Raw genomic sequence first — 132,471 nt, forward strand, 5'->3', positions numbered from 1 at the left:
TTTGCCTAATTCGTGAGAGTCCAAGGCTGAATTTCATGTGGCCTGCGGACAGTGCATCGTGGCAGGCACTCAAGATATATGAGCATAACTCTAATGGCGAAAACAAGCTCCTTTCTTGTTGGCAAATTTTCGCATGTAGAGGACTTTACATCGCAGAGTGGAGGCCTGGAGCCCATAAAGAAAAACACGCCGAATGAGCGCGTCGACGGCTTCCAGGTAATCGACGGGCAGCGCTTACTTTGGTTTCGTCCTCTGAAACTGCGCCATTTGGGTTTTACTATAAGTGTCAGAAAAAGGAAAATCATCGGTGGTTTCTACTGGATCGGTGGTAAAGGTTGCATGCTAGAAACAATGCACCTACTTTTTCTGACGCTTTGATTTTTATACGACTGTTATGTCGTTTTCTTGCGAGCGAATCCTCCAGCAAACCAATCGTTCCAAGGGTCATTGAGGCTCGTCAGTGAGCATAAGTGATAGTCGTCGCTGACAGCGCGAAAGGGTCTTTCATTGAGGTGCGGTCGAAGCTTGCTGATAACCCATATTAGCGCGACATTTTTTCTCACTCGTAGAACAGTAAGTCTCGGTGTGCTATGTGTTCGGCTCCCGTTACCGAACAATCGACACCACTCTGTCATTACCGCACCAGGCTCAAGCGTTTCTAGTAAAAGCGCGGGCGTTAGTTGCAGCGAGTTCATCGATATGGCCGTATTCGGAATACTTTGTCTATGGCTGAGAACCTAGAGGTAAGCTCCTTTTGTTCCCTTCCCAGATAAAGCGGCGTGTCGTCCCTAGACAGTGATGATAACGTCTGAGCGGCGATTATAGATAATTCTTCAACAGAGTATCTGTAGTTTTTACACAGAACTAAGAAACCCCCAGCGGCCATCTTGTCCGTTAGTCGCGAAAAACCAGAGAGGGCAGCGCTCTTTTCTGGGTTCATACTAATGTCTTGTGTACTGACAATGTGGCCGAAGAAGCGCAGTTGCTCAAAGCCAAAATGATATTTCGCGGTTTTTACAGTGAGTTGGGCACATTTTATGGATTGTAGCACACCATGCAACTGCCCCAAGTGCTGGTGAAATGTAGTTGAAACATATTGTTACGGGGAAAACTATTTACATTTATTTACAAGCGTTAGTGGCAAGAATGAAGAGTTCCTAGTAGAGAGCACCAAAACGAACAGGGAGCCACATAACCATCTCTTCTTCGTCCTTTCACGCTAGAGGCGACTTCGTCTTTTACTGTCACGTCGTCGTAAAAATATAGACGTAGTTCCTGTAGACCAGGCACGACTGCCACTTCAAATCGGATAAAACTCGGTCCGCCACGAGTTGAACGTGGCCGGTGTGAAGCACAAACCGAACGCAAGCATCGTAATAAACTCGTTCAACCCTTTAGGTGTCTCAGAAGCCGTCTTCTCTCTGGCAGTAACCGCTTTTCAGATCCAGTGTCGAAAACTATTTGCCGTTCCGCAGTCAGTGTAGTGTGTCATCGATCATGAGAAGCGGGCAAACACCCTTTATGATCACATTATCAAGTTTCCAGTAATCAACACAATAACACAAAGTGAGATCCTTCTTTTTGGCAAAGAACACCGGCGATGCTCACGCGCTTGTAGACGGCTGCATAGCACCATCTGCAAGCACTTCGGTGTTCTGACTTGTAATGGCTTCTACTTCCTTCAGAGAAGCAGGGTATGGTCGGTGGTAGACAGGTGCTGTAGGCTCATCGGTAATGATGGGCGCTGGGCGACTGGAATTGGTCTGACCTTCGAGCACGTGGTGAAGAAGTCTGCAAAATTTGTTAAGAGGTCCGACAGAGGATCCTTCTCAACCAATGGCAAGTCTGAGTTTATTTTGAAGTACTGTAGAACGTGGCATAGCCGAGCGTCGCCTTGAATGCTTTCATACGCGGCGCACATACCTTGGAAGTCAGCTACGACTTGGGGGAGAGCGACAACCATGCCTTTAGCAAGGTGCTGAAACCAATTTGTATACTTTGTGATGAGGACACTGATGCACTCACGTGGTTGGACGACACCTGCGGCAACTGCAATTCCCTTCCCAAGCCCCAGTGGAATGTATCACCATCCGCCCGCCATATCATCGCAGTATTGGAATAAATCGTTTTCCACGAATTCCAATATGCTGCACCATGATGGGACCGTGACGTCGTTCTCGACGATACGCAGAAATTAATCACAGCACCGTTCACTTGAAGGGGTGAGTTTGTAGGATCAAATATCGAGCACTCAGCACGTACAAGTCCCCCACTAATGTTGAATAAATTGAATTGAATTGATTTGAACTTGAAATGACGTATGCCGACACTTACTGTGCACGTGCCCACAGGGGAAATTACGTGGCCCCCAGCAGTGAGCATGCGGCCCACTCTTTCAGAAGCTTCTTCAATTTTCGGGTAAATGCACTGCTCAGTCATAACGGAATAATCACCACCAGTATAGAATAACGCGGTCACCTGGGTTCCTTCACTGGTCACACTCAAACTGGACGCAGCGTGTCGCATACTGTCGCTGCCTTTCCATCCAGGTGTCTTATGCTCGGTTATTTCGCGTTGGAAGACGTTGACATGTACCGTGCTCAGAGCCCTTGCCTCCAGAGGTCGCTGGTTCGAGTTTTCCCAGTGAAGGCTCGGCGAACAACGGCCTGCGGAGCTAGTCGGGCGTGGGGGTTTGGTGAGCGGTAGAGGATTGGCGAAGGCCATCGAGACTCGCAGTGTCCGGATTAGACGAGGTTCTGGCGCGCCCACTTATACTATGAAATCTAATGTGGTCGGTCGCTTCTCTGGGGACAGCGTGCGTCGGGTCCAAAACAGCCAAGAACCACTCGGCAGTACGGACATACTCGGTGTCGGTGACCGAGCACCTCATAGGGCAAGCAGGGAGACCGGTTATCCGGCTTGGGCCACAAATCAACCTTCCGATGGAGTGATGCAGGCAGAGCAGGTGCGTGGTAGGGACCGATTTGGCTCACAGCAGGCATCGGGTTAATGGTCGTGCACCAATCGGCTGGCACAGTACAGATGCGTACTTAGGTCTGTCGTCGCACACAAGACATCGGGGAGAGGGTGTTCTTACGGAGCCTGACGCATCTCGTCGCCGCGATGCAAGATGCGGCGCAATCCGAGGCTGACAGAACAGTTGTTCTTCCCGGACAATGGGAAGAATAAGCACGCACATGGCGTCCGCAATGCCGCCGAAGTGTGGTGAAATTGCATCGGGCGTCAGGCTATTCACATGTCGACTGCATTGCCGGGCCTGTTGGAGAGTCATCTCCATGGTGGTCGCCTCCGTGAGAAATTAAGCAACAGGGCGGCGTCGGCTGCGCACGAGGCCCGCGAATAGCTCCTGATTTACATCTCGTTCCGTCTCCTTCTCATGCTCGTCCCGTCTACCATCTTTTTGTTATGTCACAGGTGTTGCGCGATGAGGTAAGTACCCACCCACTATGTCGCCGAGCCCACTTGCTGAGGCTATTGAGGTGCCGAATATTCTGCGGAAGCAAACCATATGGCATTAAAAAAACGACAAGATGAAAGACCTGGGAGCGGTGTACTTGAATTCTGAAGCACACGTTGGTATTGACTCGTTTGACGTTCGACATGTGGGGCAGCTAGAGCACTGAATGGCGGACGGGACAGTGCAGCGTCGCTGCCAAAGCATCTGTTTATGAAGGAAAGGGGGCTTCATAATTATTCGGCCACTTCCTATTGAGATTTATTCGCAGGATGAACACCAGGAATTCATTTTCAAAGAATTCAAGGTTACCCAATTTCAGTTCGGCAGTATCACACCCACAACGAGTGCTAAATGTCGAGATATGTATAGCGTGATAATTCTGCGTGAACTTTTGTCAGGTTGGGCATAAACAAAAATGAGCAGGGTAAACTGTGAAAAAAAAACACATTAAGTCAAGCTTGAAGGCAAAAAAATTTATTGGGTGCACGCTATTGCTGTACCTGAGTGGCTGGTCTTTACAGCGAAGCTGTATACCTCAACCGTCCAAGGAAATTTTCTTGTCGTCGTCAGCAAAAAACCCCTGGAGTGAAAAAGTACCCAACAGACGAAATCGTATATAATACTGATCATGAAGGAGTTGAAATATAAAAATACAGAAAGAAAATATATAAAAATCAAATAATAAAGACAAAACCAAACATTAAAAAGTACAATATATAAATCGTACATAATACTGATCATAAAGCGTCCTAATTCTAAGAACAGGAAAGAATAAAATTCTATGAAAATAAAATTAAGTAAAACATTTAAAAACAACGCTAAGAGGTCTTTAAAAGCGGGATGCGACAGCGTGTTGCAGGGTTGCCAAGGAGTCCATAGAACGCCATCGTCCAAGGTGCGACACCTTGCACGTCGGACAATTTCAGGAAAGGAAATAACGCCTATAGCACATATCTTGTGGACACCTGAACCGCGCCGTAAGGCAAAAAAAATGAAATGAAAATTGGTTTTAAGGAAAGGAAATAACGCCTGTCTTACATATCTCGGGGGAAACCCAAACCGCGCCGTAAGGGAAGGCATATTTCCGACACAATTACAACTAGGCGTTCCGGTAAACAATAGGTATGCAGCTGCTTCGAAAAGTATTGACGTCATTCGAAGCCCTCGTGTGAAGTGCTAACCGCATAATCTATGATAGCAGCGCCTGCAACAATGCACAGCGCGTTCCTTCTCTCCGCGTGTATTTACCAGTAAAGATTATGGTTGCGTTTTCATGTCGTTGTCGTAGGCAAAAAACGCCAGGCTAAAAATTGAATCCAAAGAGCATAGCTTTGCTGTTCAACCACCTTCACAGTGTGGATTGCAGCAACAGTTTATTTTGTGTGTGTATGTTACACTGGTCACCTATGCGTCAGCAAAAGAGTACATCGTACAGCCTAAAAGGCAGATAAAGGTTTCCTTGAGTTTGAGGGTAACGTAGCTAGATATTAGCGATGTAAATGCAAATGTTTAACAAGATAAAAACAACAATGGCTACGTGACTCTGTTGTGTTGTCTGTGCTGCCAATTGTTAAGAAAATTTTCACGTTTTTCTGTCCCTGTGCGCATTCTATAGGAGAAACGTAAAACGTACTGAGATTTCGGTCATTCATAACACAATATTGCATACGCCGCGCAACTCCAGAAGTAGAATTTCGTTTTATATAATAACGGACTGGATATTTATGGCAAACCCTATCGAAGAAGTGCAGCACGATAAAGGTGCACTCACCAACGAGTAAAATGAAGAAAAAAGCAGACTTATTTTTACAAGGTTCCTAGCAAAATACGTTTACGGTGTGAATTTCATCATGTATATGTCACACGAGATTGCTTTTGAGGCAGTGCACTGCACAGTTCTAGTTTCTTCCACTGCGGTTTCCATAAGTTATGTCACTATTAACGCCATTCATTATGATGGATAAAATGAGCCAGTCTCGAGAACAGTACTGGCGAGGCGTCATTAAAAGAGTGCGGTGCTCTGATTATCTTACCCCCTTCTTGGTTGCTTTATCCGCTTTCTACTCCGTGCCAGGAACAACATGCTTCCCTGTTTGAAGTTCATTGATTAGCACTGCATGAAAAGGGTGAAGTATTGTAGCTTCTTACGTTGCTACGACTTTTTTGAAGCTCTCCAGTCGCCCGCATTGCTTCAGCCGATCTCCGTCCCGCTGCCTCATGGCACCACTACCATCGCTAAATGACGTTTGGATTATGCCCATGAATTTTATTCAGAAACGGTTCACGCATCTCGTCTTCTCATCATCGTCGTCAAATGAGATGGTGGCGCTCCGACAGCTGCCTTGCATTGTCCTTGTTGAGCACAACAATATTTCTAAACGGAAATTCAACGTAGCCGATTTTTTAGTCCTATATAGAACAATACATGGTTATATTGTGCTTCTAGCATAAACTTACAAAGTTTCACTTTTTGTCAAAGCAGAGAGGGCCAACACGAAGGAAGGGATACAATACCTCCTGGAACGACCGCAGGGTATGTCCAGAGAGCGTAACTTGCATATCATGCACCAGGTTGAACCCATACCGTCGCTAACAGCTCCTAGGCTACGAAAAATGTACTCGCATTCATTGGTTTCAGCTGTCAACGTAGAAATGAAAAAAAAAATGGGGCGTAGTTTTCGTTTGGAGACATCTATAGATACTGCACACGGCTGAAGGTGATATACAACACTTGCACAGGGTGGCTGGGTTATGTTCACGCGTGGATCCTTTCGGCTCACTTGAGTGTCCCGCACATACACGTATTTGAAAGCGACACTGAAGGAGCAATAAACAATGGACTGATCGGCAACACAAACTTCTGCTTCTGTGTGCTTTCAGAGCATTGTCTGTTGATGCTTGGGTGAGGCCGAAGGGCTTCTGCCGTCAGGTGAATGCCTTGGCATGAACTGTGAAGAGAGCAAGTAAGGGAAGTAAGTAAGAGCAAGTAAGGAAGTAAGATCAAGTGACATCCAGAGGAAAAAGTAACCAAATAACTTGTCGAGCCATACATCAATATTATGGCAGCCGTACTGAATGACAGTCGTCGTATAGTCGTTGTCGTCATCGTCTAGATTGCATCTACGGAGGGACAAAGGACTCTCCCGAGTATTTGGCTCCTTTCCTACTCCTGCCGAGGCAATCCTGCTCCAAGCAACCCCTTAAATCTCAGCTCACCATGTGTTGCTACACCCCCAGTCATTCAAAGCTAGTGGTGTTACCCTGACAGACCGCTGGTTACTGGCTGTCCGCAATATATGCGTCAGCGAAATCAATTACATCTTCTTCCACCCGACTTCCACTTGATTGAGTTGCGGAAGAATGCTGTTAACTCAAGTTTCTTTGTAATCCATGCTGCCAATTTCTGCCTTCTACCATTATCTTTATGTCGTCTAAAAAGAATAATTCTCTCACAGATGCTGCCAAAATAATACGAACCACGCTACGACATCTCACATTTTCTTACACTTTGCAAAAAAAAAAAGGTTTCGTTGGTTTATTATTTGTTAGGATTACGTACCTTGTGCCTTTCGGCAGGTAAAACACGACCGGTGGAACTGCATATCATTAGAGCCGTGAACGTAAAGCATCCCACTTGAAAACTACTATGTCAGGGGAAATGAATGCTAACAAGTATAAAGCTCAAGACAACACATCCCTCATCTCGTATGCATAGAAAATGTAGCTTCAATTCCGAGTCAAACAAGAAAACTATTATTATTGACAGCTATATTTTTTCCAACTGTCCCTGTTGAGTCGCATCCCCTTTTACTGGCATTGGCTGAGTTATGTTATTTTGTTTTCACTTTCCGCTATTCGAATTTATTTTTCGGGAGCAATTACTTTTTATTTTTGATTGGTTTAAATCCATTATGCACAAATGACACGGTCAGGGATGTTTTTTTTAATTTATTTTAACATGTTCCACCATACCAAAGCAAAGAAAACAAAAGATGAAAGCACACAGACTAACTGCAAGAACGCTATGAAAATACACTCTACCAAAACCCAAATGTGAAAGAAGTATTCAATACGACTGCTTTCCATGTTAACATGGTTGCAACACAAAATAGTGCGCATGCAAAAATGAGGAATTGGCTGTTACCACTCGATATTAACACTATACATATCGCAACAACATTGCTCTTGGCAAAGAATTGCACTAGAAAACTGACCAAATGTGGCACAGACTGGGCAATCATGCAAGAAAATTACGCCCCCTTCTGAATTCAGATGCGTGTAAACCATGCACAAAGTATATTTTTTGCCAATCATTAATGCAAGTTGATGGGTATTTTCGTTTTTACGCAAACACACACGTTTTCCTGACCGCATGCAGTCACATAAAGATTTTGAGCATTTCCAGCAGGCCATCAGAGTAAACATTTTGCAAACAGCTCCTGCGAAGCCTACCAACAGCTACGTTTAGCCGAGTACCTAGCCGCGACGTATAAACCAAATACGTAAAAACGCATGACATACGGATAAATCAAGGTACAGGCACATAACAAATGAATTGTGGTCGGTGATATGAAAAGAGCGAATAAACAGGTTTTTAAACAGCGGAGATTGGACAGCGCCACAGCAAAGACACTTTTCAAGAGGTATTTTCTTCCTCAGTACAGGAAAGGTAATGGGTATATGAATGTAAACAGATGCACATGAAAGGCAAGAAATCAGTGCTGGGAGTTGTCAGTTCTCGAGCTTTTCAGAAATCAATCAGTGAGCTGTGGTGTTCATCGTTAGTGAAACAATAGACAAGAACAAAAGAGTCCGAAGTGCATAAATGTGCGCGTTAGCCAAACGAATAGTGTAATGAAGCCTTCAAAACGTCCTGTAAAGCACTGCTTAGAGAAATTAACGGTTAACCATAACACCTTGCCGAGTGAAAATGTGCGTGGCTGTTGTGAACAGTTGGCCACAAACATGCTGTTCTTGCCATCTGCTTTTTTCCATTAAAACTCATGAAACAAACAACAAAAGTACGTAAGAAACTCGTTATAATTATTTTACGGTATTTTGCACTACTGTTGCGACCTTACTGTTATAAGGCCACTTGCAAACACTGCAAATAAAAGCGCTCTGCACTGCAAATACGCTTCAAAACGAATGCGCCTCACTTGAATGCGGAAGGGCCTGCACTGGATGTATGGAGAGACTGGAGCGCAAGCTGTGATAACGGCGCTGTAAGAGGAAGCACCATGGTGATCACCGTATTTTATATAACACAAAACCCCACAGAGGAATGCAACAGAAAAAGTATCAGGATCCTGCGTCTAAGTATTGCCATAAGATCGCATCAAAAGAAACGGAAAAATATAAGTCTTACATGTATTCAAATATATTCACTACAAAACATAAAACTATACCTTGTGTAAACGAGAAGTGTAAAAGAGGAGTGTAGAACATAAAAAGACAACTGTGTTCTTTTATCTAGCACATAACCGAACGAAATGTGCTAGAAAGAGGAGCTGCGCCTCTTGAAGGCATTCAAAAACACTTTATTAATGGTAAGGGCTGTATGCAAGAGGAAACTGTTACTCTTCCTCTTCAGATATTCGAAATAAATTATCTCCCCCCACGCACCTTCTAATACAGTATGCGCACGTCCTGCTTTGTTAAGTCTCGAAGCTGTGTACGAAAGATGCCACAGCAAGAAGTGTCCGCATAAAAATGCTAAATGTATCGCCCTCTTCTCGTCTGTCTCTCTATTTCCGATGTTGTGTTGATTGTACCACCATTACTACAAGCGAATAGATGGGAAACATCGAGGAGCAGGTATTGTTCCCATACGAGAGGTAAATGAAGTAATTTCTACTTAAACATGCAGTCCAGGTCTCCAAGAGTGCGTCTACCTGAACACGGCACGGGTTAGCCAGACCGGAAGATGCACTGGATGCATTGAAGGTGAATTATACTCTTAAATCCATACTTCGGTTTGAAGGCGCCACATTCACAGGAACAATGCAAGACGACCACGTGAATGTCTATGTAATTGTCCCACTTTCAAATGCAAGTACAAATTCCAATTAGCTTCTCCAATTAATTTTCTTTCATGGCCTGCTACAGCAACCTTTAGACACACTTACATCGTAAAAAATAACACATCAACTTAACTGTCAGACTTCCTCTGCTGATTAAAACGTACAAAAGGGGTCAAAATCTGGCCAAAATACTCCAATCGAATATGGGCGGGTAGGTTCTACGTCCGCGCACAATCTTTTCGTTTTACTACCACCCATTATACCATGTGAATCCGACTTTTTTCTGCGCAAGTGCGTCTCAAGTCATCGGATAATAACAGTGCTATCGGTTTCGATTGTCGCACCAGCGTCCTGGAAAATTTTAGCCCAAATAATATATGCATAATGAATACCCAGACACTGTATAAAGTCCACTAATATACCGTAAACATGCTTGAAACCAACTTCACACACAGCAGAAATGCGGCGTTCATGCACAACGAGACATTAGAGCATGCACAAATGTCGTGCCTTTTGCTCGTCAAGCTAAACAGACGCACATTTAACAGTGCACAAACTTAGTTTAACAGGCAGGCATCTGCACACGTGGCAGTCACAATGCTCTGCTTTGTACTTTTTCCTCTCTACTTACGCTTATACTGGTATTCGCATATGACATCCGCCGGCCCTCGTACGCAAACCATGGAGTTTGGGAAAGGGTTTTCCGAAGGACGCCAAGGACCTATAAAATAGTGTAGGCACTAGAGACAGCTTTGCACAACACGGAACAAAGTAATCGGTCTTTGCATGTTCTCGTTATCCTAATTTGCAGATGTGCGTTATATTACTGTAAAAAAAGACTTAATGGCTATCACACAAGGTGCGGATATGTTGCATGAAGAAAGTATTTTGCCTACTCAATTCACAAGGGTAAAACATATTATAAGCGAGATGTAAAGATAATCAGAGCTTCAAGGCGTTTTTCATGTCGGTTTTCCAAGAGCAGCGAAATCAATCGACGATCGTTAAATAGACTTCCTTTTTCAAATAGTGAAACTCGTCTACGCTCCTTTTTTATCAAGCATTCTTCCACAGCTGCCCAACAGAGCCCTCTTAACATATGCCCAGGCATATACCTGTAGAATAAAAACAACCTGGCCGGCTTGGCTATACCCCAAAAATTTAAAATGGGAGTGCAACAATGAGGTTGTGAGGGGCGGTCATGAACAAAACTGCCTGAGTCTTTTTTAGCGTTCAATTTCTCACCCTGTGTTGTGCGTGTTTTGTCCGCTCAACGTTTACTAGGTCTGATGAGCCGGTTTATTTACATTTAAATTTATCAATTTGAATTTAAATGTAAATTAACCGACTCATCAGACGCAAAAAGCGTTGCGCGGACAAAACACGCGCAACACAGTGCGAGGAATTGAAGGAAAAAAAAGATTCAGGCAATTTCGTTCATGGCCGCTCCTCACAACCTCATTGTTGCACAAAGTTGTTCGCCCCAAAAGGCAGTTTAGCTCCAAAAGGTAGTTGGGCCCCATTTCGTTTCAAACGAGATCGAAGAGAATAAGTTCCCTGACTCACCTCTCCGTTGAAGAAGCAGAACAGAAGTGCAACGCAGAGACCCTGTGTAAAAAAATTAAAACAGGAACCAGGAAGGTTTTATTCTGAAACTAAATGCACCTGTTCTTTTTTTTTACATATATGGGTAAATCAGAAATGATGACACGTATCGACTCTTGAAGTAATCCACGGGGACAAAAGCCATTACTCAATGTTTAGAGAGAATGCTTTTTGCGGCTACACAGCCCTCTTTATGATTTTTTTTTCGTTGCACTCAGTAACAATGTCCTGTGACAATAAGATAAGTAATTTGCCGAAACGGTGAAAAGAAAAGACACGATAAGAGCATGCTGGTGACCTATGGTGCCTTTTGAGCGTTTATTGCTGAAGCCGTCAATAATATGCACGGAGTCTACCGGAAACTGCGATTGAGACGATAACCTGTAAGCCTTATAGGATAAATGACGAAAGCCAAAGTCACCTAAACTAAGGAGCATAGGGAGCGACATTTATTTTGTAGTTTTTATCAATAGAAGTATAATAAAAACAGCAGAAAAAACAACCACATGCCGGCGGCGGGACCCTAACCCACGACCTCCAAATTTCACGTCCGGTGCTCTACCAACTGAGCTACGGCGGCGGCTGTCGAATCTTCTGCGTTAGGCGATATTTTGTGTAATGTAAGCGAACCATGAGCGTGTTCACCAGCGCCACCCTCACCATAGCGGCAGACGTTGGACGTAGAATGCGGTCGAACGGTGAGAACGGAAGCTGTGCGAAAACCCTCCTATGCTGCCTACGGCATCAATACTGCCAGATTCGAGGCCCTCAATGAACTATTAAGCAGGCAGGGGAATTGAAAGAGGTGCTCGTTATGACATAAATGACGGAAGCCAATGACGGAAGCCATCATAAATGACGGAAACACACTGACGGCATGTGGCTGTTTTTCCTGCTGCTTTTATTAGCTCCCATTGATAAAAAGCAGCAAAATTAAAAAAAGGCATCCCGTATGTTTCTTGGTTTCGGTGACTGTTAGCTTCCGCCAGTTACGTCATAACGAGCACCTCTTTCCATTCCCTTTTCTGCTGAATCCTTATAGGAGGTAATGTGCTTATTAGATGTGTTACCAGAAATGGCACCAGAATATTGTACTCTTCACCACTCAGAACTAATATAGGCATTTCTTTCCGACTAGCAGTGTTTCAAGGCGCCAGCACTGACCTTTGCATTACCACCGAAAAATCAACTTGATAAAATTTCCACAACAATCGCGACTGAACAACTTAAAAATTTGGCACCTGTAAGGAAGTGACGAGCGCTGATATGATCTCGTATGCGAGAAATATGGAACCCTTGTCCGGCCTGAAAGGAGTCACAACGTAGTGCAAGCCCAGGAGTGGCAGCAAGATCACAGTGGCGCGTACAGCTTTTCTGCAAAAAAAAAAAGAATTCTTGAGGAAAAGAAGCAGCTTGATCTTGAAAGGAACCCCCCCCCCCCCCCCCCCCCTTCCCTATGTGGCGCCTGTTTTCATGGCTTGCATGACAACAGTTTTCGAGAAGTTGCGTCGTTGCGACGTGCTCAGCATAAATGTTTTCAGCCGAGCACTTTCGTCTAGTGCTGGCTCTTAACGTCGAGCTGTCAACAGTCGAAGTATGTGCTCGGTTGTTGGTCATTACCGTTACAAATTAAAAACTGAACGTAGAATTCTAAAACATATATGAAAACTTACCGTGTGCTCTCATTGTCTGGAGAATGGACCGCCCGCAGTTTCGTGACCAGGACCCTCACAATGTTCACGAGAAATGCAAAACTGAGCTGCAAGAGGGAAAGGCAGGAAAGAAAAAGTTGTTCTGCGGCCATTGTGAAAATGCCGCAATAATGGTGCCAGTGTTTTTGGTTTTCATTTATTTTCGTTGAATTTTTTCAAGGAAACCAAGTCACAGGCACATATTCCTTTCTTCATTCGTTTCGTTTTGCCATTACATCTCAGTGATAACCGAATGGGAGGTAGAGGTGTTTATAGAATACGTGAAAAAAGAGCTATTTCTCCACATGTGAAGAAAATTAAATACCATTTGTCAATATTTCGAAAACCGCAAACAAAGAAAAAAAATTATGCAAGATCTAGCGCCGGAAAAGGAAATTTGAACTTCGTGGGCTACTTTGTTTACCGCAGAAGGAAGCAATACGAATCAAATGCCAAATAAAGTAGGCTCATTTTCTGTCGATTACTGAAATAGACAATTAAGAGCGCTGGAGAACTGGAAACAGATAGGTAACAGATGGAGTATTTCTACTTATTGTGTAAAAACTGCCTCTCTTGTGAGAAAGAAAATGCTTTACACGCCAATGGCAAGAAGAAATAACATGCTGAGATTAAAAGCAGGTGAACGAATGCCTTTCTCATAGAAAAAAAAGAAGATATTTACCAGTATTGAGATGCAAACTGGAACGCTGAGTACGTATGTATACCAGACGTCGTGCTCGACCCAGCACCTGGGGGAACGAAGGCGCACTATTTTAAATACACCATGACACAATTGCAGTGTTTACTGGTTAAGTGCAAACATGTGCGCAGGTTTTGTAAAACGAGAGAGGCTATCTGCATATTGATAGATGTAGTACGTAGTAACACGTGCGACTCAAATTAACTATAAAGCAGGGTAACGAAATATTAATCTTGCGACACTGCCGAAAATTTTTAAACCCTTAGTATGTATACAATAATTCAATGCACCGACCGCCACCAATATCGCGAAACAAGATTGATCACTACATCTGTAGTGATCAGCGCTGCCGCGGTGACATAGTGGTTATGGTGCTCGGCTTCTGCATGGTCACAAATACGCGAGTTAGACGCCGGCCGCGGCAGTCGCATTTCGATGGATTCGAAATGCTAGAGTGCTGTGTACTCTAGAATGATGTTATTGCGCACTAAAGAACCCCAGGTGGTCCAAATTAGCCGGACCTTCACTACGGTGTCCCTCATAGCCTGAGTCGCTTTGATACAATAAACTGCATAAACCATACAAGCAATTTATACTGCTCAATTCTTTTTGTCCACCCTCCACAGTCATTAACTTGACACACCAGAAAAAGAAGTGAAAATTTACTGCCGTTGCACAAATTTTGCCCTGTGGAAGAGGCAAATAATGTCCGTCGCAAAAAAAAAATCACTTCAGTCGCATCAAACACGGCAGCATGACTAATTAGCGGGGGTTCGCAGCTTACGATTGTAAGTGCTGCTCATTTCTTTTATCGTAGTCACCGATAAGCTATCAGCACTAATTCATGTTACACAGCATTGCTAGGGAGCGTGTGCGCCCGAAATACTATCATCAAAGTCGGCATTCCACGCTGTTCACAGAGAAACCGGTTGCTGAACGCTCTTCCATCAACGTAGCATAGGCAGCCAGCGCGCTAATGACCGTGCGCGATGCCATATCTTGACGCGACTGAACTGAAAAGGGCCCACTCTGCGAACAAGATGAAAGGAAACAAAAGGGTAGAAATGCAGAGCTGCAAGTGCGTGAAACTGGAATGGACCTCCGGGTGAGCAGGCAGTTTCGATTTCGTAATCGCACCCGTTCAGCCAGTTTTCCTGGTGGTGATGAATACCTAGGCGTTCGTTCACGTTGCGAAAACTTCTCGAAATGTACGAGTCTTGCGTAATGGCAGTGTGCAACTAGTCAATTTCCACCGTTGCCTGAAACTTTACAACCAGACAGCTAACTGAAGCATTCATTTTTCCTTGTCGTTAAGAGCGTGCTCGAGTTGAACGGAGTGTGATCGTGGAGAAATAGTTAGCCAGAAGAATGAACAAAAAAAACATCGTCGCAGTGGCGCTATGATATTCCGGCCTTGACAGTTTCAAAATGCTGGTAAAGCAGGAAGAACAAATGGTAATGAGTAAAAGCCAAATATGGGCGCTTACATTCTCGATGCTTCCCTGTCTAAGCCACGAGTGACTCCATAGCCAATGGTTGGAAGCAATGGAAAACCTGCGAGAAAAGCAACCACGTATATCTTGGCACGTGTGGGAAAAGTACAGCAACCGTTAACATCACTGTGGCAAAAAGAGCTTGCGAGACTAAGAAATTGTTGAAGTTAAATTCGAAAGTCAAAGCCCCATTGATATAGCTAAATTAGCACAGTCTAGTAACTTGTCGGATGACCTAGGTTTGGGAAAGCGCAGGATAATTTTTTTTTTTTTTGCTGTAAAAGCACGACTGCTTCTTATCCTACACACATCTTTCTCACCCCATCCGATAAGCAGGAACCACTTGATGATGTTGTCCTCAGCGATGAATGCCAAAACAAGCAGCGTGTGAAGATACAAGCCTTCACAGAACATCCACAGGTAGTTGCACAGCAGAAAGTACTGCGTCACCACGTGCAAAGCCTGGCACCAGCTCTGCGAAAAAAAAGATATCAGTGGAAGCCGCACATCTCTTTTTTCTCCCTATTTTTGAGTTACTTCATCGGGCCTTCAATTTTTTTTTTAGACAAGTAGCTTCGTTCGCTATCCGTGGAGGAAAGCAATTGGTTTCTTACCGGATTTTCCTCGATAACATGCGGCTGTGCGATGACATTTATGTACCACATGATCCAACAGAAGTTGTTGATTACGAACGACGTGAACAAGTTCTTGTGGATGGTGATTCTTCGGCAGCGCAGGGATCTGCAACAGTAAACAAATACTACTGGCTGACAGCATCGAAAGGCGCATGAAAACTCGGATGTGTATAATCTCTCACCAGAGCGCATTCTGGGAAAGTGAGGTAAGATATTTAATATGGTAAATCATTTCTTTCGGTAAACACTCGGTTGCCTTTCCACTTTGAGCAGAAATAAAAAGTCAAATTTTCGGCTTCTCTTCTTACATATTATATATTCGCGGCGAGGAAGGCAGTGGTGAAGTAGCTGTCTCACTTGATTGTGCTGCATTAGTGACACACAGTTGATGCTACTGAAAACTTCCAAGCTATGGCGCAAAGCACATTTTCTTTACAAAGCAACCTCAGAGCTGAAGGAGCGCATGGAGCACATCCAGCTACTTAACACCGATTTACAGCTCAGGCATCCATAGACCACGCTGCATGATTTCTAAGACGCGTCTCCTAATGTGACTCCAATAACAGCAATCAAGATATCTTATTAATTTGTGCAGGATGTGTTTAGTCCCACATTAAAATATGTATTATGCACTTATACAAGAAGAGACAAGCATCAAACGACAGGAAGCTATGTGTTTAGAAAGCGCAATACGATCAGAAAAGTTTGCGTCAGAAACACATTGTCAAGGTTGTTAATGAGGGCGCGAATCACACCACGCTGCCACGCACAACATTTGTAACTCGATCTCTCAGCTGGCTGCATCCCGCGCATTGCAGCATGAAATATGCATAAAGATCTCTGCGTTTTCACAACTCCTCTACATAGGACTTTACTGATGTTCACCTTACCTTATATATTTAACTATCTATACTCTCCATCGCACCATAAAACACGCTCATTAAGCGGGCCCGGTCAGATGCTCATTTGCCAGCAGAATTCCGAAGTACGTGGCTATTTTGTTCGATGCCGAAGTGTGGTAAATTGTGCAGAAGGTGGATGTTAAAGGGGCTCTGAAACGCCTTCTGAGGAGAGCACATTAACTCACTTAATCTCCGCACTGTGTTGTCATGAAAACCAGAGTCAAATACTCTTCTACACGCAGCAGACGACCCATAATCACGCGTCAAAGTTGGCGAGCCCTTCCCGACGACATTTTCATACTCGCACACTCCTCCGTCCCCCGCATCTGCGTAGACATGGTGAGAGGTGGCCAGTGGTTAGATTCTTTCAGACGTCAGGCAGCTACCGTGGCCGCGGCCATTAAGCCGCGTAGCTTCGGCGGTTCCGGAAGCTCCGCTCCCAGAGAGGGGTCGGCGAAGGAGCGCCTACCTTCCAGCGTGCAAAAACCGACGAGAGACAGACAAACGCGAAGACGCTGAAATTCAAATTTTAACTACAGATAACTCAGCTTCTAAAAAGCGCATTTAAAAAACCCTTGCAGGACACTATTCGTGAAGCGGCAAGCTTCAATATCCCATGCATGCCCCAACTTTAATATTAGAGCCCCCTTCACAGCCCCTTTAAAAAGAAATCTATGCAGGTAAGCTCCACATGTCGAACAAATATTCAATTATGTACTCACCTGAAATAGCAAAATATGAAGAGTGACAACAGAAGGGCAACCAGTGACACTGAGTATCCTGTCACGTACAGAGAATTCACCAAGTTCCGAAACTGGAATATAGGAGTAATGACGTATGGAAATTACTATTTCTGAAAAAACTTCGGTTCTTTGAAACAGTTTTTTAGAGACCAGCCCCAAAATATATGAGGAAGAACATTTTTTGCGTGTAACAACAAGCGTTTTAGTTTAGCACTGAAATTCACCTAGAGTAAGAATCAGGAAATAGGACGGGCACAAAAAAAAAAAAACGAAGACTTCTTTTTTTTATTAGAAGTTAAGTTTTTTGGTGGGGTAAACCAGCAATAAAAGGTCTTCAGCTCCCTTTTACTGGACATACAAGGTGCATATGCCACATTCTCTGTTCAGTGTGTTGGCGGCTGGTGAAATTTTACAGGATTGCTTTCGCACTGTCTGTGACCTTAGCAGGCCGCTAGAACATCACGAACACCCGATTTGTGACGTGCCGTATTGCAGACTGCACAACAAAGTTTCTTTGGGCAAACGAGAATGCTTTACATTTCTTAGGCCTGCTGCTTTTGTTTTAGGAGGAGGCGTGTGGGCTAGAATTATCATCTCAGGTCCACAAAGCATTTTCTTCATTTAAATTCCGGGCACTCAAAAGTAGCAAACAAATCCCTGGTTCTTCCATGCCTTAGCTTAGCTCTCAGTAAATAAATTGAAGGGTATTCAAATGCAAACTTCAGAACGAAAGTAAATAGACTGACGACGGCTGGTTACCGGGCGCAACTAACTAACTTTGCCTGCAAAAGAATAGTTAATGGATCAATGGGCTCTTAACAAAACGTCCACTGGACGACAAGAGGCGTAACGTTTTGCCCATATACTACGCCAATTTTCGCGAGGCGAGGAATGGGACAATACGCTACGATGTGTAGAAAGTATTATCTGCTCTGATCACGTTTTCTGGCGCTTTTAGGCGTGTTAGTAGCCCAAAAGATAAACAAAAACGAAAGAGCCACAAAACATATAACAATAAGCACGAGTCAAGGATTGCGCCTTGTAAACGTGCAGTCATTTACCAGATGCCTTTGACGAATGTGGCAAGGGTTACGCTGGTCAAAAGCTGCTTTTTGTTTCATTAACGTGAGATAAAGAAATCAAAGGAAATTGTCAGCGCCGGGGCTTCCAGATTTACCAGAGCATTGTCGGGAACGTAAAGCGTATGGGCCTACTTTTTATCCGGCAATTAACCTATTTCGACATCCTACATAACATCTGCCCGTGAGATACTGATAAATGTTGGACAGTCGCACGTTTCAACTCAAATTTGCTGATGAGCGCAATTTTTCGCGTATCTGAAGATCGCCCCTTACCAATCCTTTTAGCCGCGCGTATACCTTCGGGATGCTTTTAGTTTCCTGCTACTTATTGTCACAAACACACCCCATTAGTTTTCTATGGCATTCTAAACTGCACTGTGAGAGCACTTTAAAGGCAGGAGTTTGCTACGCAGTTGAATATTAGGCCATTCCTATCAATATGTTGATAACAGTATCTTACAATATTTCACTGTTGCCTCCAATTTAAAACATACCCAAGAAAGCCAGACTTGAATCAGCAAAGCGTTCTCCGTAGCAAGGAAAGACTCCGATTTAACCAGTCAGCCTTCCATTAAAACGTACAAGAAAGAGCTTGCGTACCTTGCATTCTAAGTCTGTTAGCATCCTGAGGATATTTTTCTGCTTTTTTTGCTCGGTTACATATATGTAGTTACCAGCTTCCGCCCTGCGCTTGCAACACTGTTTTTTGTATTGTTCTTTTTTCATGGAAAAATTCACATGTTTCCTAACAAAATAAGTAACTTTTGAGAAACATTTGTATAGTAAGCAGACTTTATTTTCTGTTTCTTATGTTTCATGGTTCCTTTTTAATTATAAGCAACGTCCAACTCGCCCAACCAAGAATCTTGCAGAAGTCATTCAAACGCTAGCTTAGATGTGGTAAGCGGTTCAAAACAAGACAACGTTGGAGAATCGCACACGCTTGCCATAGGTTTCTTTTTGGTGGAATTCACTCTGACAAGGGTTGTTCTGAGAATAAATATACACGTATATATTCACGTAATGAAAGCATACGCATAATGAAATCCCGTCTTACTAAAGCTGTTAAAAGTTTAATTTCTCCTGCTTTTTTCTGCCTCGCGCAGTAAACCTACACCTTTGTTTCGGCGTCCAGTCTGTTCATTAGGAGAGTGAATGCTGTCATGCACACTTTTTTCAAAGTCGAAATAAACAAGAAATTCTACAAATGCATCTGTCGAATGACTCGGCTAATATACTTCACCTTACGGAGGAACAGCTGATAAGACTGTTCCGCGAGGAATCCGAGTGGCAGTAATAATCGCGCGTGGTCACAGTTTGATCTGCCATACTATTGACTGTAGCAACATGTTGCAGTTTGGCTCCCCGCTGTACGTTTGAGATGTGCTAGAGTGAATGAACTATTGTTTCCCCTCCTTAGGGCATCGCTTACGGACCACTACATCAGTTACATGTGCGGGTTTAACACGAACGTTTTAGATTATGCCTTCGAGCGCGGTAATCAAGCTGAAGGGTTCGTTTAGTTTTGTTTAGAAGGAATAACGCCGGATTAAATGTGCATTCCCCCAGTCTAGTTTTGGTGGCGCTTTTACCCCTTGAATTAATTGCAACAAAGCTTCTTCTGCTGATTGGTGCATATCTTTAAAAGGTTCAGAACCGCGCAAAGTAGCATGGCCTGAAAGAAACACTGACAAGCGCTGTCAGTGCTTCTTTCCCCCGTCCCTTTTTTAATTTTATTGATAGTGTACCTCGCGCAATGAGCGCCGTCGCCAAACGAAATATATATATATATATATATATATATATATATATATATATATATATATATATATATATATATATATATATATATATATATATATATATATATATATATATATATTCCTTGGGGGGGGGGGGGCGGAAGTACGCGCGTAAATAACGGGTGATAAATTTATCGCTTCACAGCTTTAGTTGGCATTTAGGGTTCAATGTTGTGAAGCGACCCATGTAGTGAAGGTTTAAAGGTTTATTTCGACCATCTGGAAATCTATAACACGGGATGATATTGCACATCACACGGGAGTTTTCCAATTTTGACTCCATTTAAATGTGGCCGCCGCATTTAAGATTCGATCCCAGGATGCCAGGGATCCAGGGATCCTGCAGTCGGCAGCCGAACGCCAAAGCCACTGAGCTACTGCGGCGGAATACGTAATAGGTTGAGGCAAGCTACAAGGTGCGAAGGAGATGACATGAGCATTAATCTGTGTGAAAAATCCTCTATGCGAGTGTAGTAGTGCGCAAAATACTGTAATGACCCACTAATGGACGCCACTATAGTATACCGCTAGATATCAATCTCGTCCATGTATGCATGCCTATGTGAGCGCTTATGTATATGCGTCCTGATGTGAGTAAGTGTGGGAGGTGATTGTAAGTCTCGTAAGTGCGCGGCTCGAAGCCGGTCTTTGAACTGCCTGTAAGTGAAATGAGGAAGAGGATATGAAAAGCAACTCAGAGTCTAGAGTTCAAGAAAAAAACAAGTAAGAAAGGAGAAAGGAACGGTGGAACGATAGCTGCAAGCGGCGCAATGCTATGGTATACGGGGCCTTCGATTGCCACGCCCTATACACATCCTATAACGGCAGAGAGGGTCAGACAAATTTCGGAGGAAGGACAGTATTGCTTCAAGAGTGCAGGAATCATTGCGCCATTGTTGAACTCTATAACATAAGTTTTCTGTGAAAGCATGAGAAGCAAAGCTACAGTAGACAAGAAAAAGATATTTTCAGTTTTTTTTTGCATAAATTCAAAGCATTATGGGTACCAAACACATCTTTGCTAATTCTGACTACATTATGATGCAATAATGCCCTCTTCTTCCATCTGGAGGTTTTGGGGGATTAACTGTTTGCCTTCAGTTCGTTTTCTATTTTTGATTTTTCATGGGCGTTTCTCATTGTGTTCGTTTTCCATCTGTTCTAAATCATTATTAAACTGCTGTCACTTTTAGGTGACATATTGTGCCGTTACATGTATAAGTGCACATTTTTATAAGCAATGGGTGGAGTGTGAGGTTAATAAAACGCCATCAGGACTCGCCCAATTGCAGTTATCTGCGTCAGAAACAGTGTGATGAAATACCAACCGATTTTAACATATTTCTGAGCAGCGCAGTCCACGCCATCACAAGTTTTGAAGAGATATAGTTTCAGAGGAGGTTTGGTCTCTTCACAGGGCACACGCAATGACAAACAATTACGTTGTTGAGAAAGGCATTGTTCACGCGATCCTAAAGAACTCTAGAGTGAATTTTACCGACATTTAAGAAGATTGCATCCTGTCACCAGGCCCTACAGTAATTGCATGAACTGTGAATCGTTGTGTGGAATGTGCTGAAGTAAACGATAGAAGCACAGCTCAAACCCCGCATATCTGTGAAAAGAATTGGGTTTCCAGGGTGATGTAGGTGACGCAACACCCGCTGTGGATACGTCATGAATAGAAAAGAGCGCTTTAATTAGATGAATCGAAGTGCTAGTTGCGCGGGAATGATGGGATTCCTTTGTTTACGTTACCCCAAATGCAATTTATATGGACCTCGTTGTCAGCTTGACACGTTAAACCACAGTGGCGGGAAAGTAATGGCGTGGGGCTGATTCTCCACTCGTGGTGTTTGTCTCCTTCACTGAATTCAAGGTGCATGAGCGAACAGGTTTATCAGGGTATTCTTGAAAAGGTTATGCCTCCATAGGCACGCAAGAATCTGGGATTTCAATATGCGTGAAGAAAGAATTATGGCCTGAAGCGCGCTTCTTGGCTTATGAAAGATTGGATGAAGAAGACGGTGGACGTTATGGAGGGGTCAAGCCATCATAAACATCGAGCATCGTACAATAGACAAAAGCCAGCAGCACCTGGCACAAAGTCGAGAAACTCCTGCAACAGTGTAGACCCTGCTGTAGACGTTCACAGCCAGCTTCCGAGACACCATGCTTCGGCGGGATCCAGGAGTGATCGCCGGAAAATGCTTGTGTGCGAAGCACTGATGCATTAAGTTATTGTGAATGGCATTCCTGAAATTGTCGCCTTATATTGTAATAAAATAAAACATGTAATCGCCGATACCTTCACGCGGCACAGACATCAGCTCTATAGATTTGCTGTGGGCTCAAATTGTGTCTTAATATGATGATAAACATTGGTTGCTATTGTGCAAAAAGTCTGATATTGTCATCCCACCAACTTCGCGCGCAAAATTTAGTGCACTGAAAAAAGTTAAATTCTAAAAACTGAAATATCATATTTCTTGTTCACAACTTTGTCACATTAGTGCGCGAGCTCTTTGAAAAAGGAAAAAAAATGCAACTTATCCGCCTGCTCTCACTATTTTGACATTTCGTGCATTGATTAAAAGAAAAATATAACTTTCAAGTCTGATTTCTTGCCATAAATTGAATCCTGACCCAAACGCAAGTGTCGCCATTATTAACCGCTTTCTGCATCCTAACGCCGCTTTGACCGCTCAACAATACACGAATACAGGCTACGCTGAGCATAATGTTTGTGCTAGCCTCCTAGGCTTAAAGGATACAACGAACACTTAAATACGTCCTGTTCTAGCAGCTAAATTCTTTCGTTTTCCTACACGTGTATTTTAAAGACGCATTTGTTCGACTAAGTTGTGGGCAAGGAATTATTGTACACGTGTACTGGGCGGTATTCTAGTTCCATGCACTGAGCAAGACGTGAAATAAAAAAAGTGCTCGTACCTGTAGGTCATGGGTGTCCACACATGCCGTGTAGTTGGACCAAACGTGGCCAGTGATCGGGTGACGGAACCATGTTCCGTTTGCGGTGCACACTTTGTGAGCTTTCCCTGAACGAGAAAATCACACACACAAAAAAAGTTTGACAATACGGCAGCCCAAGCTCACGCACTATTTACACGCGAGCCAAGTGAACATTTTTATGATAACAATACCGTTTGTTATTGAGCCTCACGTAAAAATAAAATGTGCACTTTTTTTCGGAAGCAGGAAAAATGGAAAGACCCCCGTCTTCTTCAAATAACTTTATTGAAGAGCTAGCCTTTTCTCTTTTTTAGCTTGAGCCGCAGCGAGATTGACAAAAACTTCTAGACTAAACTGCAGTCGCTTCACTGCTATCGGTAGAACAGGTGCAAGAGTGCATGTGCCGAAAGCGCGATCAAGCTTACTTGTTGACAGAAATCCGGCCACAAACTGCGGGCAGCGCGCAAAAGCAGTCTCTCCGGGAGAAGTATCGTCCCAGCAGCTCCAGCCATCCCATGTTCGGGGACAAAAAGATCCGTTGGCTCCTGCATTTAAAATACATTGCTCGGACTTCGCGGGAGTTCACAAGGACATAGCAGTACACAGTCAAAACTCTTCAGGAGATACGATTTTCTTTTCAGTCATGTACTGGAGCATTCAGGGCAGCCGTCACGCTGTAAGCGTCCGTAAAACGAGAAGACACTCTTAGCCTATCAAATGTGTCCTATTGTTTAGGGATGCCTTGAAAGCACCACTACTGCGCCACCGCGGTGGCTGAGTGGTTATGGCGGTCAGCTGCTGGCCCGAAAGACGCGGGTTCGATCCCGGCCGCGGCGTTCGAATTTCGATGGAGGCGAAATTCTAGAGGTCCGTGTGCTGTGCGATGTCCGAGCGCGTTAAAGAACCCCATGTGGTCGAAATTTCCGCAGCCCTCCACTACGGCGTCCCTGATAGCCTGTGTCGCTTTGGGATGTTAACCATAGAACCATAGAACGCTCCACTACGCGGCTCAAAAGCAGACCGTGTGTCCCGATGACCTGCGACGAAGCCCGTGCGTGGTCATCAAAACGTGCCGCACTATCCAGTGATAAGCACCCGTCTTAGCGGCGACGTTATATGCACGCGTAGCTCGAGTGCTGCAAAGGCTCTGGACTGTGTCCGTCCGGCTTGAAATTAAATGTCAGAATTGTTCTCGCCAACGTCGTCGTCAAAGCGGCCACCGGCATTAACGGCAAATGTGCGCCACTAATCACCGGAAATGGTCGCGCCCTCGACCCGCACAGTTTTGCCTGCTCACTTACGTGAGCGCTTGGGCGGCACCACTAACACAGTTTCCTTCGTAGGTCGCGTACCATTGTTCGTCTTGATCCATAACAGCAGCCAAGAAGCACCAACACAAGAGAAGAAACACGCAAACACACGCACGAACACTGCACTAACAAATGTTTTTATTGGGAACAGATTTTGCATAAACAAAGGCTCTACGCGTCTGTGCACTGCATAGAGGATAAAAAAAAAACAACCACGCGCCACGGTAACACCAGAAACACCTATTATCTTATTGCCGCAAAAAGGTTCAACTCCGAAGTGTACATAAAATTGAACCGTCATTAATACATCAATGAGCTCTTTTCTTTATGTGATAGGCCTTCAGGAGTTCACGTGCCGTTTTATTTTTGCTCCTGCTTAGAATTCTTGCGCTGTGCAACTGTGGCGCACATTTCCTGCGTGACTGGCTGTCACCATGTCATAGAGAGGGTACCTTTTAATCATGAACTCTCGCGCCTAATCACTACTTTCCTACCCGTCGATCTCACAAAGAACCTTTGCGGTAACGCAGGTGCCTACACAAAATAGTGCTACCAGTACTGTTAGGACCGGGCTTAAGTCTGCTTCCGTGAATATCTCAGAGATCTCTGCACACATTGGTGCTGATAGATCGCGAAAAGAAAATTATCGGGTTCCGTCTGCTCGTACCTTTACTAGTATGGGAACTTGGACGAGTTGGTATAGGCGCATTTTGGGCGGAATAGCGCAACCGGACGAAAAACAGCTGTCTGAATTGTTTCCTTGTTCTCTCTATATTTTGTCCGATTGCGCTGTTCCACAAGACAAAGTTGTTTGTGTTGTTTCCGTGCTCTTTTTGTATTTCGGCGGTTTGCACTGTTCCACCCAATATGCAGCTCGCACCTTTTTCTGGGAGAGGTTTCAGTAGAACGTGTTCGAGGCAGTGCTTGAAGTTGTCAATCTTCTGCTGCCACATCCAGTTCTCTCCTCGTGGCGAGCTCTGTTCCCATGGAACGTATTCCCCTACATCGTCAGCAATGTCCCACAGAAGATCCAGCTCTGGGTCCTAAAGTAAATGGACAGGCAAGTCATGACAGCAAGTCCTATGTCACCTCCATAATTACACGCCGAAAACTGAGGTAAGTAATATGAGGCCGTCGCTTTCATGAATAAATCTGCAACCATGGGACACAGATACCAACAAACGATCGGGGTCTTGAAAAGCTCGCGATTCCAGACCTACGTGATGCGAACTTATTTATGCCCCTCGAATAAAATATGGCGTCTATCTTGTTCGAGCGCATTATAGCACTCGCTAAAAACAGAATGAGATTGAAACTTTATCCGTTTTCTTGAACTGCGTGTAACTATATATGAGCACACAGTAGCAGGGAAATGAGCGACTCGCTATGACACACATATGGAGGTTTCAATGAGTGCTCGCTCTTTTTGACTACCTACGTTTTTTTTCGGCCAGGCGTTTCTCCCAATTTCAATATTAGTGGATTAATTCTACTTGTGATGAGGCATCCATGGTTACTCTGCCGGTTAAAAAAGGTTGGGGCTTAACAGCCCTTATCAACACCAGAAAGAAAAAGCGGAGTCTGCTCAAGTGCTGTCATAAAATTTGTCGTTTGTAGGAATAACTAGAATTAAATTTCAATATTTAAACAGAGCGCACGTGCAGCTCAACTTTCATTTCATTTTTGTTCATTTCCTTCACACTGACTTCCAGAAACGTTTTTTTAAAAGCCTGATTTAGACGTTCTGGCTCATTCAGAATATGCAGCGCCTTCAGAATGGTGATAGCTATTAATTGTGATCCCGCCTGACAAACGCTTCTGTTTGCGTTAGTAAACATTGTCTCTATTACTCTCTACAGCCTGCGGAGACCGAGATACTACAATGCACTATGATACTTTCTAGTCATCTAAGAGTTCTCAGGCTGCACCGCAAGGAGTTTTTCTTTGTAGCCGTATGGTTGCGCTTGGATGGATGCCAATCAGTAATTACTCCCTTATTAGTATGCTGTTGAGTTATGCGCACAGTACGGAAAAAGACCACTGCACTGCCTCGTCAAGCCGCTTCAGTCAGCCTTATAAACTACCTTTTGAATGCTTGCGGCTGCAGTCTGCTCGTTCTTACCATTATGTATTCAGCTAATTCAATACATGCATCATAGTATATGCTTGTTCGGAACTACTATATACTGCAACATTTAGTGGTAAGAGTTTGATAGGCTAATCAGGTTTGTAGCTTATTGCGGCTGACTGAAGACATTAGCGAGTCCGTTTGGTGCATTTTCATCAGGTATATTTTGAGTCTGTGCAAGATGACCCTTAATCAGGGAGCATTTTTTCTTTACTATGCGGTGATGCGGTGCTGTAAATAATAGCAGCAAAGAAGGCTCACACATAATATTACTTTACATCAGGCTCTGCAGGGTACTTCGACAAGTGCGGCAGGAACAAAGGAGGCTCAAGTGTTGAAACAGGCAGCAAAAGTTTTTTTTTTTAATTTCTTATGAAACAAGGTTGATACGCTTAACACAAACAGGCAGCGTCAGCAAAATGACATGAAAAGGCATGCAGGCACAGGTAAAAAAAATCGACAATAACCTAACTGCAATGAGGGAGCAGTCGAAACGCTCTAAAATATAAGTGAAGCGCCGAGGTGGGCCTTGTGCGTTGGCTAATTGTAGCCGTTGTAAAATTTCAGATTGCGAAACCTATTGAACGTTCTTAAAATCAGCAAAATGAAGTTGAGGTCGCAATACTGAGTGGCATCGAGGTCGAAGCTTACGTAATTTGCAGAGCTTGTACAAGAGGCGTAATTTCCCAGGGGACCTTTCCAAGCTCCCTGCATAAGACAGTGGTACCACGCCGTTCCTGCGTTGGTGCACATAGAACTTGTAAGCAAGAAATTTGGAATGAATAGAAGCCCACATTAAGGTCGATAACAGCAACAACGAATTTCATGCTGAGGCGACTAGCACTTATTCTTTATGACTCCTGTTAGGAATGAGTTGTTTGTCAATTAGTTATTCTTTTACCTGCTGATTCCATAAAACAAAAATGCTGTAAAAGGAATGCATTTAGAGAGGTGGAAGAAGTCTGAATTAGGAGCGTTTGTGTTGAATGCAATCCGACATTAGTTCGCGAAAACAACGAAGTTGCGCAAAGCATTCTTCGAAACGCCGACATCATTACGCATAATGAAATCCTGCCGCAGAGAAGTATAATTTGTTTTGCACGGCGACGGCTTCTGGAACCATATGCAAATCTCGCAAAGAGACTGCCGTGAAGTCGCTGTGCCTGTTATCCTTTTAACGAAGCTTCACTAGCGCATTTCCCAGACAGGGTCGAGGAGGAGGATGGGGGCAGAACTAAACGCGCCATAGGAACTAGAGCGCCATTGCTAATGTGCGCTCGGCGATTCTCTGGGCATCCTGATTCGGTTAGGGTCGTAACGGCCACTTACGGCATAAATTATGTTTGCACTATGAGCGCCTCCTGCAAGATAAAGAGGGCAAGGCGCAAACCGAACGCAGCTTTGGAATGCGTGAACAAAAAACCGGGCTTATACTAATAAATGAGCTGACAGAAGTAATCTGCTGTCGTGGTGTCGGCGGCGTGGCCCCTGCAGCTGGTATCTAGAGCCCTAACCGCTTTACATCAGCACTTCGCGGCTAGTTTTCGCACCTTCGAGCTAATTAGCGCCAACCGCATTGAGTGTGGCCCTCCATGAATCAGAAATTCAAATGTCAGAAACACGTCCTCCTCATGACGTGACATCCAGAGACGCCTGTTTTACTCGCATTGCTGAACGTTCTCTCTTTACTTGTGCCCTTCATTGCTGGCTGTTAACTCTGGTTCCTCTGTTTTTGTTTCTCGAAAGAGTAAAGCCATGTTTGAACTAATCTCGACCTGGGATGGCACGGAAGATGATTTTTTCGTCCTCTTTGTGACGTGGGCTGGCAGTGCCGAAAGCGCAGGTAAACGGAGCGTAACTCACGCCGCATGGGAGCAAATGACAACTCAACGTTGCCAAATGCACAAAGAACCCGGACTGGTTGGTCACTTTCTCAACAATAGTGACATCCAAAGTCACAGAAATGGTAAAAAAATTCAATAATTCAAAAAGTGAAGGCAGTAGCGCGATGCAGTGTTCCCAGAAATTCCAGAAAAAAGCGCGGCGTTTTCTTTAATAGTCAATAATTTTCTTACCACATTTTTCACTGCAATGTGGCCGTGCAGCGCCATTTTACAAACGCGGTGCGTGGGGATGTTCATGCACGATTACGTGTTGCGAGTCCAAGGCCACTCATAGATGATACAAGAGTACCCTCAGGTGCGCCTTCGAGCTCTCTAGACAGGTGTGTGGACGACTGTACAAACTTCTAATACAACAAAATGGCTAACCTGCCATCTTTCGGTAGTAAATGCAACTATTCTGGAGATAAAAGTTTATTTTGAACTGAAAAAAAAAAACATTCCTGCGCACTGTGCACTTCGAAAAAAAAGCAACGCGCAACTCTCTCTGCTTTTGAATTAAATTTTACCCACTCTGTGACTTTTTCATAATCCTCTAGCTATCGTTCTGCTGCTGATTTGCTTTTAACATGCTGAATCAGAAACCTAAGCGTAATCTTGATGGAAGTTTATAAACGGAAAGGGCTCGTTGACAGGACTTTTACTTCTTAAAACCAATTCCAGTAGCGCCACAGTGAGCTTCCACTGACCTGTGGAATTCACGACACCCGGTAGGAGACTGGGGCATGGCGCCGAGGCCACGACACCCCGTTCTGTCGGTGGCCAACAGTGCCAGCCGTCAAACCTCCAGTCACATCCCACTGCGTGGCAACAAAACGACGAGCAATCACTGTAAGAGACAGCACAGCTTTTTCTCGTTTTATATGTAGACTGTATTTTTTGCATCAGCCTTAAATGAAAACCCTACTAGCTGAAATGCACTTTTTATTAGTGGGTATAAAAGCAATGACGTAGAGGTCGAATGCACCGGACAAAGAAGCTGGTCTGTTCGCGCCGCCACAGGCTCAAAACCCACTCGCGGCCATAATGCGTTTTAAGGTCAAGCAGGATTCAGGCAAAGATCGCCGAAATCTGTGAGTGCGCCCCTTAGATGTAGTGCGCTAAAAAAACATTCGTACATGCAGTTAGGTCAACAGCTGCATGCGGCCACGACGGAATAACTCATTTCAATCAACAGGGCAGGAATGCCACATCGTTCATTTCAAGACCTTCTTTACCCACGCAGACGCCACTCATACAGAAAGAAGGCTTCCTGCCTTCTTTTAAAATTTCTCCGACAGTATAGCCTGGACTCTGGTAGGTGACAGCAGTAGTTGATGGCTATTGTGGGTATTGTGCGCATGCCGATGTGCATCTACAAGGTCACAGAGTTGCGCCAAAAACTCCCGTTTTTAGCCACAACCCAGATATCATTACGGTAGAGCAACTCCTCGGAACAGTAAATGCAAGGTTAATCCAACTAGTGGCTGAAAATTGGCGGTGGCTTAGCTTTGGTTAAACCTGGAGTGACGTGATAGCTACAGCTGGCCGTGTGGAAGTTGGTCACGTGACCAACCACGTGATCAGCCACGGCGCCGTGCCGCCGGCAGCTGCTCCGCACCACGTGACAGCGTGGCGGCGCAGCCACGCCATGGCTGCGCAGCCACAGGGTGGCGGCGACGCCAAGCTGAAGGCTCCAAATGCTACCGTAATGTAGCTATCGCTACAATAACAACCTGAACCTCCTCAGCAGTTGGTGCATTTATTCCGGTTTATTTCAGCTGCCTGCGCTCGTGGAGATCTCGCGTAAATTCTACCTTATAATGTCGATTGTCAGGATTTACGACGTAAACTGCCTTCTGTTTGTATACGTGCTTTGTCAGCCACTGCCTTTCATTCGACCGGTTAGTACCATTTAGTGTGAATACTATCAGCGAGTCTTCTCACCAGTGGTATTCCTCTTCCTGGAGTCATAAAAAGCCGTCTGCTCGCAGTCGCGCAGAGCCTTGAGCTGCTCGAACACCCGCTCAGCGCGGGATCCGTGTACTCCAGCTATGCACAAGGGCAGCAGGCACGTCGACAGGAGCTGCACCATTGCAAGATACCAAATGTGTGGTCGTGGTGGAGTTAGTACTCCTAAAACGCCTAAAAAGAATATTTCAACTTTCGGGGATGTACTACCTTCATGTTTATGCATATTATCCAGTCGAAAGTGTAGTTCAATAAAGGAAGTTTTTGGGCCAGTTGGTCCGACACAGTTGGGAAAAAATCGCGACTTCAAGCAGGATGAAGACAAGAACTGCACAGGACGAGCGGTGACTTACAAGCAGGTTTATTGGAAAACACCCGTAGCAGCAGAGGGGTATCTGCGCATCAAAAAAAAAAAGAAACAAACCAAGACGATCTCATGTCAAAGGTGGGCGAGATAACCACCAAGACTGCGCAGAGAAGCGCCATCGCTGGGTCTATTTATAGAAAACTTGGTCTCTTTATGCGAAAGTGCTACTGATGCCTGACTTACACAACGTGTCAAGCCCAAGTTTCCGCATTTGTGTCACTTCCAAGACCTCCCTTCCTAGTTTACTTTTCTCTTTCCGATAAAGGTGTCATTATTTAGTAAGGGGTAGCAACCATCCCATTCTTGGCAGTCTTTCGGAAGATTGGCGCCATTTTCAGGTTTTAGAGACCAGTAGTGCGGTCGCAGCCTATCATTTATACATTGAATCCTCTGCCTAACGTAAAATCTGCCGCATCGTAGCGGGAACCAGTGCACCACATCTGTGGCACAGTGTACATACTGGTGTTCATGCTTGGTCGCACACGCGACCCTGCGCTGACCATTCGAAAACCGCTTACAGAGTTGGGATAACTTGCGAGGGGCTGAAAAGACAAGTCGGATGCCCTGCTTGCCCTCCACCCTCTCCAGGTTATGAACCACCTTGTGCATATAGTGCACGGCTTCAAGCGGCGCTTTGTTATCTGGGACTACCGCCTCTTGCCCATGCACCTTTGCCTCAGCCTTCATACCAACGATTCCGCCACTGCCAGGAGAATGGGTAGCGGGAACCCTGACTGCTCCAATTTGTTCAGTTCGTTAGCGGCATCCAGTCCTTGCCCAGCCAAGGACAGGTGATGAGATCACCCGACCTCTCTTACAACTTTTAATGTTAGCCATTTATAAATACTGTTTTTTCTCTGAATACTGGGTAGAACTAAATAACTTTTCAAACTTTCTGCACCGCCATAAGATTTCATCTGTAAAAATCTGCATAAAACAATTCCTGATACCTTGAGTTTGGCGCATGATATCCTTGGTTGCTTATGCGCCATTAAACCCAACACAACACAACACCGAATTCGTTCACTTGGCGATGAAAACTGTTTACTGCACAGCGTGTTGTGACAGAGCCGCAGGAAATGTGCTTGATGTATTCAAGCAATCCTCCCAATCTTTAGACTTCACCCTCGAAAAGCAGCAAGGACAGAATATTCCGGTAGTCGCCGCGAACAAAGCCCCGCTTGAAGTCGCGCCCTATGTGCACAAGATGGCCCATAACCAGAACAGGGTGGCTGGCAAGCAGCGGATCCGACTTGTCTTTTCAGACCCTTGCAAGTTATCCCAACTCTGTAAGCGCTTGGCGAATGGTCAGCGCAGGGTCGCGTGTACGACCAAGCATGAACACCACTATTTCCACTGTGCCACAGATGTGGTGTACCAGTTCCCGCTACGATGCGGCAGATTTTACGTTGGGAAGACGGGTCAATGTATAAATGATAGGCTGCGCTAGCACTACCAGTCTCTAAAACCTGAAAATGGCGCCAATCTTCCGAAAGACTGCCGAGAATGCGATGGTTAATTGCTACTCCTTACTGAGTAAGGCCACCATTATGAGAAAGAGAAAAACATGAATAGAAAGGGAGATCTTGGACGCGGCACGCATGCGCAAACTTGGGCTTCACACATTGTGTAAGTGAGCCATCAGTGGCACGTTTAGACAAAGAGACCCAGTTTTTGATCAACCTGTGAAGCACGTGTTGTCGCGCTTTTGTGTGCGTTTTTGGTGGTTATCTCTCCCACCTTTGACGTGAGATCGTCTTGCTTTGTTCCTTCTGTAGCGATAGCTACATTACGGAAGCATTTCCAGCCTTCAGCGTGATGGCGCCGTGGCAGTGGCGGCACCGCCACCCTGTGGCTGCGCCGCCAACCCGTGGCTGTGCCGCCACGCTATCAAGTGGTTGGTCACGCGGTGCGGAGCAGCTGCCGGCGGCACTTTGCAATTCAACTGAGCAAGTTCCCCTCGGCCAGCTGTAGCTATCGCGTAACTCCAGGTTTACCCAGAGCTAAACCAGCGCCATTTTTTTTCTTTGTGATGCGCAGATACCTCTTTTCCTGCTATGGGTGTTTTGCCATAAACCTAGTTGCAAGTTACCGCTCGTCCTGTGTAGTTCTCCTGTCCGTCCTTTCATCGCAGTCATTCATACAATCTGGAATATATTGAGGCGCGTCAAATGGGCAACTTTGTATTGTAAAGTATGAAACCATCAAAGAAAAGGGCCATCACTCAGCCAGTCGTACTTTTTCATTAAATTGCTCTGATGTCCTACGGTCAAAATGCGGAAATCGAATCACCTCGTCGGGGCAGTACATAATTTGTTCTCACCTCCATCAATATTACCGGGATAAAAATACATGGGTTGTATTGGGCACTGTACATTTTTCCCCTGTCCATTGTCCGAACAGCGAGTTTCCATAGTAACGAGGAGGAAATACATTGAAAATGTTTGGTCCCTTAACGAGGCACGACTGTACACCATTATGAAACGGCAGGAAGGTTGGATAGGTTGTATAAAATTAGACATTTCTGCAGAGAAATTAACGCAGTTTCACAAACACGTGCCAAGAACTTCCTCTCTCCGGCATTCACGCTCTCACAATGGCTGGTGCGCGCACTACCGGTTAGAGAAACAGTAGAGGCTTTCGCAGTGTATGTGCACTCTTCGATGAACTATCCTGCAACAATTACTGCTTTCTCACGCGCATGGCTGGTTTTATCCGTATAAGCTTTCGCTAAACTTATTTAAATGGATGTTTCATGCTAAATACGCCCGAAATACAACTTTATTTTGTTTATCGGATTTACCCCTCTTGGTGTGCTACTTACGTGTACCGATATCCTAGGTACGATTAATCGCTGCGAAAGATAACAACTTAAGAAAGCAACCATGTGCAGCTTTGAGCCTGTAATTTTATTGCAAGATTTTGCTGCGGTAAACATATGAAAGGAGCAAAGCTTGCGTAGAGATGGTCTCAGTAAACGCCTTGTGCCTGTAAATGAGGTCATATATGCGTAACCCATAGGCAAGGGCAGCGTAAGAGCGTTTGCTCGGAAATTTGTACAACCCTGAATCTTTAGGCACCTGCTCTAAATTTCACTGTCACAAGTTGCGCGGACTAAATTCAACGCACCACAAAATTCGTAACTTCGCCAACCGCTACGCTTACCAGCGGTCGCATTACTACACGCAACTGAGCGATGCGTGTTAGGCGACGCATTGTTATATGGCCAGGTCGTGTACTAGAAAACTCCGCATTGCACGACGAAAATAAAAAAAAACATAACGTTCAGCCCACACATCTTTTCGGTACTATGACTGTTTCTTTGTGGGCAGCGCAATCTGGCCTGCGATGCGAGTTCTGTCCTGTTCGACCCTGAGCAGAGAGAGATTTCGGGTCCCGCCCGAAATCGATCCGGAATGCGACGCATTGGAATGCGCTGTTCCATAGGAGCAGGTGCATGCCTCCGTGAGTGCGCAACCTATGTGGACGCTTCCTTGACGCTTGAAGCTTCGCATCTATGGTTTCCGGCCGCCGTTCTTGCAACCGAGGGCGCTCTGAAATGGACGTGCACGTGCCCTTTCAAGCACTTGCAACACTCAGAAGTTTGGGATTCCATGCCGGCAGCTCGATGCACCTGTTTGAAATTTGTGAGTACGAATGCGAGTAGACATTTGGGACTACATGTCGGGAACTGGATGCACCTGTTTGAAATATCTGAGTACGAATTCATGTAGCCGCTCTGCCACCTGCGAAAACCGATTACACGTTTCGATATTCTTCATGTGCTGACTGCTCTAGTAGAGGGCTCAAAAAAAAAGAAGACGATGTTCTATTGTTGATCTGTAAGACCAGGATTACACGCCTTCTCCTATTTTACCCTTCCTAACCGTCTGCTCCTTGCAATTGTAATAGTGACTGTAATGCTAAATAATAAACGAAAATGAACTCAATATTTAGTTTGCCTGTTGTTTGCGTATATATAAAAATATTTCGCTAAGCGGACCACAGCTCGCTCCTCGGGCCTTCTTTCTTGCATAGAGAAAATGCAGCCCTGAAATGTCATCCCTTTGGTCGAAACATTCAAGACAGCAATTATTTATAGCCGGCATCAGTTCGTTACGATTTTCTTAGCTATTTCCAGCGTTAAGTAATGACTGACACTGCGTATCGTTTCTCTTCACTCACGCCGTACTGTCTTTTTCAAAGTTGTATTTCTCTACTGCACCGTTCATTTTCTCATGTTCCACCATTCATACAGCAGTGCGCGATTCACTTTAAACCTCATGTAGTTTGATTTGGGTTGTGGGGTTTTAAGTCCCCATCTGTAGCTGTATATCTAAGCATGCACTGAACAACGTGACTATTTCTACGCTTCCGAGCATGAAAAAAAGAAGTTTAATTTTAATTTCTAAAGAATAGAGCGACATTTAGCAAGAAGGACGTTGCTTGGACCAATGTAGTAAGTTTTTTTTTTTTACTATGGTTTTGCTTGAGACTTTAGACATGAGATATTAACCTTCTATTAGCTTAGTGAGGCACTGAATCGAAGCTGCTTTCTTTGTGCAAGTGCTACCAACATAAAACGACCGCGACTCGCAGCTGAGAAGCACAATACTGGCGTAATGAGGTGGCACCTTAAGGTGTTAAGGAGTGGGCAGTGACCTTACCACAGCGAAGCACACCAGACAGCCCCTAGTCATAACGGCGGACCACCTTCAAGGACCTGCAGCAGAGGAGCAAAGTATGCAACGCATTTCGACAAAGTGCACTGTTCAGCACGTCGTGTCATAACGCAAGAAAGCCGGCACTCAGCCAGTTTTCAAGTTCATTCATGTGCCGGTTGTTAAAGTTGATGAGTTGGTCTGCAACAACCATTTTTTTTATTTACTTACCTATTTAATTATTTTACTTTAGGATACTGTTGGCAAAAAGCCCAGGCTGGTGGGGCCTACAAAACATATAATTAAATAAACATGAAGAAAAGAAGAATAATAACAGACGATGCATGTGACAATATGGAAACATGAAATTGCAAAACGAAATGGTCGTACCATACAGACTCACTTTTGTATCTCCGAAACCGTGTGTTCTGCCGCATCTTTCATTGCTCCTGTCATTCGTAGTAGGGACTGTTTTCCACCACCAGACGAAAGCACGAGTCGGAGGTACCCATACTGCCACTTCCAGCACACTTTATTCCTGTGCATGTCAGAAGCCAGGCAGGTAGCATATGGAGTGACCAGCAAGGACAGCACCGGAGCACCTGGTTTTTGCGGTAGGTGGGCGTTAGCTTTCCGGAGATTCACCGGCGACTTGTGGCAGTGGCTGGGGAGTGGGTAGATTCGCGAACAGCCTTTTACTGGACGAAAGCTGGAAACCACGCCTTACGTAAGCAGAGGAGCGGGAAAGCCCTGGAGGGCCGCCGACTGTCTTAACACCCGATAGCACCGTGCCGTTGAAACCGAAGGCTGCCAGCCTTCCACCCAGGATGCTGATTGCTCGGGATGCTGCAGCTGTCAGTAGCTGCATAGATACTGACATGCACAGGAAGAAAGTGTGCTGGCATGGACAATATGAATGCCTCCTACTCGTGCCGTCATCTGGTGGTGGAAAACAGTCCGCACTGCTAATGACAGGAGCAACGAATGATACGGCACCCGTGGTTCCGAGGATTCTCGTACATTTGCGAAGCAGCGTTACCCCGACGAGAGGCAGAACCGGTCTGGCCGGGCCGGCGGCGGCTGGCGCACTCGGTTCGAAATAGAGACATACTACTCCAAGTCTCCGCCTGTGCGGTCAGAGTGCGCCGAAGCCGCCGAACGCGTCAGCGGTCAAGCGCAGTCGGAGTATAGAGGGTCTCGCTTTACTTTATTATTTATTTATTTATTTCAGAGAGCTTAAGGCCAGTGCCTGGCCCAAGCAAGAATGAATTTACATTGTTACATAGCCGAAAGAATTAAATTATATAATATTAGCAGCACACGGATACAAAACATACATATAAACAAATTAGCAGGTAAGTAAACGATGTAACACATCAGAAAAATTTTGTGAGGAAAAAACAGATGCCGGTAACGAATTCCAATCATGCACTGTCCTAGGGAATAAACTGTATATAAAACTGTTAGTTTTGGCGAAAAGGGGAGCAAGTGAATGCTCATGAACGCCCCGAGTTCTCCTCACTAGAGGACGCTTAATGAACTCTGGAAGCTTGAGTTTATTTTTCCTGTTAAACTATTAATCAAGAATTTTATTCTATTAATTTTTCGGCGGGATTCTAATGTATGAATGTTATTTAAGATCATTAACTGCGAGGGAGAGTATTCCCTTTTGTGTTTTTCGTATATAATCCTAAATGCTTTCCTATTGACTTTTTCAAGGATCATTGTGTTTTTTTTTTGTGTGTATGGGTACCAAACTATCGAAGCTTATTCAAGTAAAGACCGCACACAAGTTTCTTAAGCCAGTTTTTTATATGTGCTGGGGCCGTTTTTAGCTTTCTTTGTAAAACCCTTAGCTTTCGTAATGGAGCTGTAGAAATATTAGGCTTTGGCCGACGTGACGTCGCCGTGCAGCGCGCGCGCGAGTTACGTCGGAGTATAAACGCGCCTTTATTTTCTTTAACGTCAGTCAACGGCCTACCCTCTATAGAATGCGAAAATATAAGCAGATAGTTATTGTTTGTAACAACGAATACCACTGATTTTTTCTGTGCTCGTTTTCATGCTCCACTCGTAACTGCAGCCTACAATACTCTTCAGCTCTGAGCAGAGTGCAGTTTGCCAGATTCACTATGTATCTCGTTGGAAAGATTGTTCTAGTTTGCAGATCATTACATACAAACAGTTTTATTAATACTATAACGTTCTGCTGCACTCCACTGCGGAGTCTCCACTGCCCGCACCAGCCGAGCGCGCAGTGAAGACTCCGGCGGCTACGTGATCGGATGTCGGCGTTGCGCCGTCTCGGCGTGCCGACGGCTCGGCTCCCTCCCTCCTGGCTGAGCGAGTCCAATTGCGAGCAGACTTGTGGACACCAGACACCTTCGTATTGTGTCGGGGATTCTCCTTCCGCAATGCCATCGACAGTCAGGAGAACCAACAGGCCAAGCACACTGCCTTTGGTTACTCCGGGTGTAACTGGCGGAACATTATAAATATGCCTATTGATCTCTACATACTGTTAATATGAGTCCTACCTAGATACCGAAGAAATTAGGTAGCTTAGAAGATCAGTGAGTTGCAGCTCATACTTAATTTGAGGCATGAAAAGCGTGCAAAGTCTAAGAATATTATGTTAGCCTCACCAATGTTAGAGAATTGAAACAAACATGAATAACTAAGTAATTAAGTTACTGCTGACAGAACTTTTCTGTTGTCATGCTGGAAGAGATATAATATATTAGGTCTTTCCGAAACGTCCTCAATGCATTTGATCACTTTGTGGTCCAGGAGCTTGGAGTAAGCTAGATGAGACATCGTATGGGTCGATGGGTGAGCACAGGAAGGCGGTTGTCTCTTTTTAAACACTAGCACGACTCGCGCTAATTTACAAGCCCGGACAAAAGTTGCGGATAATATTGATGCCTGATACTGATCAGACATATCACAGTACACCGTTTACAGGCAACATAAATATAAGCCTTCTAAGTGATTTCCCAGTGAGCGCTTATTTGGCTCAAGCGCTCGCCACGATCAGTGCTGTGAATAAGCACACAATGCCACCAGCCAGAGTTAATGAGGTGATATTTAAGCAAGGCAAGGTTTCACCAGCAGGCGACTTTGCCACCGACTCTTTCTGCATGACTAACAGCACGGCTTCCGTCAATGCCGTTTAACGGTGGGGCCTTTTTTGCTTTCTGACGTGGGGCCAGAAAGGGGCGATATTTGGTTAAAATCACGGCGCTCTAGTGTCACGGATCACCCCGGAGAACACTCGGACCGAAAGAATGGACTAGGCGACGGGTGTACCCACACAAACGCACATTTAATACACCCTACGTGGCACACACACTATAACACAAGACTAACAAAACACAAAGACTATAAATACACACGACCCGGGCACACTGCTACTAGAGTCTACTACTAGTGTTCTACTATTAGCGGCCGGCTTTCGTGCTCATGGTTGGTTAGGTGTGGCTGCGGCGTTGTATGGATCCAGTAGGCGGCGTCCAGGCGGCGTTCGCCGTGCTTGCGCTGGCGTCGCTGGCGGCGTTCGACGCGCTTGGGCTGGCGTCACTGGCTGCGTCGTACAAGCTCCCGGTCCAAGCGCCCTTGGAGGTGATGCCGGTGTTGTTGGCGTGGGGGCACCACTCGGATGGGTGGCAACAGCGCTGGAGACACCCCTGGCCGTAGCAGGTGGTAGCGTTCTCCGTTTACTCCCCGGAACGGGCTCAGGCACGGCAGAAGGTCCACGATGCGGAGTCGTAGAACGCAAGCTCACCGGAGCAGTAGCCGGCGTCGCTCTCTTCCAGCCGATGTGTCCCTAACCCGCCGGAGCCTCCGCTTCTCTGCTGTTCCTTCAGTGCCTCGCTCTCACTCGCCCTTTTATAGCCTCGGTGTTAGTCCACGTAAGCCTTGTCGTCGTCTTCTTCTCTTATCCACCAATCATCGCTCTCCACCTCACCGAATGCTTCTTCTTCCTCTTCTTTATTCTTCGGTTAATCCACTTCGTCTTCTTCTCACCTCTTTCCGTTAAAATTTAATTTAGGCTCCTTAATATATGTGACATTTAGCCTAATATATATGGTTACAAGGCATATTGCCTTGCTGGCATAGTTATTTGCGATGCAGATGCAGCGTCATGGTCTTTGAAGGAGCCATTGATGAAAGGTCACAGCAAAACGTAAGGCCAGTTGCGTTTTGCAAAAGAAACGTCGAACACAGTTCAATAACAAACAAGAAATTGCGTGTGAGAATTCGAAGCGTTGAAGTTCTGCGTCTTATATTGTCACAAATGGGCTGCAGAATCAAGAGGCTAGGCACAGGCCGCGAGAAATCAAGCAGTGTCCAGCTGCCAAGAGCACGCGCGACTCACTTCTTCTTTTCCCTGAAGGCGCCGCCCGGGAACACCTGGCGGCATTATTCCCCCGCCCCAACAAAAAAAAAGGAAGCAAATACATGGGCGCACTTGGAGCGAACGAGGAGCCCGTTACTGCGTACGGCTTCAAACGCAGTACGTGCACGACCTCAGGCTGCGGTCGACGGCGCGAACTGAGCAGAGTGCCATCGGGGAAGACTTCATACGTCACATCCGTGATGCGTCGCAGCACTGTGTAGGGTCCAAAGTAGCGGCTCAGAAGCCTCTCCGATAGGCCGGGGCAACGTACCGGGGTCCATACCCACACTTTGTCGTCGGGGTGGTACTCGACGTGGCGATGTCGTTGGTTGTAGCGTTCTGCATCCGTTGCCTGCTGCCGGCGGATGTGCATACGGGCCAGTTGGCGGGCTTCCTCTGCGTGCCGGGTAAATTCCTCGGCGTAAATTCCTCAGGGGGCAGTCCAAGATTTCTGCTGCTGACCCGGTGCAGTGGCGTGTCGACAGGGAGAGGTCTGGGGTCCTCAGTGTTCGGAGGGGTGTGCGACATATTCCAGAGCGATTTACCCAGCACCTCCACCACAAAATGTCACAAATGGGCTGCAGAATCAAGAGGCTAGGCACAGGCCGCAAGAAATCAAGCAGTGTCTAGCTGCCAAGAGCACGCGCGACTCACTTCTTCTTTGCCCTAAAGGCGCCGCCCGGGTACACCTGGCGGCAATATGTTGTAGAATGACTATGATGCATGACAATGACCACGAGGCATGACTTTGCATATTTCGCACAAACTGCATGCATCTTACATGACGTTACTTGTAAAGTGCTGATTTATGCGACGTTGCAGAAGTAAAGTCCTGAGTCATGCTATGTGGCAGAATGATTATGAGTGATAAGGATAACTACAAGTCATGACTATGCGTAAATTGTACAAACTCTATACATCTTACATTACGTTACTTGTAAAGTGCCGAGTCATGTTACGCTCCAGAACGGCTGAGTCGTGACTATGACTACAAGGTATGAATGTGCATACTTTGTACGTACCCTGTACACCTTACATCACGTTACTTGTAAACTGCTGAGTCATGTTATGTTGCAGAATGATTACAGGTTATGACTATGACTACGCGTCATGACTATGCATACTTAGTACAAACTTCCTACTCTTTAAATTACTTTAATTGCGACGCCCCTCTTTTTAATCGAATAAAATATTGTCCGTTCTTAAATTGCATAAAAAAAAACACTCTATCCCTGGAAATTTCACACCAGCACCGAACAGATCAAAATTTTAAAATAAAATATCACACGAAGTCTGGTTCATGTAATCTACGAAAAAACTTAATGGCATGGCGTGTTCCCGCAAAGCACAGGATGATCAAAAAAAGCCTTAGACATATGCAGTCAGATGGCTGGTGATCCAGATGTTATTTAAGTTTTAACCCAACCCATTGTTTTAAGTAGTCTCTATTCAATCATCAGCGATATCCTAATTCACCATAATGTTTTATTGTGCTTCTTAACTACATTATCATCTTCAATTATGTCGTGGTTGTATGTCCGCAGCAGCTAAGGGGGGCGCGGCCACGTCAGGCACATCTGTTGACTTTGTCGCGCCCCCCCCCCCCCCCTCCGCCCAAGGCATTTCTGCAACGGAATCTCTTGAATAAGAGAAAGAAAGAGAGACAGTGCTTAGTAATGATGCATTGCGTTATAACTATGAGCCAGGGCTATTATAGGTGATAGTGCGTTACGTTTCATCATTCAAGACTATGCATGTTGGATTACATGTGTTGCGACATCGTATACACCGGCTTTCTGACATCCTCCGAATTTCGTGCCATAGACGGCGGAGGGTGGACGCCGGCTTTTGTGCTAATGCGACATATGATCCTTTGAAATTTAAAAAGAGGAAATAATCGTACCCGCACGGCAGATACGACTGTCAAATGCACGTGCCACACCCACGACTGCAGCTGCTATGGCGACGCGTCGCGGCGCGCACTTTGGATAGCAACCGGTTCCGCCGTCCGACGAGCACCTTCGGAGTGGTATAGTGCCTAGGATATCTGGCTTTCACCACGAAGGCATGAATTCGATTCCCGGCGTCGGAACATTCGTTCACGTCTCATGGTGTAATGGTTAACACTCTGGACTCTGAATCCAGCGATCCCAGTTCAAGTCTCGGTGAGACCTGTCTTTTTTTTACTTATTTTACTTGGATGCATAGCTTTAAGCAATAAGGTGTTCGCATTTATTGCAGATTTTTATTTTTTGTCTAGCGAGTAGCCCCTTAAACACATAAAATCTTAATGAGACCTGTTCGTTTTTTTTCTTTTTTATTGCTGTTCGTCGAGCAATCTTCTTCGAGAAGTACCGGAGAACACACGCGGTTCCTATAATCCGTACCAGATTTCTAGTTTTTTTTTGCTTTTTGACCACGTATACGGCATAAAGTCACCACATGCCGTTACTCACTCAATATCAGTGAATGCCAATCAGTATTAGAATGTTCTGTTTCCTTCATTTGTTATTCATGAATTAAGAAAACTTGACATCGACTACTATAAAAGCATGGTGTGAATGGCAGTGCCCCGAATGCGCATATACTTACTCGATAGGGATTGTCAAACGTGCAGTCTGAAGTGTAACAACATTAGAAGAACATAATCTTTCAAGTTATTTGTAGCGCACTGAACTGTAAATAACAAGCTCAGTCTATCATACCATAAACGGGTGGTCCAAACGTTTTTTTTTTTTAATATAGAGCGTTTAAGAAATGCGACGGGCACTTAAGACTGCTTAAGCGTGGAAATACGAAATCACTACTGTTCCTGTGTGCACTGACACCCACCGAAGCGCGCGTGCGCGTATGACGCCACCCGGAACGCTGTACGACAAACGGTCGCGTCAGAAGTTTGGTACAAATGCTGGCGGGAAAACTGGCGCAACAATGAGGTTGGCCAGTGGGGAGTGCATATAGACGAATGATATATATGGGATTTTATAAAATGGTGGTGCTCGGTTTGCTCTGTTCGAAATACGGTCGCTTGATTCCACTCACATACAGGAACGCCGCACAGAATTCCCCCACTATAAAAAGCAGCCGCGTTGTTAAAACCTTTATTGTTAGGTAAACAGGAAGACGATCAGAAGAAAAAAAATTTTAAGCTCTAGAATTTTGATACCCGGCTTGTTTAGTAAAGACATACATTGAAACGCTGATTTCGTTTACTGCTGTCATTGGCTACCGGAGCAATACAGGACGGCGCGTTCCGCGGCGTTAACATCGTTAACAACTGCTGTTTTTTTTAGTTGTATTCTGCTGTAGTAATGTTTTTGCATTAAAGAACACAGTGCCGCAGATCTTTTCAATCTCCTGTACCTTAAAGGGTACAGTAAATCCGAACAACAGCCAACGCATGCGCCGTTAGGCCAAAAATTAGACTTCCTATATCCCAACCTGCAGGAGGCGTCCCGTGGAGCCGACTGCCTGGCACTGTTCGTCCCGTTCTTTTGATAGGAACCCTGCAACCTGTAGCATGGACAACCACGAAAACTCCAAGCCGTTTGAGGGTCATTCCTTCTTTAGAAGAGACCCATGCACCACAGTCCTCATAAGTTTGTGGCGGTAATACAGGGGAAGTTTGAAAGCGCAGCGCCCGAAGGAAGGCCAGGGCATGAAGAAATAAAAGTTATAGTTCGGAGTACCTGCAGCTGTTCCATGCACTCCCTACTCTGGGCTCTTCTTGTTTTTGTCATCTGCGTGCCTTTTTCTATTCGCACTGCAACCGTGACCCTTGAACTGTAAGCAGGTTCGCGGAACTTGCACGTTGTTAACGCGGGCGGCCGTGCGCCATTGGTTATTGAGTTCAGTTTGCACAAAAAGATACAATGGCCTCTAAGTAGCTTCTTTACGTTGATTACGCTTCGATCTGCGAAATGCTAAAGAAACTACTCTCTTTTTAAATAATGGGCCTATTTTTCGCTTCGGTGAATGTAGCGGATGAGCCAGCGCTTTGTGACAGGCAGAGCGTCGTCTGTGCTACTCTGACTGGTTTAGATCGCACTCGTCAAGTATGCATATTATTCGAAGACGAAAGGTAGCTTCATGTTCTGCAAACTCCTACCGGGATAGCCGACAATCACGAGTCTAGTCTCGCTGCTTGTCAAGGATACCACCATAAGTAGACAAGTGGGGAAAAGATATAGAGTTTTGGTTTATATAATTATTTTCGCCCCGTTCCCCGCTCCTCCATTCCTCCGTTTGTAAAAAAAAGCAAGAATAATAGCTTATGCGTCAGTTGGCATACTTAACCTAGAAAATCGTAAATGAAAAGTGCCCACTGCGAGTAAGAGCAAACTTGTACAATGTGCCGGTGCCAAGTTCGTAGCCGAGAGAGGTAGCGAGGAAAACCATGCATATAACCTGTAGGAAATTAAGATACTATAGTTATGATAATAAAGGAAACATTTTGCTTCGGCAGTTTATAAACAGCTAGAGATTAATACAATAAAAGAGTAAAATGCTTGCAAACCACTGAGAAAAGAAGTTAATCTGCATTGTCTCGGTGCTGAAGACATGCCTGGACAAAACATTCATTAGTTTTATTCTGACTGTCTTCATATCCGTGATTTTTCTAGTTCTCGTGGAAAAGTCAAGCTTTATGCTCTGCGTGACTTCCATTTCATAATGAATGAAAACGTGTGGCTTGGGACTCTTCACAAATCCGTAGCGCGATAAGATAGTATTTTTTTTTTATTCGGCCCCGTTCTGGCAAAGAACACTTTTCTGTTTCACGTATGGCCATTCCACAGTGGCCAGGGGAGCTCTGAGCGTTCCTTCTGTACTACGGGAAGCACGCTATAAGTCATGCCCTGACAGAAAGGGGGGGGGGGGAGAGAGATTGACTGCACAGAAGTCTTTCTTCATGCAAGCTGGCTCAAATTGCGTGGTCTGTACGACGTGATAAAGCACTCGAGAAAGTGGACGGAAATAGATTCCTTTAGGAGAAAATACCTAGAAAAAGCAGTCCGCAGTCTGGTACAAAGACTCTGACAGGCGCCACAAAAATAACTAATGAAGGTCTTGCGTAGGCAAGCTCTTCCGGGCACGTGGCCAAACAGGCAAATATAAATTAGCGACATTCTCAGGCGCGTTTGAAAGCAGAAGGACTAAATATAATTTTTGGGGTGCTATCAAAGCACAAAATGCACAGCCCGTTCCCAAGGTCTGCGCTGCGGAGCACGTAAAGCGATACGCCTGCTACAAGGAAAGCGTGGTACATATAACGACGCTATCGTGCGGCAGCACAGACATCGGCCAGACTAATAGGTGTGTTAACGTGCGTATCAGTGAGCACAAGAAAGCCGTCAAGAACCAAGTGCCATATTAAATGGCCGTTCATTGCCACCAGCTTGCGTGTGTCCCCGGTCTAAACGACGCTGCTCCTTTACTTAACGCATGCTGAGTACCACACAGAAAGGGTCGCTGAAGCTTGCACTGCCGCCAAAAACGCCGCCACTGGCTTGAGCCAACGAACCATACCGCTTCCTGACAAAAAAAATATCGCTCTCAAATGAGGCCTGACCTGTAGTGATGTGTACACTGTGCCGCTCCTCTTGCCCCGCTCGCTGCCGACATCCTGGAATGCTGGCAATATATTGGTTCTTCGCTTCAACAAGCCGCAGCTTCTAGTCAGCGCTGCTTTGTGCACCTTTTATGTAGTGTCTTGTTCTTTGAGGCTTTGCTGGTTGGCTTGCTTTCGGCGTCAGTTTCGGGGATGTGGCAGCGTGACCGGCATGCACTTCATATACGACGTTCATTCCGAGAGTAACGTCACCTGCTTATTTTCTTGGTGACTAAACCAGATAAAAAGAGCATAACTGAAAGGTATGGAACCATTTCAGTTACATACAGTACACGCTTCATATAGTCATCACAGATTGTTTTCTACTTTTGCGAGAACAGCTAATGTGCCGTACACGTAAACATCTGAACCACCAAACGATTACCATATTATTGTAGCGGCGATGATAACATCCAAGGCTTGAAAATGATGCTCACATAATCCACCTTTCACGGATCAAAACCGCTGGAAGCCTGAAGCAGCCGAATTCGATCTCTAGAGTGCGTGTGACATGAGAGTGCAGCCAAATTTCACCACGTTACTTGTAAAGAGCTTGGAGTGATCGTGTTGCGAGCACTATTTCTACCTTCTTCTCTGACCTGCTTCTGAAAATTTGACATTTAGGATTTGTGATTATCCAAATTTCAAAGATTTTTTCAAGGTTGATGTCTGCACATAGCTCCATTTTAGATTAACGAGACCGTGGTCATTGTGAGGAAAAAGTTAGATCATGAACAAAAGATGGTAAGTTCATTCCTTTAAAACCATGCATACGTCCATCATTATTACGTTTCTGTGGTCTAGAGTCCCAGCAAAAAGTTTTAGTAGACAAATTAGAAAGAGTTCAAAGAAGGACGGCTCATTTTATTTCTTCAGGGTACAGATAGACACAATAATGGCAATGCTACACTCATGTGGGCTTGAATAATTAGAAATATGAACGCAAAAAGCCAGACTAAAGCTTGTTTTTCAGATCCGTCAAGGGAAATCCAAATACAAAAAAAGAAGGAAGTATTCGCTTCTCTGGAAAACGAAGTGCGAGAATAAATCATGACAGGGAAATCAAGCCTTATGAGACACGTCTTCATGTTTTTCTTTTTTTTTCCCTAGCGTCATAGAAATCTTGCCAGGAACGCTCAACCTCTACTGCAACGCATTCACATCCGGTTGGACGTCAGAAGTCAATCCAAATGTATAATAGAGAGAGACGGGCTAGTTGGTGACTATTAGTAGAGTGCATCTTGAAACCGCGCAAAAAAAGAGGCAAGGGACGAGGAAGAAACCAACAGGACAGAACGCGGAGCAGGCATCTCTTTCGGAATGACACTTACAGTTTCGCCCTTCAGCCTTGCGTGGTTGTTATGAAAGAAAAGCAACGCCTGAAAAATAAAAAAATTACGAGCGCTCATTCAATAATGTTATGAGTGTCAGCGCCACCTGGCGTGCGTACTGCCTAGCCGAAGCACATAATCGCAACGTTTTTAGTGTGGTAGCACTTATAGTGGGCATAGCTGAGAGCAAACTGACGCCAACCAATACTTTTAACTTTACCCAACATTTCGGGACCAACTTGTTCCCGAAAAAGTGCCCGGCTGCATACATCGGCGAAGCAAAAAACCTCCACCGAAGAACAAGGCAACACAAAAATGACATCCGGCTGATGAATTCGGAATTCAACCCCCTCGCCGAACACTGCGAGCGCGCCGACCACCGGATAGCATTCGAAGAGGTGAGCGTCTTAGCGGTGGAGCCAAACCAGTTCTAGAGGCGACATGTGGAGTCATGGCACATCCGACTCACGAAGACGGCGATGTATAGGACTCCAGGAACGCTCCCCTCCGCGTACGTTAGTGGACTGCGCCACTGGCTAACAAAGGGAGAGTTTTAGTCACTTCAGGAGTTTAGTCACTCCTGAAGAAGGGGCTGAGTTGGTCCCGAAACTTTGGGTAAAGTTAAAAATATTGGTTGGCATCAGTTTCCTCTCAATTATCTCGAGAACCCAACCAGACGGGCTTCCATCGAAGATGTTTTCGTTCAAATCATTACGCCTTATAATGGGCATTATCCGCATTTAGCCGTTGTGTGTGTTTAGATGCCGCCAAGTATAACTGACAGAAGCGTGCGCCATATGCAAGAGTGACCTTCATTAATTTCAGGATGTTTTTGCACGAAGCGTTACGCGACATGAATCAATTGCAACGAAGACGATGCTGCTTCCTAGTATCGCTGTTTACCCGTTTCTCGCGTTTTGCAGAATTTTACTATAAACGCCATTCATTTGTTTCCTTTAACAGTAAATGGTGCTACTAGCGGAATATGCCCTTTTCACAAGTTTTGGCGCCCCGTGAGCAGTGCACGGAAATTTCTATCGTACGCGTATGGCACTTTTACAATTAATTGATATGAGTGCCGAAGGTGCCATCCGCTGCCGTGCAGCGCTAACTGCGTCTTCCAAGTGGTGTGCGCTTGAAGCTGCTTCTTTCCCTTGTCGTCAACAGTCACATAAAGACTGGCCGTTTTTTTTTCGGACAGTCGAGTTCGAAAGAAGAAAGGTGAAAGGTGCCTATGCGCATAGAAGCCGAGAGATAAATGCGGATTGAGCAGGTGTCTTCTGATGACGACAAAACTATACTCGGTGAATCCCCTTGGACCGGCCACGTTCGTCCAGGTCTCACGAAGGCTCACCACCAAAGTTTTCATGTTGATGGAATCGCAGCTAATGTCCCCTCTGTGTGCCAAACTCAACACGGCTTTGAAGGTGGTGAAGACAAGAGAATTCGGTTCGTTCAAGCTTCACTAAGAAGCTCACTTTGTCTTCTTGGATCCGGTTGAGCCGATGGCGATGAGGATGAGTGGTGGTCACGAGATCCGGATGCCCTGATACAACTCTAGAATCTTAACAGTAGACTTTAAAATGGTCTTTGACGATGCAGATGATGACCTTAATTTAGATAACATAGCGATCCCCTATCAGTTAGGGCGATAGGGGAATAGCGGTGCGCCAGTGTGCATTAGTAGAATGTCAATCCCCTCGGGTGTTAGTGTTAGCGGGCGACGCTGACCAAAAACCGGCAAAAAATAGTGGCCCCCTGCGACCGCCGAAGCGGGAACGACTTGACTCACCACCAATTCGTCGTTGCCTCTACACTCTACTTCGCGTTCGCTGCAAAGGAATGGTGCACGGCGCTTTTTATTTGCTTAAAGATGCCGGCAGCTAAGAATTCTGGCGGCAAAACGTCGTGAATTTTAAGATTGCTCTCGGATGTGGACAAGTGCTAGGCTCAGCGAGTATTCGTTGTTTGGTCAGCAAGGAAGCATGACGTATGAAAGTGCGGGGCATTCAAGCATGTTGCCGTTGCTCACTTGTAAAAGAGGTTATAAATTATTGAATTTAACGCAACTGCCTGTTCTTAATGTTTAGTCCTGCTTTTTCTTATGCATACGTAACTAAAATGACAGTTCACAATAAATTGATATATTTAAAACTTAGCGCTTCACTTGTCAGCCGAAGGGGCGCTGAGAGCGGCTAGCTTAATCCAGGTGCGGCCGGCCTCCTGTTCTAAAGCTCTCATGAAGTCCCATAGCAAAGGTCCTTTACGCAGCGCGAATAGGGGCCCCTAAGCTAGGTTACATTATGCTTAAACTTTTTATACTGACGGTCCCGCTAAATATACTCAGCTAAAAAGCTTGCGTCGAGAGGAGGCAGCTTGCTGGCGCCAGCTCCTCTGTGGCTCTTTCCCCTCGATTTCGCAGCCTGACGACCAGATTGTGAGCAACCTACACATCGTGGCATGAGACAGGCATTGGTCGAGAGACGTACCATACATCTGTGGCGTCGTCACAACCCGCGCACCAGAGTGTGAGCATTAGTTTCTAGGAGCAACCTAGATAGATAATCGTACTCAAAAGCCAGGAAAACATGTGTTAAATGAAAATGCCAGCACCGTCACAGCATAGCGGGTACCTGACGCTGACGCTAAGATATACACAAGCTGTAACAGATGCTGCGATCAGCGTGAAATCTCATGTTATCGCATTTCACTCTTAAGGTCACTTAAGCTTCCCAACTGTTCTCTTTTTCTCACAAAAAGGAAACACCACCATCATACCGTGTGCCAATGTTCCAAACACTGTGCCGGCAGCGTCGTGCTTCGGCTGTGGGTTTAATGCGATTGCATTAGAAAGGCCATGAAGGCGAAAATTAACAGGACACGAGATCAGCCCTAAAGGGATGACGCAGTAGAAGTACGGGTCCGTTCAATGGCGTGGGGTCCCCTTTGCCTGTAACTTAGCAGACACCGACACTGTTCTTTCTTTCACCCTCACATAACTCTTAACTTAACCTTAAAAATGCATGTGGTAGTATAAGATATCCCTCCCGCCCAAGTACTCCTTCTTTGTTGCCTAATCTGCCTACTTTATCATGCAGTAGTGAAGAAAAAGGTTGATATTTCACGTTTTCGAATTTAGCCCTTTTTACACCTTTAAAATTTCCGTACCAGGTTGGTGGGGTAACAATGACAGACATTTTACGCAATAGCAACCAATGTCTGTCATCATATTAAGCGAAAATTTGTTCCCATAGTAAATATATTGATGAACAGCATTCTGCGCTGTGTGAAGGCAGACGCTATTACGTGTTTTTTTTTTGTCATCACAAAAGGAGACAAAAATTTCAAGAACGCCTTTTAACAGTAACCTTATGCCGTCAGTGTATCACATGCAAGCATTTTCTGCTGAGCAGTGCTTGACTCCGCTGAAACATAGAGTTCAGGAAGCTGTCAATGGACGCCTAGTTAGTTTCCCCAATTGTGCAGAAGCTTCTCGACTTTCTTCTCGGCGCTGCTGACTTTTTATTCCCCGGACAATGCTCGACGCTTATCCAAATATATTCAGTTGAAATGATCTGTTTAAGGTGCCACTCTTTAAGCCTGGACTCCATGTGCGCGAGAGAGCGAGCGACGCGACAAGGCGGCACGGCGACGCTCGCTCCGTCGCTTGTGGGCAACCTCCATGCAAGCGAAGGCGGCAGGCGACGCGAACCCGCGACGTGCGCAGCGGACTCCGTGCTTTGCGCACTCAAGCTTAGAAACACGCCCGTAACCTGTTCTCTCTCTCTTAAAATTTTGTGAGTGTGCCTCATAGTCAGGGCCAAAGGAATATTTCCTCTACGGCAGCGGTGTAGCGGGAGTGGAGATAACCAACGGCGTGCTTGCGGAGGCGAAGTCACATCACGGGCTCACGGGGGAGGTGCGCTTTCGTTCGGTGCCTGTGCACTCCGGCTTAGTAAAAACACTCCCATAAACTGTCACCGCAATTTGATTGTAAGTGAGCAAACTATAATTTACCAGTGAGAATGCGCGCCGCGAGTGTTTCTGCACAGTTGGAGCGCAGCGGCACGGTGGATCGAGCGCCGGTACCCGCGGCTCGACACGCATCTCTCCCTGCAGTACGCCCGCTCGCGTAGCCCGTTCCAAATGCTGTTAGCCCTCCGCACCCAACAAGTAGATTGTTTTAATTATTTAAATCATGCGGGTCTGCATCTCAGCTACAAAACCAAATATTTTCTCGACGGTGGCGATGACCAAGACGACGGGCGGGTTTCGTGAGACGTACCCGTGAGAAACCGTGGACAAACCGGAAACGGCTTTGGGGGGCTCTGATTGGCCAGTCGCGTGGGGGACTTCCGGGCGACGAGCGAAATTTTCTGTGGGTGCAGATCCGAGCGACACGGCAAGCGACACATGCATTTTGCTTCGCGCGACGGCGTCGCTCGTCGCTTGCCGCCTTCGCGTTCGCGTTCGCGTGAGTTTTCGCGTACATGGAGTCCAGGCTTTAAGGTGCACGTCCTCTTCATTCAATTTTTCCCGAGCGTAGAAGGCTTTGGGTCGTAATTCTTTACGCACATATTCAAATCCAAGATTCCTGAGTGTTTATAGAAGCATAACCTTTTCAAGATTGACCTGATACAGCTCTTCGCTCATATATGAATCATTTTTTTTAAAACTAGCAGAGCGATAAACTGGAGGAAACATGATTTATTGCATATACATGGGGTGATTATCAAATTTAATGCCTACGAGGGTGGAGCAATATAGCAGCTGTTGTCCAAATTATGGATGCATTTCGTGGTGATTTGAAAAAAGAAAATGGAAACCCAGTGCCAAAATGTTGCGCTTTCTTGAACTGTAAATAGTTTTTAAGGAACCGCGTGCGCTACCAATATAGTGTTTGTGGCTAGATCAGCCTCCTTCTCTCCCTATCGGCGCACTCCTAGCTTATCATCCAGTATCGCGAGGTCGTTCCTTAAATCTGCTCTCGCGAAATCGTTTCACCACGAGTTTGCGATAAACATTTTGTTACTGCTCACAAGGCCCAAAGGAACTGTCCTTTCGGTCCACGTTTTCAACGGTGAAGCTCGGTCTTTGCTCAATGAATTTAAGAAAACCTGTACAATCGTCCACACGCTTGTCTAGAGCGCTCAAACCGCGTGTTGTATTCTCCAATTACGAAAATCGGGTTTGCTTGGTGGGCCCGGTACAGGCTTTAGAGGCATCAGGAATGAAATGTGTTACATGGGGATGTCAATGCAAGACAAGGTCTTTTTTCGAACCTTAGTTCACTCGTAAATGACACAACTGTACTCCGTGGCGCACCGTTCGAGTACTCTAGGCAGGTGTCTGGACGAGTGTACAGTCGAAGATCTAAGCTTTAGGCATCGAAGCAGAAAAGGATTATAATTTCCATCCCGCGCGTATAAAGCTCTTTCTCGCATTTTTAATAAAGTGATGAAAAAAAGAGCGGAAGTTTCTCTTACATTCAGTGCCATGAATAAGCTAGGTGAGTTGTGCAAGATAATTAACATGAACCGCGAAAATCGCAATAGGTAAAAAAATTACAGGATTGCACTTAAGTCTGCTTAAAAGCAGAAATGCGATAGCTTTTCCCTTTCCTGTTTCTCTCTTAATTTCTCGTTTTTATTTTTCAATCTTTTATTACTAGAAATGTTTTATTTTTATATCATTTCTATATTTATTTTTATTTGTTTTTGTTAGTTTACTTTATTTTTGTTTTTTTAATGCTACGTAAGCCTACTAACGCATTTACATCGGCTTTAATCGAATCTGCGACAGAAAAACTGCTTCGAACAGCATTTGTTCTCATTATTTCAATTTAATGATGAATTAATTAAAATTCTTCAACCAAACTTTTCCTATTTCAAGTTATACTCGCGCACTGCCTAACACAACCAAACTTTCGCACAATTACTTCCACAGAACGAGATAATCATGCGGACAAAATTTGCAGACACTTTTTGCTGACGCGCAATAACCATATAATGCTTTCGCATTAAAAAGCCTGCTTTGTTATGCATAGGACGCCGCAGCAAAGTTTGCGTCAGGCAGGTCTTACGTCGGACGATTGCATGAGCATGCTTATTTACTAAAAAGGAATCCGAGCAGCGCCATGCTAGTGCACATCCCTTAACAAGGACGTGCTCTCAAGACACAAGAGTGCATGCAAGTATAGAGTTGCGACACCGAAAAAAAATAAGATAGCAGGCGTTGCTTTTCTTTCAAAACAACCTCGCAAGGCTGAAGGGCGAAACTGTAAGTGTCATTCCGAAAGAGATGCCTGCTCCGCGTTCTGTCCTGTTGGTTTCTTCCTCGTCCCTTGCCTCTTTTTTTGCGCGGTTTCAAGATGCACTCTACTGATAGTCACCAAAGATAAAGGTGACAGTTGCTTCCCCGCATTAACAGATGGTAGTCACGTGTCTATATTTGTGAAGCACAGTAATTTGCCTTCGTTTTGCTCGTATTGTCAAGACCGGCTTGTGGGAACCCAATATGAAGTTTGCCGCGTCGACTGCAGCGCCTAGCGAGAGGAGAAAGCATCTTGAGGGCGCTCCCTCGTGTTTTTTCGTACCACCTGCGTACGCTTACAGGCACGAGCTTGTACGCTGCGTAAAAAGCACACGTGGCATGCGTCAACTAACCGAGCTACGTAAGAGCACCTATGCGAGGAACCTTAGCTGGCAAACGCACACCTTTAAATCTTGAAAATGCGGTCGCGTGTTAGGACCTCTATATAAATATTTTTTGGCCCTCTTAATAAAGACGGTTTAGAGTCTGCGCCTGCGCATATTGCAGATCTATTCCGTTCTGTTCACTGCGCTGTTAATTCGATTCATACGGCATTCACGTACAAGCTAAAATATGAACCATTCTAAACGGAATAGCTCCACAGATGGCGGTGGGAAAGCGTGCGAACCGGGTGCCAAAGAGGCACTTCACTTCAGCAGGCTAAGCGGCTTACTCATGTGGCTAGCTCTTCTACTGGCTCCTGCGACAAATAATGTCTTGAGGGACTATTTCCTCTGCGCATAACATTTCCTGCCAGTGCTACTGCTGCAGTGCTTCGTGCGTGTCGCACAACCATGGGCAGACACCTACCACCGCACGCAACACCATGTCTTGCTGCCTGTACGTAAGCTCTGATTCTGAGCTGCCAGATCTCACAGTTCCTTATGTGAGTTAGCGTATTGTATATATAGGTTGTTTCAATTACCCTGCACTAACTCGCCTATTTTAATAGCTGTGGTTAGACGTTCTTGATTATTTATCTTACTAGGGGCGAGCATGTACTGCATGGGTATACGGTGCTGTAGACGACAAAATTGATTGGGTTCTTCAGTTATTATATAGATTAAATGCTTTCTTTCTACACCGGAGAAGAAATTAAAAACCAGCTAGTTAAAGCGGTGCCATCACTGCGTAGTTTATTATCACAACGAAGTCAATGCCTAAGGCAAGATTGAAGTAGCAAAATAGCAAAAAACAACAACTAAATTCTGGGCTGTGCATTTCGCGCCGCGATAGTATACCCTGCTAAATTTTCAGTAGGATACGCTGTCTTGCCGTGAACACAAGCGCTCTGAATTCACCGCATTGTCGGGATCGATGTCTGGCTGAAGGTCACATGAGAGCCTCCAGACCAACGGACCAACGCTACACTAAAGGAACTAGCCCCTGTTGCATCAACGCACAGAACAGACAGCCAAAAACGGCGAAACACATTATAGTGACTGCTAAAGCATATCAGCGACATTAACTCTGCTCTTTGACCCTTGCATTATTGAGGCGCTATTCGAAGCGACGCCGAATGAACAAGCTGTAATGAAGATAGATGTCGCTCGGCATTGCAAGTGAAGATCTATGTACGCGCTTCAAATATTTCATAATTTAGACGGGGCCTCTTTCGCCTCCCCGTGTTTCTTCGATTCTTCACCGCTTTTCGTTTTCCCTCGAGGCACCCCCTCCTGCCGCTCTCCGCGACCTGCTTTCGCAGGTGAAGATGTTGAGCTGACTCCAGATGTGTTTAGGTTTCGCATGGACGTTCAACTCAGCACGTTATATGAATTTTCGCTTTTTTAGTAACAGGACTGTGGCATGTGCGTCATTACTGCCATTCAGATATCTTGGGGATGCTTCTAATATTCACAAATCTGATGCATATACTCTAAGATGCTCGACTTACATAAACTGTACGAGTACAAATATTTGCATTATCGCAATAGGTGAATGGGCTTGCACTTCTAAACCGTCATTTTTGTTGTGCAAAAATTAAGGAAAGCCGCTTCTGCTTTGCTCAGACGAGGAACATTTTACTGTGCTGGGAGCGCGCAAGTCGAATTTTTCTTGTTTGCATCGCGAATTCGCAACAAATCCATGCTCACACTTTTCCAGGTAGCTATGCATGTCAGTGATTCAGTGATCCCGCAGAGAACACATTGTGACGTCTATGCATCGACGCTGACAGAACGCAGTAGCTCCTGATGTTGTCGGGCAATAGACCACAGAAAAGTGAACAAAATATTGGACACCCCACTGAACGTCATCCCAAATCCCAACTGCTCTTTTCTTCCAAGCGAAATAACAGCGCAATGCCTGCACCAGGGGTTTCCCTGCCCGCTGTGTTTTACGAGTGAGGCAAACGAAAAAGTTTTTCCGCTACACGTAGCGGCCGTCAGTCGGTCGTTGACTTTTACGACTCCCGCAGGAGCCATCGGCCACGAGCGGTGCTGGCCCTGGGCGACTTGGCCCTGCTGCCTTGTGCCACTAAAGGGCACGACATGTGCCCGCTGCCGCGAGAGTGATTCCCGCTCGGGATAATATAACGATTCTTTTCGTTTCGTGTGTTGTTATCATTCTGTGCACCGAGTGGGCCAGTAAAGGTTGCTTATAATATGCGGTGCAGATACGAAATGAAAGAAAACCTTTATATTGTCCAGACCGAGGAACGAGCTTCTCTTGTCAGTGTACCAGGCCTCTATGGCTTCTTAATTTATTCATAATTTTTTTTACGCCTCTACCCACAGCAATAGCCGAAGCTGCCGAACAAGAATATTCGAACAAGAATATTCGGTTCTGCTGTTGTGTAGACTCTTTTTCTGCAGGCGTAGTGAAGTCTTAGGCACATGAGAGTTTTAAGAATACTTCGTGCCAGTGATAGCAGAAACTATAACTAATTTGGGCACTTATTGATATGAGCAATGATGAATTATCAAAGTGAGCACCCCTCTATCTTCACCACCAAAAATCTTCGAAAAAAGTTTTTCTTGCAAGAATATTTCTGCTCGGAAAAAATATTTTTCTAGAAAAATGTGGAGTAACCGGGAAAATACGCAGTATTCAGGTTTAAAAGATGCCAGGAGAGAATAGAAAAAATAATGGGAAGAGCCAGTAAGAACTTAAAAAATACTAGTAATTTTCGGTTGCAGCATTAGATGACAGCGATAGTTACCACGCAGGAAGCCCTGTGTGTGGATACATATATTTACTGCTGAAAAAATTAAAGCTTGGCGTCTTCCACAGAGCAGTATTCTCAGAAACCGCTGACATCCAGTCCAACATAGTTCGCAGATAGTTCACTTTTTGCTCATAAGAACTTAATGTGCTTGAGTGCATCGTGAGATATTACAGCAAACTAGTGATGCTGTCGTTTTCCTATCCGAATGATAAACTTCGGTCACGTGTGTTTTATATCGCAACGGCTTTGGAGATTTCCGCTCTGGAATTCGAATAGAGCGTTCTTGAAGCAATAATTAAGAAACAAAGACTCATTCCGTGCAGAGCTTCGCCCTCACTTAGTCTCCTGATCCCACGCGAACAGATTTGTAGTTATATCGAATATGTCGTTGTCATCACACTGCACGCATAAAATTAACACTTTCGCGCCTAAACATGCTAATCAAGGAGAAAAGAATTAAGAGAAATCCTTTAGCTGCTACAAGGGACCATCCCTGCAAAGAATCAACTTCCTATGGTATTGTGCACATTTCCTTTACTCTTATGAGCATGTGCGTTTTGTGCTTCTTGTTCATAGGGAGACAAACCTAAATTTGTCTTTGCAACATAAAAATTCGCGTCTATTGAGGTGCCAAAATTTGCTGAACAACCTGTGGCCGGCAGGCGGTTTCTCTTCAAGTTATGGAACGCATCTATGGTGCAGGAAGACACCAAAGCAATAGGCACTCGATACAAAGGAGAGCTATTTATATCGCTTGGAAAAATTCGAGAAACTGCCCATTTCAAGCGCTGACAAACATCAACGCTGGCTGCGGCCAAATTTCATTTTATAGTCACCTGGACTGCCCCGGCGCAATACACACAAACCTTGGCCAGCCGTCACGAAACGTAAAAGAACTATAAGCCTGGCTGTTCACAATTTCAGCAGGTAATCCTCTTACTGCGGTATTGACATATTAGTGAAGAGTGCCTGAGTTCGTGTCGTCCAACTGATCAAAAGCACGAAGCGGAAAAGTAATGGTTTTGCGTAACAAAAAACTGAGGAGGCACTGCTCGCCAGAAAACTTACAGCGCAACAGAGTGAGCATTGTGCAACGTGATTCAATGTCAGCAATTTGCGGAGTTCAATACATTATCCCTATTTTTCTCTTCTCCGGTAGGACCCGTGTAACATCACTGTGCTGTCACTCGCGGCGTCACTGAGCTCGCAGAGAGCGTGGTTCCTTGCCATGGCTGTTGCGGTGACGTCATGCTGGCCACCACCGTACACTGTCCAATTGGCGTGGCGCGGTTTCCCATCCAGCTTCCCCTCCCCTCGTAGCTATAGGGGCGCCCTCTGTCACGTGACCAAATAATCGTTGTAAAAATGCAGGCGGCACAAGACCGATTTGCCTTATGAAAGACTATGGAACACGGTGGAGAATTTTCCCTCATCTACAAAATGAAATGAAAAAAAATTTGGTCAGATCGATTAGAATGATTCGGAGGGTACACGATTCTTTCACCTGCAGATTTCTTCTAATTGTGACTGTGTTACGAATATCAGTTCACTGTCCTTGATTCCCCAAGCTTTCCCACTTTTGACTACATGCGAATCCCAAGTACTCAACTATGCGAAATGTGCCACACTGATACATAGCACCGAATACTCATGCCACATCCGCCTCTGTGGCGTAGCGGTTAGGCGATGTGTCACTGCACAAGCAGGTGCCTATTTTCAACACAACCTTCGATGTGGCTTGTGCGAACCACGTTGCTCTTCCAGAGCAAAGCGAGAAGGAATAACTCCTACAAGCTTCACTTTTGCACAGATGGTTCTTCGGAAGGCTTTTGCATGTAGGCCTGCTGCTGTCTAAATCATTTCTCTCGCACTCATATTCAGTTTTGCTTCTCCGTCGTCTTCCTCCTCTCACCTACAACTGGAGAGGGGGCAGTTGGAGAGAGGGAAGCCCACGAAACAGCAGTTGCCACGGCTGGCAGGCGGATGCTTCGCAGACACCCAACAGTTTCAACGCGTGAGCGTTAAGGGTCCAGTTTAACAGAAAATCATCGGCGCCATCGTAGTCGTCTTCTGCGGCGGCGGCGTGAGCGACAAATCCGTAGAGGAGCAAAGTTAGCCACGTTCACCTAGGTCACGTGATCACAAGCTGTCCTCCGCGGCAGGAGCAGGCCCGTGCTCTTTCCTTCTTCCTCTCAGAAACATCAGTGAGCAAACTGCGCACCGTTGCAGATGGCGCTTAAATTGAAGTTTGGTTGCGAGATGTTGCTCGGGAAGGGCAAGCTGAGACTCAACAGTGGCTGTTCTGGTAACAGCCACCTACCGCGGAGGGTACCATTTTTTAGCGAAAGCTACATTGGCCACGAGCTCGCATTTTCGCCGTGCTCGCATTCCCGCCGTGGTCGCACCGCACCACGCGACCAACCACGTGACTGGTCACGTGACCAACCGCTTGACGAATCACGTGAGAACAGGTAGCCAGACAACCAAACTAACCTGAACTTGCGATTAAGATGAGCCAAGGCTAACCAAGCTATGCCTTAGCTTTCGCTTCGTATATCCTGGCATAGACGAGCTAAACCACTCGCATTTTTTTTTTGTAATGTGAAGTTTCAGTTTTGCACTGCCCTCTCCCACATACTGCCGTGCGCCATCTGATGCCATCAAAGAAAGCTTTGCGAGCTTTTCTTTCCGTGGCGTGGGTTCCCTTCCTCCAAGCAAACATTTCTGCGTTGAAAATATGCCGCCGCTGTAATTGACGTGACCATCACGCTCCCTACCCACTGCTGTGCGTTGCGTAGCAGCTTTAAAGCCGCCGCAGCTTTAATCAGCAATTACATTAACACTTTCAAGCTAGTCCGATAAGATTGTTTCTTTTTTACCCAGTTTTAACGTCCCAAAGTGACTAAAGTTGTGAGCGACGCCTTGTGGTGGGCTCCAGATAATTTCGACCGCATGGGGTTGTTTAACGCGCACTGACATCGTACAATACACGGGTCTCTAGCATTTCGCCTCTATCCAAATGCGATCGCCGAGGCCGAGATCGAGCCCGCGCTTTTCCCTGCACCCCAATCACTGGGCCATCACGAAGGGTAGCAATAGAGAAGACTTGGTATGCTGTGCCTTTTGTGATGGAACAGCGCAGAACGATGGGGCAGTACAGGAGACAGGCAATCACTTACAACTCCGTCCTGTGCTGCTGCATTACAAATGAATAGCCAACATACCCAAGCTGCTGCCTTGGCAAAGGCTTTTTCTGCAATTTTCACACATTCGACCCCTCCAAGCTCGCAGAATTCTAACACCTCTTCAGTAGCCCTTTAACCATTGCGCTGAAACATGCAAGGATTCACGCTGCACTAGGACCCGTGAGAGAAAAGCCGATCTAAAAAGTGTTCCGCTTTCTTCCTATTCTGCTTATGCGGACTAACAAGAAAATATTAGCAGAGCCATAACCAACGAAATAATTAAGGTACCTGGAGCAGACGCCCAGCGCTGTATTGTACATACGCACGCTGCCGCTTTCACAAAAGGATGAATAGGCAGAAACGGGAATTCCGCTTGCGGCAAAAGTAGAATTATATGGTATCGTATACTGACTTTAAAGTGCGTGAGCCACTACTGACATATTAAGGGCACAGTAGCGGAGGGTCCCAAGTAAATTTCGACCACCTGAGATTCGTTACCGTGCACTGCCGTTGCAGAACAGACAGCCCTTTTTGCATCTCGCCTGAAAGAAAATGCGACCACCAAGGCTCGAATTCAATTAGGTGTTCTGCTCAGCAGCCCAGCGCCATAGCAACACGACATGACAGCACGGAGATTCAAAGCAGATTGTTGTCCTCCTTACGTTAAAGAACGAATTCGGAAGGGGAGCGCGGAGGCAGCGAGACACAGAGAGTGAGCGCAGAACGGCTGGAAGTTTGATGATGCCGGCGTAGATGTGCGTGCGTGACAGGCGGCTCACGTGAACGACGAGCGGCGCGTGTGGGAGGAGCGTATCCAGTGATCGATGTACCGTGGCCACCGCGTCGCGTCGCCTCCTGCTCGCGTTAGGTTATTGCGGGAGGGGGTGAGTAGGCAGCGGCATGGTGGAAAAGTTGACAAGTATGTGCCAGAGCAAAGTTGCAAAGGCAGCAGGTTAAAAAAGTTTGGTTGCGTGTTTTATTATTTTTAATGATGCGCAAGCCCTTAGTAAATACGGATCACCATTTAGTATGCGCCTATGTTCGATACATACCTTAAATAAACTTCTTTTCTCAAGATGGCAGAGTTGGAAATTTGCAGAGAAAAACTGTAAGGCTGCAAGTTAAGGAAGTTTAAGAGTTAAGGAAGATGTTTTCTTTTTTGTGACGATATGTACACATGGATCACCGTGCGCTGTGCGCCTATGATCCCTAAATAATCTTTAAACGAACTTCTCCTCTCATGCCATTTCTGTTGTGGTTTCAATAGGTGAACGCTGGCTGTGACATAAAAGGTCAATACACGTCACGCGAGGCATGAAAAAAAATTCAGAGGGAAATTACGACAGCTTAAAAGCGGTGAAGGCGAAATCACTAGTGTGTCATCGTGAGCGTTCGACCTTGACGCAGGTTGTGCACTGAGAAATGAAACGAAGGCGCCTCCGAACGCTGATTCGAGAAACTCTGAATCCACAGTGTCTGAGTGAAACACTCGGACACTAGGTTCGAATACATGTTGCGAGCTAGCCTCCAACCTCAGAGACATATGCTATATATAGCGAGAAATCGTATGACACCACCCGCAACAGTGCACAACGAACGGTTGCCTGAATTTCGGTACGAGAATTGGTTTCTGATGAAAGGAAATATGCAGTAACTGTCTCACATCTAGATGGACATCTCAACAGCGCCTTAAGGAAAGGGGTAGAGTCTGGGCAGGCATATCATTGAAGGTGGGTATGTCGTTGGTTCGAAACCATGTCGTAAGCTACCCTCCAACTTGATTGCCATACGTAGGCTGCACGAGAAACCGTACGACAGCACCGGAATGGAGTACGACAAAGGGTTGCATCACAATTTTTGTACGAATGTAGGAAAAACTGGCGCCACATGGAGGTCTGTCAGTTGCGAGTATATATAAGACGAACGGCAAGTGTAAGACTGTCTGAAGTGGCGGTGCTCGGCTTGGTGTGTACGTCATACGGCCGCTTGATGACACCACACACACACACACACACATGCACACACACACACACACACACACACGCGCGCGCGCGCGCCGCCGCCACCGCTTGTTTTCGTAATAGGACTAGTAATATTTGGCATAAAAATTCAGTAATGGTATAATGCACGTGCGTTGCATAACACAAAAACAAATATTCGTATCTCTACCAGCGCACACATCACAGAAATGCGATTATTTTTTGGAAATGTATACCATGCATTAATGCTGAAATATATATAATATCATCATCATCAACCTAACTCCACCTACTGAAAGACAGTCGTTTTTTATATCTTTCCAATTAATCCATTGTACAAATAATAGTATATCAAATATGTCCTAAGCCGCCGCAGTGACTCAGTGGTTACGGCGCTCGGCTGCTGACCCGAAAGACGCGGGTTCGATCCCGGCTGCGGCGGAAGAATTTCGATGGAGGCCGAATTCTAGAGGCCCGTGTACTGTGCAATGTCAGTGCACGTTAAAGAACCTCAGGTGGTCTGCACTTCCGCAGCCCTTCACTGCGGCGTCTCTCATAGCCTGAGCCGCTTTTTTACGTTAAAGCCCCATAAACTATAAACCAAATATATCCTAAGGGCACATCTGTATCTGTCACTACTTCTGTCGTCAAGATGCCACATTAAGAGAGCTGTATGTAAATGTGTCTCTTTTTGTCGTGCTGTAAGCATCCGGTAAAAAAGCTGTTACCATGGTACTGCATACTTGAATCGAAGTAATAGCAGTAATGCACGTCTTTGTTCAACGAAATAGCAATTATAACACAGTATCGGTGAGTATCTATTTAGGCGAAAAGCGGTCTGAACGAGGCTACAAGCGTGCGCACAACGACACGAGCACAAATATTTTATGCCCGTTTTAAACGCCGTTAAGCCGGCGCGGTGTCTCAATGGTTATGGTGCTCGACTGCTGACCCGAAAGACGCGGGTTGGATCCCGGCCGCGGCGGTCGAATTTAGATGGAGGCGAAATTCTAGAGGCCCGTGTACTGTGCGATGTCAGTGCACATTAAAGAACTCCAGGTGGTCGAAATTTCCGTAGCCCTTCACTACGGCGTCTCTCATAGCTTGAGTCGCTTTGGGACGTTAAACCCACACAAACCATAAACGCCATTGCAAAAAAAAGAGATTTTTCATTGCGAATGAACAGAAGCACGCTTTATCTTTCAAGGCAGGAACGAAACAAGAACAGCCCAGCACAGGCGTTCGCGATCAAACGGATTTGTTTGTAAGAAATGCAGTATTCGTTGAAGCACTTTGATAATATAAATACTGCACTGTGCTTATCTGTCCTGAAGCGTCTGAAGTAATACACAACTGTGCAAGGTTTTGCACGCTTAAATTAGGTCGTCAAATACATGTTACTATAATAACCATTCGAAGACAACACAGCTACGAACCAACAGACTAGGCCGTGTGAGTGCTGCGGGACGAGCTTCACGAAGGCATGCTCTGTTGAAGGACTAGAACGAAAGTAAAGACCGCTTTCTGGCCGTCTTATTATCGACAGAAAAATAATAAGCGCGGGATTTCAAGATTGGCACACAACACAACAGGCAGTCGAGATAGGCGGAAAGGCTCGAAAGGCAGCGGTTAGGGGAAACGTTTCTTGTCAGAGCTTCCAATGTGCTCTCCGATAGGATTAAGGTGGAAGCGAGCCTGCCACGACTAACAGTGGACAGGAAAGCTTCCGGGATGGTGAATTAGGGAAGAATACGAACACGCAGAAGCGACAGCCTACCGTGTGTATAGCCTAAACAAGGGTCCTTTGCACCGTCGATATCTCGGATACCGCACGGTCATCTGCAGCCGGCTAACGGATCGCCTTTGTGGACTACCCTCATTCCGGAAATTTCCGCCGGAACTGACCACCAAGGAACTGCTAGGAATTAGCATCGACTTCAGCGCAGTGACCTTCAGAAGACGACTGCCTTTGCAAGCCTGGACCCTTGGCAACAGCGACAGCCTACTGTGTCCGTTGCTTAAACAAGTGTTCTTTGAACAGCAGGTTGGTGGGTTAATTTTTTTTCTGCACTGCCTATTACCTGCTTTCGCTGTCTTTTCTGTTGCTCTTTGTGTATGTGTGCCGTTTATTAAGTCATAAATTGTTGTATCGCACAAAAGCTTACACTGACTCTTGAATCCGCTGCTTTATCACGCCATGCAGCATAATGCAAGTTGTATGGATGACTGGCATTAGTAGCGTGATCTTCGCGCAAATATAAAAGAGCCAAAGGAAAGCACGCACTTTATCAACTCAAATTTTGAAGATATGGAGAAGAACCTGGAGGAGGCAAGAGAACAAAGGAATGGCTTAAAGAAAAAGAAATAAATTGGTCGAGAGAAGTCACGTGACCTTGCAAAGCCATCAGAAGCTGGCCGCCGTAGCAGACCATCGGGTTGTGAGCTTCGAAGTAAGGAAGAGGACCCTAAACTGCTGAAGGGGCCCAATAACGCTATCGCGTCATAGCCTTAAGGCTGAGCTAAGTTCCCCTCAACTTTTCTGTTTATCACTATACATACTGTATCTTAAAAGGAATTGTGGACAAGTGTGCAAGGTGATGTGTTTAGCCGTTCACGGATTTTATTTTAAAAACTTAGAGACATGTGAGTGCGGTCTGTACATGCGTATTGTTCAGCAAGGCGGACGTTATGTACTGTACGTGACAGAGCTCAATAGTAAAATGAAAAATTAGACAAACATTGCTCATGGCCGAGCTCTGTTACGCCAGGATATAGGTAGCGAAATAATCAATAAATAAATTACCTATAATATTACCTGAATATTAAGCATCATATTACCTATTAATAAATCATCACCAGCCTGACTACACCCACTGCAGGGCAAAGGCCTCTCCCATGTCTCTCCAATTAACCCTGTCCTTTACCAGCTGCATCCACCCTTTCCCTGCAAACTTCTTAACCTCATCCACCCACCTAACCTTCTGTCGCCCCCTGCTACGCTTACTTTCTCTTGGAATCAACTCCGTTACCCATAAAGACCAGCGGTTATCTTGCCTTCGCAATACACGCCCTGCCCAAACAATTTCTTCCACTTGATTTCGACTAGCATGTCATTAACCCGCGTTTGTTCCCTCACCCACTCTGCCCGCTTCCGGTCTCTTAACGTTACACCTATCATTTTCCGTCCATGGCTCGCTGCGTTGTGCATCACTTAGGCTGAACTCTTCGTTAGCCTCCACGTTTCTGCCCCGTAGGTGAGTATCGGTAAGATACAGCTGTTGTACACTTTTCCTTTGAGGGAAATTGGTAAACTGCCGTTCATGATCTGAGAGAACCTGTCATATACGCTCCACCCCATTCTTATCCTTCTAGTTATTTCCCTCTCATGATCCGGATCAGCTGTCACTACCTGCCCTAAGTAGACGTATTCCTTTACCACTTCCAGGCCCCTGCTTCCAATTTTGAACTGCTGGCTCCTTGCTAGACTGTTGAATATTACCTTGGTTTTCTGCATGTTAATTTTTTGAACCAGCGTTCTGCTCTGCCTGTCTAACTCATTGATCATGATTTGCAGTTCACCTCCTGAGTGACTCAGCAAGGCAATGTCATCAGCGAATCGCAGATTATTTAGGTATGCTCCATTTACTCTAATCCCCAACTGTTCCCAATTTAGGCCTCGGAATACCTCCTGTAAAGAGGCGGTGAATAGCATTGGCGAGATTGTCTCCTTGCCTAACGACCTTCCTTTTGGAATTTCATCGCTGACTTTATGGAGGACTAAGGCAGCTGTGCATTTGCGATATATATCTTCCAGTATTTTGACATAAGGCTCTTCTACACCCTGTTTACGCAATGCCTATATGACTGCTAAGGTTTCCACTCAGTGGAATGCTTTCTCGTAATCAATGAAGGCTATATATAGAGGTTGGTTATATTCTGCGCATTTTTCTATCACCTTATTGATAGTGTGAATATGATATATTGTGGAATATCCTTTACGAAAGCAAGCCTGATCAATTGGTTGATTAAAGTCTAAGGTTGCCCTGACTCTATTGGCGATGACCTTAGTAAATTCCTTGTAGGCAACGGATAGTAAGCTGATCGGTCTGTAATTTCTCAAGTTCTTGGCATCTCCCTTCTTATGATTTAAGACAATTTTTGCATTCTTCAAGCTTCTGGTACGGTCGAGGTCATTAGGCATTGCGTATACAGGGTGGCTAGTTTACAGGGTGGTTTGGCGTATTGCACAGGCGGCAGTTCACCGTCCATGGCGCAAGCATCTCCTTAGTATGAAGCCATTCCTTAACAGACAGCGTGGATGTGTGCAGTTTAAAGATATTGACATCACACCCTACAGTATCCGTTTTTTGCCTCTGGAGAAAAACTGTGTTCCGCCATATGATCTGCTTATATTGCTGGGAATATTATTCTCTGGAAGAACAGCATGATGGACCACCACGACGAGTCACCACGGTTGTCGAAATCTTTGTTTCGTGAACAATGCGCTTTGGTGCGGGGAGTATATGCTGCCCTGTAAGAGCCGCCTAGCTGGTTTCCCTATCTGGATGCATGTGTGTGCCTCCCAGACATTTGATGTTTGGAAGGAGGAGTCATGCAAGGGTAATGTGGCCTGGTGTTTTCTGGCCTATGCGTGCTTAGACTTTACTTTTCGGCACTATTTTCATGCAATAAATAAAAAAAGCCTTCGTGTCGGAGTGGTAGCGTTTCCAACTCCAACGGCAAAGGCCTTGCTTTGATTCCCGGCCTCTACCCAGCGTTTATTTTTTTTTTCATTCAGTGAGTGTGCGGGTGTTTCAGTGGCTCCCATAGATGCCACCACCAAATACGTTGATTAGCGGTTAAGAGAGTAAGGGCGGGTAAGGACGGCTCCGCGGCGATACGCGCGGTGTGACGTCATGTCAGATGGCGCGGCCAGCGCGCGGCGTCCGCCCAACTGCGGCGGTTGCTGGGCAACGGCTCGAGGTCTGTCTCTCTGCTTCCTCGGAACACCGCCACAGCGAAATCGAAAGTTCGTGGCCAGCGTAGCTTTCGCTACGAATTAACTGTTGAGCTTTTTCATTTCGATTCAAGGGTGAATTATTACACTGCGAAATCCAAAGCTGTCACTATCAAAGGTGAGCCCCGTTTCTAAAATTGCTTTACTGGCAATGTCGTTAGAAATATCGAACATCAAAACTCCGCATTTTAAACCGCGCTGAGTTGGCTCTCCCATGTTGAACATTTTTGAATGGTGTTACTGCGAGTAGGATGAGGAGAAACAATTATTGGAACCAACGAGATTATTGACCTCGTTCGAGCAGTCGAGTAGGTGGCCTCCTCATTCCAGGACTATACACTGGCCCCGGCTGCTCGGCGAACTTGCTGGACGAGCGCTTCTTGTCCCGCCAGGGTGCCGCTCAAGTGATGTGCTAGGCGTCTTCAAGTGTCGGGGTTTGCACCCGCACCCCCCTCCCCCCTTTCCCCTGATGTGAAAGAGTGCGGAACGTGTGCCGGCGCACAAGAGGCACTCGCCACGCTATTGACTTTATTGCCACGCTATTGGCAGACACTATTGACTCTAGTCCATAGATAGTGGTGAGTACCAAATAAACTTTTGATGGCTTTTTTGTTGTTTCGAATAAAATTGCCTTTCGATGTTCAATTGAAAAGTTACTAAACCAGCATAACACTTTTTCTCGAAATTTTGTTGAGCTTTTGCTGAGGTAAAATTGAATATCAACAAGTATGCTGAACATTTTACATTGGTTGTATCGAAAATTCCCCCCTCAGTGCACGCTCAAAGATAGGTATAGCCTCACTTGGCAGGGGTGTCTCGGACACATTGTACACATAAACATAACCATTTAAGGTAAACCGCGATTATGCAGGACTACTGCCTTCCCAAGTAGTAGCAAACATGATAATAACCTATTTTTCAGTCACGAATTATAAAAATATCATACCCTTTATGTCCTTTTCTTTAACGTTTCTGGAAATCCACAGGTGAATACCAAGGTAATGCTTACGCGTGCGTTCGCACAACAAACATGTATGCAACATCTGCTGAAGTAGCATATGGCATGCACAATACAAGAGGTTAAGCTCCATAGATCTGTTAATTGGACTACATCATTACTGCGCGAGCACTGGGGAAAACAACGTTTGCGGTAGATAGTAGTTCAAATAGGAGCTTAAGAAGATTGTCATTGTATAGAAGATCTTTTTCTGCCGTTGAAATGGCGTTTTAATGTTCATGCAGTGAATTCCTATTATATTTGCCCACGTGTCCTAACTTTGCCTCGATAATTCCATGATAATTCCAGCTGGCGCAAATATTTTCTGTGCGACATATTAACTATGAATTCATTTGTAGTCAACTGAATCTGAATTTACTTCTGGAGATCTCACATCGAATAAATGAAACCTCACTTGCCTATAGGTCAGATGGTTACCTGTTGACTGATATCACAGATAACGTTTTGACACTTTATAAATTAAATAGTAAAATTTACCTTGAACAGCATATAAAATCGTTATCGATCAACGCTTACTGTTTGCGTTTAGGTTCAATTTGGCTTCATTACTCCCTAGGAATAAAGAAAGACAAAATTCAATTTCAATATGCATTTTTTGTAAAATTCGATTCAGTTTAGCATGCATGGTTAGTTAACAGAAATGGAAGGCTAAATGAGTATTGAGAAACACAACAGTGTGTTCAAGTTTGCCTAAAAAACAGCAATGAGCCGCTTAAGTGGGCGTGCCTAAGAATATCACTGGCGTAATAAATGTCTATTCATCTTGATAACAAAAGAAGAAACTACTTCAGTCGCAGATATTGCAGGAATAGAAAGTAAATAAAAAATTCACAGCCACAGCTTCATGCCAGCGCGGGTTTGATGTGATCACTAACGCACTCTCTGAAGAAAGCCGCGTCGCTTCGGAGTTTTTCATTGTAGGCAGGCTCTGTGTTGTTTTAATTCTGGCGTTTTCTCTCCCCTCTTAGATTCATCTGGTCTAACGAGGAGCATTGATGCAAGCAAAAGGAGAGAATATTTATTTAACAAACAACAAAACAGTGCGTTTTCATTTAGGTAAGTGCGGCAGAAATCTCAGCAGTTACCAGCAGTAGTAAAGTGGACGCTCCGTTAAGATACGACAAGCTCTGAATTTTTCCAGCCACATATGTTTTCAATGTTGCGATGCAGTTCACTTTAGTCGGGATTGCTTCTGTGGTCAAAGTCCCTTCCGGTTATTGGAGGCCTAATATGCCAGTTCTTTTAGTGCGCTAGCATTTATAGTGGCCATTCCCCGCATTTGCCCGTTGTGTGTTTGTCTGTTTGTCTGAATCCGGTTTTGTGGCAGGCTGCTCACCTGCGCACCGGGGGGTGGACAACTGCTCGGGAAGGCTACCCTGGGTCGCAACTCAACTAAGCAAACCTAAGTCCCACCGATGGCAGCACCTGCGATAGAAGGGCAGTGGCGCATCGCTTGACCGCTGCACCACTACTCCAGGAGTGGTTGGAAGACTCCCAGGGATCTGTGAATGGAGAGAATGACCAATTCCGCATATATGGACATTAACCCATTATCGCAATCCAAACAACAGCCATCATGAACAATAAACCTAACTGCTAGCACACCTAGTTCGCATTTGGCCTAAGTACGGAAATCGACCCTCTCTTTTTTTTCTTTATTCAATACAGTGCCAGCGTACTGTGGTCTGTATCAGAGTGAATGTGATTTGAAGACTGAGCAGACGCAACACACTGAGTAGGGAGAGCACAGATTTTTGGCTGTGTTTCTTGACGGTGAAGTTACAGCTCGAGCCTTATCGCACTGCCTGCGAGCACGCCCGTTTTCAAACTCACCTGGTGTAGCCGAAGAAAGATAGCACATCTACATATAGCACATTTTCTGTCCCATATAAAGCTTATGGTTGAGGCCCTCCGAGTGAACATTCTCAGCGGAGTGCAGTGGAACGCTAGTTTCCAGTTACGCCTTAAGAATCAGGCTGAGAGAATATTCATTAGGCTTGCAAAATATCAATTATATTACCGATTATGCTTAGAGTACATCCCGTTTATTACTGTCAGTGTAAAATGCGCAAAATGGAATCTCTAGGCAAATAAACACCGAACCCTGGATAACCACAAAATAGGAAACAGCGAGATGTGAACCGGGCCTGTATAGAAAGTATGCAGATACGATTCGATAGAGACTGTGACAGATATTTCCCATGCAATACGTCGTCCGAGAGTCTTGAAGATTCAGACCGCGAGTCAAGTAAACATGCAGGCCAGCGCAAGGAGATAGCCCGGTTCAAAAGATATGCCACGGGCAGCAAGCACATGGTGAAGCCCTGAAGTGGTTGGATATTAGCAGACGACCCAATCGGCAACACAGCTTTTGTACCTGCTGCTCAGATAATAAGGCAAATGCTGCTGCATTTGTCAGAACGTGTAGAACAGAGCAAAGTTCAACAAACGCCCAAATAAGGACATTTTCGGAGCAAAAGCGTCAGGATTTCTCCAGTTCATTGACCATTGGACTTCGAAAGATTGCTTTCATAGCTAGCTTAGACGAGGTTTTACAAAAACGACTTTCTTGTACCACTGTCAGTACGAACGACAGGCTACTTCGAACTAAACAATGCAAACAATGTTTATGGAGCTTAACCGCGCAGCCTGCAACCCACTCGAGGCACATAGCTCGTTATAAACTGACTTATAGAAAGCCAACAAGGGTTCCTAGAGTAGAACCTAGCAGAAGCGTAATGATCCAAAAACTATAGCGGACTTGGGTGGCAGACGAACGCAACGTCAATCCTGTTACGAGGCACGGTCAGGCGATCAAAGCGAGCTGGGTAACGTTCGCAAGCTACACGTTAGCGTTATTCTGCGGCCTCGGACTGGCGTCGCAGACGTTATTTAGGCCCCCCCCCCCCCCCTTAAGTTAGTCATCGCCGAGTTTGGTGTGGTCTCCATGGCTCGCAGTGGGTGTGTGGTAACTCCCGGCTCCCGAGTTCCTAGGCAGCGGCTGTGTCTGCCGGTCGAGTGGTAAGCGTGGCACGTAGTCAATTTCCGCACCGCTTCGACTTTTGTTGCCCGTAGGGAGGAACGTCCGCTTAGTGGCACAGCAGCGGGAAAGCTACCTGACCCGACGGCGCGACCTTTGGCTACATGCTCTCTCGTGTCTCTTGAACGTCGAGCACGTTCTTGGAAATCGTAATCTTGTCAGGAGCATCCACAAGAGGAGACACAGGGGCCAGCTTTAAAACTGAAAAGCACGAACATCACTAAAGCTGCGACATGAAAGCGGTCCTCACTGCACATAACCTTTACAATCTATCACTCGGCAAATCGTGTGCGCGTGCGCAATGTCCAAAGGTCAGATGCAAAATAGTTTGCACCCACACAACAACAACGGCAACCGATACAGCTGTCAGGATCGAATGAATTTTGGCATGTTAGTGCTCCAAGAGCAGTTCTGTCTGTTAATCGCTTTGAAAACATGTTCTACTCCTTCAGAACATAATAATGCAAATTTGGTCCCCAATAGATGGGGTCACTTAGAATTACGTCATTAAGATCACTCAATGGTAGGACAAAGGGCGGGAGAATGCGTGCATCAATTTTCGAGACAAATTAAAGCCAACTGATATAGTTAAACTGTATAACTATATAATAACGACTAACTTGTGCGAAATTCAACGACTTTCATTCCTCATACGAAAACAAACCTGGGGTGTTCTTATGCGTTCTCGACCGCAGCGCATCATTCCGTCGTGCCAACCACTTCTCTCACTCTTTCGTCATTCTTACTCCGTACAGGTTATAGTACATTGGCTTTGTAACCATGTTTAATGTGCACTGAAGTGCAATTTAAGCGGTTTAAATGGTTCGTCTTCGACTGCTTCGTGGAGCACTCCAGATAAGATTAGAACAGGCGGAAACCTATAAAAATAGAAACCTATAAAAAGATAAGCGATGTTGGCGTATGCCGTAGAGAAAGTTGACTCGGGATGAAGAAATGTACGACAGACTTTCTTTGGCATGTTCTTTTTAAGCAGTTTTCCACCTCATGTCAGAAGAGGCACACAGGAAGTTAGTAGATCGATGAAACGGCATCTGGAAGAGTGCTTGTGAAGAAAGACGGACGAAGGAGTTCTCTAATTTGGAAAAAGGAGCAGGCAGACCTGTCCACAGAGTAAAACCATCTTTTTAAAGTACAGATAAAACTGTTTCCTGGAGTAGGGTCGAGAAGTATATATGCATGGCTCGGACTAGTGCCTTCAAACTCATATTCTTCGAAACACCAGAGAACAGTGACTGTACACTCTAAGAACAGAAGGAGTGCTGGGAACGCCTTTCGACGGATTATACGCTTGTCCCATATTCCACTCATTTTTACAGAGTCGCCGCACTCCTTCCAAGAGCATTCTCTCTGCAGGAGTGGATATACTCCTTTTTTAACATGCTACCGGGAAAATAAAACTGCGCCGGAGTGAGGAATCGAACCGAGGAACATTGCGTTGTGAGCCGGGTGTGCTACCTCTTCATTATCACTGGTACGTGAGTTACTGGTGTTAAACATCTATAAATGCTTTCATTATGAGTTCCGTGGCTCTTCCTGCGTATGTTTTGTGAACTTTTGTCGTTTAACTTCACAGATCACTGCCGTGTTAACTGTCACAGCTCAGTAAATGATGAAACAGTCCCGACAGCAGCTGCGCGCCACGGATAATCTTTTCTCGGAAGAAATTTCATGATGCACGGTATGTTGAAGCCTCGCCGTTCGTGAACAAGATAACTGCTGGGCTGTTGCACAATTCTTTGCATTAAAAACGATGTGAAGCTTCACTTGAGCGCCGGTCGAACATTCAGACCGTTTCAGCACTGCAATAGCAAGTATTAAGAGTTATGTTCTGCGGCGAATCGAGAAGGTTTCCGCGATGTGACAGAACTGTTTTCCTTTAACTGAAGCATCGCTCTTTTCTGTGAAGCGCTTTTCCCCGGAAGGTCGCTGTTTTAAAACACAAGTAAAAAAATAAAAATGGCGGCTCCGGAGCGCGTAAAATGATTAGCGATTGCGCTATGTTTTAGATAAATTGCGATAGTTACAAGACAGTCACTTCTCATATGCATGTACGTAAAAGCATGCTTTCGCTGAATGGTACTTGTTCGTAACCTCTGCTCAGGCATATCGCTTCTTTTCTGCAGCTCAAAAGGAGAGCTCTTAATTTACGTTAAGCGTAATCAAGGGCGCACCTAGTTTGCTTGAGATACGGGTCGTAGGTGACTAATAGCTCCGCTGCATTACAAAAGTGAAAAAAAAATTACATCGCCCAACTCCTTCTGGCCGTAGAGAGAGTGCAGTGGCAGTTGTACTCTTTGCAGAAAGAAGCGTTTCACTTCTTAGGCAATTTGGAGGAGTAGAATGCTGTTATAGAGAGTACAGTGGCCGGTATACTCTATCGAAGAGAATACCAGCTCTTAGAGTGTATGTGAAAAAGGAGAATATACCACTCTTTACTGTCGATTATTACAGTGGCATGTCCAGAGATGCCGCGGGAAGCGATCGTCACTCTGAGCTCCATGTCGTGACGTCTCTTCTGGGAGCAGAAATGGCGGCCCGCATTGCACATTTGCCCGCAAACGACACCTGCACACTGCCCTTTACACAAGGGAGTCACATGTTTTTGTACTGCGGGATTGTACACTAAACTCAGAAGCTAAAACACTGGCTAAACTAAAAACCAGACAGTTCTGCGACAACAGCCGCTAAACAGAGCGCCCATCCTGGGCCTTCGTACGTGCAACTGAAGTCCGTAGAAACGCACACACACACACACACGCACACGCACACACACCGCAGCCGTGGCCAAGTGGTTGAAGCATCCGCCTCTCATGCGGGAGGTGCGGGGTTCGATACCCAGTGCCGTCGGGTACCCACCGGTGATACAATGTGTACAAGCTTTCCCCTGGTCTGCTGCTCGGCTTATTTAGGGTGAAATGCTTTGGAAATTTGTTATTGACCCCACCTTGAGAAGTTAAATATATCTTGTGCCATGGCAATCTTTTGCCATAGGTGCCTTTGCTCCATAAAAATCCGCAATCATCATCATCATCACACACGCGCGCGCACGCACACACGCACACACACACATACGGGCGTCTGTTGAAGTGCCATCAGGGGCGAGAAGGCCACGCACCACAGCAGCACGGAGGCTTCAGGTAGGAAGCGTCAGGGCTTCAGCGTCAGATATGCGACATCCTTGCGTACTTCCTTGGCTTGGCTTGCCTTGGCTTGGCTTGCCTTGGCTTGGTGACTAAGCGAATCGGCCCCAAGCCATGACAAACCGAGCGTGCAGCCATAGTCATGATAGAAGGAGAAGAGGAGAAAGAGGGAAAGGAGAGGGGAGGCGAGACACAATGAAAGGACGTCGTGGTGGAGAGAGAAATGAAAAAAAATGACAGAAATTACTCACTATGCAAGGCTACGACAGTGCTCTCAACGAATGTTTCATAAAGTGGTAGCGTAGTCACGTAGAACTTTTTTTCTTTATTTCGAGCGTGCCCGTGTATTTTGCCAGTGTTTAGCAAAGCTTAATATATTGCTTTATCTGATGTACTCAATTGGTAGAAATTTGTGTTCGAATCTTTAGGAAATGTCCTTTGTGAAGTCCTATCAGCTTGATGGCTTCATTTGCACCATTCAGGACCGTGGAAGGTGGCGGAGAAAAAAAAATCTGCAGGTGTTCGCTTCGCTAAGGTTGCTGATGAAAACATGCAGCATGCAAAACACCTTGCGCAAGACGGTCGACAAACGCGTTTTAAAAATAATTGCGTATACTTGCGCATGCTGCGTAAATCACAAAACTCAGAGACAGCAAGCATAAATGCTTCTTTTGTATCTCGGTCTCTGCCACCCGTTACTTAATAGCTTCCAATATAAATATTGTCCAAGTGACCTATCGCACTTTTGAAATTGTTTATAACCTGGCACAAACTCTCACGGAGTGTTCGAGAAGTGTTTCGGAGCGTTTGGCGGCATCTTATGACCACTCGTCCCACACCACCCTATGCATCGAACAACGATTGCGCCGAAGATATAAGGCAGCTGGACGTGGAGGCCTCTAATATATTTCTACAGCAGTAACAAAACACTGCTCATCATGATGAGAGCAGTGGCACAATCTTCTTGTTTGAAGCATTTTGAACACTTTTAAAAACGGTCGACTTTTAAGCACTTGTATTACGATGCAAAGCGAGCGATAATTAGCAGGGTGGCGATAGCGGAAATTAAAAGGCACGGGATCAATTTCGTAGCGACAAACTATCTTTGCGTAAGCAGCATACCAGCATCACTGAGGCACGTAACCATCCAATACTGTTGCCATGCATCGTGGCACCCTATAGCAGCAACACATTTTCAGCAAGGCTCCGCTGCTGGGCGCGAACTCGAAATGTGCGAGGCGGAGGCCAAGAGTGCATTTCTCTATTCATATAAAAGAGAAGGAGTTTAGCAGGTAGGACTGAAGTGTGCATGAACCTTGGTGTTGAGGGTAGACGAAGTGGAAGCTGTGTGTATAGATGGCGGACAGAGTGCACCAACAACGCAAAGAAAGTTTGGCCGGTATTAAAGCCCAGTGCTGGTTGCTGCTGGCCGCCCATCTAGGGCATTCCTATAATCTTAACTATTGCTGCATGTTTTCCGCCTTTACATTACATGGCTAACCTGTTTTGAGGCTATAGATGAAGCAAGCAGATGAAACTGTTCGAATCAGTCTTGCGACAACTGGAAGCAGCGCCCGAACGAAATAGACCCCACCATCTGTTCTCCATAGCCGTTTGTACTACGGTCTTTCCAGTAGATCAGGTACGGCAATGCCTGGACAAATTACCTGAAAGAAGCTTCGGGAGGTTTGCAGGACTTTGAAGTAGTTGCAAATTACGTGCACAAGCAACAAATCTGATGTGCATAATGGTTTATTTCAAGGCGAGGTGTAGGACCTCCCTAGTTCCTGCATATAGCCAGTCGGATTAGGCGTTTCGCTTGTTAGTTAGTGAATGTGTGAGTGAGTGAGTGAGTGAGTGAGTGAGTGAGTGAGTGAGTGAGTGAGTGAGTGAGTGAGTGAGTGAGTGAGTGAGTGAGTGAGTGAGTGAGTGAGTGAGTGAGTGAGGGAGGGAGGGAGGGAGGGAGGGAGGGAGGGAGGCAGCACTGTTTAATATATGGAGCTCTCACGAACGCCTAGTTTTGGGAGAGACGCGATGGGGACAAGAAGCTTACATGTGACAGCCAATGCCTGGATTAAGCGTTATATGTATGCGGGAAATTACTCAGCACCCGCTCTCGGCAAGATGAAAAAAATTGCACAGCTCGAAAATACGTGCCAAACTGCATATTATGCGACTGAGGAAGTCACCTACCACGTTAAATGGGGCAGAGTTGTATCGGCGTCATGGAGAAACACGTCGCTATGGACCGGCTACATAAACAGAAGTGCAGCTGGAAGAATGAGGATCGTGCACGAAAGCCTCGCCGAATACGAAGGCAAAGATCATAGGACAGCCATGTGCAGATTGTATGAAATGGAAACAAGCAGATGCAGGAAGCGTTTACTTTTGCTATATAAATCTAGAACGGCACTCATAAAACGGGAATATTATTTATTCTCCTACTATAAACATATTTCTTTTTTCCAGTAGCTAGTATTCGCAACGGCCAGCGTTCGTTTTTTTTTTTTGGTGCACGATTTTTGATGTGTTTACTTCTTTAGAGGAGCCTCTAGAGATCTATACACTCTCCTGAATACCGGTCTTCTACAAGCCCGTCACGGGTCCCATCCACAAGAAACGCGGCTATGAATTAATCTAAGGTATAGACAAATCATAGCTGAGGTTTGCGGAGGAATCACTAGCTCTTGATGTTTCTCTGTCTTTTCGTTGCCTGTGATACTAGCAAAGAATACTGACAATACCACTGTTTCAGAAATAGTGCTTCCTGAGGCGCCCGCACCGACTGAACACACTCGGTAGCTGCAAGCACAAAAAAAAGGCGGCTCAATGGAAGTAATCAACCTTCATCCCTTACACTTAAGTGAAGCGTTTCAAAGCAATAGGTGGAAGAATAAGTGATCAAGCCGTTGCAAGCATCCGAGACGGCACCATCGCTCTAAGCCTCGGTAGGCGTAATTGTGCGTCTTTCTGACTGCGCCTACACAGTTCTCATTAGCAGACGTCCAAGGATAACATCACCGAGGCACCAATATTGACAGTGTGAACGCTTGTGCTGATTTATCTACCCAGACGCCCACAGCGTCATTCGGCGCTTCTGTGGTTTCCTGTCCACCGCGACCTTTAGCTAGGGCCCAGGAAAGCGCTACAGCTCGTTAGCCGGGTCCTTCAGTCGATCGGCAGATTCGCCCCAACGCAAACTCGGCAGAAGGCGGGCATTAGCTCAAGCTACGAGAAGGAAATCTCGGCGAGATAGCCAGCGCACGAGGACGCAAGCAGCACTCTGACAAGGTAAACAAGCAGCTGTGCAGCACTTGGGTGTCTCTGGGGCATGCAGTAACACGTTCGCAAACTCATTTCTGGATTGACTACAAGGGCGGGCTGCCTCTCGCACTCTCTAACATAGCGCTGCCTCAGTCCTGTCCCAAGATAGGACCGGTGAGTTGTGCTCCATTCTTCCCCTTTCATTGGCCATATATCTAGCCGGCATGTAGAGTCTACGCTGACAAGCCGCGCTCGAAAAAGAAAGATTAAAAAGTTCACACGACGATTACGCTCGTCGTAAACGTGAATTTGCAGCACAAGTGTTGGTCGTTCCGATTTTCCGGTATCTTTTTGCAATTCTGAATGAGACATGTTGTCCAGGTAAAGAAGACAACAGAGACAGATTTACGGACGGTGACGAAAGCTAGTAATGCAAAATTTGAGCGCAGCTCTTCACGGTTGGCAGGTGCCGTGTTACGCCCCCGCGCCGTGACGCAGAGCCAACCTTTACCCCTTCCAGTTTTTACTGTGTTAGCAGCATAGTCTTCTTTTGGAAAGAAGGCGTGGTCAATGTGTGCCTGTGCATGCGTGCGCTCGTGCGCGCGACGAATTGGGACATTTTATCGCCAAACATCACCACTCCTTAGAAGAAGCTCATGCTGCATTGAAGTGCCGTCGCGGCGGTTCTGAGCGTGATGGCCTGGCTCACCGCGAAATACCGACCGGCGACGAACAGTGATTCACTCGGAAACGCCGGCGCACTAACAGACGAAGGTGAATTTAGTGTAGGCGCTCTAGTGCCGCGCCACATCTTGCACATACCTAGGCGTGGCATGGGAGCAAATAGAGAATATAGGTTCGCGTTCGCCCTTGTGGCAACTCTGAGAGTTAAAACAGAGCCAGGCTAAGCCCCGAGTCACGTGAGCTCGACCAGCTGCCTTCAAATTCAAGACCTCAGAAACAATCTATATCTAGCTCAATGTAGTACGTAGGGTTAAAAGATATTATAAAACGAGGTATTCATCACACCTCTGGCACCCTCTTGTAGATACTTATTATTTGTGATATCAACAGCTCCAAACCCTTGAATTTCCTTTTAAGTGCAATTTTAGCACACTTTAGACGACAGGTGGTCTCCGCATGAAAAGGCATTTCATGTCACTGCCATCGTGGTTCTGGGGTGTGATCGACATCACAGGCTAAGATTGCCTTCCGTCAACCGTTTGCGCGGTGATCCAGTCATCTCTTCCATCGCCGTCGCTGAGCGCTAATCTTGCATAGTAGACTGCATTCAGCCGAGCTAAAACAAGGGCGATTATAATTTGTATTCTGATCTTTCGCCCGCTGTACAGCAACGTTTGGCCTGAATTGCGCATATAGTGGGTCTTTCAGCGAACACTTTCAAAAATTTTCAAAAATAGGCTTTTTTGGCTAAAATATGACTTTTGCGCCATAGTATTATCAGTATTTGCCGACACCAGAAAACCTCTGTATCGTCTTAAGTAGTAAGCTGGTTAACTATATTTTAATACTTATCGTTTTAACTGGTAGAGTTCAGCGCCTAGTTGCTGCTGTATTTCTAAATGTCTATTATTGCCGTAACTTTTTAAGGTTATCGCGTTAAAAACACCGTTCAACAGAAAATTAGGTGTCTGCGTTGTCAGCGAAAAATTACGCACACTGCTCTGGCAGGTGGTCCCAGAGAGCAACATAAGAGGAAAGTACAGGCCACACAGGCCACCTAACATTGTGGCGTCATCACAACCTGCCCACCTTGGCAGGTGACAGTTAAGTTAATGATTGGCAGCTCGGGAAGATCATCATGGGTCGCCCAAGGCCAACCGCTGAGAGAACCACCCAACGCAGGGTAATGGCGCATAGCTTAACAGCTGCACCACTTCGCCAGGAGGGGTATGGGGATTGTGAGGCATCTATGAATTTAAGCCGCAACTCGATTTTTTTTTTCAGTTTCTCTGGAAGACAATTGTCATTGAAGCTTATTGACATCTTATATATGCTTTAACTTTTTTACTTAGCTTTCGTAACAAAACGACAATTAGTGCTGCCAAAGATAAGTACAGCCGTTTGTATACATAATGACGGCGCATATTGCGGAGAGCCGTGCGTTACCTTTCGCGTTCGAAACCATTCGAAGCATTCGAGCACTCATTCATTGCGCTGAGGTGTCGTTATCGATGCCGCTAAAGGCTTTAAAGTTCCGCATTGTGCACTGTTCGTTAAACAGCCCGCAGTCATTCCAAGATGCCTGCTATTACATGCTCTATTTCGCGCTTTAAGCTCGTATTGAAGAGCGCGTTTTGTTGCGCCATATGGGATTGAAAGCGAAAGCTCGTTCGACGGGACTGGGCGCTGATTACTAGGCAGTTCACAGCAGCGTGAAAGTTCGTTGCGTACAGAGGGCAAGCTTTTCAGGTCGTAATGAAAGAGCGCTAAGCCCGCGGGAGCAATTATCGCGGGCATATATATATTCAGTTGTCCACCAGCACATATACTAACCAGTCTTTCATAAACTTTTCGAGAATTAAGCTTACCTTTCAAATGCCGACGTAACGTTGCAACAAAATCTTCTATTTTAAAAGAGGGCGGTTTTTAAAGCCAATGTACGGGTCTTGCAGGCACGAATTCAGTGTTGTAAGAAATTTAATGTACGTTGCTGTGAGAGTTGGTGACTTCATATAGAGAATGAGAGTGTTGTCGTTTTCATAGTAAATGCATTGAATTGCTGGTCACCACTTGTGCATGTAGGTTCTATTTGTAGTCCCGTTTTATTACGCTGATTTCTTTCACAATGTCTTGAGACAACTCCCCAGTACTCCAATAACTTGTAGAAGTATTTTACCGAGGACAGTCTGCTATTCAATGTTGATGTGCTGCAGTGCATCTATGAGACCATTGTGTAGTGCATTACAGTGGTTGAAAGGAAACTGCCTGGTCGTTTATGGGGCACGTCTTCAGCTCACGAAATTCAACAACAATACTGCAGTAACAGTGGAGTTTGAAGCAACCAAGAATACACTGGCTGCAAGGCAAGAGATTTTATACGCTCGTTCGTGCACATCGTGAAAAACTCGGCAAGAAAAGGTGGCGAAAGATGCGAAGAAGACACGTCTTTTCATGTGTGCCCCGTCAACACGCTGTTTTCTCATCATGTGGAATCTGTACCGACTAGCCTAGCGACGCACTACTGTCAAGCGGATATGACTCAAGGGCCAAAACCACCATTTTCACTTATTGAAGGCAATGGCCGTGCCGAGTTCAACGCCTTTATTTTTATGCGACACATCTGGACTTTTAATTGATATTGCAATATCGGAGTGAAAAATGTTACGTGACTTCTAGATTCAGTTTATTGTAGACATTAAAAGCGCCAAACAGAGAGGATGGAGTAGGCCAGATACTTTGTTCTGTCAGGTCCATTCGTGTTTCGGTATGTTAGTTTGGCACCTTTACAGTGAACTATAACCAACTAGTCCCACAGCAGTTCTCGTAGTTCTCATATTTTAGATGTATCTTGACGCACGAATTATGTCAAACTAATTTTCTATTTTTTAATGAGAATATGATCTCTTAAAGCAGACTAATAGGGGAAAGAAAAAGTTTTTAAGCAGCCTTCCTGACTTCCAAACTTTTGCTTCGCAGTACGCTTCAGTGGGCTTAATCATTTCCGCAACTTTAAATCAGTCATCATCATCATCAGCCTGACTACGCCAAATGCCGGGCAAAGACCTCTTCCATGTCTCTCCAATTAACCCTGTACTTTGCCACCTGCCTCCACGCTATGCCTTTAAACTTCTTAATCTCATCCGCCCACCTAACCTTCTGCTGCCCCCTGCTACGCTTACCTTCTCTTGGAATGCACTCCGTTACCCTTAAGGACCAGTGGTTATCTTGCCTTCGCATTGCATGCCCTCCGGAAGCCGATTTCTTCCTCTTGATTTCAGCTAGGATGTCATATGCCCGCGTTTGTTCCTTCACCCACTCTGCCCGCTTCCGGTCTCTTAACGTTATATCTATTATTTTTCTTTCCATGGCTCGCTGCGTTGTCCTGAACTTACGCTGAACCATTTTCTCTAGCCTCCACGTTTCTGCCCCGTAGGTGACTGCCGGTAAGATATAGCTGTTGTATACTTTTCTTTTGTGGGATATTGGTAAACTGTCATTCATGATCTGAGAGAACCTGCAATATGCGCTCCACCCCATTCCTATTATTCTAGTTATTTCCCTCTCATGATACGCATCGGCTGTCACTACCTGCCCTAAGAAGACGTATTCTTTACCACTTCCAGCCCCTCGCTGCCAACTGTGAACTGCTGTTCCCTTGCTAGACTGTAGAGCATTACTTTGGTTTTCTGCCCGTTAATGTTTAGACCCACCGTCCTGCTCTACTTGTGTAACTCATTGATCATTATTTGCAGTTCCTCGTAAATGATTTAGCAAGGCAATGTCATCAGAAAATCGCCGATTTTTTAGTTATTCTTCATTAACTCTTATTCACAACTGTTCCCTATTCAGGCCTAGGAATACCTCCTGTAAAAAGGCGGTGAGCAGCATTGGCGAGATCATGTCTTCTTGCCTGACGCCCTTTCTTTTTGGAAGTTTATTGCTTAGTTTATGGAGGACTATAGTAGCTGTGCGGTTGTTATAAACATCTTCTAATATTTTGACAAAAGGCTCTTCTACACCCCGATTACGCAATGCCTCTACGACTGCTGAGGATTCCACTGAGTCGAATGCTTTCTCGTAATCAATGACGGCTATATATACAGGTTGGTTAAATTCTGCATATTTCTCTATCACCAGATTGATAGTGTGAATATGATCTGCTGTGGAATATCCTTTACGAAAGCCTGCCTGATCATTTGGTTTATTTAAGTCTAAGGTTGCCCTGACGCTGTGTGTGGTTACCTTAGTAAATAGCTTGCTAACTTTAAATGATAGAACACCAAAAACACAAATTATTTCTTGCTTACACACCACAGTAACGCAGGGTACTTCATGCGCTCTTGGCATACCGCCAGCGTCTATATTGGCCACTGCTGAAGACAAAAGCTGCTCGTCCTAATTCTGCTGCAAATACGTGAACAGGACAGTGCGTATTCTGGATAGTCAAAGAAACCCTCACGGCGTGTAAACTGCGCAGTGTCGGCCCAAGTTCGGCAATGCTGCTTGGCTAGCCCTTTCATACTCATGCAAAGCCGCGTTGATTAATGGGCCGCACGCGCTATCGTGACAGGTGCCGCAGGCGGCGGCAGTTCGTTAGATCTCGGGCTTTCGCGGCTGCTACGATACATTCGCTCACTTCTGAGTGAAGCTTAATTGGCCTAAATATGGAAACCCTGCAAACTGGTGTCTGGAGATGATGCGACCCTCGCTCCATTGCCAACCTTTCAGAAGCAATATTGGAGGAAAATGTTCCCTTTTTTCATCATAAATGTCGGTGTGAAACCTGGCGTATGTCAAGCAAGCTTCATATATCACAGCATACTTGTGTCTTTATGGTGGTAGCAAAACGTGACCCGGGATAATGTTTCTTATGATATTTCTCATTAAATTTCTTATTAAGTTTATTAACTTTCTTATTATTAGGCATTTCCAGGATCGCTCCAAGACGCAGCACAATGAGAGTGACTGCGCAGTGTCTGTTTCTGTGTATAGGGGAGGTGGACTCTTAGGAGGGCTTGTGAAAAAAAAAACGCTGTACAACGCTGGACATTTAAGCAGGCTTTAACCAATCAAGAACAAGGGGAAATATTATATCAAATCAAATTTATTTCTGCCTTGAAAAGGTACAGACAGCGGAGGCGCAGAAAAAGCAGTAAGATACAGCTTGACAAAGCCGCAGCCCCCTTTAGCTTGGCAGCGGCTTGAGAGCAAGGCTTATAAAACAAAGGCAGTTGGTTAACGTATTAACAGGTATACAATAATGAAGCTACAAAATAAAGTGAAACAACATTATACAATATTGAATCGACATTCGCACTCGACATGTGTCACATTAAATAACTAAGAAAGAGACAAGTGCATCCGGAAACATTTTCTTCTATGACTCTTCACCCCTTGCCCCGTGAGGGTTAGGAAACCAGTTATTCTTCCGGTTAACCTTCTTCTTCTTCTTCTTCTTCTTCTCCTCAAGTAACCTCCCTGCCTTACTTCTTCCTCCTCCTCCTTCTTCTCCTCCTCCTCATCCTCCTATGATTAACTTAGCTGCCTGCTATGACCACTGTGCGAAAACATTCCAAAGCAACATTCGCCGAATCTAGCTTCATTAACTTCTTGGCAGTAGGTAGGTTTTATTCCTCACAGCCGTGTTTCAAAAATTAAGAAAATTTGCTTATAAAAGTGCCACCATCTATCGGACTGGACGAGGGAGAAAATCTCTGTAAATGCAGTGGTAGGCCTAGCAAGCGTCGAAGCCGTGACAATTGAAAAAAAAAGTGGTTCAAATTAGCATGTGCGAACTTACTTGAACCAGAGAAAAAACGAGACCACCAGAAGAAAGAGTACACGGGACGGCGCTGGGACTTCTCGGGATCCCGTCTGTTCGCTGGTTACAATATTGCTACGGACGCTGGGAGGACGACGAAGTGGTTGGTAACGAAGACGACGCTGAGGTGCGCGCTTGTGTGCTGAGAGTCTACTCCAAGCCACCAGTTCCTTGCGTAGCAGGTTACCTCTGCTCCTTCTACTGCTGCTTCTAGCCGCCACGTATCATTTGGTGGAGGTTGCTAAATTCGATCCCCGACCTCAAGCTGGCTCTCCGTCGTGGCCGCCGTCTCGCCAACATGTCTACCGAGTCCGAACCATCTCCCTCTCCGTCAACACCGCCAGCGATCGTCGTCGCCCACCACCGCGAACCGGGCACGTTCTGCGGCACAGACGACGTTGATGTGGACGACTGGCTGGCCCTTTACGAACGCGTCAGCAAGCACAACAGGTGGGATCTAACGCTGATGCTCGCTAATGTGATATTTTACCTGACCGGCACCGCGAGAGTGTGGTTCAAAACCCACGAAGATGACTTGACCTCATGAGACATATGTAAGCAGAAGCTCCGCGACCTCTTCGGAAAACCCATCGGCCGCCAACTCGCCGCCAAGAAGGCACTCGCGTCCCGCGCCCAAACTTCCTCCGAGCCATACATAGCCTACATACAAGACGTCCTCGCCTTGTGCCGTAAAGTTGATAAAGACATGTCCGAAGCAGATCGAGTTGGCCACATACTGAAAGGCATTGCCGACGATGCCTTTAATCTGCTTCTATGCAAAGACTGTTCCACGGTCGCTTCTGTTCTTGAGGTGTGCCGCAGTTTCGAGCAAGCCAAACACCGGCGCATTTCTCACCGTTTTGACCGGCTGCCGAACACTGCTGCTAGCTCCTCCTGTGAAGATCTGCCAACATTGCGGCAGCCTTCCGACCCGGCTAAATTAACCCGTATCGTGCACCGCGAACTGGAGGCGATGACGCCCGCTGTTTCTTCCTTGCCACTGCCGGACAACACCTTGGCCCTTATCCAAGCCGTCGTTCGCCAGGAGGTTGCGAACTTGGCCGTCCCTTCTCCTCGCATCGTGGACAACGCTCATGCCAGCCCGGACCCTCCAGTGATCGCAGCTGCCACTTACAGTCACAGCTTCTCGCCTCGGTACCGATATCGCAATCCTGCCGAATGGCGTACCTCTGATGACAGGCCGATCTGTTTTACCTGCTCTCGCGTCGGACACATCTCCCGTCACTGCCGCAGCCGTTGGTCCCCGCCACCTCGCCCCTACTCCTTCGTCGACCGCCGCAACGACTACGGCCCGCACCGCTTCACACCACGACCCGATCCGCTCCCTGACGAGCCCGCTCCGCACGCTCGTGGGTCCAGCCGCTCACCTTCCCCATTATGCCGCCGCTCCCGTTCTCCTCCCACACGCCGCAGCCCTTCTCCTTCGACCTCTCTCCATTTCTCGGAAAACTAGCCGATGCAGCCCCTGGAGGTGACGCTGCATCATTGACCCGGCCTGAAAATCCTCTCTTGACCCACACTGCCCAACGTAATCTCTTGAATGTTCTCGTGGATGGTGTCCCGGTCCTTGCCCTCATTGATACTGGCGCCCAAGTGTCTGTCCTGAGCTCTTCTTTGCGCCGCCGTCTGAAGAAAGTTCTAACGCCTGCCGCCATGTCCACGGTTCGCGTCGCCGATGGCAGCCCCGCTGCCGTGATTGGAATGTGCACTGCGAGAGTCAGCATTGCCGGGCGTCATATACCCGTTCTGTTCACCGTCCTGACCCGGTGCCCTCAGGACATAATCCTTGGCCTTGACTTTTTAACCGCCCATTCAGTTCTTATTGACTGTTCCTCAGGCCTTCTTCGATTGGATCTGCCCATGTGCAATGACGACTCCACCATCTCACCTCGCCTTCAATCCACCGAGTTTGCTCGTCTCCCGCCACAAACTGCTGTCTACATCCCTCTGTCGCCTTCTCCTCCTGTCCCTGATGGAGACTACGTCGCCTGCCCTATCACCGCTGTGATTCTGAATCGTAATGTCCTCTTTCCCCACACCATTGTCCACATCACCAACAACTGCACCTGCCTCCCTGTCCTCAACTTCAGCCTGTCCCCTCACGCACTTCCGACCGGCATTTCCCTTGCTGATCTGTCCCCATTGACCGATTGCACAGTTTCTGTCCTGGCTCCTGACCCAACGACTGCCGTCTCCAATGTCCCTACATCGCAACCCTCCCGTGAGGACTCTATTTCCCGGATGATCGCGGCCGATCTGCCCTCTGCTGATTCTACAGCTCTTCAAAGCCTTTTGTCCTCCTACAGTGATATTTTTGACTTTGGGGACCGTCCCTTGGGTCAAACCTCTGTTGTCGCCCACCACATTGACACCGGCGAAGCCCGCCCTATTCACGGACGGCCCTATAGGGTCTCCCTCGCAGAGCGTCGTGTTATTCAGGCAGAGGTGGACAAGATGCTGGCCCGCAACATCATCGAGCCTTCGACGACGTCTTGACTGCCGCCGTCGTGAAGTCACCTCCTCTCCTCACTCCCTTGTGTTACTCTGGATCCCTTCCCGCCGTGTGGGCCTTTGTGAAAAACTGCTCCCCCGATATACAGGCCCTTATCGGGTTGTACGTCCGGTGACCGCGGTGACGTACGAGATCACCCCGCTACATCCGCCATCTCCGGCCGCGGCACCCCGCACCGACATCGTCCATGTGTCCCGCCTCAAACCTTACAACTCGCCGTTTAGCTGGCCTGTGTAGTGCGCACCGGGACGGTGCTTTTGCCGCGAGGGGGGTCATGCTACGGACGCTGGGAGGATGACGAAGTGGTTGGTAACGAAGACGACGCTGAGGTGCGCGCTTGTGTGCTGAGAGTCCACTCCAAGCCACCGGTTCCTTGCGTAGCAGGTTACCTCTGCTCCTTCTACTGCTGCTTCTAGCCGCCACGTATCAATATGTACGTTTCCCACCAACTGGCCCGCATGGTCACCTCGTTAACGTGTCCGAATTTCAAACATGCATTGCGGAAGAAAATTTTAGCTGTGTCTGGGCTAGAATTACCCGTGATCCGTAGAAAGAAGAGGCCACAATGCAATGCTATTGGCCCCCCCTATAAAGCGAAACGCCTTGTTTGATTCAAATTTTTTTAGCGTAGCTTAGTGTTTGCTTTTGTTGTCGATATTCTGCGGAGTTCTTAAATTTGCCGGCTCATTGCGCCAAAGATTTTTCGTGGCGTAGTGAAGGCACAATATATAACTATAAAGTAATTTGCAGCGGTGTTATACTGTTGATACCTCAAACAATTTCCTTGCGGTGTTTTTGAGAACACAGTTCACTTGCAGGTTTTAGGAAATGCAGTGCATAGCATAGCGCCTGACGGCACTCCTGCTCGGCGTAAAGCTTTTTGTGTTCGCGAAACCTACTGTTCACGGCCATCCTAAAAAATCGTCCATAATAAAATCTCAAAGGTTGCTTGCCCTGTAGGTTCCTAGTCTCGCCATAGTCGTATACCTCTTACCAACATTAAGCTTAGTCTTTTTAAGACATTGTTTGTGCCTCATTAACACTATTGAAGCGTTGTGTGGGCCACCGCCATGAGCATCAGTCTACATAAACTTCACGTTCTGAAAGAAAATTATCATATTATTTTCAATTTGTCTAGAAATGATTGAAGTTAAGAGTTGCTTCAAACTTAAATAAAGCGTTTCTTCTGGGGGGTTTCTTGGTTTATGCTTTATTACACTGCCTTTGTTGCACATTCCAGTAAATAATTTATTTATTGCCTCATTAAACTTTCTCTAGCTTTTTCTACGGACGAAGGCTTTCCATAGAATGGGAAATATAAATTTAATTGAAATAAACCCCACTGTACTTTGCCCCAGTTGTGCGTTTGTTTCTCTAGTCGCCTGTACCAAAGCATATGGATAGGCATGCCCTCTCGCGCCCCGCTTTTGCTATGCGAGCAAAATATTTTTTCAAAGCATAAGTAAAATTTTGACCAAACAGTTACACTCAACGTGCTTGCAAAATCTCCGAAAGGACAACCACTCACCTGTAAAGCGCATAGGATGTGCGACCTTCGCCTCTTATAATTTCCCAAAGCGATGCACTCGTGCTGTAATGATTTCCCGTATGTGGTATCCACTGTCGTTGCTCTGTGTTATGTAGAATTATCCTTCCACTAACAAGCATTTCTGTTAACCCGGCTCAGTTTTCACTGCCTAGTTTATTGAAATAGGTTATGGCATTCCGGGTTGATTTTGTCAACTATAAACTATTGGAACGTATTTTGCTTGCATTCTCTATGAGTATTCTAATTTTTGCTCGTTTCCTGCGTGGCACTCTATATGGAATAGTTTCTTGATTATGAAAACGACCCGTTTAGTCATTCGTAACTTAAATGTAGATGTAGTAGAGACTGAGCTTTTGTGTCACAAGTATACTTGCGAAACACGACAAAGCTGAAGTATACGCATGACACTGATGCATCAGATGCATTACAGCCGGGTATACCTTTCAAGGGATCCCTGAGCTGAGATATACAATGCTTCACTCTTTACTCATTTATCCTTCGCAAATTTTGCACGCACTTCCGCGTAAATGGCTGTTCGAACCTTTTTACGAAAAAGAAAAGACAAAGAAAAGAAAGAAGATGTGCTAAAGGCTCGGCATTCTAGGGTATAGCAAAAGATCCATAACTAGTGCTGAGCAGTGGCGGACAGGCCTTGAAAGCGGGGTTCAGAAAGCGCTTAGCGCGGAAGGCCAAATACTGTCATGTCATTCTCAAAAACGCACTGTTTCTAAGTACACTGTTGCTTCCCGCATAGCTTTGGCACGTTGGTTCCCCTCGTGTGCTCAGAAGCTAAGATATCAACGAAGGTTACTTTATTCACATTTTACAACACAGGAGTGTGGCACAAGTGAGATATCAAGGCCCGTAAGCTGCCTGAACGAGTGACAAAGTGGAATATTTATTCTTGGTAAATGTTGATACTTTCTCGCGTCATATGCCAGTTTCTTTCCTGTTTACGTTGCTCCTTGCTTTATACCTCGCGTGCTCAGGCAAGGCTTTTCTGTTTCATTTACACCCATAATTTATTTTACACTCCCTCACTGTTGGAATAGAACTGCCGCTCGGCACTTCTTGTCAGCCTGTATGTACTACGTTGCTCTTCCGCGCTCCGGAGACCGTGAACAGCACTTGAGACCGGATCCTCGAGTATTATTCGTCAAGCCAATAGACTACTGTCGGCTTCGTATTTATTCCCAGCAGAGTACAGACTTCTTACTGCCCTCAGGGCACGTTATTCTCCGACTGCGGAAACCCCGTGCGGAAGTCTTCAGATTATACTTTCTTTACTTCTAGGAGTGCGTGGCTTCCTCAGAGCCTAGCGTTCATTCCACCGCTCTTTGTGAACAGCCGTACAGAATCGCTTCAAATTTCCTTGACTTTCCTTCAAAGCTTGCCTTTTTTTTCTCGCTCATTGCTCGGATTCGATAGCCAGGTTAGGCGATCAGGATTCTGCGGCCTGATCTACCGTGTAAAAGGAAAGAAATACCGCATTTCGTGCCTTGAAGTTCAATGCATCAAGCAGCGGTTATCCTGTTCAAAAAGAAACAGGTAAATTCACGCCAAATGAAACCATGCACCACGTGTGGAACTGGACCGTATAAGATGCATGTCGGTGAAGATTAATGCCGCGCGCTCATTGGCATTCAGTAGGCAGAAGCGCAGAACCAGGCAGGCAGCCAGAAAGGGAAAGATAAATGATGGTAAAATTTAGTCTTTCCAGGAAACATAGCTTGATAATTGCGAAACTGTTCGGCGTGTATTATCCGGCGTGCGTACCAAATAAGAAACAGTTCTAGTCTTGATAGAGCTGACATTCGGCCCTCTTCTAAGCTGCCGCTTGAGCGGAAGGCAGCGCCGTTCCAGAGCAGCCGCAGAGGCGAGGGCACACATGCAACGTTCTGAGAGTATCTTGAAGTCCTTTGTGACAGAGGCAGTGGAACGTGTACCTTAGTTAAGCCTTGGAATTACTATGCAGACAACATCTCAAAGGAAACATCTGAGGACTTTTCATGAGTTGATCAATATACCTGGGCTCTTGTAAAGTAACCTTCAACACGTTGTAAACTAGGGAGCGCAAAATACCAGACGAGGGACAGAGTATAAGGGACACAAAAACAGGTTCAACACGCCTGCTTCTTTCCCCATGTGGAAGACACTTTAGATCGTGCGATAATATTGTGACGCCCATGAAGAGGCGACGCCTAGTCTATTTGGTCGTCATCGCTGAGTACGTAGAAGAGGAGGAGAACGAGGTGGTTGGTTGCGTCTCGTGCCTGGCAAGTCGACCCCAGCTGGCTTCATTCGCCCGTTGTGGTCTGAATAAACCCCTGGACGTAACATCTTGGTGGAGGTGCTGGGTTTGCTGGTTCCCCAAAGACGGATCTCCTGCTTCACCTTCGCTGGAGTCGTCGCATTGCTGGTCTGCCGCCTTCTGTGCCCATGATGTCCCTGGACGGCGACGCTCCGAGGTCCGTGCCCAGCAGTTCGTGCCAGCATTACCGGGTGCCATGGTCGCTCGCGGGCTCAACCAGCGACGACGTGGACGAATGGCTGACCCACTACCTACGCGTGAGTCGCTACAATAAGTGGAACTCCTCCGCCCGATTTGCCAATGTCGTGTTTTCCGTAAGCGACACGGCCCTAGCGTGGTATGACAACCACGAGGATTCTTTCACGACGTGGGACCGCTTTGTAGAGGAGCTCAAGAAGTGCTTGGGCGACTCAGTCGCGAAGAAGAAGCGGGCTGAGCAAGCGCTTGCGCAAAGGGCTCAGCTTCCCGATGAAACGTGTACGAAGTACATAGAGGAAATCATCGAGTTATGCAAGGTCATCTCTCTGGTAATGACAGAAGAGGACAAAGTTGGTCATCTACTTAAAGGATTCGCCGAAAACGTCTATAATTTTCTTATTGATAAAGAAGGTCTCGAGTCCGTGTCCTACGTCATCCAACACTGCCGCACGTTTGAGACATTGAAGATGCGTCGCATCACACCGAAATTTGGCCATTTGGCCAGGGTGTCGACGGTGGCAGCTGTAGACACATCATCGTCATGTGATCTGGCTTCCAGAATCCGCCAGATCGTTCGCGAAGACTTGACCAGGTCGCTGGAACTCACACGGAATTCCGCAGCTCTCCCTCCTGTGTATCCCACGCGCCCTCCTCCGCCAGCCGCCGTTAACGCTGCGGACTTTGAGGAGCACCGGTTACCCTAAGGGCTGCGGCCGAGCAACATACCGCGATCCCCCCCGGAACAACGGTCCCGCTTTTACCAGCCTACGCCGGCCACATACAACGAGACCTTTCGGCCCCGTCCTTCGTATGATGATTACTTGGCGGTGCAGTCTGCAGCTGGTTTCTCTCTCGTGTGTTACCGCTGTGAACAACGCGGTCCCATCTCGCGACTTTGTCCCCACCGACGACAGCCACCCCATTACGGTTCCTCTACCTATCCTCCACAGCCGGATTACCAACCCATTTCTTCTCGGTACCCATGCTATACGCCTGATTCCGGCGACCCATGGCCCGCACAAATACGGAATCGTTCGCCGGCATCGGATAGAAATGTGACACTGCCTCCAGCTTTCCGCACTCGTCGATCTCCATCACCCCGACGCCGCTCCTCCTGGCGTTCGCCGGAAAACTAGGCGGCGCGACCGATGGGGGTGAGGTCGCTGGACGTCTGCCGCCGGAACGGATGCCCCTGCCTGTAGTGATATTACGGAACAAAGTGAATGTGCTAGTGGATGGTGTACCTGTGATAGCTTTAGTGGATACCTGTGCTACTGTTTCAGTTATGAGTGCTGCGTTTAAGTGCCGCCTCGGACGTAAACTTTTGTTTCGATGGGACAAAAATGTTCAGTTTCCCCAGACGAATGGGCTAACTGAGCACACGAACTGAACGATCACCAACATGCTGTCAATGTACGTTGATTCAAAACACAAAAACTAGGGTAGCTTCCTACCGTTCATCACCTACGCTTTCAATACTTCGCGCCTTGAGACCACTGGCTTCCGCTCCTTCTTTTTACTGTATTGTCGCCCTCTACGCTACACCCTGGACAACATCCTACCATTTTCTGCCGAGCCTCATGAATACCCCTCCGTCGCCGAGACACTGTCTCGCCAAAGAGGCCCGGCGTCTCGCCCGCCTTCAATCCTCGCCTCCCAAGATCGGTCCAAAGCGCGCAACGATGCCCACCGCCGCCACGTCACTTACAGCCCTGGTGATTTGGTCTTGTTGTAGCGGCCTGCCCGAAAGCGGGGACTGTCCCAGAAGCTGCTGTGCCACTACGATGGACCCTACGTTGTTATTGAGAAAATTAGTGAGCTCAACTACCGCATAGCGCGTCTCACGGCAAGCGGCCGTCGTTCTGCACGAACTGACGCGACTCACGTTGCCCGGCTGAAGCCCTACCATTCACGCGGTGCTTTTCGACTCGCCCTGCGGGCTTCGGCTGCGTAGGGGGAAGTGTGACGCCCGTGAAGAGGCAATGCCTAGTCTATTTGGTCGGCATCTCTGAGTACGTAGAAGTAGAGGAGAACGAAGTGGTTGGTTGCGTCTCGTGCCTGGCAAGTCGACCCCAGCTGGTTTCAGTCGCCCGTTGTGGGCTCAAATAAACCCCCGGACGTAACACTATTATAAGCAGTATGCCTCCACTAGCGTTACTGCAATGTGCCACGTAGAATTTCCCAGTCAGGAGCAATTACCGAGCTGCAATAAATGAATACTGATGCTTGAAATTATGCCCAGTTTTAGTGCGCCTTTACTTTAAACACAAAAAATGGGAGTCAAGGAAATATGAACATAAATAATGGCACGTCCCCTGCAAGTGTAACACTCTAAAAAGAACAATCCAGTTGGCTACCAGCAAATATTCTTATCTTGGAAAATTTCATTACACGTATCGACTTCCAACTGCCGTATGCGCCCTCGCGCAATAGGTACAAACAAGCCTTCGCATGTGCTCTTATCCATGTTACTGAGTTCCTATTCTGCAGTTTTTCCGCACTGCTTTAATCTGGCATCTTTAACAGTCTCAAGGGAAAAAAATTGTGTCGTCGGTTATAAATTTGCTCACTGGCTTGAGGGAAGTGACGTCAACAGACAGCATAATTCCCAATGCCTGGACGAGACTGACGTCACCATACCAAAAAATTCCCATTGCCTAGCAGGACGGAAGTGATGCAACCAGACCGGAAGGAGCGTTACTGTCGGTAAAGGCATCAACAGCTTCTGATGTCATCACACTGCAACACATAAGGTAACTAGGTGTCCCAGTGAATTTTTTTCGCAACGGTCATGACCCCCGAGCATACAGTTTAGCCTTCTGCTTCAAGCGCGGCAGACTGTCTGAAATCATAAATTTATCTGAGCAGTAAACTCTCTCTTGTATCTACCATAAAGGCACAGCAACCTGCTTCCTGCGCATCACTCAGGCGCTGATGACGATTTGGGCCTGGCTCTCCCAAGGCGAGTTGGCGCGATCGATCTGCCGTAAGTTGACTACTGTAATTGCTCGTCTCTGTAGGTGATTAGCGTCTTGCTGCCAATGCTTAAAATCGGTGATAAATTTACGACAGCATCTGAAACGTGTAGCTGTTGTGGATCTGTAGGACTCAGTTAGAGGGGAGGGCTGCAGATGATTACAGCTGTTGTTTGTTTCGCTAAAACTCTATTCGTAGCAAACCTATTTTCCTCTCCTTCTTTGCATTTCGGAGAACACTTACCTCCAGCACTCATTCCGCGTATTCGTTCATGGACAGGTGCCGAAGCGCAAGCATTTGATTACGATGTCACAAAAAACCTACAAAGAATAGAACTTTCTCTTTTCTTTTTTTCAAAGAGGCAACTATTTAAAATTATCGACCATTTGTTGTTCACTCTTGTGGTGAAAATGCCGAGATCGTTAGGGCCTCTTACTAAGTTAATGGCGTACAGGGTAGATTCGTACAAAGCGTATTTCACACCCAGTATATATTTGCATGCTGAATTACTAGGGCGACAGCATTATTCCGATGGGTAAACCCCGAACAAGATCTTGCGAAATGTGTGGGTTTGTTTCAGCTGAAGCAAGCGACTAAACAGAAATCAAATAAATATTTGCGACTAGGACTGGAGCATATGCACCGGCGGCACTGGAGCATATGCCGCCAGCGCTCACTGGGTAAATTGGCATTGATGATGAAAAAGTTGAAGCGCATAACTGGCTCCCCGGATCATTGAACACCTCAATAGCGCTTTGAGGCACGTGCTTTCGCACAATATCTCGTGCTTGGCAATGATAACCCACAAGACATTTCATTTAAATCATGAAGGGATACGTGAATGTGAAATTTGATCTTCTATAGTCTTGAATTTATTAGGAGTGCATTTAAAGAGAATAGGTTCTTTTTGATAGGGTTTCTTGCATTCGATAAAAAGACCATTGTATGAACATCACGCGCGCTTCTCGTCACCCGGACTCAGCAGGAAAGCAGAAATCGGGTAGCACACATAGATATAGGTGACTGGCTCAGGTTCTTTTCCTCCTAGCTTCTTTTTATCACGTGACATTTGTGCTCCATATTTTCATCACTTTCATCAGTTGCCTTTTTACCAATAGTTGTTAGTACTAGTCGCCCGCTATTACTGGTTAACATTTTGCATTTTCCCGCCTTTTATGACGTCACACCATATTGAACAATCGCGAATCTCGTAACACTGGCACTTTATGGGCGTCACCTGGCTTTCGCGTCGATGAGCCATGAGGGTCGATGAGGGTGTCGCGGGTGAGCACCCTCAAGGTTCGATTACACTACAGATAAGTACCTCCGAAAGGTGAAGATCAGACAGCCGTCGCCGCAGCTAGGTCGGTAGAGCGCGGACGCAAAATTCGGAAGTCGTGGGTTCGGATCCCGCCAGCGGCATGTGGTTGTTTTCCTTCTGCTTTCATTCATCTCCTATTGATGAAAACCACAACATAAAAAAGACATTCCTTATGCTCTTCAGCTATTGGCTTCCGCCACGTAGCCTATGTCATAACGAGAACCTGTTTCCGTTTCCTTGTCTGCTACGGCAGAGAGATAGTACGACAAGGCCGAAAAGGGCAGGCCTCCACCTCCACCACTAGTGCATCACGGGTACTTCGACGGATAGCTGAAGGAAAGTAATAAGGTCCCAGAAGTAACGAATGTATAGATCGCGTCAAGAGACGGTCCCATAGGACTGCTCATAGATCCTCAATGGAACCAACATCATTGCTCGTTCACATCAGCGACGCGATCACAAACGCACACTGCCGCTAAAGCCCAATCAACCAATGGTATTATCTTGATAACTGAAACGTGGCTAACCACAGTGACTAAAATCTGTGAGGCCCTGTTGTGCGGTAAGAACCGTACCTTGAATAGCCATAATAAAATGAGGCAACGAAAACGACCTATTGGGCAGAGTTTTCGCCACCATTTGAAAAACTTCATCGCCATGCGCAACCTCTGACCTGTTTTTTATATCTCACGATAACAACGTGGAACTACCGTGGGCGTTTATATATCCCGACCTGCTAAAAGCTCTCTTTTGCTACTGTTATTAGAAACCGGATATACAATTGTTCCTTCATCGTATTCCCATGGTCTAACACGCACAAAACAATAGCTGCTTTGCGCAACAATATTTTTTTTTTTCATCCTGACAAATTTCAGCAGCAAAAGCCGGCTCGCATATTCTGTGCACAGCATATCAGCTCTTCATCTGAGGAAGTGAAACAATGCTTAATATAGTGCAAGGCTTTCAGTTTCATCAGCCCTTATACCAGCCAAACCTCTTAGTGACCTCCACCTAAGGCGTGACGATGCAGCTGGAGTAACGGTGACACCAGGTCTAAGCACCCTAACCTTGTGCACAATGATATACCATTGCCGATAAAACGGGCATCTCCTAGTATTAAGCTAGCTCTATAGCTCAAGAAAGGCTACGAGTATGCAATCAACAGCATACTTACGAAATCATTCGCGACCTTTCCAAATTCTTATATACCCGGCTCCGCAGCAGACTAATTAGAATTTACACAATACCAAGCTTCTAACTTCAGAAACATGTATGGTGCGCACCTTCTCGATAAATACGCGAGTGGAATGCCTAATTTCCTGAGGACTCCCTCTCCATACCATAAGAAGTCCCTGAACAAGACGCTATCCCGCAAATGACCCCGGAGAAATACCACTATTGTCTAATAGAGTATCAGAAAGAAGTAACAGTAGCAGATGTAAACGTCTACTCAAGTAATTTATACTCTTTACGCGCTGCAGAGTAGACTGATTCTTGCAAGTGAACATCATTAAGTCGCGACCTGGTGTGTTGGGAGTAGCTTAAGCTATAGGTTACCTGGTGAAAATGGCGCTTGGGGTCTGAATATTTTTCTCGCCGTCTTGACCGTCGCAGGCGACACCGCTTGTGAACCTAAAACTACCTTACAATGAAATGATCGAGATTCGCATTCGTACGAAAGGAAGTTGCAAATATATTAACTTTACAAAGTTAGCATTGCCCACCGGGTGCGATGATACAAACAAATTGCTAGAAGGCCGCGTGGTTACTCGATTTAATGTTCGCTTTATTCTTCAAACATTTCTTGGATTTAGACACTTCTCCGAAGAGTGGAATAGAGCGAAAGTCTCACATATATTTAACTGTGTTGCTAACTATCACCCAATCTCTTTTACAAAGGTGCCTTCCAACTGCATCGGCACGTTACAGTGCGAAATTAAAAACTGATGTTAAGTACGCCAGTATATTTTTTATTAAAGGAACGTGCATTTCTTAACTTGCTATCTTATGAACCCCAGCCGGTGAATTCTCGGTAGGATTTTGGAGTACAGCAATAATAAAACACATGAGCAATCATGGCAAATCGATGGCGTTTCCTTCGATTTCTCCACAGCCGTAAATCTTGTCAAGCAGCTCTCTCCACTTGAGATGATCCCAGATGTGTTTGGTAAAGAGCAAATAATTAACTACTGATGATATCAGTCCTGTCGAGTTGATTAAACCACTGTAGTCTCCAGTCGGGTGGAATAATTTCCGTTGGTCTTCAATGAAAACATCACGTGTAGCTAATATTGTACATGCCTACTTTCTGTAACCTCCACTCGTCCACAACGAGCAGAGCTATTATGCTTGTCGTTTTTACGTACAGTAAAAACTCACCATCTAATAATATAACCAGACTCAGCCTTTTTCCGACCCCAACTGAGTAATATAAACTTTATTAATACTTTGAAAGACACAACTAGCATTCAGGCCTACGAAGATGTCACTGCTCCTTATTACTGAAAACAGCACAGTACTAGCCACGCTAAGTGAAAATGTATGTTCTTAAACGCATCGTTGTTTGTAACTTCTAAACAGTTAAGTCCGCTACAATACAAGCCATGTGCTCTTAGAAGTGACCCCGATTGCAGCTACGAGTAAAGCTAACGTTAATGATGTACGTTCGAGTCATTTGCTGTAACCATCCAAGTTCACCAAGTCGGCTACTGCGCAAAATTAGAAGTGCGTCTCAACACACAAAACCGTCCGCACTTCATATTCATTCACTCTCATCCTAAAACACACTCCATCTATCCAGCACCATGGCCGGCATTCCTTAATTCAGGCCCGCGTCTGCGCCGCGCCGCCCGCTTAATTTACGACATAGTCCGCGAACTACATTAGCGTCCTGGCTTTAAAGCAATCACTCTGCGTGTCCTAATTCTTGTCGCTCTGCTTCAAGTCGCTTCGTTGCTTGCTACATACTTTTTCTCGGCACATACTGTGACGTCACATACATTTGAAGGAACTAAGTAGGTCGCTTTCATGACTTGAACCGCAGTCAGGAAGAAACAAGCATAGTGACGTACTGAGTAAAAGCGCTCACTAAAATCTTCCACGCCTAGTGTTCAACCTTTAGCGTACAAATAATTCTCTTATTCGCCCGTAGTTGGAATGTGCCGTAATTATCAGGGACCTTTTCACCTTAACAAACGTTAACAAACTAGAACGAATACAGCATAAGGAAGCTAGGTTTCTTTACAATTCTTTCGGCCGTATATCTCTCGGCGAGTTCTTGAAACGGAGTGGATTACCCCCAATGACTCTGTGCAGTCGTGTCTACCGATTAAAGTTTCTTTTTCAGATGGTGGATGGTCAAAAAAAAAGTTAATACTTCCCAACTTTTTCCTTACTCCTCACGTTATAACACGAGACGAAAGCACGTTTTAAGAATAACCCCTTCGAACTCACGGAATAATGTTTTAAATATTCTTTTTTTTCCCCGAGGACAGTTACAGACCGGTATAACCTAAATAACGAGACTTACCCAGGATTTTTTATTGATTGCTGAGAAATGCCTGCAAATGTTGTGAATTTTATGTTTGTATGCTTGCATGTCTGGTGTATACCCAACCTTCTATGATCTTGTACTAGATCGCAGTATCTATAAATAAAATAAGTAAATCAGCTATGAAATCCTCCTTTTCCAAATCCATGATTATTTTGCGATCCCTGTCTGAAAGCAGAATCTCATGGAGTGACCGAAGAAAACATTCCCGGCTTAACTAACGTATAGTACTTTCTTCAGAATAAGCAAGTCACTACCCTTCTGTTGCACAACTTATCATTGTCCCTTTTGTCCTGAGCTGTATGTGTGCCGCTTTCTCTCATTTTGCGCTTGCTTTGAATGTGCTCCTTATTTTTTATCTGTCTGTCTTTCTATCCTACTTTCTGCTAAACTCTTTTTGGTTGCCGTGTTCTTATTTTCATAACTTATTTATGCTTCACTAAGGGAATCAGACTATTCATTTCCTTAGTATACTCCATTACCTCTCTGTTTCTCTGTTGCAATAAATGAACTTGTATCGCCTTCCTCATGTGAAGCTTTCATGCCTTTAGGACAGTACTAAATAAAATGCATGAATCTTGCCACTCCGAATAGCGAGGCTTGAACGGCTATGTGTAAAAGGCACGAGGCGCTAGGTCCGTCGTCTGCTACCGTTCAAACTTTATACCCACCTTCGAGACGCCCCACTCCGGTAGCATTGCTCATCCTTTTTACATAAGACGGCTTTGGAAGACGGGCCGAACGGTGCGTTGTGCGATCAACGTTTTAGTAGCGGGTGTTATCCAGCTGAGAAAGACACGATTGTTTCGTTTGCTTTATATTTATTTCTTGGAAACCTGCTCAGAACGTTACGAATTCTCCCTTTTCTCGTGAATAGTTTTCGTGGTGTGGCCCTTAACATAGATTTAATAATAGACAGTTCTGTAGCAGCTGAGAAATCGAATAATGTGCATTTAGCGGCAAGGTGCGAAATTTTGCCTTTACAGTTAAGCAGGCTCTCGACAGTGTGTGCTGGTGAGTAGTACACAACGGTTTTCTGCTAGATTTAATAGAGAGTTATAACATAGCGTGATCCGCTACCGTGATCCGCTTCCGCTGGCACAAATGACGCAGTGACACGTCATCACTGAGTACGCGTTGATTGGTCTCGACGCGGCAGGCACGCATATGTCGCTAGCGTGGCGCCATCTGGCGCCCTCAAGGCGTTCTGTGCACGCCGCGCATTGGCGCCACACGGAAGCGGTTCACGGTAGCGTATAACTCGCTAATCGATCTCGGAAGCACCGCATAAACTACCAATTTCCTCATATATTCTGCTATAGGTATACCAACGACCTAAGTAACACAGAACTACATAGCCAGGCTCTGCGTTACGCTAAGGACAGTCATAAGCGAAGCGTGTTCAAATGTCCCCTCAAAATTTTACAAAACTCCAAAGGATTGCATTTAAGCTCACATAAAACATATTCCGTATGTGATAACGCCTTTTTTTGTTGTTTTTTTTTGCTTCTCGGCGCGCATTCATATTAAAAGAAGTACTCTGAAAGCCAGTTTCGTTGCGCATTGAATTAAATACTCCCGGCATGTCGACTAGCCAGAGACGGAAAGAGTAGCTAAGTAGAGCAATGCATTGCGCTTCTTTCTGTTTAGGATTAGAGAAGTGGTCCTGCTCTCACACCTATTTTTGAAACGTTAATGCTTTCATTCATATTACTTATTGCTCGGACGCAGCAAAGCCTAGAAGCAAGTTGGATTGAAGATATTAGGAGACGGTTGTGCTACAACTACGTGCTAAATAAGCTCAGCAAGTGGAAGGAACGGCGACTGTGCAGAGCACAATCCAATTCATAAAACACGTATTCATCTAGGAGCCAGGCGTGAGTAATGATTCTAGGAACGGCCAATTGCAAAGCGGGGAAATAGGAGTCTTGCTCGTACGAAAGCATCCTCGGATACCCCTTCCTGTTCAGAAAATGAGGATCAAGAAGCACCTTCCAGAATAACGTCGTTCGCTCGAGGGGCGGTTGAGGTCACGTTTTCGATAAATGGGCCCTACTACATCCTTCGAGAATCGTGTATAAATAACCTCGATTCCTTTGCTGCGTAGCATAAATATTTCAGCCAAATAATATTCTTCTGCACGCAGCAACAAACCCATATAGAAAGCGGAAAGTTGCCGAGACCTTTCCAGCGAGTTCTTCAACTTCTCACCTTCTTGCGTGTCGCGTGCCTGCGTGCGTAACTTACGAAAAGGCTGCCTGCTCCATTCTTTCCGAGGCCATGTAGCTGTCGTGGCCGAGGCAAATCTTCGCGGTCGCACCGGGGCGTCAGCATTCACCGCCCGTCCCGGAATCCCCGCGCGCGTCGGAATACCAGCGTGAGCCCGAATGTTTAATGCCAGCAGAGTAGCGCCGGCTTTTTAGCGCGCTTATATTTAACAGAGGAACTTCAAATTTTGATGGCAGGCTAACCAGCTTCTACACAACGCATTTTAAAATTTTTTACTCGAGGATTTTCATAAAATGTTGTCCTTTGTTATCCCAGGCATACCACAAATCTATTTGATAGTGTTCCAGGGCCTCTTTAAGCCCAGCGTTGCGAAGAACACACGTAGCCGTTATTTAACTTGTTCTGGGTTTTTACAGCAACACACGACATGATGGCCGTAGGCTCAGACCCTCAGATTACACTATAGTTTAGACGTCTTCTTTTTTCCACGTAGGTGTCATTTAAACCACAAACTTTGTGTACTAGTATAGTGCGAAGCCAGATGCCTCTCAAAAACGTCCAAGGGATCAAAAATTAAGCTTCAGAGAAGTTCTTAGACGCACTCTTCATTAGATTGGACGGCGGTAATGATTAGCTGCACCCAACAGCTCGTTTTTTATCAGTCCCAAGTCCAAGATTGTTGAACATCAATGCTAATTGGCAGGCAACTGTGAAGTATTGCAAGTTACTTTTTTGGAAACATTGCAGCCAGTGGTAGGTTCTTTAGGTGTGTAGCAAAATCTGTCCTTAAAGTTTGTCCATGCCTCGCATCGAGTAGTTAAGACTACTGAAGAAAACGAATGGGGAACATTTTTGATAATAGCATAAATGTTAATAAGAAAAAATGCAAGCCAGCCGAGGAGAGTTCGGCGGATACATTAACTGTTACAGTAGAATCTCAACATATATGTGAAAACTGCGTTCATCTACAACTTCTAGTTAAAAAATGTGCGTGTCCAGAATTTCTGCGCATGCGTCACAAAAAAAAAAAAATTCTCCGCCAACCCTGCCTCAGTGATCCCACTTCAGAGCCTTAGCTACGGGAGCTTCAAGTGTTTGCATCGATGTGCTCAGCAAACGTGAAGACCGAATCCAAACATGCGCGGGTGTTTCATTTCCGGAAACATACATTCTAAGACAAAAGCAGCGCCATTTACCTCATGAATTTTACACCGCAATTGAGATTTACAGCCACCTTCGCTATATCCGGTATATTTTCTCGCTATATCAGTTAATAAGTTTTATAAACGTGTGCATCACAACCCGACGATTCGTTTGACAGCATCCGGAACCACCTACTAAAAAACGGTTCGGCCATAATGGCCTTCTGAAGGTCCTCGGAATGCACGGTTTGGAGCGGAAATATGGTCGATGCGAATCCCACACATAATTGAGGCTTCAATTCAATTAGTAATTTTATCCTCTGGAACATGTCAAGTCATGTGACACTACTTTCAATATTCTACGTCAAACGGGTGGCTCCCAAATTTTATGCAAATAATGCTCCTGGGAGGGTCCCACTTCGATGGCCGCTATGCTGGCACGTAGTTGTATATAACGAATCAAATGTATAGTTATTAATTGAGGCCCTGCGCACCCACTCTTGCTATATGACATAGTGTGGTCACTTGGTAGCTGTTTAGATCAATTTGACCTTCATTGCAGACAGCCGCGTCCTTGACAAGGGAAGAGCCAGTGCGGGCGGCGCCAACAGGGGACACAGCTACAGGAACGGCTGGGACACGGGACGGGATGTCGGCGATGACGGGCATGTGTGCACACGATGCGCGGGTGGGATCAGAGTGGCGTGGTCGAAGTGGGCTCGGGAGTGAGCTCGGTTCGCGTTGCGTACGGTGCACGAACTGCGGATGACTAAGTGGACTCCGGCACGAGGGGCTGTGAGTGCGTGTAAATGAATTATCCCTTGACAGCAAACGCAAGTAATAAGAGCTAACGCTCTTAAAAGGGAGGTGCGGAAGCTACGATCTGCGGTGTCAGCCAGCCGGGCCACTCTGTGGGCAGAAGCAGATGGAGCTTCACAGCAGGGCGTCGTTACATTACGCCCGAAGTGCAGTATTCTTGCCTACTAAGATGAACAACTCATATATGCCATATGTGCCAGCTGACCACGTAGCATTATGAACTGCTTAATCCACGGGGCCAATCGTCAGCCTCATTGATTGAAACACGTCCGTTATTTAAAGCCCTTCACGTTGAGATTTCGTCTTAGCCTATGTGCAGCCGTGAGGCCCCCCGTTGTCATGGTGGCCGAGGTGAATGCTGCTTCGGTCCGACTATCGTAAAGCATCATTCCACAGGCCTTCTGCCACAGATGCCCAGACATCGTCCAGAGCAGAACGACGACTATATTGTTGTGTGCTGCTGGAAGAAGCCAGAACACGTTTGATAACCCTACGCGTAAACAGGCCCTGAAACACTGCTGCGTCTGCGAGCGACCAACTCATTGAACTCGGTCCCCAACTAGGCAGCGGGAGCTCGACCTCTCACAAAAGTACTAGATTTTCATAAAGTAGGGCACAAAAGCGACAGAGCGAACTCGCATTTTTGGTAAGAACGTTGTCGGCTATACTGGCACAACATTAATGTCAGCTAGGAGAAGTGTGTGTGTGTGGGGGGGGGGGGGGGGTATATAAGACGGATCAAATTTATAGGATTATCAGGATTGGGGCGCTCGGCTTCATGTGTGCGTCGTACAGCCGCTTGATGACGTCCCCTTAGTTTTCTTGCCATCGCTGGGATTTTCTGTACCCTGTGAGCGCACACCTTAACACACCGGCTCTTCTCGTAATGGGGATAGTAAACTTTCGCTTTAATAACGATCGTCTGCAAGGCAGCATCGAGTAAATCAGTTATACCCTTGAAGATCTGACCCTTGTAACGTGTCTTGCGAAAATGCAAATTGAACAGACCATTGGGGACCGAAATACTTGCCTTTATGTATTCCACATTCGTTTTTCTTTCCAGAACAATGAGTTAAGCACTACTTTTAAACCATGAAATGAGCAATGCACAAAAGCAGGAAATTATTCTTTTGTTGTCTAGAGCACTTATATTAATTTAGCCGTAAGTTGTTATTTTAGCCCTTGCTTGTCCTCTCCACCGACGAGAAAGAACACATTCTTGCCACTGATGCATCACGGGTGCATGTGAGCACTGAGTACTGGAAGGCATTAGTTTCCGTAAAACGCAAGCGTTGAGAACACTGGCCGTTTCCGTATTATATTCAGTCTAAGAACTGAAAGTTTCTGGGTTCTTTTCCAATCCAGTATTTAAATACCAAATTTCTGTTAATACTTCAACAACCTCAGTCTTGAAGAACTGCATTTGTTCATAACTCTTCGAGAGACGGAATATCACGACATCCGCAATATCAATTACCATGCCTATCTGTCCGGCATCACTCAGGTTCCTGCTTCGTTAAGCGTGTCTCTCTATTGGTACATCCGAAAAACAGAATGAGCCTACCGCGACAGGTAGAGCGCCGTTTTTCGCGTAACGCGCGAGATGGAGTGCCCATGCCCTAACTGCATTGAAATGGAGGGAAACGCCGCGCCCTATTCATGCACTACGGTTCAACGTTTGGTTCCGGTTTTTCTGTCCCTCCTTGGTGGGCATGCATTTTTTTTCTTATTTCCGTACTGGCGCTGAACTTGTCTGAATGCAGCCCTTACGCAGTGTGAAAGACGTGCTCTGAACAATAGTCAATAAACGAAGCCTCGTTCGCCGGTTCTAGGTCACGCCTTGCGCCTGGACGGTGGCGAACAGCACCACTCTCCACCTAAACGAACTTCCTTGTTATCCGCGCAAACTCATCGACAGACGGGTCTTCTCCGCGGCCCGTACGACGCACAATCTCGTACGGGCACAGTTTACGCGCCAGTACGGGAATAAGAAATAAATAGATGTCCACCAAGGAGGGACACAAAAAGCAGAACCAAACTTTGAAACGTGATGCATGAATAAGGCGAGACGTTTCCCTTCAGTTCCATGCATTAAGTCGTGGGCACTGCATTTCTCGCGTTCAGCGAAAAACTGCACTGTAGCTGTCGCGGTAGGCTCATTCTGATATTAGGCTGCGCCAACAAATTCGCTTTCCGGGAAGCGCAGACGCGCTTAGCGAAACAGTTAGCTAGCTGAGGACAGGCAGACACGCCTAGTAACTTGGAGATATTGCGGATGTCGTGAGTTTCCGTCTCTCGGAGAGCTACAAACAAACGCAGTTCTACAAGACTGAGGTTTATGAAGCGTCAACAGAAATTTGGTACTTCGGTACTGGATTGCAGATGTAGCCACAAACTTCAAATGTCTTAGTCTGAATATCGTATGGAAACGGTCATTGTTCTCAAAGCTTGCATTTTACGTAAACTAATGGCTTACAATATTGAGTGCTTTCATGTATGCATCAGTGCCAAAAGTATGTACTTTATGATCGGTGGACAGGACAAGCAAAGGGTAAAATAACAACTCATATGGATATACCAGTGTGAATAGCATTGATAAAAAAAGAATAATTTCACGGCTTTTGTACCCTGATCATTTCATGGTTGAAATCTAGTGCTTAAAGCATTGTTCTGAAAAGAAAAACTAATGAGGAATACGTAAACGCAGGTGTTTCGGTACTGGAAAATCTGTTCAAGTTGCCTTTTTGCAACAGGCGTCACAGGGCCAACTCTTCATGTGAGCAACAGGTGCACTCGATGCTGCATTGCAGAGGCGCATTATGTGATCACGCCAGTCCGCATACTTCTCGAAAAACCTAAAAAATGTGCCATGTTTGCATTATAAATATAACTCTTTATTCTGACGCGAAACACATTAGCAGTCGTCTCCCCTCGCCTGCTACGACAATCATACGTACTAAGTGGTTAGAACGCGATTTTTTCACGCTGTAAAGATATATCCACAATGCAGCAGGTTTATTAGGTGGTAAGTATAGGCGGACAAAAATTTGCTGCGAAATAAAGCTGGGAAAATAAGGAATAAAGAATAAGCTCAAGTGGGAAAGATGCGATCTTGCAGTATAATCTTTTTATAGAAAGAACTGTACACTCACCGTTAACCACGGTTAAACCATGAAATTCCCCATCTGGGTGGAAAGCTACAAATGTAACAGAAAGTAGAAGCGCGTCTTTGTTTTTATGATGCTTTAACTTTACCGCATTGTTTTTAACCGTGACTGTTTCGTCTTCTATACAGTTGCACAGAGTTCCCTTCGTCACCTTTGTACCCTTTTTCACGAAAATCTTGCGCTGTTGTGAAAGGGTAGAGGTGGTGCGACCTAGTAGGGGACCAAATTTAATACTTTGCTCACACGCAGACACAACTTTATTTTCTTGGCCAGCGTTGCATTTTGCATCACCTGCTACAATCGCCTTGCAACGCACAAGCAGTGCAAGATTATGAAGAGTTCTAGCATTCGATTGCAATCATAAATTCTAAACTCAACTAACACAGGTCTTGTGCTAGCTTCTGAAGCATTAAATGACGTTAGTGAAATCTAAATTATATACGCATAGAAATAGAGAAGAGGCAAATATTTTGTTTAGACAGCCATAAGTTTATTTATTTATTTATTTATTTCACTTCAGTGAAGTCGCTATATCCTACCCATGCCGTAGGAAGAGAGAGGTTTTATATGCAATGATAAAGGAGAGTTGGCTTAGTCTTCCGGAATCGGGTCGAAGTAGGTAAACCTTCGTCTAGAGATATCGAGTCGTCGCGGTGCTCCTCACGAAACATCATCTAATAAACACATCATCATTAAGTGCTTTCCTTAGTCGAGAGACCGGTAGCTACGATTGCTTCGAAGTTTACAAGTAAGAGGTATACGGTCTTTACGTGTATTTGTTGTGCCTTAATATTCTTGTGTGTGCCGTCCATTACGATTGCATCTGCAATATTTGAGAGGATGCAGTTAATAAAAATCAAGTTAAACACCCCAATTTTGTGTGCCATAACGAAACACAAGACAGTGTCGTTGTTCTCCGGGAAGACATTGCAGACTTGACGTTTGTAGGATGTGTTTGCACTTTTTTTCCTCCGCAAAAAAGCATTCCAGCTCTTCCTGATTCACTCCTCCTTACAGCAACTGAATAACACTCCTCTACGCATGCTAGTGTGTTGCCTTCGCTAGCAGGGGACAGTGGTTTCGACTGCTTCTAGACAACGACAATCCTGCCTTCGATGGGACGCGCGTGGCAAAGAGCTTGAATTGAGCACCCACAAAATGTGGAGGGGACACTTTGATCCGCGTTGAGGGTGCGGCAGCGATAGCGTAATGGTTTAATACCCATATACGCACAATTGGTCCTTGTTTAATTTACGTTCCAGTATCCCTGGGAGACCTCATACCACTCCTGGCGCAGTGATGCAGAGGTTAAGCTACGCGCCACTGCCCTGCGATGGCAGGTGCAGCTTTCAGTTGGGCTGTGGCGACCCAGGTTGCTCTTCGTCGGCAACATCTTTAACTGCCACCTGGTACGGTGCGCTGTTTGCCCGCAATCCGTCGGGCAGGTTGTGCAGACGCCGCAAGGTCACACGACCAAGGTGGCCCACCTGCCTCCTAGGTTGCTTCTGTGGAAATTTTTCGCGGAATGTTCGCGGGTTTTTCGCTCACGATGAACGACACCGACGCCGATTGTAACCCCCGACTTTCTGCGACATAAGCTTCTTAACGCTGTCGCGTTAAAACAAACGCTTGAAGAATGTCACTTCAAAAGTTCTTTAGCTTTATAAACGCTTTTCAACCTCTAAGCTACGGTCAACTACAAAGAACGGAAGAGAAAAGATAATCACAGTTGAAAAAATTGAAGGCTCGCTTGATGCGAGGTTCTCATGTTGTGAATCTGCAAGCAGCTGATTACACTGTAAGTGGATAGTGAGCGAAAAAAAAAATCTATCCTCAATTTGATCTTGTCTCCGATGAAAGCGAACAGGTGGGTCACGGGTGAACGCTACGGCATAGCTCAACATTCCGTGCACGAAGGGGCTTCTAACTTCGTCGCCGCGTCACGTACAAGCGACAAATGGTCGACAAGTAATTGAAGGCCACATTTTAATTCACTCTGAGTGAAATCAGGAAAGCTCGGTTCTTTTTCTTTTTAAAAGCCTGAGGCGAGAAGAGCCGAATATTTCTCTCTTTCTTCCGCGGCAGTGCAGAAAAGAAAACGAAGAAATTATCACACTTTATGCCATGCCCGCCAGCTTTAAATTTCATAGAGTGAAAAACAAATCTCCATATTGAAAAAAAAAACTCTTACGGAGAAATTTGCACAAGAAATTTACACTTACTGGGGGAGCAGTTATCCAGCGCTGCGCAAATCAACCCGGCTTGTGATCCCACGACGTAGAAACTTACGGAATCATTCACTGCCCAGGAGAGTCACTGTCTCAAACACTCCGCGTTCGCACCTTTCTAGCTTCGAAAACAAGCCAGCTCGAAAGTTTTTCCCATACGAGAGGCAGTCCGTTCTGAAAGTTCCCTGGCGAACTATTTGCATTTCAAACAGGTGAATAAGGTGGCTCTTCGGCAGCACAAATACACATTTCTCAAGGCAAAAAATGATTACGCAACTTCTTGAGTGTTCCGCAATATCTTCTTGCAAACTAGGAGCCTCAATGCAGGATACTTAGCGCTGCGTGCCAAAAGTCTATGTTTCCACCGCGACCGGCGCTATCCGCAGCTGCTCGGGACAAAGCGAGTCCGAACGCGCTGCTGCCCGACCGCCGGTGCGGTACCGACTGAGCATTCCGGGCTGTTGCCGGCGAACTACGACGGTCGGGGGAAAAGAACCGCCCCTCTCATCCTGCGCTCCCCTGGCGGCGACCGGAGTCCGGCCACTGGCGCCTCCATAGTCAGTGGCGGCGGGAATATGCGCTTCGGATGAGAGGGTGTCAACAAACGGCGCGTTTGCTTCTCGTGGAGCAGCGTAGGGTCGCACCCCTTCTTCGGTCACCGACAACTGCCGATATCCATCGGACGTCCATGACAAGCACAAGGGACCATTTGTTCTAATTCCGGCGCGTAAGCGCAACTCCAGTATTCAATACAGCATTTGAAACCTGCTATCAACAAATGTTGATTCCTAGGCAAGTGAAAGATTTGCACCCATGGCACCACAGTCAAAATCGGCTTTTCAATGTGCGTGTGGAAATAAAAGCACAGGTGGATTCCTATTGAGCTCCTGATCATTGAAGCACCTCAAGAAAACAGGACAAGAATGTTGTTGGTGTATATCTGTGCGCTTATGTTTTTATGAATTTAAATTTTTTGAAATAAAAAAACGCAAAAAATAAAGTCGTAGGTGCCTCGGTTAGAAGTTAAACCTTTTGCTAGGAAGTTTCTTTTTTATTTTTACAGTTTGTTTCACTTTTTTCAAGAAACTGGCAGGAGCGGGTGCCCGAAACAGCCCCTCTTTTAATGGAACCGCACAGCAGCACTCAAACATGCGTGACTGTGAGGTGCTTGCTCGTACGAATGGCATGCTTATCCTATGCTTCCACTGTGCCAACATGTGGGCCCTTACTTTGAATGGAATGAGGCCATTGAATTTCAGCTTATTGCTTGCTAATAAAATTAATGTCAGCAGCGGGCCTCCCTTGGACGTACACATATTATACGCACGAATTTCTGCGGAGGTGGAATTATTTAGAAGCATCAGTAGATATCCGAAAAGGATTCGCCTGTTTCGGAGCCGCAAATATAATCAATCGTTTCGGAGCCGAAGAAGGGTATTGCAACGCAGCTGCGCAGCGATTTCATCAGTTGTCCATCCCTGCGATAGAAACCACCCACAGTAATGATATTACGCCCAATATGCCTACAGTATCAGTTGAATGAAACATGGAGAGGGACCGCAATTTCGTATTGACAGCTCTGTCATGCTGAAAGGAAAGATACAAATGATTAAATAATAAAATTGGGTACTACATCAAAAATATCTATTGCTTCGCAAGAGAGGCAGACGGAGTCCTTTTTAATTTGCCTGCACAAATGCTTACCTCATTTCATCCTATGAAATATCACCAGAGAAGTCCAAAGCTTGTATGACAAGAACACATTAGAGTGTTCTGCGCTGGAGCTGATATGCTGCTTTAGCACTTGTAATATTTTAGCACCTCCTCAGAAGCACTATTGGTTTTGTCTAACAGATGTTATCTAACTATTCCTCTAGCCGTTATTAAGCATTCAGTCTAATTTTAAATTTTGTCGCAGGGACTTGTGTTCTCAATGAAGAGAGTTTTGGTGAGTCGCATGTTATGTTTCTTTTTTTTTGCATACTGAGTTCTATGCTTTTTTCCGCATTATGACCACCAACAGGTTACTGGCACGCTACTGTTATTTAATACAAAAGCATACTATGTGTCAGGACTTGTTCGAAAAAGCGTTGCAATAGGCTTAAACTTGAGGGCCCAGTGAACCTGCAGCTGTAGTTAGCAACCAGGGACTGAGGTTTTTTTCTTGTGCGTGTAAATTAAAAATCCAGCAAATAAGCGTCAAGGCAACAGATACCTGATACAGTTTTGTGCCAGGTGAGCACGTCAGTTCTGCCTGGTTCACTGTCCTGTGTGTGTCACGCCAGTTATTGCGATTGCAAGGTGCAAGTATCACGACACTACCGCACAAGTCAGTCATTATGTAATTACAAAAAAGATCGAAGCGCAAGTGGTGTGCGATAGACAAGAGGTCACGTCATTTAAGGCATTAGTGCCTCCATAAAAAACTGCTTTGACATAAAACGTCCCTTTCTTATAGAACTTTAGTGAAGCTGCAGTTCGCCTACGTACGTACCTGCAAACTACATACACACCGAAAAGCGTCTGGTCTTACCGTCGCGAGTACAAAAGATTACCGGAGTGACGTGCAACGGGAGTGGCTGATAACAGCTCTAGGCCCTGCGGTTGCTAACACGCCGACAACAAAGGTGCCAGGTATGTTCAGTGCGGTGCCAGACGCGCTGTGGGAATTTAGCCGCTCCGGTGACGTCGTTGTGAAAATCTTTTTACTCGCACAACAAGCCACACTATGTGTTACGCATAATGCGTAACGCGCCGCTTTTCTTTCGTCCTCCCCAAATGATGCCAACAAGTTTACTTCAATACGGAAACGTCGTGAAGAGTATAGCTGTCACCTTCATGAGCGGAAGATTTCACGAAGACGTTACCTTGTTAGAAAGGTTCATGATTGTACCGTACTTTACTTATCCCCACATGCCCTAGTACCATCGTCGTGTGGTGCACCATGCAGCGGTTGATCTTCGAGCGCTCACCCATGCCGGTATCTCAGTGAGTACGGCTACTGTCACGGTGATTACAGATCTATAGCCTCCACAAGGCACAGCAATAACCGGGACAAATGGTAGACAACACAAGCTATTACTTCACTTGCTGACGATGATGAATTTTTATGGCGCAAGCGCATCTGTGGCCAAAGAGCGCCATGGAACAAAGTCTTCTGATTTTACTCAAGGTGGGGTCGAAGACCCATTTACCAAGCATTTCAACCTAAAGAAACCGAGCTCAGGGAGGAGAAATCTTGCGCCCACTTTATCATCGGTGGGTACCCGGCGGCACTGGGGATCGCACCTCGCACCTCCCGCATGCGAGGCGGATGCCCAAACGACTAGGCCACCGCTGCGGTCCGCTTACTTCACTTGCGTCCTCTTTCATCCCGGTTAGTGTTGTTCTTTAAAATCGAAGTATTCATTTTCACCAAAGAGTTCTATTTTCTTCTTCACTTGCTTCCAGAAATCTGAACATGCAAAAGATCTAATTCTACTGAAAAAGAACACCGCATTTAATGCCGGACTTTGTGCAAAGGGAGCCATTTTCTACTCCATTTCTGTCGCGAGCGTGGATACAAATGCGCAGGTAGCGGACAGCAACGAAGGCAAGATTTCAATAATATTCGTTGTGAAGCTAGTTGATCCATTCAAATATTTCGAAGACGACAAAGACGACGCAAATAACGATGAAGACAGGAAAGGGCGCGTCCTTTGTGTCGTCTCTGTGTGCGCTAAAAAAGGCCGCCACCGTCTGGAAGAAGTTGAAGAAACGAGCGTTAGCTTTATTGGCCGTGCGTAAAACGAAGGTCTTTCCGCTTCCAGCGGGGCCAGTGAAGAAAACCCTGAGCGGTTCCGAAAAGAAAATTAACTTTTCCATCTAGCGGAGCGATCGACGCCTAGCGCCATCTATCAGAGAAATTACGATGCACGTCTACCCGCTGTCGGGTTGTACCCCCTCAGGATACGTCTTAAACGGAATTTGCTTCGTTTAGGGGGAGGGGGGGAGGCGGGGTCAAGGTGGACCTAGAAATATATGGTAATATGGTAACGCTTCATTTAGTAACTGCATAAATACAATGTTTACCTATTATTTAATTGTGGTTTTATTTCTATATCACGACCCGTAGGGCTTTATTTCCCTAACATATTTGGTACACAACTCTCCCCGGATGGGTGATCCTTTTTGTCGGAGTATATATAGCGGAACAAATGTATGCTTTGTAGATCGGCGCTACACGTCTCAATGCGAGATGTGCTGTTTTCTAGTTGCTGTCACAGATGGCGCTGTGATCTCAGGGTAGTCCCCACGAAATCTCGAAACGTCATGAGTATAGTTGCAGCCACAGATGGCGCTGTGATCTCAGGGTGGTAGCAGACCCCACGAAGTCTCCAAACGTGATGAGTAAACTCCACAGTGTGTGCGTCGGATGTGGACAGGCGGCCCACGCGCTGAATATCTGTTCGCGAGTTCAAATCCACACCTTTCATTCGCGTGTGACCGCACTTCAATCTCAGTTCACCACCTATAGTTTGCGACGATATTCGTTGAAAAAATATTCATTCTGTAGTACGCGTATCATCTCAGAGTTTAGTGCACATTCGTGCGTGTTCGTAGCGTCGTTGATTACCTTTGACACTTTGGCCCTATTTCGAACTCTCTTAAGCGGAACAGACTCGTGCTTGGTTAACCTGCTCTCTATTTCTTTCCTCTCCTTGCTCTTTTTTCACCACACACGCTACACTAAGAAGACAAGGAGGCGCGCAGACAGAAGTAACTAGGCGCTTTTGTGCTTGAGTGCTGAAAGCAAGCCGTGTTTGGGAAATAATGCAGTGAATAATTGTTTTGTGGTTATAACGAAAATTGTTAACTCATACTACATTACTCAAGGAAGGCTTGGCCAGAAGTGTAGAGTATTGCAAAGGTCAGTCAAATACAAGATGGAATTTACAGGGAGGAAAATTCTCCTCAGACCGGGTAAAGCGCATGACCCTGGCTGCCACTTGAGGATCATTATTCTTTATTGAATGGGCACCAGTCGTCACAAACGTGCCAATTTATGGTACAGCGGCAACATTTTTTTCGATCAAAAGTGCACATCCATGAGGTTGTACACGAACAGTATGAGCCTGTGCTCAACAATTCATTTAATTGCGATGGACCAGAGGACTGGTCGATTACGGTGTCGCTACAAGATGAACACAGCGACATTCGGCGACATTAACATAATAGGTTAACATTTTCTGCAGGTGTTGCTCTATGCCACAAGAGACAACCGATGCATGTACAAATCTTGCTTCATCTAACGATCCAGCGATGAAAGGTTCTTCTTGAAAGTATGGCTGGTGACAACGCGTTGAAGCGAATCCTTCGTAAACAGCAGCAAGGCAAGAGAGGGAAAAAAAAAGCTGCCGCACGTTTGTACTGGCCTCATGGGCGTCAAGCGAGGCAAACGCTCGCGATCATGACAGGAACCGTTCTTACGTTAGAGCTCCTTTGTGCGAGATCACGCCATAGAACATCGTTAGCCGCCATGGTTTTCAGGGAGAAATTAGAGGAACTATTGACCGCTAAATTTTAGGCGAACAAAGTGTCACAAAGAGCACAGGCTCACCACATTCCAGGCGATGGACAAACTCACAGGTGGTTACTCGCGCATTCTGAACTGCCTCAAGTTCCTTTCTTTAGCAATGTAAAAACAAAACCACCAGTAGGTTTTCCGAAATTGATCAAATGGGAGGCTATGCTAGCACTCTCCGAACAACGTCTCTATTTGCGGCGATTTTGATCCAACAGCGTGCTTCATCCAGTGGTTCTTCCAAAAGAGCAGGATTCGCAAAAGGAAGTTTATACTCTCTAGGGCCTGCGGATGCTCACAGCGTGGAACTGAATCTGCTAAATGGCGCGCAAAAACTACGCAGCATAAACGGCATTTTTCTTCTCGCTCATGTCAACACTGGATGGGTTTGTGAACAAACGACCACAAGCGTGTTTTCTTCGTCTCCTCTGGCTCGGCACGAGGCAACCCGGAAGTCAACACTAAAAAGCGAAAACGCTTCTTGGCCGCGTTTTATCGACTTTCTGCTGCAGCCAAAGCTGGGAAGCAAGAACGAGAGGAAGTAAATAAATACCAGGAGCAAAAAAAAAAAGGCTAACCGCACAATAATGGGACAGCGCAACCGAGACAGAGTGAAACTGCCGGAAGCAGAAAACAGCGAGATGAAAGGGGCCGGCGTCAGTGCTTTGTGCACCTCCACACGTTTCTGCTTAAATCATGCAGTGCTTGAGTGCTCGTTCGTTTCCATATTTTACGGGGACGCCAAGCAGGTCTCTACTAGATTCCCCTTGCATGGAAAACTAGACGAAAGAAGGCCCATCTTTTTGCGCACAAAGGAAAATATAAATTAGGGTGGCCACCCACCTGTAAACAAGAATGAAGACTCGAGGGGATGCTTGTAGCGCGACAAAAAAACACAAGAGACAGAGACGAACGGGACAAGCGCCTTTTTTTTTTTTTAACGGGACAAGCGCCACTCTCAACTGGTTTTATTCAAAAACACGATCGCAACATTTATACATTTCCCCTTCTTCTTCAAGAACATAATCACCCGATCCCACATGCGAATGACACGCAAATATCACGCTTGAATCAAATCAGTTTATCTAAAAACCTGTACTCCTTAGAAAACATCGTCACCGAAGGGCTGCTGACGCATTCCGACCCTTTCTTTTTGATATGGAACGCCTCAATTAGCTCACGCGTAAGCGCATCTTTGCTTCTGCCAATGACCTCTGTTCTGTTTAAAAATGGTGAGCATTTGCATGACTTGCAGTGAACTACCATATTTGTTCCGCTCCCATTTTCTAGGCATTTTTCATGCTCGCGCAGGCGCTTGTTCAGGCATCGTCCAGACTGGCCAACGTACACTTTTCCACATGAAAGTGGAATCTGATAGACAATTCCCACCTTGCAATCAACATATCGGTGTTTATGCCTCGTTTCGCAATCCCTTTTTGCTTTTTCCTCATTCACCTTAGGACAAAGGCTTTTGAGCTTGCAGGGCGCTGAGAAAACCACAGGAATTTTGTATTTATTTGCCACTTTTTTCATGTTGTGGGCCACGCGATGCAAATACGGTATCACCTGTGGCCTTACGTTATTCACCTTTTCTCTTCTAACCTTCTTGTTCCTTTGCAGCAATGTTTCTGCGACCATAACCAACAGGGACAAAGGAAAGCCTGCCGATAGCAGCCTAGAAACTTGGTCATCAAAACTTTCCTGGACAGCATGAATACAAGACTTGTTGATGGCTTCTTGAATACACATGGTTGCAACGGCTCTTTTTACTGTCTTGGACTGGGCTGAGTCAAACGGCATTATTTCCTTGAGGGCACGAGGCTTATAGCCCCAGCAAGCATGCACATCATTCACAGAAATCTGTAGATCTAAAAACTGCAACTTGTTGTCTATGGCAACCTCATGAGTGAAGTTAAGCCCCCTTCCAAACTTTTTAAAAGCAGATAAAATTTCCACCACAGTCTCGTGGTAGGTCACAGTTTCTAGTTTTTCTAAAAACACTAAAAAATCGTCAACGTACCTAAAAACTTTAATTACTTTTTTCTTGTCTAAAACTTGGTCTAAATCGCGGTCAATGGAAGAGAGAAAAATCTTGCACAACACAGGCGCCACACATGAACCAATACATATGCCACTCTTTTGCACATACGCTCTGCCTTCGAAATTAACCACCGTTGCACCCAGATAAAATTCAAGAAGTGACATGAAGTTTCCAACATTAATGCCAGCTGAATTTTGAAATGCTATCACACCATTTTCTTCAATGCAGTTCTGAACGGAGGTAAACAATTCTTCGTGGGGAACAGAATAATAAAGGTCTTCAACGTCTATGGAGAACATGCTGCCAATTGACCGGTTGTCTTGTAGAAAACTAGCTATGACATGCGAATTCCTGGTCTCAAAAGGATCTTTGACACAGAGAGGATTCAAGTTTCTGAGGAGGTACTGGCTCAGCATTTGCTGCCAAGTGTGTCGTTCACTCACGATACTCCTGAAAGGTATTCCCGGTTTATGGGTCTTAGCAGTGAAAAATATTTTTAGGCTATTCTCATTGCAACCTGCTATGCTTTTTGCAAGCTTATTCAGCTCAAATTTGGTGCACAGGGAAACAGCTGCGCTCTTTACCTTAGCAGGCTTACGTTTCGTGGCAATGAAGTTCTTCTTGACGGCACACATGGCTTTTTCGTTGTACATCCCCGCTGTGAGCACTACGAAACCTCCTTCCTTGTCACTCTGCAGGATTCGAAGGGAATTGTCTTTGAAATAGGCCACAACATCGCGCACCGAGTCCTTACGCCGCACCGCGTTCTTCGAAACAGTTCTAGAGAGGCTATCCACACCGTCGAGAAGGCATCGTTCTTGGTCCTCGGATTCTGCTCTGGAAGCTAAGCGCCTGTTCAAAGACAGGAGCTCAGGGGCGCTGGTTCTTGGTTCTTTACTGTACTTGGGTCCCTTTTCGATTAAACTTTTCACCTGGTCCGTGAGGTGTACTCCGTCAAGTGTCCTCAGCCCTGCCTTCTGCACAGGATTCCTGGGTAATTTGGTTAGGTGCAACAAAATGCACCTCCACCAGAATTCCGTCGCCTGGCCGGCAAGCTTCCTAGATGAACGTAGCTTGGCTTCAGCCATATTTTCCGGGAACCTGGAGTAGCAGGCAACGCGTAGAAGGTCGTAGTACAGCCTCACCTGTCTCCACAACTCCGACCGCAGGATTCTGCACAGGCGCTTCACATGACGCACAGAAGGCAGTACACTCCCAAACCAGGCAGCCAACTCTACCGGCACCAGCCCTTTTCTTATGCAATAGGCCAGTCGTCTTGCCTTGCAAGTAGTCCAAGCGATGTGGGTGATTAACACCGTATCTTGACATGGAGAAGAGGAGATGAAAGAAGAAGGGCCGACTGTACTAGAAATGAAGTTCAATAAAACATTTTGCTGGGCGAGTTGGTTCATATTGCTCGAGCAATATGAACCAACTCGCCCAGCAAAATGTTTTATTGAAGAATGAAGACATAGCCGAAAGTGTGGCCGCGCTCTTCAGAACGCGATCAGCAAAAAGATAAAAGATATGTAAGGCAAACAACTCCGCCGGATTTTTTGTGCTTTTTCTTAGATTGCCAGAACTCCCCAAGACTGCTTGTTCACGACCGTCGCATTTAATGTCTTTTTGCATACCCGGTGTGCGTTTTTTTTTCAATTTGTACGGATTTTTTTTTTTTGTTGAAGCGTTTAACATTTTCGACAATGCGGTCTGTGGAGGCATAAACCGCGGTATGACGGACATTGTCTCCAGAAGCGTGCTGTTAAAATGCTTTCACTTAGTCATTAATGTTTAATGAACTGTTTACTTTTTGTTTTACGGCTCCATATTATGTCGCCGAATTGAAGGCGTTCGACGTCCTAGCCGAACACACTTATTAATATTTGTATACAGATTTTGTGGTTCGAAACATTGAACGGTAAATTTTGCGCACAAAATGACCCAACATTAGTGGTGTGCGAATTTTCGAAATTTTTTAATATCTAATACAATATGCTACTGTTTATTTTGTGCAACGAATTAAATAGTGCACTCTCAGTATTGTCGAAAACAATCAGATAAGTACTCCAGTCTTTGAATACAATCTAAGTATTTGGCATGAAGTTCGAATATCGCACGCTGAAGTTTTCTTCTGTTTCAAAAACATGGTCTAATCCTAAGCATCACACCATACCACCGTCGTGGAATACAGGGTATGGACTCGCGACGCGGTCTATTTGACTCGCAGAGTTCATAATGCCCACGCATTGCCTCCAAGATTAGAAGACGCGGCCGGGCTCGGGCAGGTTCAGAAAACAGTGTTTTGATGCCCGATATCGGTGGCCGTGGATCATACGAAGCTCTCGCCCATATACTGATGAGGGGCGCTAGATATTTTACGGCGATAGCTACTTTACGGTAGCATTTCGAGCTGCACCGCCACGCTGTCACGTGGTGTGGAGCAGCTGCCTGCGGTGCGGCACCGTGGCTGATCACGTGTTTCGTCACGTGGTGCGGAGCAACTGCTGCTGCTGCTGCCGGCGGCGCGACGTGCCGGCGAAACCTAGTGTTCCTGTTAATGCTCCCGCAAAGAGGAGAGCTGCGCGAAGGTCCGCCATTTTGTTCCAAGCTCTGCAGGAAAGCAGCTCCTCGAGCGTACAGGCGCAGCTGCGCGAAGGTCCGCCATTTTGTTCCAAGCTCTGCAGGAAAGCAGCTCCTCGAGCGTACAGGCGCTGGGATCATGACGGGGTCGGCGTTGTAGAGCAGCTCGCTTTTTTTTACAAAAAAAAAAGCTTACAAACGGCGCTCGATTGCGGGCATCCTTTTTTCCTTTTACTGTCTCAGTGGTCAGGGATCGATGCTAAGGCCGTCATACTTCGTTGAAAAAAACGTCGACAAATAATCCTTATTTGCCGAAAATATGATACAGCATGACAGAAAGATCACGTAATGACAGCGATACCTCGCAGTACGGACATTAATGGCGCAGAAATGCTTGGAAATGAAAAACCCGCGTGATTTGTGCGATGAAGAGTAGTGCGGTAATGCATCTTCCTGCAGAACCACATTGAAATACATTATTCTGCTGGGTTGCGACCGCCGATGTTCCACGAAGCTTGTGAAACCACGCTGCATACGATGTGAATGCGGGCAGCGTAAAGCTATGCATTTTGCACGCAAGTAAATCTAACCAACCAAAGGCACAGATATCGCAAACTTGCGCGCTTATCTTTCACAAAATACACGTATCATTTGTTGCTCTGACTGCTAGCCCTCCATTGCATTTTTCCCATGCCATGGTCATATTTTCAGGCCAAACACATCACGTACCGTACTTCTTTAATACCCAAAAGTTAGAGAAGCCTGACTTAAGTCACTGCAGCTGAATTGTGGTATACAAGTTTCCAAAGATCTCGAAAAGTGATGTGTATCTCTTTCTGGTGCTGTTATTTGCTCGTTTTTCCCTAAGCACTATTGCGTTTTCTCTTGACCTACTTGAATTATATGTACCTTCACTGCATTCTGAAATATCTTTGTTTTAGACTGCTCCATGCTTTTACTCAAGGAAAAATAATTAACTGAATATCCAATTTTGCTTGCAAGTATTTCATGCTATTTTTACGCCCTTCTCCAGTGTTAACATCCTAGTCAGTGGAACCTTAAGGGTATTCTTAACAAATAAAATAGTTCAAAAGCCTAGGCAAAGCTTGTTCTCATGCCGACACTGACCTCCCACTTCTGTGTAGTAGACTGGGACTAGAACGAAATTTCACATACAGTTTGCTTGTCAAACGTTCTTTATTTCACAGAACAAACCACTTCTACAAAATGCTGGAGGTGGCAGCAGAATAAGCAGACAGGCTGACAGCGGCTGTACATGAGAAATGCTCCGTCATGTACAGCCAGGTAAGGAACAGAGCCTTTGTTCACATTTTCATTTGGAACTTGTAGCTTTGCAGGAAAAATGACGATAATTTGTTGATGGCAAGCATGAGTCGCCGCATGGAGTTTGAGTGTGCCTGCTGAACAGTTTATAATTTATTTTGAACTGTAATTTATATTAGACTAGGCACATAGCAAAATGATGGTTGCAACGCCGGAGGGACATATGACACAATGGAGGTTATGTAGCTAAGTGAGCCATGCAAATACGGTAAAGTTGTGCTGTTTATTCTATTACCTCGAATATTTGAGTTCCTTTCGGGGCTGCTTTCACGCGCCCCATACGCAAAAGCCAGCGCAGTCACTGACGTACGACTGACCGTCCGGACGGCACTGCTTAAAAAGCTTTGCCGCTTTCGGTACGGTGCGTGCAGTTTGGCGCACTGCACCCCGTCATAGTTGGAGGCTGCCGTCACTGCACACTATCAAAATATATACAACTGGAGCGCACGGAAAAGGCAGGAACACACCGCAGCCGACCGCACCGGACGCGTCCGATCACGATGGCAGCCGAGAGGGTACTGGGGCTGGCGAGGAACCTGCGTTGCGCCTGCAAAGTCGGCTCTTCCACTTCAAAATGGAACAATCGTCTTTAGCGGAATCACGTGACGGCCGCTCGGCGAATGGCGTTAAGAACGGCGCGAGGAAAACAGTTGCGCAACTCTGCTCCCTGAGGGAGCATATACAGGAACACTAGCGAAACCGAGCTGCCAAAGCTGTGCGCATGCGCCGTGTCAAGCGGGACGAAGATGAAGAAGGAACGCCAAGCGAAACGGAGCGGCGAAAGACTGTGCAATTCAACTGAGCAAGTTCCACTCGGCCAGCTTTAGCTTTCGCGTGACTCCAGGTTTAACCAGAGCTAAACCGCCGCCAGTTTTTTTTTTGTCATCACCAGTAGCAAAAGGGAATTTCCGTTTACGCATAACATGACGGTCATAATGGCATAGAGCTGAGTACTCCCTTGTGAAAATACCGTTATGTATTAGTGCGAAAGCACTCATAGGCTCACCAAAACTGACCAAGAGCCGTGCCGCACCGTACCTCCGTTCACCGTATGCGCACGACCTTGTGCCGTTGCCTAGCAGCCCGAATTACGACCCGTGCTTACCCGAGTTGCTAAGCGTCGCGCCAGCTTCGCGAGAGGATGCTCGGGGATAACAACATGGGTCGCACAGTCACTACCAACGGTTGCAATAGAAACAGCCACCTTCCAGTGCAGGGGCGCATCTCAACTGCTGCGTCACTGCGCTGGTAGTTGTATAAGGACTCGCCGCCGTCTATGAATATGAGGTAGAGGATGACAAATTCTTGATATTGTTGCGCGGCGACCAGCTGAAGAATGAGACGAGATGAACGATGACAGTGAGATGATTTTAGTGGCGGCTGGCCTAGCGCGAGCGCTCCGTCCCGCGCCAATGCCAGCGTCGTCGTCTTCGTGACACTACCAGGGGCTGCCGAGCGATCGTCCTGATCGTGAATCGAAGAAGACATCAACGAAGAGATGCGCTCGATGGTGATAGGTTCAGAGGACGGTACAACATAAATGGCATGGTGGTGAAGTGCTGGCCGCCACGATGAAAGAGACGGGCGAAACAATCCTCGTCCACGAAGCTTCCGGGCCGCAAGTCGCCAGGAGCCCAAGGCCGAAGCCCTTGGACGCAACGAACGCCAGGGGCAGTGGGGCTGTGTCCTCACGTGTGGGCAGCGTCTCGGGTCGGTCGGGTCATGGGGTCTGGTCATGGGGTCGGGTCGCGGCAGCGAGGTCATGTCGTCGTGTCTTGTGATCAAGGCGGGGGACGGGGCTGGTGTGAGCGGCGATGTCGATTGGGGCTTGGCAGGCTGGGGCACGGCCGGGCGGCGCGGATCATGAACTCACGAAGCTCCAGAACTAGGATGGGGATGATACTCCGCACCTCACACCAAATGTTACGTGGCGGCCAGCCGAAGAATGAGATGAACGATGGCGGCTGGCCTAGCGCGAGCGCTCCGTCCCGCGCCACTGCCAGCGTCGTCGTCTTCGTGACAATATATGGGCATTACCCTACTAAAGATATCACGACATAGCTTTAATGCGGAGTTTAAATGCCCCATCCAACTGTAGGATGAACACCTTCTTTCAGGCATCTACACGTAACTCCTGCCAATTTTCCTGGCAGTCTTAGTTATAACTCAACAAGCCATAGCGCCGTACCAGAGCGCTGCCTGTAGCCCTTGGACGTTTCACACGAATATTGCTTTAGTAGGAATGTTCGCACCATGTAGTGAGATTAATTAAAAATATATATAAGATTCGCATTCGATTCGACTTTAGCGACACTAACGGTATTCGATTGAGCATCTAATCTGCGTTATTCTTATAAGATGTGGTCTTCCAAAATGCCATTCGATCACCCCACCCTGATACCGAAACAAACGCATGACAAGCGCCGAAAATTCTTCATTCAACTTCTACCCATACCCATACATATTCCAACGCTACCCAAACCTCTCGGTCACGAAAAAAGCACGCCCACGTTCTATGTTCTTAGAGATGCGCACCTCACTCGTAGCGTTCTCGTTAGGTGCTTCCACTCCTCAAAAGTGGCGGTGTTGGTGTAATAGGCTATGTGTCGCTTCTTGATGTTAAACTCCACAATTTTATTTATTTTAGCTAACTGCCACCAGTGACGTAATATGATTTCTGCCTTGCCACACTTGCGCAGACAGCATGATGTATCGTTCACAGCTTCGCCGGCGTCGGTCCCTGCTCCCGGTCCATCAGCAGCAGCGCATATCCCACCTTCTCCAAATGCACCTCCGCCCGTGAGCGATCTGCCCTCTGGGCTGAACTCGTCAATGGCTGCCCAGCCTGCACTGCTGGAAGGGGCTTCAACCGTGCAGCGTGAGCAGGAGAGCTCTCCAATGGACCTGTCTTCAGCACTTCCATCTGTGCCACCGGTTTCCCGCAGTTCTCAAAAGCACCCATCAGGGAACACTGCACAGGATTCGTCTTCTGCCAACTGAAGCTCACAAGGCAAGCGTTCCTGCCTAGCGTATGCCAACCAGGTGGCTGTGCCGACATCGGGATCGGTATTGTATGAAGTGGCAGTATTAAAGCTCTGACAGACATTCCGAGCAGGATTCTTCAGGCGAACCTCGACGAGTGTGTTGGGACCAAAGGTTTTCGTGGCTTCACGTCTAGAATGAGATCTAATACCACCGCTGTGTGGCTCCCGACTTTCGCTGCTGTCGAGCCTCTGCAAACGCTTAAGTGCATATCGAATACAAGCGAGATCCCGGTGCCGGTCCAGGTGTACCTAGTAGAAGGTTCGGATCTACAATGCTATGTTGTTTACAACGTCGACGTTGCGAAGACCAGACGACCCTCCAGCGTGAGCTGTACTGTCCAACCCACCGTGTCATCCAAGCACGGCATATGGGAAAGGGGTGCTCGTGCATCGTCACACTACAAGGCCCACCAACTCTCCCAGAACGACTTTACTACTATGGCTGTATTCTGCGGCCTCGCCCTTACAAACCAAGTGCTGTCTATTGCTATAGCTGTTTCAGACCTGGCCACATGCGCCGATCATGCCCTTTTGCGACACAAGTTGAGGCTCGGCCACAAGTCACACCGTCTTACAGGTGCGGACTTTGCAAGTCTGACGACCACGAGATCACCTCTCCAACTCGCCCAACAAAACAGAAAGCAACTGAGAAGGTTCGGCGTGGGATTCGTAAGCAGGTGTCCCCGAATGAAAACAGAGCCCCGATACAGACATCCAACAGGTTTGCGGCTCTCCAGAGGGATGAAGGCGACTGGCCGGAGCTTTCTGAGCCCAATCCACCTGCAGCCTCTGCCCAACAGTCGTGCAGTGATAAAGTGCGCAAGTATCGCCGTCGCCTTAAAGCTACACAAAAGCACAGCATACTGGAACCTCTGCATGAAGACAAGGCAGCAGTTTACTACCAAATTGCGCGCCTTTTGGCCGAGGACTTTAAGCTACGGCAACGCCGTGAACTGCTTGCTCGCCGTAGACAACCAGCGGAATCACACTCCACGCCAATCAATGATGCGGCGACTTCGACTACGTCCAGCCCTCATGCGTTTTTCGCAGACTCTACGAGGTCTTCTGCAACACTGCAGGATAACTCAAAAACATCCCTCCTCCGATTTATGGTAAACCAGTTATCTAACCTGACATCAGTTCTATTACAACGCTTGAAAGGCTAATCGAAAATGGCGAGTGCACGTTGTTGTGGTGTGCTCCAGTGGAACTACAGAGCCCTCACCACAAAGCTGGGAGTGCTGAAATCTCGACTTCGCATGAACAAACTCCAGGTGTGGGCCCTGCTACTGCAGGAGACCAATGCCTAGCCATCCATTCCGGGCTTTAATGGATGCACGGAAAGCAAATGTGCTTCTGACGCTTTTTGGGGGTTTAACGAAAGGGTTCACGGTGTCATATGCTCCCTCCTTATGTGCTCAGTTGCAGACTTCAATATCAATGCCTATCTTGGCGAGGAAGTCCCTATGAAGACATGAAAAATTGCAACCGATAGGCCGGAGAGGTGAGAAAAGCGCCGGCGCCTCACTCGTTTCTCCCACCGCACCGCTCGCGTGCGCCGTGCCGCTGTGAGGTTGCTTTCTCGCCGTCGAGTCCGTTCCGACGGATATGCTCACATACCTATAGTAGGATACAACATAAGAAAACAACAGTTTTTAACACTGGGCCACGGTCTACGGCGCACTGTATTACTCCGCTAGCCAGTCGTAAAAGCACATGAAACCAGCTTTTTAATCTTTGGCTTTATTAAACAAGCCAGGTATCAGAATTCCAGAGATCATAACTTTTTTTTCTCCTGATTAGCTTCTTGTTTAAGTGACAGGAGAAGTTTTAACTTTGGACTACGTTTTTGTCGTGGAGGTATTCTGTGCGGCCGTCCTAAATGTGGGCGGAGCTTCACTGCAGACTTACGTTGTGTCCGACTGTAGTCTCCAAACAGGGATGCGCTCGCTCCTGTCTAGCAAAGCCATGAACTTCCGTCGAGTAACTGTGAGCTCAATAGCGCGACTGCCGTGTCGCTGGGTGGTTCCAAACGACAAGCGAGCGGGGCTAGGAGTTCGTGTTACTCACTGAGCTCCGCTGTTGACGCCGCCGGCTGTGCAGCGTTGCTCACCGGCGGCTCCGTTCGTTTCCCGAAAGCGCGTGCTCTCGGTTCACGGGGCGTCTGCATTCCCGGGCGTAGTGCTCTCGTTGGTTGCGTCGGTAGCAGAGGATGCTTGGCCGTTGCCGGGTGGGGCAGTTGTCGCCGTGCCCTGGTTGACCGTTCCTCCCTGCCGGGCGAACTGTCGCAGTTGCCCTTTGCTCTAGAGTCCTCAGGTCAACATGTCGGTCCTTATTCTGCGTACCTTGGCCAGATGCAGTGTGCTACCCGCATAGCATACGTGTACGGATCAAGAGCTGGGTCAGATAATTCCCAACCGATTCTCAGTGGCCCTTCAATGAATGCAACCGTTTCGGCTCCCCGGGAACGAATACGAAAAGTGTCTTCGTTCCAGGTGCATCGCGGCTCAAGTGCCTGCGACGCTAGCGGTTGTGGCCGATACACGCGGGAGGCGAGTATGTTCGCCTGTATGCGCTTGACTGCTCAGGCGAGTTCGTCCAAATCCCTCTACTGCACGCCTCGTAGGTAGGCTGTGAAGGCAGGATGAGCTTGTCGCGTGACACATTCTACTTTCTCGCTGTTCGGAGCTGAGAGGTCTGCGATAAGATAAAGTCCATCCATCACCCTCATGTAGTCAAGCAACGATTCGTTCTGATGCTGAGTACGCAGCTCCAACTCGCGCCGCAGACGACGGTCGTAATCTACGGGCAAGAACTCCTCGCGAAACCGCGCTCGGAACTCCTCCATTGCGCGTGACCGGTGGCCAGTGAGGCGGAACCAGCGGGTGGCCTAATAAGACAGTGAGACGGGCACGACACGCGCCAGAATCTGGCCATCGCTAAGCCCCGTATCCTGCTGGCAAGTCAGCATTCGCTACAGGTACTCGCCGCCGTAGCAAGGAAGGCCCACCCGTAGCCTCGGCCTCGCCGCTGGGACGGGTGTTTTTAGGGTGTTCTGAACGATACCCGTGATGTTCTCGGTGAGGCACAGGGCGTTGCGCAACACAGCCTCTTTGGTGTTGCACTGGCCAGGAAGTTCTGGCTGAGGGGCCGCGCGGGATGAGCAAGGTTGGACAGGTCGTGCCGTGCTCAACTTACGTGGCGGCATAGCGCTTGGCGAGAAGTTCCTAGCGTCGCCGCTTGTCTCAGCGAGTGTGTTGGGTGAGCGCCGGCTCGGCTCAAACGATTTTCGATCGCTGGGCCTAGCGTCACCCTCTGGAAATACGCCTTCAGTTGTAGTTACTGCCATGTCAAGATGTTGCTGCTGAGATGCCGTATCGGACAACCAAAGCATGGACTGGATGGCAGTCCCGCCCGCCGCCATGGCTAGCCTGTGTGTCGGCAGTAGGCCACAGAGACACTCGGATTGTTACACTTCTGGCCCCACGTTTGTCGCCAAGAATATGAGGGTTATTCTTTTAATAACGCTCAAAGGGCTAGAAACAGTAGTCGCTCTCTTGCACCAGCGTTCCAGCCCTAACAGTCGGAGCTGTGACCCCCTACTCACGGTGCGGTAAGTCGCCACCACAGCGGGTGCGGGCCAGAGGGGACAAACGCGAGTATTCTATTCGGATGAGCGTTTATTGCTCCCGAGGAATACAAGTAGCAGCAACAAGGCTACTGCTGCGGTCAAGTCGCACGCGGTGACCGGGAGATAGGCTGACGGCAGCGGTCTCCGTGGCAGATCCGTGCTCCGCGCACACGGCGAGCGAGCCTCGGAAGAAACTCGCCTTCGCCTGGGCTGTATGAAAAAAAAGAGGGGGTCTCTCCATTTAAGGGAAAGTCGCCGCGGGGCGCGAAAGGAAGCGATGGCCGCGTGAGTGCCCTCCCTCCGAAACCTCCCGAACGGCGCAGGCATAACATCGCGTGATAATTGCGCGTGGCGTTACTATGGGACAGGGGATTTATGTGTATCCCCACACCGCTAAATGGCATTATTCCACTCACTAATCCCTACTAATTCACCTTAATCGGCCCAATAATCTCCACTTGTCCACCTTAATTTATTTTTTGAGACGGGCCCACTTTCAAAATATGGGAGGTCCTTTAGAATATTTCGAGGTGGGTCAACCTCAAAATGTGATCGTAGTTTCTTCTTTAAGAGTGTGATTAAGACAGCCCCAAGTTTTTATATCTTGTGGGATTTTTGCTTTCGTCTTTAGTTTCTGATGCATTTAATTTCTGCACCGCACACTGCAGACAGAGGTGCACTTCATGTCAAAGAGAAAATAAAAACATTGTGCTGCAGTCATAGTCCCGCGACGCGCCTCTTTTCTCAGCAATCGATATAGCGCAAGATGTATGCTATTGTTTATATGGCCGTGCATGAAATATAAAGTAGTTTCATATAAAAGGGAAATAAACAGGTGGGGGCGTGAACCGGGCCGGCGAAATATCGAATGACTTTGGGAAACAAGGCGTTCGGGGCGACCATGAGGAGGCGGCAAGATAGTGTAACAAAGAGCTGCCTTTTGATAAACTCGAGGAAAGAAACGCGACACGCTGGCAAGAGAACAAGATTGTTTATTTTTTGTTTGCTGCTAGCTTCTATTGATGGGTGCGCGCTTTTCGATACCGGTGTTTTCTTGTCTATTAATATCTAATGTAATCTTGGGACCGACCGGCACGGGAGGCGGCCACAATGTCAAGAAAAGGAACCGCGTCCAAGAGAAGAAACATCCGCTTCATTGTGCCTTCACAAATGGACTCTGACCGTGATTCAGAGTTCTGTTGACATATACAAAGTTCCCTTTCAGATATAATAATGCTTGTAGATCTGCATCTAAGCCGCTTGCTTCATTTTTCTTCTTATTGCGTTCTGCTTACAGCTTCAGACGAAACCTTGCTCTCTGTTTTTTTTTCGTTCCTCAGCAGTTGCCAGCGGCTGCCTATAATTTTCTTTCCGTAGCGTCAAATTAGCAATCTCGCTCCCCCGAATTCGTTTTAGGTTTCATAACCTTCGTCGAATAATTCATGAGCACAGGCGAATAGGAGCATGAATGCAGTTGAATATATTAGGTATCACAAGACGTACGAGCCGAAAAGGGTGGGTACATGAGGGCCTCGCTGTGACGCAAAAATGGGGAGGTGGCTTCCGAGACCTATGGGGCTGCGATCTAGGAGCTCTCACCAATGTGGCGAGGGCTCCTTGTCACCGGGTGTGTCTGTAGCTGAACCGTCGTCGTCGTTTCAGATGACGCGGTTGTTGAGACGTGCATCCTTTCTTTGAACCCTTCCTCTCGCATTTCTTATAACTCTCCTACTGTCTGCACGTGGCAGCAATTGTGGCTCAGCTTGAGCCAGTGGGCAGGCCCGCGTGCACTTTCTCTTTCATTTTTTCCAGCAGTCGCAACAACACACGCACAAGGGAAAGATGCCAAGAGCACTGAAGCGTTCCCCTACGCTTTCCTTGGTTCCAGTCACTGTTACCTTCACTCATTTACAAGATGTATGAGGCATAAGTAGGTAAACTTTATTACGACATACCCTCACCCCACTCTAACATTTTTGTCGCTGCTTTGTCAATGTAATCCACTTACATGGCAGGGCTCTTCTGTAGCTGCTTCCCGCTCCTAGCCATATTTTGGGCTCCCTGCCTAAACAATCGTTTGGGGTGAGTTGGGTTCGGCTTTTCGTTTTTGAGGGAAGGAAATGGCGCAGTAATTGTCTCACATCTCGTTGGACGCCCGAACCGCGCCGTAAGAGAAGGGAGGAAGAGTGAAAGAAGAAAGGAAAGAAGAGGTGCCGTAGTGGAGAGCTCCGGAATAGTTTCGACCCCATGGGGATCTTCGACGCGCACTGACATCGCACAGCACATGGGTGCCTTTGCGTTTCGTCTGCTTTGAAACGCGGCCGCCGCGGCGGGCATCGAACCTCCTTTCTCCGGAGCAGTAGCCGATTGCTCTAACCACTGAGCCACGGTGGCGGGTCTGGCGTGGGTTGGATAAGGAAACTGTCAAAGTAATTATATTCACTAACGAGATGCAACAATTATATCAACAAAACATGTAAAGACAGTAAGGCGTTATGATCCGACAAGTGTTTGTTAGCAGTGTTGGTCTACATGTTGCTCTTCCATTGATCGCCTCCATTGCGTCTTTCAGTTTGATTTCGCCTTCAACGCGATATCGTTAGTGGTCCCGTTCAGCGGAAAACCCGCCGTGGCGCCTTGACTCGAAAATCTTCGTTGATCGAGAGTGTTCTGACGTCGGAGTCATATCAATTTCGCTCAAAAGTAAAATTAGTTGGCAAAGTTCTGGAATGAAACCTATGTTCCTTGGGTCGCGAGCTGAGGCCGCGGCCTCTACGCGGCCAAGGAAAGATCGATCAGTGAGGATAAACGAAGGCCCTGAGCGAGAACTTCGCCTCACACGGTGTGTTGATTACAGTACAGCAACACGCAGTAATTAGGGTCGCTAATCGCATTAAATAGAATATGTAATGAACTGAAAGTCACTTGTAAATGTTTTCAGCGCTTATAAATGTTGCTAACAAGCATCCACACTAAGTATGAGCCTTCGGAAGTGAGCAGACAATTTAATTTGAGTTTTTAAAAATCGCGTTTTTTTTTTAAATTCGCGGGCCGATTGGTGTTACCGTAGTGACCGATTTTGGAAATAAAATCGTGAAAATTGACGTAACTAGTTCAGTGACGTCGGCAAGCCACCACATGCTGTCTTTCGTCGGAGCCACGGCAGCCACGACGTCGCGGGCACACTTCCGGTAGCCGTGAAAGTCGTCTGCTCGTGCCGCCGCGCGAGAGCCTCGGGCAAAGGCGAACCAGGTCATTGCCTTCGCGCATATGGCTTCAATGTACCCCTGCCGCCTCTTTATGTCGGGAGTTTCGGAGCCACTCGCAGTGTCCTTTTCGTCTGTCCGGGTTGAATATGCCTTGCTGCGGGTCCATTACTTCTAAAGGCCTTTCACACTAGCACGTATTACACTCCGTCTACCCAACGAAGACACTGGAGATCGGCCAACCCGGTCGGCAATACTTGTCTGTGGCAGACCGAGCTGTCGCACTAGCCGACTGCGACACCAGCGCGACCGACAACCAGATGCCTTCGCAGTGTGACATGGTTTAAGATCGGCGATGGAGACAAAAGAGTCTGCCGACCAGATCTTCGTGAGATCGGCCGCCGAGCAAAAACGTCCACCAAATACGAACTCGATTTACGTTGATAAGAAGCTCTGGGAAAGGTGAATGTGAAAAAACGTATCATTTCTGACGATCGTTGGGCTATACCGAGGTGCTGGCTTAAGTGATAACAACGATACAAGCAAATTTCATCCCACAGCCGCCTACTGCTGCTGCTGCTTGGAGCGGTTCTCCTGGCGTCTGCTAGATCCGCTGCTGGAGGCGTCGCGGAAATCGAGCACAACTTTGTTTTACTATGGGACGGGCTCGCAGTAAAGGCAAAGTGACTAGAGAAGTTCCTTTATTACGTCGCTGGCTAGTTCCGAAGCGCCCTCAGCTGCGGCATCAATGCGAAACCAGCTAGGCTTAGCGACGACCAGGGCAGCCTGGAAGCAGCGCAGTTCGTCGCCCGCGGCGCTCCCGCAGGCGCCGTCGTTGCCGAAAGCTCGGCTCTTGCGCAGGCATGCTATCGTTGTTCGAATATGTATGGAAGCCTCTCTGATAGCATGGCTGTTTTGTCTTTTCTGGTGCGGACATGAAGTACACCGAGCCAGCTGGCGGGACGACCAGCCTGGATCACGTCGGCCGCGGTTATAAAAATGAGCGTAAGATGGTGTTTGACGTAAGTCATAAACGTTGGGATACGGAAATGTGAAAAATATATCATTTTTGAAGATCGTTGATCAATACCGAGTTGCTGGTAGAAGTAACAACTGTGATACGAGCAAATTTCTTGCCAGAATCGCCTCGCAGCTGCCGCTGGCCCGCAGTTGCTGTCCGGCTTCTCTTACGCCCGGAGCTGCTCGCTAGCTCCGCTGCCGAAGGCGTCAAGGAAATTGAATATATCTTTAGTTTATTGGGAGATAATGATTTTGACAGCAAAGCGATATTAAAAGTGTACCTTTTAATAGCGCAGGCAACTTCCGAAGCAGCGTCCGCTGCGGGTTCGATGCGAAAGAAGCTATAGTCCTAGCGACGACTAGGCCAGCCACGCTTCAGCACAATTCGTCGGCCGACGCGCAAGGGCGGCGCCGTTGCCGTAAGCTCGCTACTTTGGCAGGCATGCTTTGTCGCTGCTCGAGTATATATCAGGCGGTCTTTCTGATATATACTACATATATAATTTGGCTATTATGTCTTTTCTGGTGCGCGGTGAGTGGCTGCTTCACAGTGGCAAAGCGTACGCTTTGAGCTTGGGCCAAGCGGCGCATCAATGCTTGCCACTACGAGTGTCCATGCTTGCAGTGGGGCTGCAGTTCAGTTCGCAAGCGGCCACCGGTGCAGCGCGCCAGCCAAGTTTTCGCACATGTGTCGCCTGCTGTACTGTTGGCCTAGTGTGACAGGCCCTTAAAACTACGACAAGGGTGCCTAGAAATACCATACTACTACAGATGACAAGCAAATAAATCCGATGCGCCGCAATCCAGGAAGGCGAGAGAGAACGTAGAGATGCTGCCGACGCTGCTGCTGAGGCGCTGGGTGCGACAGCCGGAAGTCGCAAACTGAACGTCAGCGGATGACGTATTCATGGGCGGGGGCCAGTCCCTGAGCTGTTTTCTTTATTGTAGCGAGAGCTATACTGGGCTACCAGTCGAGCATTTCGTGGTACATGGGAGAGGCCAGTTGTGCGCATGCGCCGTTACCATGGCAACCGCAAAGGAGCAAAGTGCGGCTTGCGCTTCGCAGTCGCCGTGGCCGCGCGCGCACTCCACCATCAAAGCCGAGCGTGACGTCATGCGGATGAGCAGTTGTGCGCATGCGCCGATACCATGGTAACCAGAGAGACCCCACAGCTGCGCCGCGTTCTTCGTCGCCGCCTCGCCGCATGCCACTCTATCACCCGAACCCCGCGTTGCATGCTCAGGATTGTGTATTAAAGGCGGAGATGTAGTGGGCGTCTTTGTCACAACGTTTGACATGCATGCAGAGGGGAGCCCAGCCGCTGCTAAACGGCAGTATAGATACGACAAGATTAGCTCTTGCGATTCTGATGTTGTCGCCTCGCAGTTGGCTTGAACCAAATAAAACCGCTGTAGTCTGTGTGCATGTGAAACAAGAGATCACCGTTGTCGGACATCTCCCTTCGATCGCGGTGAATAATGGTGAAGCCTGCTGTGTTCGGTTTCTGGAAGGCGGTATTATCATCCAAGGAGTCTACGTGGCACCGGGACCATCTGTCTAGAAGAGGTTGCCACGTGTATACCAGCCTACGGCGCGGTTTGACAGTTTTGTGTGACTAGGTGATTTCAGCAGGAAACAGGACTCTCTTAGTGTATGAAAGGAAAGTTTGACTTTAATTTAGCTTTGGACCCTCACGTCCAGACTACACAATGGGGAACTACTATAGAGCTTGTATGCTAAAAAGGCTGTACCAAATCGAAACAATGTACCGACAAAATTGAAACCACTGCATGCTACTTCGCAGATCATCGGGCAGTCTTCATCTCTGTCAATCAAAATGAATAAAAGATGTGTATACCCAATGTCTCTCATTGCTAAACCACGACCGCTCAATGGCAACGCACTTGGTGCGGCCCGTCGCGTCGCGCCGATTCTGCTGGGCGAGAGCGTGACGCGAGAGTTTACAGCTTCAGCCGTCGGGGCGCCACTGCTCCGGTACACATTGCAGTGGGGAGAGCGCCCGAGCGCCGCAGAACCAGTGGGTCTCACGTGTCGCAGCGTGTTTCTTTTCGATTCAAGACTACTGTATTGTACGTGCGCACGTGTGTGATCGTGTACGGTGTAAACAGATGTTTTAGCACATGCAGTGCCATGCCGCGCAACTGCTGTGTGCCGCTGTGCAGCACCAACGCAAGAAAAGATCCGACGATCCGATATCATGAATTTCCGTGCGATCCTCAGCGGCGGGCAGCATGGTTGAAGAACATTTCCCGGGAGGGCCCGGGTGGAAGAGGCACCAAGTGGGAGCCGAGTGATAAATCGCTGCTATGCTCACTGCACTTTACGGACTACAAGAAAGAAACAAAACTGAAGATTCTACTTCCGACAGCGGTTCCGACTGCGTTTCCGAACTACCCAAATTACATGCAAAAAGAAAGTGAGCAAAGAAAAAAGAGGCCACGAATTGACTGCTCTGCTGACTGCACGGCTAAAAAAAACAGAGCCCAAATGTGAGTGGAAATGAACTTTTTGCAGAGGCATGCACAGGAGTTTCTAGTGAAAGTGCCTTGTTAGTCAAGAATGCATACC

At 46.5% G+C, this 132,471-nt stretch overlaps 1 protein-coding gene across 2 annotated transcripts; it reads right to left on the minus strand.

Moving 5' to 3' along the window:
• Nucleotides 1-3,938: 3,938 nt before the first annotated feature.
• LOC144122970 (calcitonin gene-related peptide type 1 receptor-like) lies at nucleotides 3,939-107,931 on the minus strand. 2 transcript variants are annotated; one of them, XM_077655911.1, is made up of 19 exons: nucleotides 107,447-107,931; nucleotides 35,451-35,506; nucleotides 30,393-30,531; nucleotides 29,156-29,266; nucleotides 27,217-27,302; nucleotides 25,318-25,480; nucleotides 23,553-23,672; nucleotides 23,107-23,213; nucleotides 17,250-17,341; nucleotides 15,605-15,731; nucleotides 15,311-15,464; nucleotides 14,985-15,051; nucleotides 13,480-13,546; nucleotides 12,780-12,865; nucleotides 12,348-12,480; nucleotides 11,068-11,109; nucleotides 10,133-10,222; nucleotides 8,638-8,701; nucleotides 3,939-6,426 (listed from the first exon to the last, which is right to left on the minus strand). In XM_077655911.1, the coding sequence occupies exons 2-19, from the start codon at nucleotides 35,481-35,483 to the stop codon at nucleotides 6,404-6,406; spliced, it is 1,704 nt and encodes a 567-aa protein (XP_077512037.1). In that variant the 5' UTR covers nucleotides 35,484-35,506; nucleotides 107,447-107,931; the 3' UTR covers nucleotides 3,939-6,403. The 2 variants fall into 2 exon arrangements, with proteins under 2 accessions (XP_077512037.1, XP_077512038.1); XM_077655912.1 differs by lacking the exon at nucleotides 8,638-8,701.
• Between the last annotated feature and the right edge of the window lie 24,540 nt (nucleotides 107,932-132,471).

This window comes from Amblyomma americanum, chromosome 3, assembly GCF_052857255.1.
Source record: "Amblyomma americanum isolate KBUSLIRL-KWMA chromosome 3, ASM5285725v1, whole genome shotgun sequence".
NCBI classification, from domain to species: domain Eukaryota; kingdom Metazoa; phylum Arthropoda; class Arachnida; order Ixodida; family Ixodidae; genus Amblyomma; species Amblyomma americanum.

What these genes read in the sequence shown, in the direction of transcription:
- LOC144122970 (XM_077655911.1), bottom strand. Translation starts at nt 35,483, where the DNA reads ATGACTAGGGGCTGTCTGGTGTGCTTCGCTGTG. An exon ending in GTCTGGTGTGCTTCGCTGTG is followed by an intron (nt 30,532 to 35,450) that starts GTAAGGTCACTG and finishes GCAATGGTGCAG; the next exon opens with CTCCTGTCGACGTGCCTGCT. An exon ending in GTTCCTGCTTATCGGATGGG is followed by an intron (nt 15,052 to 15,310) that starts GTGAGAAAGATG and finishes CTTTTCTCGCAG; the next exon opens with GTTTTCCATTGCTTCCAACC.